Source organism: Dryobates pubescens, chromosome 8 (assembly GCF_014839835.1).
Source record: "Dryobates pubescens isolate bDryPub1 chromosome 8, bDryPub1.pri, whole genome shotgun sequence".
Classification (NCBI taxonomy): domain Eukaryota; kingdom Metazoa; phylum Chordata; class Aves; order Piciformes; family Picidae; genus Dryobates; species Dryobates pubescens.
Window position 1 is genome coordinate 41438686 of NC_071619.1, and position 143560 is coordinate 41582245.

Below are 143560 nucleotides of genomic sequence, written 5' to 3' on the forward strand. Positions count from 1 at the left end.
TTCCCCAGCCTTCTTCACCAGAGCACACTACAGTATTACCCACAGCAAATGCAATGGGATTACATTTTGAGATAGCAGAATAGTAGGAATTGTAACCTCTTTTGAAGATTACTGGGAATAAGCAGCAAAAAAGCTACACTGTTGTTGATGTTTTAAAAGGAAAGTGTCTAAGTACCCAGTACTCTTAACCTGTGATAAGTCTAGTTAGAATAAGAAGTCAGAAAAGGCAAATACTTCCATGTTCTGGTCTGCAGAGCTCCTCTGGGCAGTACTGGGCACTGGAATGTTGGGAAGCTACCAGCTGCCTGCTTTTCTCTGCACACACAGGTGTCCATTTCTGCTCTTCCCAGTGGTACCACACACTTCCCAGGTTGGCAGATATTGACTCACTCTAACTTTGCTGTCAGGAATTTTATGTAGCTCCCCACCCAACTGCTGCAAAGTAGCTGTTGTTCAAGAGAATATCTGAGGGCTAAGGGCTAGCATTCCATTAACAGGCACTGGCAAGCTCAGTCTCTCCAGGAAACTCTAGTGATTTGGGGAATGTCAGGTTTGGAAAACTGAGGCTTCTTTCATTGGACTTGATTTTACATCAGTGGTGTAAACTACGGGTCTCTATGTGGGCACTTGGAGTGATTTAAATTACACTTGAATAGCTCTGACTTGCAACAGGAACCGATGTAAATGTCTTGCGAGCTACTCTCAGTATCTCCAGGAATATTCCAAGCACTCTCAGACTGATTTTAGTTGTTAGCCATTGGAATGTGCTGCCCAGGGAGGTGGTGGAGTCACCATCCCTGGAGGTGTTTAGGAAGAGCCTGGATGTGGCACCTGGTGCCATGGTTTAGTAGTCATGAGGTGTTGGGTGACAGGTTGGACTTGATGATCTTTGAGGTCTTTTCCAACCTTATTGATTCTATGATTCTATTCTAGTGCATTTTTTAAACTGATTTAAGCTTCTTCATCTAGATCAGAAGGCAGGGGGGAAAAAAAATGGAAACCACACTCCTTGACCTTTGAGGACATAAAACTGCAAGCAAAGATTCCTAATTTGACTGATTAGAATAGGAGCAGTAACCTGTGAGAATAAAGGTGCCTTAAGTGGCACTGACTGCGTTGTAAAACCACACAAATGCTCTTTCCTGAATGTAGCACTCTTAGAAGTCACCTTTCAACTCTTCCATCTGAAAAAAGCATCAGTTTTCCTTAAAGAGAGACACAGATAAAGCAGGACACTTCTGCCTGAGGAGAGGCTGGCCAGCCTGATATTTGATATAAGAACTCAGTCCCAAGTGGGAGGAGGGAGAAGTGATTGATGGTTTGTAGGGAATTACTTGACTTTTTCTTGTAACAGAAGCTTTTTGGATTCTCCCAAAGTTCTTGTCAAAGACAAGAGACAGCTTTTGAAATAGCAGCTTTCCCCCTTCCCAGCAGATGTGTGAAAAAACCACACTGTGGAGTTCAAATACTTAGTAAAGAAGGATGGAGAAGAGGAAAGAAAGAAGATGTTGTCTGACATGCTGCCTTTTTTTTTTCCTAGCCCTCTGCTGTTCTGTAAAGTTTGTCCCTGTTATTCTAATGCCTGCCCTCTTAATACACCATGAGCACTTCACCTCCCTGCAGGAAGAATTTCACACAGCCAGCAGCAGGAGTTCACCCATTCAGTACATGTATTACAACAGAGACAAAACCTTCTCACTCCCTGTCTCCTCCAGATCCAAGGTCAAAGTCGTATGAACTTGACCAAGGCAACCCTTTCCTGAGTGCCCCCATGCCCAGGGCTCTCCTGGCTCTCATCTGGACAGCTCCATCTGCCTCCTGCAACTGTCTCCTCTGAGACAGGAGGCGAGCATCAGCTCTGTAGCCAGCATATGAGGGTGAGATTTGGGCATTTCCTTCCACTGCACACACAAGACAGCAATGGACCTGAGCTCAGTATCCCCTCTTTAGGAGACAAACTGATGATCTAACAGGTGGAATAAATTCATATGATCCTAGTGACACACATATTTGCTAGACAGGCATTGCATCATTCCTAGTCCCAAGCACTTCTGCCCAAGGCTATCTTACACTTCATTGCTACAGAGCGTTGTGCATCCACAAGCCTCAAGGATCATTCAAAGGACTGTGTAGGCATCAAGAAAGAATCAAGAAGAAGTTCTCTGGCCACTCTTGAAATCCTAGCCCCATCTACCGAGCACTCAAACAATAGCCAAAGCAAGCAACCACACGTGGAATCAAACTATGTCGCCCCCCACTCCCAAGTTTCAGAGACATTGCCCAAAAAGAACATAATCAAAAAATAAGGATTTTGTCACTATGAGCACTCAGAAGCAGTGGCATAAGGAAAGAGATTGCATTTCTCCTTCTCTTCAATTGTGTTTGCCTCTCCAGAGCATCAGCAGGCTACACAGCTAGGGGAACAAGAACAAAAAGCAAAGTCTTTGCAGCAGAGAGGGATGGGAATGGATATTCCTGCCAGAATAGGTAGGAGAACAACACACCATGGTAAAAAAAAAAAAACCAGAGGTTTTACTCTTGCCAGCCATGGGAGAAGGCTTTGCTGAGCTTTTGGGTCTTGATCTTATGGATAAGCAACGGTATTACAGATGTTGCAGGTCTCAAAATGTTCATCGTATGGTTTTTTTTTCCCTCTCCTTGCAAAACTTTGGAGCAGTTGGTTGATGTTGATTTAGAATAACATTTACAACACAAAGCCTTTTGCAGACTGGCAAAAGGAAGAGCCTCTAATACGGTGTTTGGGTTGGGTTGGTTTGGTTTGCTAGGGGGGTTTCAGCTGATGCATGCAATTTTAATACATGCAACAAAGATACAGATGGGATGTATGGTGTGAAGAGTGCACTGGAGAAATGTGTCTAAGAAAGCTTTTGAATATGCTCCTTTGTGAGGGACAGGATGGTCCCAAAGCTGAGAAACTCCATGGTTTTAGCCCCAAAGCTGAGAATTTCCATATTTTCGGATGCACATTTTTGCTTTGCCTCTTCAGTGCCTCGTATAGCATCTTGCCATGCTGCAACCTCAGTCGCCTAAGGGAGAAGCCAGAGGGAGAGGTCCACCTCCCAAAAAAGTAATAGATCTTAAATTTAAACTGAGAAAAGGAGCAAGAGGGCTCTCCCTGGCTCTGTCTCTGTGATTCTGGAGTGGCAGAGAGAAAGACCAAGGAAAGCCATCACTGTAAACCACGGTAAATAATCTGCACATCCAGGCAGGCAACGCCTGGGCCCGCAGTGACCTTTTCTGCTGCTCAGGTTTGATCTATAAATACCCAGAAGATATCCGAACCCATTGTTTTGCTGCCCTCTGAAACCAAACCTGCCAAGGGGACGGAGTTCGAGCCGGGATGGGAGGGGAGAGGATCTCCCGCCGACCCAGCCTCGAAGCTCACCTCCTCTCCCGGGAAGATGCGGCGGTGGGGGGGGTGACTCTCGGGCACTCGGTATCGACTCAGGATCCCAAATATCGTCATTGAAAGGTTCGGGCACGGCTGGCAAATCGCACATAGGGGATGAGGGGCTGCGGCAAAACGAAAAAAAGAGAGGAGCACTGCCTCCCAAGACATCCCCCGCCAGGGAAGGTTGGATTTTGCGGATGCCCAGCGCAAAGTTGTACCGAGAGCGGTTTAGCCCCTACGGCGGGGTCTGAGCGGGGCTGGCCCCTCGATACCCCCTCTCCGGGGCACCGAGAGCCACTCACGAGTACGGGGACCAGGGGAACATCCCCCCAAGACGTGAGGAGAGAAAAGAACTGCCAAAAGGAGAGCGAAGCCTTACTCTTTTCTTTCGCTTGGAGGAGTTTGTTTCCCGGCGGCGCCTGGTTTTCCAGACTGTCCTGAGCTTAAATGGAGGTGGGGGGTAGGGGTTTGTACGGGAAGATTCAGTTATCACACACAAAACCAACACACAATTTCCCCGTTCGGACTGTGATATTTGCACAGTCTTACCACGAGCAGTCATTTTTCCTTTCCCTTGGCGTGTTTGAGGGCAGCAACTTTAAGGCTGAACCTTTGGGACGCTATTAAAAAAAAATGTGGGTTTTTTTTTTCCTTTTTCTTTTTCTTTTTCCCTAATTTTTTGTTGTGGTTGGGTTTTTTTTTTTAATATCACCAGAGATTTGGCAAGTTTAAAATACTTCAGGTGTAAAGTTTTGCTCTTAATTGGCTCTTGTAAAGATGGAATTCGGTGGTCGCTCCAGAGCCGCTAATCAATTTTCACCCGGCAGCAAAGGTGCACCGCCGAGGATTTAAGTTTAATGAAGTGACTGCGCAAATTACCACCGCGGACTTTATTTAAAGTCTATCAACCCCCTGAAAATTATTCCTCAAACTGTTCCTGATTTCCTTTTCTTTATGGAAAACACCACCTTTGCCTTTCTAAGGTTTCAGGCATTAGAAAGCCCTTCTCTCTTGTTCACCAGTCCGGCGCAGGGAGAGGACTTTTCCTTTTTTGTTTGTTTTTTTGGTGGGTTTGGGGTTTTGTTTTTGCTTCTGTTGTTGTTGTCGTGGCTGGTTGGCTTCCTTTTCAAGTTATTATTACTATTGTTTCGAATTCATTAAGAAATGGGGAAATTAAACTTCTAAAGCGTCAAGAAAGTATCCGATTGTGGCTGAAAGATAACGGGAAGCGGTTCGAAAAGAAGGTGGTTGATGCCCAGATCTGCTCTGTTAAAAGTGGGGTTTCGTTCCCTTATTTAGGCTTTTGAATGGGGAAAACTCGGAAAATCTGAGCTCTATTTTTTAGGGGCTGATATGTTAATATTTAGATGATTTCTATCCGCTCTCCTTTGCACCCGTGAGCTCCAGGCAGCCAACTTTACCCTCTTTTCCTCCAGGATCCGCAGAGGAAAGAGCAAATTGAAATGCGGATCCTGGAGAGAAGAGGGAGGCGAAGTCAGCGGAATTCCGGAGTTTTTCTTCACTCCTTTCCAAAAGAAGAAAACAAAACTAAAATGGTTTGGGGATTTTTTTACAGTCCGTCATTTTTACACCTCGATCTCTGATTCTTTCTCCATTTGGTTTCGGTTGGTTGGATTTTGTTTTGGGGGTGGTGGTGGTGTTTGGTTTTGGTTTAGTTAGGTTTAGTTTTATGTCGGGTTTTGAGGAGCTAATATTTATTATGGCGCGGGAAATGTCGCCCCCCAAAAAATTAAAAATAAATAAGAAAAGTGTTTCTTTCTCCAAGTGGACTTGGAAATTTCTGTCCTTTATCTTAAGGGGTTGTGCACAGAAATTGTTTTGACCTTTTCTTTTCCTCCCGACTATTAAAAAAAAAAAAGAAAGAAAGAAAGAAAGAAACTAAGATAAATTATCTACAACTAGCTTTCTACTCACAGCATAATTGTAAGAGTGGGGCTTCTCCTCCGTCCCATTCTAAGGCGCTCGGGAGTGGGGTAGCAGGGGCTGAAAAAGGCTGCCGGTGCACCTCCCAGCTTCCCCGCTGATTTTGGGGGACCGTTGTTTTAGGTGGGAGCTAAAGGGCCGGCGGGGGTGAGTGCACCAAGGGCTTGGCTTGAGCCAAATGATCCCTCCGAGCTACCGCCTCTTTTTAAAGAATAAAGAAGCAAATAATAATTTGAAATTTAAAAATAGAGATACCACTGAGCTTCCTCTTCCCAGATAACCAAAGGGCGCCGGTGCTGCTCCAAACGCCCCCATTGCTGAGACGTGCCAGGCTCGGTAGCGGGGGTCGGACCGCTCCGAGTGCCCCCTCACCGGCTACGGGCTCAGATCCTTTTGCCTGCCGGGAACAGTGTCCATGGGATGAGGGGACGTGTCCCTCTGCCATCCCAGGCCAGGCCTGATCCGGAGGAAATGGATCAAGCCCCCAGCTCCTCGCTGTAGCTGTTTTCGGGTGGGAGCTCGCCGCGGGGCGTGGGTGCTCCTGGGAGCAAGGCTGATACTGCGTGTCCCCTTCCTCGTCCTTCTCTTCCTCCTCCTCCACCTAACCTTCCGGTTTAGGGTGGCACGGTCTTCGCAGAGCAGACCCGGGGTGGTGGCCGGTGTCTCAGAAAGACGCAGGGAAGAGGGAAAGGACGACTCCTCCCGTCAGGACACCAGTGGCGTTCCCCGCTCCTGTGCCCCCGAACCCACAAGACATCCCCGAGATCGTCGGGAAGCTGCGGGACGAGGCGAAACTCGTGTCCCGAAACACTCGAGAAGAGCTGTGGCAACCGGCCGGGAGGAGAGAAAAAGAAGGAGGAAGCAAGAAGGGACACGCTACTCCCATCCTGGGACATCATGGAGTTATAGGAGGGAAAAGAGCCGCAGTGACGAGGAGAAAGCTTCCCGTAAAACTCCGAAAAATAATTAAAACCAAAAAAAAAAAAAAAAAAAAAAAAAGGAAGGAAGAAAGAAAAGATAGAAACAAGGAATCTCCGCAAAATCCGCCCTTCACCCCCCACACACACACCCCCGGCCTTTTCCTCTACCCCCCAGCGCCGGATGTTTTCCGGGATTCGGCGGGCAGCTCCCGGCCAGGGCTCGGCGAGCGGTGGCGAAAGGAGCGAGGCTGATGGACTGGGGGAGTGTTCCAAAAAGAAAGGAATTGCACTAACCGGGGTTGAGGTCCAGGCACTGAGTCGGGTCTTCATTGTCCCCTAGCTGGCCATTGGGGCTGAGGCTTTCCATGGACAAATCCAGCCCCTTGTCCTCCCAGTCTCGCAGTTTCCTCTTTTTATTTGTCCCGATCAAGGCTTCCACCGAGAAAGCGTGGGCTCGGGAGCTGAGGGCCACCGCCGATCTTCTCCTCTCGCTCATCTTATTTCCCCCCCCCCAAAAAACACACACACAACCCAGACCCTGGGGCAGAAGAGCGAGCAGTGGGGCTGGGAGCGCAGCAGAGCTCGGGGAGCAGAGGCAGAGCCTCTCGCCTCTTTCTCTCTCCCCCCACCCCCCCCACCCCCCCCACCCCCAACCCCTCCCTAGCTGCACCCCCCAGAAGAACCAGCCCTCCAGTCTCCTTCAAGGCAACTACATGAGGCTGCGGATACTCCGGAGGCAGAGCCGGGAGGGTGTGTGCTCAAGACCAGGTCCCCGCCACTTGCTCAGAGGGGCTGCAGGCTGGATTTCATCTTTCTCTCTCTCTCTCTCTCTTTTTTTTTTTTTTTTCCCCTTTCCCTTCTCCTCTTTCCTTCTGTCTCTCTCTGATTGATCCAAACTTCTGGGATTTTTATTTATTTATTTATTTATTTATTTTACCCAAGACTGAGGCAGGCTGTGTGCGCCTGTCAAGGGGGGGGAAAAAAAAAACCCACACGCACCAAAAAAAACCACCACCACCAAAACCTGTCCCCGGCCAATGGAAGGAAGAGATCGGGAGAGACCCAAAAGCTGCGACCCAATGGGGAGGGAGACTCTCGGGCTTGAGGGTGAGGAATTTTTGGCCATCTGAGTCCTGGAGCACTGGCAGGGAGAGAATTAACTCTTTGGAGAACAGGGGAAGCAGTAAGAAACCCGTAGCCCTAAATGCAGAGAGGTAACAATTCCCTCACTTCTCTCCGCCGCACCCCGTGTTTCCCGGGGGCTTACTGCTAAACTAATCCCCACTCACAGTACCTGAGAGGGGCTATAACCGCCCCAGGGAGGGTGCTGGTTGACGAGGGGGTTGGGTGTTTAGAATGTCATTCATGCCATGTATAAACTTGCGCTTGCTTAGTGGAATCGGTGTTTGGCTGCGGCAACAGCAACGTCTCCTGGGGTGGGGAGGGGGTGTTGAAACTTAACTTCAAAGTGCTGCGTGTCCGTGGAGTGGAGGGGGTTGAGGGGGCAGCGTGGGGACCCAGCCACCTTCGGCTTTCTTTTTGGGAAGGAAAATAATCAAAATAATCATTGTGGGGTTTTGTTTGGTTTGGTGGGTTTTTTTGTTGTGGTGGTGGCGGTGGGTTGGTTGGGTTTTTTTTTTACTTATTCGCCTGTTCCCTCTGTCCCGAAAGCCTCCGAGTCGAGGAGGTGGCTTCCACGCTCCTCGGTCGTGCGTGGAGCGGGGGGTGGGGCGGAGCTGACAGTGCAAAGACACAAGGACTGCGTTTGGGAAAGCGAAGGAACCGCTGGGTGTTTTCGTTAGCTGGTGGGAGAGAGAAAAGAACCAGGGAAATGCTAGGGAAAACAGAGCGGCGAAAGCTCCATCCCGAGGTAATACATGTTCAAAATAAACTGTCAATGATTATAAATTAAATGAGGGAATTAATCTGGCTGGAGTCAGGGTGGGAAAGCGGACGAACATACACACCACATCCCAAGAAGGGACTATTTTCGGACGGCGTTTCTCTGGCGTTCCCCGAAGGTGCTTCCAGCAGCTACGGGAGGAGAGGGAGATTTTCCTTAGGCAGTGTTTTTACCATGGGGCTGGACATGTGTGAAAGGGGCACGGAAAAGGATTTCAGGTGAAAATAATAAATAAATGCATAAATAAATAATTAAATAAAGAGCGAGAGAGAAAGAAAGAAAGAAAGAAAGAAAGAAAGAAAGAAAGAAAGAAAGAAAGAAAGAAAGAAAGAAAGAAAGAAAGAAAGAAAGAAAGAAAGAAAGAAAGAAAGAAAGAAAGAAAGAAAGAAAGAAAGAAAGAAAGAAAGAAAGAAAGAAAGAAAGAAAGAAAGAAAGAAAGAAAGAAAGAAAGAAAAGAGAAAGAAAGAAAACGTTTCCTTAGGAAATCCCGGCAAAGCCAAACCTTGTTATTTAGGCCAAGAAGCAGGTTTTTATGCATCCCCATCACCCACCCGCCACACTCTCTCACCCTCCCCCTCCTCACCACCCCTTTCCCTCCCCTCCTCTTGTACATTGGTTTTGACAGGTCACTCGTCCCGAGACTCAGTGCTGGGTAGAGTGGCATTGTCACACGGCTTTTCACGTGTACGTGTCCTGGATCTTCCCCGCTTCCCGGCTTCGGGAGCAACGTGGAAAAAGGTTGCGGGTTTGGAGGAGCCGGCGAACGGGACTGACTGAGGACCCGGGATCTGGAATGGGTTCATGTTTTTTTCCAGCGGGTCGTCTTGCCCCTGGCTTGCCCGACAAAGGAATGTCTCCCAAATAAATGTTTTCTTCCCCCCCCCCCAAAAAAATATCCCTATTTTCGAAAGCCTTACAAACGCTGGCCTGGGAGACAGACAGCAAGGAGGGGGGGTTTAAGTCGTTGGGAGGAGGAGGGTTAGAAAAAGAGCCCAAGACAACAAGATTATTTAGAGTTTTAGTGAGAGGCAGGGCAGTTTAAACGAAAATCGGCGGGGCGGGGGGGTGAGGGGTGGGGGGTAAGGCTGATGTAAGACAGCAAGGAAACTTCTTCTGCAGCACTAAGTGTGGGTTTGGGGGTGGACAGCTTAAAACAAGCCCCGACTCCTTTTCGGAGCTCTTACCGCGGTGATCTCCGCGCTGCTCCCCGAGGTCTGGAAGCAGAGTTCGGACCCCGAGTAGCGAGATACAGCTTCGACAGCAGCAAAGGGAAACACGGATGAACTTCCATGCCTATATGGCCGCTAAATGGAAGACCTCAGCGAACGGATGCTTTTGTTAGGGATAGGAGCGCAGTTTCCCCACATTCCCGATGTCAGGGGGCTGCGGGGACACACAGCCGCTCCCTTCCCTCATCCTTGCCGCTTCGCTGATGCCCGGGAGATTTAGGGAAAGCTCACCTTCCTTCTGCCCGTCTGTGCCAGGCGTTGGAAAAACCATCAACACAAAATCTTTACTGCTTCTCTATTCAAGTGGAGAGAAGGGACAACCCTCGCAGCGACCCTGCGGCCCCTGAACACACAGGGATGTGCTGGGGAGGAAAGGGGAGGGATGGGGCTGGGAGAGAGGTGGATGGGGCTGGGAGAGAGGTGGATGGCGGGGGGGAAACCAACGCTGGCCCTTCGCAGGGATCTCTGCCCTTCTCTTTGAGAGGGAAGCCCACGCTCCTCAAGCAGGGGGATGGGGATTTCGGCTCAGCTTTTGCCCGAAAACCTTGCTGATCAAAGCAAAACGCAGCCGGCACCTGATCCTCGGGGCTCTCCTCGGCCAAAGCGATGCTCGGGACCGAATCCCCGCTCCCCATGGAAAGTGGCGTAAAGCTGGAGTCGGTCTGGGATTAATCTGGATCCGACTCTGACCCCCGGCAGCCGGAGGTGAATGCGTTCCCTTTGCCTGCTCTTTTCTTCCAGACCCTTACTCGCAGGGGTAGCTCCCATTAAATCCAGGAAACTGCTCCCTGGAATAAAGTGGCGGGAGCAAAGGGTCGCAGGGCCAGGCCCTGGGATTTATAAAGAAATCATTCACTCCTGCTTTTCCAGTTGTGGCAGAGAGAGTCTGAAAATATTTGTTTATATATGGAAATATTTGGGAAAGGAAAAAAAAAATAAAAGAAAGAAAGGAAGAAGGAAAGAAAGAGAGAAATAAGGGGAGCCGGCTGCGGGGAGGGAGTGCTGTCCAGATGTGCAAGGGCTGAGCCCAGCCGTTTTCAAATCCTGCTTCCACACCATGGAAAACTTCAACGAAGGTCTTTTAGCCAGACTTATCCCGGGGATTTATTGTTTTGTTGGGTGTTTTTTTAAAGTTAGTAATTGGGGAGGGGGAAATGTTAAAACAGGTCAGTGGGTGCAGGCTGGAGGCTGTAATATTGGGAGCGAGGGAAATTTACTGGACTTTAAGGCAGCATCGATTCACTTTTAAAACGGATCTGGACGATTTCGAGGCTGGAGCTTTCCTCAGAGGCGAGTTTAAAAGCGAACTGGAGCGAGGTGATGTTCCGGGGCTGTGGGGGCTTAGTTGTTGTGACTGCAGCAAACAAAGAAATAAAGACGCCTGCAATTTATTTTTACGGTCTGCACAAACGGTATTGTCGAGCATTATTAACTCATTCATAATTATACCCTTATTACACCGCCGATTCTTTCCCGCCCGGGTTTTTTCTCAGGCTTTGAGAACTGAACCACCGCAAGATATTTACGGTCTCAAGTGTTTTTAAATGGGCTTTGTTTGCGTTTTAGGGAATAAAAAATTCTCTATTAGCGTTTAAACAAACACCATGCCAGTCTCTTAAGCCTTCCAGATGTTTGCAATAAAATGTCAGGTTTTTGCCTTTGGGACCCGAAATAAAATTTAACTACCTTCACTCTGTAATTATTCTCTTAGCTCTCCCTTCATAAATTTATCTGCTTTCTATCGGGGGGGGGGGGGGGGGGGGGGGGCAGAAAAAAATCCGATTATACACTTGAGCTATAAAAACCAGCCACTGCTTTCCCTCCATTTTTTTCCAGGATTTCTTCCCTGCCTGTTTAAGGCGCCAAGGCGTGGACATGATTTTTGTCTCTCCTATTTTCGGTGCATCAGAAGGAGACCAGGCAGAACAGAAACGCATCGGGAAGTTTCCTGAGCTTAAGGCAACCAAAAATCCCCCGCGTCCCCAAGCCCGCACACTCAGCCCTATCTCTACCCCAGTGTTCCCGAAGGGAAGGCGAATCGGGAAGTTAAAACTGACGTTAACTTTCCTCCAGCCCCGGGAGTCGCTTCTCCGCAGGCACTAATCAGACCTGGAGCTGTTTCAAAAATAGGGAATTAGAGAATCATAGAATCGTTTCGGTTGGGGAAAAAAAAAACCCCAACAACCTTTAAGATCACCTAACTCTACCAAAGTTTGGTGTCGTGAATAATTAAAAGAAAAAAAAATTAAAGTACTCCCCCGGCAAACAAAGAGGAAAGCCCCAACTGGAGACCCCTTTTTGTCTGCTCTGCTCCTAACTTGGGACGACATAGGCAGAGTTGAGCACCCAGGTTGTGTTTACCAAGCGAAACTTCGCAACAACCTGAAAGGATAAAGCGTGTGTGTTTGTCTGTGAGGTTCTAGGTGAGGTCTTCCTTCGTTTGTCGCCTACAAGCGTCCTTCGCCTAGTTGGCACCAGGGTCGCGGAGTTGCCGTGGCTTTCAGCCTCCCGGTCCCCTCCTCGCTCCCTGTGTCCTTGCAGTCTCCCAGGACACCTCACTTCACACCCACGGGAGCCTCCGAACCCATTCCTGCCTGGCTGCCACTGTCTCCCGCTTTTTAATCATTAACCTAATTTTCCTTTTCCTTCGGGAGAAAACAAAAAATGTCCTTTGCAGATTTTCTCCCTGCCTTGTGCTGAGGGCTCTGCTGACAGGTGAATTGGCTTGAAGCAGGAGCAAAGGTCTCCCCCCAAAAAAGGCTTCGCTCTCTTCGGCTCCTCTGAGCAGAACGACGAGGAGGTAAATAAGTGTCTAAGCAACCATGGCAGTATGTCCACAGCTCCCCATCGCCACGTCGCCTTCCTGACATCCATATCTACTCCCGCCCTGCTCCTGAGGTGGGGAAGCGGGATGAGGTCGCTCACACGGGAAGGCTGGTGCCGAGAGGAAAGGGAGGGTCCCATGCTCAGCGGGTCACAGAATCCTATAATCGTTTCAGTTGGAAAAGAGCTTTTCGAGGTCGTCGGGGTTCCCTGGAAGCCTCCTTTTTCTCCACACACCCCCCGATCTCCCCCCCTACTCTGTCGTTCCCCCCTCCCCCCACCCCCGCCTCGTTTGCAGGTGGACTCGGGGGTAGTGTTGGCCAGCGGGAAGGGGATGAGAGAAATCTTAAAGCGATTCTTGGCGGGGGGGAGGAGGGTTGCATGTTTTTGTTTGTTTGTGTAGGATTTTGCGGTTACTTTGCTTTGTTGCCTGGGTGGTGGGTTTTTTGTTTGTTTGTTTGTTTCTGTTGCGGGGGATTTTGTGTGGTTTTTCCCCAAGAAGTAAATCGCCCTTATGGGATTTCGGAGGAGATGTGGAGGTCTGGGATAGCTCAGAAAGAGCCGAAGAGATGAGGGGAGCACCGGGAAAGCCGATGACTGCTCCCAGCCGAGAGCCCGGCTCCATTTTTCCTCCGGGAGAGAAAAAGAACTCGGTTTTACATTGGTAGCAAACAGCATTTATGTGAAGAATGGTTGGACTTGATGATCTTCAAGGTCTTTTCCAACCAAAACGATTCTATGATTCTATAATTCTTCACAGATTATTGATGCTGTTTATGATTTTGGGTAGATTGAGAGGGGTTGAAATTTGGGGACGTTTTTTAGGGGGCTTGTTTTCATTTATTTCCCCCATCCCAGACGAAACCTTCTGTGCCCCAAAACCCTGCAGGATTGCAGAGATCTGGGGCTTCACTGACGCACCGAGACGAGATCCAAAGTCCGTATTCCAGGGACACTGGATACCGAAGTAGGCATAGCATTTAAATGCATGTTCAGTAAAAAACCAAACACAGCCAACCAAAACCCCAAACCCAACCAACCAAAAATCCCAAACAAAAACCCAACACCCCCAAACCCTAAAGACCCAAACAAGAAAAAAAACACCAAAACAACCCCAAACCCACACACACAAAAACAAAACAAGCAAATAAAAAAAAAACCCCAGCAATCTATATCTGTAGAATTTAATTAGATCCTTTTTGTCTTCAAGGCACAGCTCTTTGAACCAAGACACTCCTGAGCACTCCCTTTCCTCGTACACGGTATGTTAGATTGTAAAACAAGCTCGTTTAGGGCTGATCCTAAAAAGCAGCGGACTTTAGCGGGTTAGTTCCACAGGATGAACCCAAAAGGATGAGGGATGTGATGGGTTTGCTATCGAAAACAGAGAGCAGATCCCTCGGACCCCGGCCCGGGCTCCCTTTCTGCATCTCAAACCTCGCCAGCTCTTACTCCGAGCCCGGAATTTATCCAGATTAATTATTAAGAGATTTTTTTTTATTAGTTTCTAATATTGTTCTCATTAGTTTCTAGTAACAAAAAAAGCTGCAGGTTACTGTGCTATCTCAGAATGAAGTTGTGGGGTGCTCTGCCCTGATGTGCTCTCTGCGAGCCTCGCAGTGTTTTTTGTTTTGTTTTGTTTTGTTTTCCGGCTGCAAGATGGAAACCTTGGAAACGATTTAGCCGTGAGGTACCTCCTGATCCATCTGCACCTTCATCCTCCGCCTCGGTGAAGCCTTCTCGGCTCCCCACAGCGCATTACCATCCTGGTAATTCCCAGCAAAGGCGAGGAAACCTGCAAAGATGCCCTTCCCTCCAGCTCCCGCCTCGATGGGGGCTGCTTTTCTATCGGGGTCGCTTTCTGTCACAATATTAATACTACGGGTGAATCTATCTCCTCTCTCCATGCCCAGGAACCGACGGGCACCCACGAAGGATGGGCGATGTTCCTGTCGAAAATCCTCTCCTCGTCCCCTTGCCCACCCACATGTCCATCGCCCTCGTCGGAAGGGAGGGGAGGGAAGTGTCGCCCAAGGTCAAGAGAGAGACGTGTTGCGCCCCCGGAGGAGGACCCTGAGGGGCGAGCCTGCACCCCTACTATCACCACCAAGCCGGGGGGAGTTGAGAGATCCCTTCCCAGGATTTTTGGGGCTGGGGCAATGAGGTCGAGCATTGGGCTCGGTAGCCTCGGCGTAGCCGGATCGGGGCAAGGGTGGAAGGGTCAGGGGCCATTGGAGGACAATGTTTTGCGGGGTACGGGGGGTGCTGAGAGTGTGGGCAGCTGCCATCTCCTGGGGACTGAACGACAGAGACATCCCCTCAGCAGGGGACGCGCGGGTTTAGTGCAGGCAGCCCCAGCCCGGCAGCGTTTCTTGAAGCTGTCCTTGGCGCTGGAGAGAATCCACTGGGAAGGTTTCGTGTGGACCCAGCATGGTACAGCAACTGGCCTACAGAGGGGGAAGCGCAACAAAAGCAGATTTAGAGCTGACTTTGGACTTGGGTCAGGCGGGACCAGTGTGACGAGAGCGGCTGCACAGCAACCAGACAAAGCCAGCCTGTGCCACACTGCAGCCGCTCTCCGGGAATGGGGGATTTGCCTTTGGAAAACAACAGAAAAAAAACTAGAACACAATAGCAATTAAGCGCTCATCTGAGTGTGACTGCTCGTTTGGCAGGGACTGTCTGGAATCCAGAGGTTTTCCTCTCGCCAGCACACACACTTGCCCCAGTTTTCCCTCCTCCGTCAATGCGAGAGGCGTCCCGCACCGGGACGTCCTGCAGATGGAAAACTACCGGGATGAGACCCTCAGGCTTTGGGTGTCCCCAAAATCCCATGCTTAAGGAGGACAAGTGTGGCCTCTTTTGAAATAGCAGGGCCGAGCAAACAGCCTCAGAGTCGAAAAATTCCCGTAGCAACCCCGAGTGGAAGTTTTCTCCTTCACAGATGTCAGTCCATTCATAGAACAGAATCACAGCATGGTTTGTGTTGGAAAAGGTTTTTAAGATCATAGTGTTTAACCATTATCTAACTCTACCAAGTTTGGTGCTAAACCATGTCCCTCAGCACCACATCTTTGCGTTTTTCAAACACTTCTAGGGATGAGGATTCAGATTCCCACCCCCTTTGCCTGGATAATCCTTCCCTGCCGCATTTGCTCTCTCTGCCTTGATGTGGTTTCCCCTCTTTTGCCTTTCAGGATTAGAGAAATCGCTAACCCTTCCTCTTTTCCCTCTACAACCAGGTTTTGGAAGAACGTTGGCTAAAATTTCCTCAACTGCTGCCCTCATTCCCCCGCGATGGCAAAGTCGGCGTCATTCGTAGGCTTGCAAACGCTGCATCAAGAAAGATTTCGAGGCATTTTATTGTTTGTCGGCATCCCTTTGATGCGGTCTGTAGTCACCAGTATGTTGACGTTCCCCTGGGACTCAGCATCTCCTTTCTATCGCTTCTTTCCCTTGTCCCCATTCCACTATTCCTGCCCTTCTTAAAACGTGAGTTTGGAATGGTCGGGACGGATCCCATCAACTCAGCCGGGGATCACTGCGATCCCCTTTTCCCGGGGAAGGGCAGCAATGAGCGGGGGGGTCGGTCTGCGGCGGGGCTGGACCCTTTTGCTCCGGGGGTTGCCCGCGGGTCACAAGCAAACTCACGCAGGGAAACAGACACTCACACATGACACTCCAGCCTTCCTCCTATTTGATTTTTCCTTGGCAAAATAAACCCGCGACCTCCACACGCGTGGGTGCTTCCCTGGAGTCCAGACGGATGGCTTGACTTACACAGGTGTAAAGACCAGGATGCCGGTCCAGGAAGGACCGTGCAGGGGAGAGGCAGATGCTGGCTGTGCACCAGCGAAACCATAGGGCTCGCCCTCTCCTCCCGTCTGCTCTGTCCAAGAGGGACGGGACCTTTCTCGCCTTTGCAATGTCCCCAGATACACTTTTTAACAGCTTCTGGGCTCCGCGCCACCCGACACAACAACGCCATGAACACTCCAGGCTTGGGGAAGAGTGGCTGGAAAGCTGCCCGGCAGAGCAAGCTCGACAGCTGGCTGAATATAAGCCAGTGTGTGCCCAGGTGGCCAAGAAAGCCAGCAGCATCCGGGCCTGTATCAGGAACAGTATGACCAGCAGGACCAAGGGGAGGTATCGTCCCCCTGTACTCAGCGCTGGTGAGGCCAACACCCTGAGTCCTGGATTCAGTTTTGGGGCCCTCACTACAAGAGTGTAGTCCAGAGAAAGACAACGAAGCTGGTGAAGGGTCTCGAGAATAGGTGTTGTGAGGAGCGGCTAGGGGAACTGGGGGAACTGGGAATTGTTTAGCCTGGGGAAAAGAAGGCTGAGAGACCTCTCTACTACACCCCGAAAGGACGCTGGAGGGAAGTGCGTGTTGGTCTCTTCTCTCTCCTAACAAGTGATAGGAGGAGAGGAAACGGTCTCAAACTTCACCAAGGGAGGCTGAGATTAGATATTAGAAGGAACTTCTTCACTGGGGGGGTTATCGGGCTCCCCAGGGAAGTGGTGCTCACCATCCTTGGAGGTATTCAACACCCGTGGAAACATGACACTTCGGGACCTGGTTTAGTGGGCATGGCCATATTTGGTTGACAGCTGGATTTGATATTCCTAAAGGTTTTTTCCCCCCAGTCTTAATGATTCTACGATTGTATGACCTATGCTCATCTCTCTGCACAGCATCGTGTCCCCACCAGCACTGAGACAGGCGCAGGGAACGGGAAGGTCCTGCTTCACACACTGGCAGAAGCTTCTCCCTTGTGAACGAGCTGGGATGGAAAGCCAGCCCTTCAGCAGATTGCCAAAGGCTCGTTTGGAAGGAAAGCCCCTTCCTTCCCCACTACCCCTCTCGCTGTTGCCTCCTTGGGCCCTCCCTGCCCCATGAGCTCATTCCCAGCATGTTTGCCATTACACTCGGAGTTATTCAACCATTTTTATATCTATAAAAAAAAATAATAACAACCAAAAAAAATTTGCTGCTTTGTGAGATCAAAGTAAGTCTTTTCTGGTGCATCTGGAAACTGCAGAAGAGAGAGAGAAAAAAATTGGAGCAGCAACAGTTGTGCAACTTCAAAGTGTTTGAGTTTCTCTCTTTTTTTTTAACACTGATTTTCCCCCCCTTCCTTCTTCTCCTCCTCCCCGATCTTTCAAGCAGCAGATAAAGATCATCGTCTTTATTTCATCGTCGTTATTTCCAAAGAAATAACCTGCTTAAAGAGCTGTGCAAACCCCGGAGGAGGCAGAAAACACCTTACACGGCTTTTTTTTTTTGGTCTTTCCATCAAATGGAAGTAACAGGAGGCTCATCTTTTCTGCCAGCCCCGTTCCCGGCGCTGCTAAACAGAGGGATGTCTTCTAACGTGTAGGGAAACGAGTTTCGGGCTCGGGCGGTCACTAAAGGCTTGGTTTTCTTTGCAGAGGTTTCTAACAACCCAGTACATTCCCCGTATAACACAACAGCCGAATGTAAACTAGCAACTCGCAGAGGGAGGCGGTGAGGTGAAAGTTCCAGCGCCAGATTCCCTCTAGCTGACAGGGGTCTGCCCCGGGTGGAGGGAAGCAGGGTCCCGGGAACGGCAGAGCAAGGTTTGCTCTGCTTTTTTGGAGGGATATGCCCGTTCTGGGATCCTCGGGATTACGGATCCCAAGAAGGGACCAGGAAGAGAAACAGAGTTTTCCTCCAGCCCCGCTTCCCCAGCGGGATCTCTCCTTCGAGAGCTCGGTGGCCCTCATGCGTGTGCCATCTCTGTAGTGGTTTCAAAGAGAATTACCATGACATTTCCTTTCCCCTCCCCGTTGTCCCTTAAGTCCCTGGGTCCTCGTGGCTCAGAAGGCTTTAAATGGTTTCGAACCTGCCCGCCTGACCCAGTGCCTCCCTAGCATTTATCCCTTCGTCGTCGTCCGGTCCCCGTCCCCCCCGCCCCGTCCCCCTCCTCCCCCCCAGCCGATTTCAGGACCGTGCCTTTGAACTTGGAGCAGCAGAGAAGGAACCCCCACGGGCTGGGCGGTTCCCTGCCAAAGAGAAAGAGCCGACCGCGACCCTTCAGTGTCCGGAGACATATCCTGGAGACTCCCGGGAACAGCAATCTTGGTTATGTTGTTCAGACAAGAAGAGGAGTGACCCGGAGAGAAGCGCTTTGCTCTCTGCTCAGGACAAGAGCGGCTCCCAGTCTCCTCTCCTCCAGCACCGCAAAAAAAAGGATAAGCTGGGAGTTACCCAGAGCAAAAAGACCCCAGAGTTGACACCAGGGGCAGGAACTCTAGGCCTTTAGTTTTGGATGTGTGATCCTTTCCCTCCTAACACACCGGCGGGTAGAGCTCCGTGACCCTCAGTTCCGTTTCGTGACCGTGGCCTCGCCGGTGGATCGGACCCGGCTGAGTCACACACACCTTCCTTCCAGTGAAGGTTTGATGTGACCCGCTTTTTATTGCAGCTGCACCTTCTCTGGTTTTCGTATAGGGGTTTTCCCACATCCCCAGTCCCGTCCCGACCCGTCCCCCCCGCCTCATTTTTAGTTTTTAAAGGCGCGGCTCGGGCGCTGTGATATTGATTAATCATCTTTGCTTGCTGTAAAGACTTCCAGGCTCCATATCCCCTCTCTTTAGGATTCACAGCGGATCCCGGTCTCAAAAACGACGCTTCCAAGGGTCTTTTAATTTTAACTGCGGCTGTGGGAAAACGATTTAGCAAAGACTTACCCCACCCCTAGAGACTGGGACTTCGCAGAAGCCTTGCTTGCTGGGGAGGACACATCGGCAGCACCTCATCAGTCGTGGTGTCCTACCAAAGTGTTTCTTGGCCAAAGTGGAGGCTCTCAAGATTTTGTCTTTACAGCACGGTCCCCTTAGGGCCGCAAAACCGGAGCAGAGCTGCAATAAGAACTGTGATATTCGACCTTCCCTCACTCGCTACGAATAATCGTCGCAAATGGCTCGGGATCGGGAACTCCGCAAGCTTCAAGAGCTTCCCTCCTCCAGAGCTTCAGAGCGGCTCGTCCTTTCGGAGAGCCCTTGTGCTTCAGCATTTTGCCCTTTCTTAAATAGCTGACTCTAGAAACAGAGCTTGGGGTAGGGGCATTAACTATGATCTTTCTCTAACCGCCATCCCGAGATTTCCAAATCCTTTATGTCCCGTTTGCAGCGGCAGCTACAGCCACAGAAAAAAGGGGGAAATACGAGGGAGCGGGGAGGAACGATTTCAGAGACGGGCTCACGTTGATTTCTGAAGATTAAGGAAACCAGTCAACAAACCGGTAACCTATTTTAAGTGTGCCTAGAAGAAGATGAATGTTATCTCTTTACACACAAAACACCTCCTTTTCACACCAAACACCTCCTTTTCACACGTCGTTTACATGCTAATGAGGCTCGGGGGCTTTTTACTGGTAAGGTATATATATCTAAATAGAAATACGCCTCCTTCAAAGAAACCGCCTGAATTTTAATCGGTCTGAATGGGTTTTGGCCTTGGCTGTTCAGGAGGATATGTCTCGTTCCGGGGGGCAGGCTGGGGGGAAAAACCCACACAAGCCAATCTGATTTGACTCTCCCAGAATGCCCTGCCCCAAAGCAGGCAGATGGAGGCTCAACGGGCAACGGGCAGGGACACAGATTTCGACAGTTAGAAAAGGAATTGACTTCAGCTTGGAAAGGGGGGTGCGGGGTTGGGGACAGGGTGGGAGAGCAGTTGAGAGAGTGGAGTTCACTAGGATTTGTTTCCTTGGAAGGACACATGGCTTTTGCAGACAGTGCTTTGCATGGAATCAAAGCCACACTGATGCTTCTCTGTCAAGTGCAGAGGAGGAAGGAATAAAAGCGAAGTAAACTTCCTGAGCAGCAGAGGATAGAAATCACACTCCAGACAAGATGGCCTGGCAGCTCTGATATGGCACAAATAGGGGCTTTACAACCAGGGGCTACAACACTCATACTTGCCCCCTCTGTCTTGGCCAGTGGGTTGTGTGGAGACCAGAGACAACACTTCCAGACGTCTCCAAACAGAAACCAGGCAGAAACATGGCAGCCTAATGCATCCACACACAGAGAGGATCCTCTCTTCCTCCCATTTGCCCTCTCTTGTATCAACCACTTTACACATACCTTCCTTCTGTTTCTCATTTTTAAATGATCTACTTTTTTCTTTTTCACATGAATCATAGAATCATAGAATCATCAGGCCTGAAAAAGACCTCAAAGATCATCAAGTCCAACCTGTCACCCAACACCTCACAACTAACTAAACCATGGTACCAAGTGCCACATCCAATCCCCCCTTGAACACCTCCAGGGATGGTGACTCCACCACCTCCCTGGGCAGCCCATTCCAATGGCAAATTACACTTTCTGGGAAGAACTTTCTCCTCACCTCCAGCCTAAACCTCCCCTGGCACAGCTTGAGACTGTGTCCTCTTGTTCTGGTGCTGCTTACCTGGGAGAAGAGACCAACCCCCACCTGGCTACAATCTCCTTTCAGGAGTTGTAGAGAGTCTTCCCTGAGCCTCCTCTTCTCCAGGCTAAGCAACCCCAGCTCCCTCAGCCTCTCCTCACAGGGCTGTGCTCCAGACCTCTCCCCAGCTTTGTTGCCCTTCTCTGGACATGTTTGAGTGTCTCAATGTCCTTCTTAAAGTGAGTGGCCCACGGGATCCTAACTCTTATTCTTGACCTGCTTGTCATGGCCACCAGTCACTCCATGCTCATCTTGTCCTCAGCAATAGCAATAACCATTTTTTCCAGAGCATTTTGTATTAAGGACAGACTCCCTCTGCTTTAAAGTACATTTGCTCAAGGTCTGGTCTAATCCCTGTGCCTAAACACACCTCCCAGACTACCCTTAGCATTTTAGGATGTGAAAGGAGTCAAGCATGTTATAAAGATGCCTTTCCCAGCTCAAAGCTGCCCAGCTCACAAGAATTGGGAGGGGAGGGGAGGGGGGTGGTGGAGGGCATGGAGAAAGAACCTAAACCATATGTGTAACAATGCCACATTGTGCACTGCACTGTAAGATAAAGAGTTTTGCATCACTGATTCCATGGAAGTCATTATAAAAGAAAATGAAACCCTGGGAAGATTCTATCTGTGTTTGCCTCTGCAAGACTGGGAGTTTTGGGGAAGCTGAGATAGGAGATATGCCACTCAGGTGAGCACCAGCATTGTAAGGGGAGGGAAAGTGCCTGCTCCAAGCCATGGGAGTGATGCGCTATCCAAGCCCTGCTGGCTACAGTGCTCCAAGCCTTAGCTGGAACTGCTGGAAGGTTATTGGGATTATCATCCAGGAGGAATTAAAATGATCGGTGGGATTTAGCTAAGGCAGACACTCCTGTACCTTTCACATTGGAAGAGTTGCTGGGTGCTATGGCTTCATTTCTGTAAACATGTGAACTCTCAGATTGGTCTCTCTTTAATTTTCCTCTTTTTTTTTTTTTGTGGGGAAGTTGCTGCAATTTTTCCTGCTGAGATGCTCCAAAATGAAAGAGCCTCCCCCTCACTTGATGCACATTGCCTCTGGGGTATGTTCAGGTGAACCTGGAGTTTAGAATAGAATAGAATAGAATAGAATAGAATAGAATAGAATAGAATAGAATAGAATAGAATAAACCAGGTTGGAAGAGACCTTCAGGATCATCGTGTCCAACATATCATCCAACATCACCTGATCAACTAAACATCTGGCTCATCCCAAAGAGCTCAAGCCATGGGGAATGTTACATGTTGGGCTGCTCAGCAGCTCACAGATTTATTCCCTGGCCTCAACACAACAACTTTGGGGCCATTCTTATTTTGTGTCTTTATCAATGATCTGGATGAGGTGATTTAGGCACCCTTAGTAACTTTGCCCGTGACACTAAGTTGGGAAGGAGTGTTGATCCACCTGAGGGTAGGAAGGCCCTGAAGAGAAACCTGGACAGGATGGATTGATGGGCTGAGGCCAGCTGTGTGAGATTCAACAAGGCCAAGTACCAGATTGTTGTGACTTGGGTCACAACAATCCCACAAGTGCTGCAGGCTTGGGGTAGAGTGTCTGGAAAGCTGCCCAGGAGAGAAAGACCTGGAGCTAATCAACAGCTGGCTGAACATGAGCCAGTATGAGCTGAGGTGGCCAAGGTCAACAGCATCCTGGCCTGTATCAGGAACAGCGTGACTAGAAGGACTAGAGAAGTGATTATCTCCTTGTATTCAGCACTGGCGAGGTCACACCTTGAGTCCTGAGTTCAGTTTTGGGGCCCTCATTACTAGGACATTGAAATGCTGGAGTTGATCCAGAGAAGGGCAGTGAAGTTGATGAAGGGTATGGAGAGCAGGTCTTACGAGGAGTGGCTGAGGGAAGTGGGTCTGGAGAAGAGGAGGCTGAGGGAAGACCTCACTGCTTTCTATAACTCCCTGAAAGGAGGCTGGAGCCAGGTGGTTGTTGGTCTCTTCTCCTTAGGAACAAATGATAGGAGAGGAAATGGCCTCAGGTTGCAGCAGGGGAGAGGTTTAGGTTGGGTATTAGAAGCAAATTCTTCACTGAAAGGGTTCTCACCCACTGGAATAGGGTCCCCAGGGAGGTGGTTGGATCCCCATCCCTAGAGGTGTTTCAAAGAGGCAGAGGTGTGGTGTTGAGGGACATGGTTTAGCACCAGGCTTAGTAGAGTTAGATAATGGTTGGACTCAATGATCTTAAAGGTCTTTTCTAACCCAAATGATTCTGTGGTTCTACAACGACCCTGAACTTGGACAGGGTATGCCCCTTTTCTGCTCAGAAATCTATGGGAAGGCAAGGAAAGATCCCTTCAGGATGCTAGGATGTCAGGGTGACTTTCAGTGCTGGGATTCTATTGCATGCAGTAAGCAAAAGCATCGGTCCAGAGGGAAGGGAGGAAGAGGCCAAGGGGCTTGGAAAAGCAACACACAATTTAAGCATTAAGATAGCCTCCTGCGTGTTTTTTGTGAGGTTTGGGGGAGGCTTGGTGGGTGTCCAGAGCTTCATCCCCTTGTATCACCCCTCTCACCACAGACAGAACAGCAGGACAGGTGCAAAAGCAGCCTCTGCAAACCATGTTGCTAGGCTAGGGGGTCCTTGCTGAGCCGGGGAGATGGAGAGGATGGAGATGGGGCTGGAGATGAGGCTGCGCTCCCTGCCGCAGCCAGCTCCCCGACCCCGTGGCTGCCGCCTGGTGGCTACCGCCCAGAACTGCACCGGGCCGCTGCCTGTCTTGGGGGTCCAACCCGGTATGCGGTTTTCCCCTAGCGAAGGGAAAGCTCCTTCCCTGCTGTCTGACCCCTTTGACACCATTCCCCATCAAACCTGCTTTTCCCACTGGTTGTTTTCCGGGTGGGAGGTGGCTTTGCAACGCAGGCAGACAGGGGCATCCCACCCCAGTGACATCCACCAGGAGAGCAGAGGAACCAGCTCCTTGAAAAACACAAAACAACCCCCAAACAACCCAAACAGTTTACTGTTCAGGAAATTCAGTAATGATTCCCCCCCCACCCTGCAGGGGCATTACCCTTCTTTTGATATTAGATCCTTGCTGGAGGCCCTTGCTTTCAGGCAGCAGGGAGGAAGAGATGAAGATTAAGGAGCTGCTGTAGAGACTGCAGCATGAGCTTTTTAAAGGACATTTCCAGGCATTTCACAGTGGAACAGGAAGTATTAAGTTAGAAAGTGAGAGCCTGCAGGTTTCTGTGAAGCTGATGAGTTTGACCCATCACTCATGACTCTGGACTGAAATGTCTGCCCCCCTCAGCATATGTCACTGCATTTATTCACTGCTAATAGAATTGAATGGAATAGAATGGAATGGAATGGAATGGAATGGAATGGAATAGAATAGAATAGAATAGAATAGAATAGAATAAACCAGGTTGGAAGAGACTTTCAAGATCATCGTGTCCAACCTATCATCCAACACCATTTAATCAACTAACCCATGGCACCAAGCATCCTGTCAAGCCTCACCCTGAACACCCCCAGCGACGGCGACCCCACCACCTCCTCTGGCAGCCCATTCCAGTGGGCAATCACTCTCTCTGTGTAAAACTTCCTCCTAACCTCCAGCCTAAACCTCCCCTGGTGCAGCCTGAGACTGTGTCCTCTTGTTCTGGTACTGGTTGCCTGGGAGAAGAGACCAACCCCCACCTGGCTACAACCTCCCTTCAGGTAGTTGTAGAGAGCATTAAGGTCATCCCTGAGTCTCCTCCTCTCCAGGCTAAGCAACCCCAGCTCCCTCAGTCTCTCCTCACAGGTCTGTGCTCCAAGCTCCTCACCAACCTTGTCGCCCTTCTCTGGACACGCTCCAGCAAGTCAACCTCCTTCCTAAACTGAGGGGCCCAGAACTGGACACAGGACTCAAGGTGTGGCCTAACCAGTGCAGTGTACAGGGGCAGAATGACCTCCCTGCTCCTGCTGGCCACACTATTCCTGATGCAGGCCAGGATGCCATTGGCCCTCCTGGCTGCCTGGGCACACTGCAGGCTCATGTTCAGCTTACTATCAACCAGCACCCCCAGGTCCCTCTCCGCCTGGCTGCTCTCCAGCCACTCTGCCCCCAGCCTGTAGCTCTGCCTGGGGTTGTTGTGGCCAATGTGCAGAACCCGGCACTTACTGCAATGGTTTAGCACCAGCCTTGGTAGAGCTAGATCATGGCTGGACTCAGTAATCTTAAAGGACTTTTTCAACCAAAATGATTCTATGACTTAATGCCAAGTGAAGGTATCTTCAATTGAAATGCTTAAAATACTTAGCAAATATTAGAATAGAATAGAATAGACCAGACCAGGTTGGAAAAGACCTTTGAGACCATCAAGTCCAACCTATCACCAAACACCATCTAATCAACTAAACCATGGCACCAAGTGCCTCATCCAGTCTCTTCCTCAACACCTCCAGTGATGGTGACTCCACCACCTCCCTGGGCAGCACATTCCAATGGCCAGTCTTTCTCTCTACGAAGAATTTCTTCCTCCCATCCAGCCTGGCACAGCTTGAGACTGTGTCCTTTTCTTCTGGTGCTGGTTGCCTGGGAGAAGAGACCAATCCCCACCTGGCGACAGCCTCCCTTCAGGGAGCTGGAGGGAGCAATAAGGTCTCCCCTGAGCCTCCTCTTCTCCAGGCTAAGCAACCCCAGCTCCCTCAGCCTCTCCTCACAGGGCTGTGCTCAAGGCCTCTCCCCAGCCTTGTTGCCCTTCTCTGGACACCTTCCAGCAAGTCAACATCCTTCCTAAACTGAGGGGCCCAGAACTGGACACAGGACTCAAGGTACAGCTTAACCAGTGCTGAGCACAGGGCAGAATGACCTCCCTGCTCCTGCTGGCCACACTATTCCTGATCCAGGCCAGGATGCCATTGGCTTTCTTGGCCACCTGGGCACACTGCTGGCTCTTGTTCAGCCTACTGTCACACAGTATCTCCAAGTCCCTTTCTGCCTGGCTGCTCTCAGCCACTCTGACCCCAGCCTGTAGCACTACATGGGGTTGCTGTGGCCAATGTGCAGAACCTGGCACTTGGATGTGTTCAGTCTCATGCTCTTGGACTCTGCCCATCTGTCCAGCCTGGCAAGGTCCCTCTGCAGAGCCTCTCTACCCTCCAGCAGATCAACTCCTGTCCCCAGCTTGGTGTCATCTGCAAATTTACTGATGATGGACTCAATGCCCTCATCCAGATTAGCCTAGCCTCCCTGTACCTGTGTAATAAGGTCTCCTACATTTTCTAACAAAAGGAGCTCAATCCAAGCACAGTGAAGCAGATTGCTCAAAGGTGTCAAAGAGATAGAAGGTGCTGTGCACTTCTGAGGTTTCTTTGCTCAGCCAAATAGAAAACTCCTCCTGCAGAAACATTGCTAAAGGAACAGAGGACTGTAAGGCAGACAGCAAGGACCCACATCAGATAAACAACCCCACAGACCACAATGGCCTTGCTGAGGTCTATTTCATTGTTCTCCACAAAAGTGAAACAAAACATTTGGACAGTTTGACTCAATGAGCTTAAAGGTCTTTTACAACCAAAATTGTTCTATGAGTCTATGAAGTGTTAGGAAATCTCCTCTGTTTATTTGAACTCTCAGCTCCTGATCTTTAGCTGCAGATATAGTTTTTTGTTTGTTTTTAAGTAAAGAGAACTAAACCACTGCAGATCTTCCAGCACCCACTAAATCTCCTCAGGCCACCCAGACATCTCCCTCAACAACCTACTCACAATTTACTGAAACATCCTCATAAACCACAATAGGTGACACTCACACTTCAGCTAATCCATCTCCTCAAAGGCAAGCAGAGAGCAGAGTGAAGCCCTTGGGGTCAGGACTTTGCTGTCTTATTGAAGGAACAAAGCTGAGTTTGTGTTCCTGCCAGCACGTGATGCTGGTGAGTAAAAGGGATTCAATTTGCTATGAGTAGATTGAGGTATGCTGTAACTCTGAAACCTGTTTCAACAACACTTTGTAGGAGTTAAGCCAATTAGAAAGAGGCCTTCTGCAAAAGCACATTTCACTGATTCAGCAAGGCTAAGTGCCAGGTCCTGAATGCTCCAGGCTTGGGGATGTGTAGCTGGAAAGCTGTGCAGAAGAGCAAGCCCTGGGGGTGCTGATTGACAGCCAGCTGAATATGAGCTAGCTTGTGCTCAGGTGGCCAAGAAGGCTAACAGCATCCTGGCCTGAATCAGGAATAGTGTGACCAGCAGGACCAGGGTGGTGATGGACTCAGCACTGGTGAGAACACACCTTAAATACTGGTTTCAGTTCTGGAGCCCTCACTACAAGAAAGATATTGAGGTGCTAAAGCAGGCCCAGAGAAGGGCAATGAAGATGGTAAAGGGTCTGGAGAACAGGTCTTGTGAGGACTGTGTGAGGGAACTGGGGTTGTTTAGTCTGTGGAAAAGGAGGCTGAGGGGAGCCCTTCTCCCTCTCTACAACTCCCTGAAAGAATCATAGAATCAATAAGGTTGGAAAAGACCTCAGAGATCATCAAGTCCAACCTGTCACCCAACACCTCATGACTAACTAAACCAACCATGGCACCAAGTGCCACATCCAATCCCCTCTTGAACACCTCCATCACCTCCCTGGGTAGCACATTCCAATGGCCAATTACTCCTTCTGGGAAGAACTTTCTCCTCACCTCCAGCCTAAACCTCCCCTGGCACAGCTTGAGACTGTGTCCTCTTGTTCTGGAGCAGGTTGCCTGGGAGAAGAGACCAAATCCCACCTACAACCACCCTCCAGATAGTTCGTAGACAGCAATAAGGTCTCCCCTGAGCCTCCTCTTCTCCAGGCTAAGCAACCCCAGCTCCCTCAGCCTCTCCTCACAGGGCTGTGCTCCAGACCCCTCCCCAGCTTTGTTGCCCTTCTCTGGACACGTTCAAGAGTCTCAATGTCTTTCTTAAATTGAGGGGCCCAGAACTGGCCACAGGACTCAAGGTGTGGCCTAACCAGTGCTGAGCACAGGGCACAATGACTTCCCTGCTCCTGTAGGAACTCAGCTATGGAAACATCAGTGATTGATCTAATCTGCTGCTCTGAACATACATCTAACCAAGATGGACTACTAAAAGATCACCTTCATTAGGTGCAAGAACCAAACCCTGCTGGGGCCATATTGTTGCTATTGCCAGTTTCGTCATGCTGCTCAAGCCATATGGGTGAGTAGAACATGCATCAGAGCAGTAATGAAGTATATGAATGAATCATTCAGAATGGACCTCTGGCTTTTACCTACCCTACAGGAACCACTGAAACTGGTACTGCAGCTTATCAATCCCAAGCTGTTTGGGGAAATCCTCCTTTTGGAGTAACACTCAAAGGCTTTTGATCTGAGGATTAGGTTCGGCTTTGGCTAATGGTTTCCAAACAGGTTTCTGCTGACATAATAGTCCAGCAAACTGCACAGACCAGAAGAGTTAAAATTTCATATTATAGTCCAATCATCAACAAATCATAAGCAGAGTTCCTACATCACCTGACATAAAGGCTTGCAGCAGCAGCATTTACAGCTGTACTGTTGTCAGGATTGTGATGGCCCTAACCAAGGATAAGAAAACACTCTGATAGTGTATAGTCCTAGAACCTTTAGATACAGGCCAGTCCTTAAGGCACCCATTGCACTGTCCTTTCTCAGGGATCACTCATATAGAATGGAATAGAATGGAATGGAATGGAATGGAATGGAATGGAATAGAATAGAATAGAATAGAATAGAATAGAATAAACCAGGTTGGAAGAGACCTTTGAGATCATCAACTCCAACCTATCACCCAACACCATCTAATCAACTAAACCATGGCATCAAGCATCCCATCCAGTCTCTTCCTAAACACCTCCAGTGATGGTGACTCCACCACCTCCCTGGGCAGCACATTCCAATGGCCAATTACTCTTTCTATGAAGAACTTCTTCCTAACATCCAGTCTGAACTTCCCCTGGTGCAGCTTGAGACTGTGTCCTCTTGTTCTGGTGCTGGTTGCCTGGGAGAAGAGACCAACCCCCCTCCTGGCTACAACCTCCCTTCAGGTAGTTGGAGACAGCAAGAAGGTCTCCACTGAGCCTCCTCTTCTCCAGGCTAAGCAACCCCAGCTCCCTCAGCCTCTGCTGTGCTCCAAACCCCTCCCCAGCTTTGTTGCCTTTCTCTGGACATGTTCCAGCAACTCAACATCTTTCCTAAACGGAGGGGCCCAGAACTGGACTCAAGGTGTGGCCTAACCAGTGCTCAGTACAGGGCAGAATGACTTCCCTGCTCCTGCCGACCACACTGTTCCTGATACAGGCCAGGAAGCCCTTGACCTTTTTGGCCACCTGGGCACACTGCTGGCTCATGTTCAGCCTACTATCAACCAGTACCCCTAGGTCCCTTTCTGCCTGGCTGCTCTCCAGCCACTCTGACCCCAGAACTACCTAACCTTGAATGGAGGCAACCATAACCCTGTGAAAGAATACATAGAATACATAGAATAAACCAGGTTGGAAGAGACCTTCAAGATCATCGCGTCCAACCCATCAACCAATCCAACACCGCCCAAGCAACTAACCCACGGCACCAAGCACCCCGTCAAGTCTTCTCCTAAAAACCTCCAGTGATGGCGACTCCACCACCTCCCCAGGCAGCCCATTCCAATGGGCAATCACTCTCTCTGTATAGAAGTTTTTCCTAACATCCAGCCTGAACCTCCCCTGGCACAGCCTGAGACTGTGTCCTCTTGAGTTTTGCTTGAAATCATAGAATCATTTTGGTAAGAAGAGACCTTTAAAGTCATTGAGTCCAACCATTATCTAACTCTATCAAGGTTGGTGCAAACCTTCTCCCTCAGCACCACATCTGTGTGTCTTTTAAACACCTCCAGGGATGGGAATTCAACCACCTCCCTGGGGACCCTGTTACAGGGTTTGAGAAAGCTTTTAGTAAAGAAGTTTCTTGTCATATCCTATCTAAACCCTTCCTGCTGCAACTTGAAGCCATTTCCTCTCCTACCATTTGTTCCTAAGGAGAAAAAACCAACACCCACCTCGCTCCAACCTTCTGTGGACTTGCAGAGAGCAGTCTGGTCTTCCCTCAGCCTCTTCTTCTCCAGACTAAACAACCCCACTTCCCTCAGCCACTCCTCAGAAGACCTGTTCTCCATACCCTTCACCAGCTGTCTTTCTCTGTACTCACTTCAGCACCAAAATGTCTTTCTTGTAGGGAGGGCCCCAAGACTGAACACAGGATTCAAGGTCCACTGGCCTCCCCAGTGCTGAGTACAGGAGGATGATCATTTCCCTGGTCCTGCAGGCCACAAAATCCCTGATACTGTTGTCCTTCTTGGCCACCTGGGCACACCGCTGGTTCTACAACTACCTGAAAGGAGGTTGTAGCCAGGTGGGGGTTGGTCTCTTCTCCCAGGCAACCAGCACCAGAACAAGAGGACACAGTCTCAAGCTGTGCCAGGGGAGGTTTAGGCTAGATGTTAGGAAGAAATTCTTCCCAGAGATTGGCCATTGGAATGTGCTGCCCAGGGAGGTGGTGGAGTCACCATCACTGGAGGTGTTTAGGAAGAGCCTGGATGAGGCACTTGGTGCCATGGTTTAGTTGATTAGATGGTGTTGGGTGATATGTTGGACTTGATGCTCTCAAAGTTCTTTTTGAACCTGGTCCATTCCATTCCATTCCATTCCATTCCATTCCATTCCATTCCATCCCATTCTATTTTCAGCCAGCTGTTGAGGTTCAACATCTAACGTTTGAAGACCAACACATACTCACCCAGAACTATGCATAAGGCCTTCTGGAGAACATAAGAACCCACATCATCATGTTGGAAAACTAAGTATACCTCAACCACACCTTTAAAAGTCACAAACAAAATGCAGTATGATGTCCAGTGCACACAGACTGCAGTTGTTTGAGGCAGGGATGTGTGCAAATGCTGGAGCAGTGCCAGAGTTAATTTATGAGGCCAGTCACCATGTGGAGTCTCTGTTGCAGAAAATACTGTTCCTGAAGCTGAAATCCCCAGTAAATTCTGTGCTCTAAATTTGGAGCACAGAACTGAGAGTCACTCTCAGCATCTCCTGGTAAGTGATGACATCCTAGGAACCATTGCCTGCAAAACCAAAGGTCTCAGCTGCAAAAATGTTTTAGTTAGATCTTAGTAAGTTCTTCACTGTGGAGTTATGCTCAGCTCTAAATGTAAGTGAATCTCTTCAGTTACCTGGAGATGCTATGTCTGATACTACAGATCCCAAGCATGACCTGTGTACTTTCTGAGCACTCAACATGCAGGAATGGGAAAGGAGAAGATTGGAAAACTAAGACTCAAATTACAGTGTGCATTAGAGGAGAAGGATTGCTGAAGAGAAGGAAGCTGAAACAATGAAGAACACAGCACCTTTCAAGTCTTCCTTAACTGGGAAAGATGTGATTGGATCTCTTTCCCACCCAGACCTGGAGGAACACCTTATGACTTTCACAGCACCACAGGGTGTGTCTACATTAGCACTGTAGTCGGGATGAGAAGTGTGCTTTTGCAGCAGCTCCTCACTGACTGCAGTTCAGCAAGCACCACAGCGAGGTCTGAGGGAACTGGATGAAACCAAAGATGAAAATGCACCTACTGCATGCCAGATGCAAACAGGGCATCCCTGGCACACCAGAATAGAGTTACTGTGAGACAAATCCTTCTGAAATCTAAAGCATTGGGCCTTCTCCAACAACCAGGAGGCCAAGAAGGCCAATGGCATCCTGGCCTGTATCAGGAAGAGTGTGGCCAGCAGGAGCAGGGAAGTCATTGTGCCCCTGGACTCAGCACTGGTTAGGCCACACCTTGAGTCCTGTGTCCAGTTCTGGGCCCCTCAGGTTAGGAAAGATGTTGAGTTGCTGGAAGGTGTCCAGAGAAGGGCAACAAAGCTGGGGAGGGGTCTGGAGCACAGCCCTGTGAGGAGAGGCTGAGGGAGCTGGGGTTGCTTAGCCTGGAGGAGGCTCAGGGCAGACCTTATTGCTCTCTACAATTACCTGAAGGGAAGTTGTAGCTAGATGGGGGTTGGTCTCTTTTCCCAGACACCGTGTGACAGAGGACACAGTCTCAAGCTGTGCCAGGGGAGGTTCGGCCTGGTGGTGAGGAAGAAATTCTTAACAGAAACAGAGATTGGCCATTGGAATGTGCTGCCCAGGGAGGTGGTGGAGTCACCATCACTGGAGGTGTGCAAAAAGAACCTGGATGGGGCACTTGGTGCCATGGTTTAGTTGATTAGATGGTGCTGGGTGATAGTTTGGACTTGGTAATCTCAAAGGTGTTTCCCAACCTGGTTAATTTTCTTCTCTCGTCCTCTCCCTCTCCTCTCCCTCTCCTCTCCCTCCTCTCCTCTCCTCTCCTCTCCCCTCCCCTCCCCTCCCCTCCCCTCCCCTCCCCTCCCCACCCCTCCCCTTCCCTCCCCTCCTCTCCCCTCCCCTCCCCTCCCCTCTCCCCTCTCCCCTCCCCTCCCCTCCCCTCCCCTCCCCTCCCCTCCCCTCCCCTCCCCTCCCCTCCCCTCTCCTCTCCTCTCCTCTCCTCTCCTCTCCTCTCCTCTCCTCTCCTCTCCTCTCCTCTCCTCTCCTCTCCTCTCCTCTCCTCTCCTCTCCTCTCCTCTCCTCTCCTCTCCTCTCCTCTCCTCTCCTCTCCTCCCCTCCCCTCCCCTCCCCTCCCCTCCCCCTCCCCTCCCCTCTCCTCTCCTCTCCTCTCCTCTCCTCTCCTCTCCTCTCCTCTCCTCTCCTCTCCTCTCCTCTCCTCTCCTCTCCTCTCCTCTCCTCTCCTCTCCTCTCCTCTCCTCTCCTCTCCTCTCCTCTCCTCTCCTCTCCTCTCCTCCCCTCCCCTCCCCTCCCCTCCCCTCCCCTCCCCATTCTGTAAAAAGCTGTTGTAACTCTTCTGTGTTACTTTGCTAAAGCAAGTGCTACTACAGTAAACCATCTACAATGCCAGTGTACAGACATGTTCTGAAGAGGAAACAGGCAGGTAGAAAAGCAAAGAGATTGGAGCAGCTTGCTTTCAAAGAACTTTTACTAAGAGCAGCGAGTGCATGCTGCTTCAAGCTCAGATCCTGCTTGCCAAACTCTTCCCAGATGCCAAGTAAATGGCTCAAGGAATGTGAAGTGGCAGCCAGGGTAGGTCCAGCTAGACTCTTAACCTGAATGCCAAGATGGTTGGCTTCCCAGAAAAGCCATGCTCTAAGAAAACAGAATTAAGCAGCAGAAACCTGCAAATATCTACATTACAGTTGTCTTCTCTCAGGGGACTCTGATGACCATGGTCGTTAGTGGGACTGGGATTACTTCACTGGGCCAAGGCAGCAAAGGGCAACAAAGCTGGGGAGGGGTTTGGAGCACAGCCCTGTGAGGAGAGGCTGAGGGAGCTGGGGTTGCTTAGCCTGGAGAAGAGGAGGCTCAGGGGAGACCTTCTTGCTCTCTACAACTCCCTGAAGGGAGGTTGTAGCCAGGTGGGGGTTGGTCTCTTCTCCCAGACAACCAGCACCAGAACAAGAGGACACAGTCACAGTCACAGTCACATTCTCCTTAGAATTATTATTATTATTTAGAGGACACAGTCTCAAGCTGTGCCAGGGGAGGTTTAGGCTGGATGTTAGGAAGAAGTTCTTCATAGAAAGAGAGATTTGCCATTGGAATGTGCTGCCCAGGGAGGTGGTGGAGTCACCATCACTGGAGGTGTTTAGGAAGAGACTTGATGGGGCGCTTGGTGCAATGGTTTAGTTGATTAGATGGTGTTGGGTTGGACTTGATGATCTCAAAGCTCTTTTCCAACCTGGTTAACTTCTATTCTATTCTATTCTATTCTATTCTATTCTATTCTATTCTATTCTATTCTATTCTATTCTATTCTATTCTATTCTATTCTATTCTATTCTATTCTATTCTATTCTATCTCTACTCTATTCTATTCTATCTCTACTCTACTCTATTTTATACTACTCTACTCTATCCTATTCTGACTCTGACCTCAGCATAATTTTCTAAACAAGTGATTATGTCAATTTTACAGAAACTTCTCAGATTTCTCAGTCTAAGTTGTGTTTCACACAGAATTACATCTTTTCCCACTGCATCTTTCCTAAAGAAGTCCTGCTCCTGATGCTGAACTAAAAATCCTAAAGCTCCTTCCAAAATCAATCATCAGGCTGAATAAGAACATCTGAAGCACACCTCATTTCCCACCTCAAATGTGACCAGCAGGATGGCACAGGTAGCAGAAATGAAATTCAAGTCCAGTCTATGAATTCTTTGGAGTGATTAGCAAAGAGGACATCTAGCACAGCAGTCACAGTGAATTTTGGACTATGGATATCTCCATCCATAAGACATGCCAACTCTCTTCACACCAGCTGGACGCAGACACTAAATGATGCTTTCACAGATATGACAGGGAGAAGCAGTAAATTCTCTCTTTATTACCCTGAACATTTTGATTTGTAAGCCTGTTAGAATAGAATAGAATAGAATAGAATTAACCATGTTGGAAAATACCTTTGAGATCATCCAGTCCAACCTATTACCCAACACCATCTAATCAACTAAACCATGGCACCAAGTGCCTCATCCAGTCTCTTCCTAAACACCTCCAGTGATGGTGATTCCACCACCTCCCTGGGCAGCACATTCCAATGGCCAATCTCTCTTTCTATGAAGAACTTCTTCCTAACACCCAGCCTAAACCTCCCCTGGTGCAGCTTGAGACTGTTTCCTCTTGTTCTTATTCATGAATACACTCAACCACCAATGAGGTTTTTCTGAAACTATTAAAATTCCTCTCTGTCTGCAGTGCACCATGAATATTAAACAAGAGTTTTTAGTATGAGCTTAAATGGAGTCTTCTTTGTCATAGATGTGGTGCTGAGGGACATGGTTTACCACCAGGCTTGATAGAGTTGGATAATGTTTGGACTTGATGATCTCTGAGGTCTTTTCCAACCAAAATGATTCTGTGATTCTGAGATGCGTTGTCTATCTGTAATAAGATCACATGCACAGCTAAGATTATTCTTGAAATGATTACAAGTCTTTCTGCTAGATTCTTGTTTAGCCTGGAGAAGCAGCTCAGGGGAGACCTTACTGCTGTCTACAACTACCTGAAGGGAGGCTGTAGCCAGGTGGGGGTTGGTCTCTTCTCCCAGGCAACGAGCACCAAAACAAGAGGACACAGTCTCAAGCCGTGCCAGGGGAGGTTTAGGCTGGAAGTGAGGAGAAAGTTCTTCCCAGAGAGATTGGCCATTAGAATGTGCTGCCCAGGGAGGTGGTGGAGTCACCATCCCTGGAGGTGTTCAAAAAGGGATTGGATGTGGCACTTGAAGCCATGGTTTAGTTAATTATGAGGTGTTGGGTGATAGGTTGGACTTGATGATCTCTGAGGTCTTTTCCAACCTCATTGATTCTATGATTCTATGAGGACAGGTTAACATGGCATATATTAGAATGAGTTAATTGGGAAATGGTCCATTGTTGGCCTACAAACATTCTCCCCTCAGTAGGCAGAATATGCTGCTCTGAGATAAGGAACCAGCAGGAGGGAGTCTTGAAGGCAAGGCTGATTAGGAGAGCATGCAAGGACAATTGGGAAAACAATAGCTGGAATTTTAGTACCCCACCAGTGCCTGTGGCTCCCCAAATCTAGCAGATGCATGTGCAGGAACTTTCAGTGTTACGTGTGAATGCATCATTGGAATGGGCTGCCCAGGGAGGTGGTGGAGTCACCATCCCTGGAGGTGTTCAAGAGGAGACTGGACGTGGCACTTGGTGCCATGGTCTAGCCATGTGGTCTGTGGTGACAAGTTGGACTTGATGATCCTTGGGGTCTCTTCCAACCTTAGTTACACTGTGATACTGTGAAGTACGTGGAGGTGGAGTTTGGCACCTCTCTCCACAACGTGCAGGGACAGGGGCTGGACTGCCATACAAAAAAAGGGGCAAGTTCCCCCCAGGAGCTTGGGCAACTGTAAGACTGAGGGCCTGCATCGCCCCCCCAGGGATGCCTAAGAAGAATCACACTTACCAGCCTCTGACCAGCACAGATGCAAGGTGGAAAAGCAGTAGCACCTAGACCCTGGCTTCTGTAACTACACTGAGTCTGGTTGTGTTTGGGAATCAATAAAGGTACACGCTGAAGGCTTTGCTTCTGTAAGTGTGTGAGTGCCTCTGTCCATGGAATCTGACCGGTCCCACTAGAAATATGAACACTTTTTCACACTGGCTTCTGTGGCAGTGCCAGCAACGAGCAGTGTGAGCAATCTGGCAGTGCAGGCCTAGAGCCTGACATGGTGGTAGGCCATGCTCAGCATAAGTGCAGAGCCAGCTAGCAGTGCACCAAACAGTGCTGTGCCTGCAGCATGTAACTAGAACAGGTCACTTGTTGGGAAATGGTTTGAACATCTGTGCAAATCAGGCCTTGAAGGACTTTCTGTTATTAATATAGCAATGGAGTAGGAGTTGTGGAAAAGTTCTGATGCTTGGTATGCTGAAGTCAAGCTGCCCTTGAGAAGGAAGGCAAACAAGATAAGAAGTAGGTGAAGATCTGGGAAAAAGAGCAATTAGGAAATTCCACAGAGTAGTGAAAGCAATGATGTAACCTTTTAGAAAGTAACCAATAGTGTGTGTTAAATTAAAATAGAATTAACTATGTATAAGATAAGACTATAAATAAGGAAGTGTGGAACAATGAAGTTGAAGCTTGCTTATCAATCATATTGATTGCTGCGAGTCTTTCCCTCACCCCCGTCACCGATGGATTTCTCTTCCTGACAGTCACTGGTAGCTATAAACACAGCAAGTTATCTTGGGACAACAGGACATGCACCTGCATCAACAAACCTGGCGTGTCATCAGGAGTTGGACCAATAATCTATAATAGTGTGATGTGTGGTCACTCATAGGGGACCAATGAGTCCATGCCAACAAGGCACTCCGAATTTATATCAGTTGTAGCAGTTCCCTTGCTATGCACTTCTGCCTTTCCTATCCCTTCTTCTTCCATGCTTTACTTTACTGTGCTATACTGGGCAGAGTCCAACAGGATGGCATTTAATAAGTCCAAGTGCCGGGTGCTGCACTTTGGCCACAGCAACCCCATGCAGAGCTACAGGCTGGGGTCAGAGTGGCTGAGAGCTGCCAAACAGAGAGGGACCTGGGGGTGCTGACTGACACCCGCCTAAACATGAGCCAGCAGTGTGCCCAGGTGGCCAAGAGGGCCAATGGCATCCTGGCCTGTATTAGGAATAGTGTGGCCAGCAGGAGCAGGTAGGTCATTGTGCCCCTGTACTCTGCATTGGTTAGGCCACACCTTGAGTCCTGTGCCCAGTTCTGGGCCCCTCAGTTTAAGAAGGACATTGAAACACTTGAACGTGTCCAGAGAAGGGCAACAAGGCTGGGGAGAGGCCTTGAGCACAGCCCTGTGAGGAGAGGCTGAGTGAGCTGGGATTGTTTAGCCTGGAGGAGACTCAGAGGAGACCTTATTGCTCTCTACAACTACCTGAAGGGAGGTTGTAGCCAGGAAGGGGTTGGTCTCTTCTCCCAGGCAACCAGCACCAGAACAAGGGGACACAGTCTCAAGCTGTGCCAGGGGAGGTTTAGACTCGAGGTGAGGAGAAAGTTCTTCACTGAGCGAGTCGTTCGTCATTGGGATGTGCTGCCCAGGGAGGTGGTGGAGTCACCATCCCTGGAGGTGTTCAAGGGGAGATTGGACGTGGCACTTGGTGCCATGGTCTAGTTGTGAGGTCTGTTGGGACAGGTTGGACTCGATGATCCTTGGGGTCTCTTCCAACCTTAGTTATACTGTGATACTTGCACCATAGGCCTGCGCCATAGGCCTGCAATGCTGGACCAATAAAGGAACAACAGGCTTCCTGATTTTTTAATGTAAACACCTTCAATATCCTATTGGATTTTTTTCCCCCAAAAAGACCCCTAATGTTTTGATTCAAGAGAAGATGCAAATAACAAAACATCTGTCCCAGGAAACACAAGTTCTGTAGCTGCTCAGCAGTTTCTACTGAAATCCCACCAGTCTCCTGATTTCTTGATAGATGGGGGCAGCCAGCTCTTTGGCTTTTTCTGCTCCATCCTCCAAAACTTTCATCAGATGGGATTTGTCTTCCTGCAGTTTCTTGATTTCGCTCCTGATCGGCGCAAACTTCTGGATAACCGACTCCGCCACCACCATTTTGTACTGCGCCGTGTCAAGGCCAAGAGCTTGGTGCAGCACTTCTTTGATGCTAAGTCCCGTCACTGCAGCATGAATGGACACCAAATTGGAGACACCAGGGCGAGCGGCTGGGTCGTAGCTCACCTCAGAGGTGAAGTCAGTGACGGCCTTGCGGAATTTCAGCGCTATCTCGTCGGGGCTGTCTGCGATGCTTACCGTAGCTAACTTCTGCGGGTCTGACTTGGACATCTTCACTGTTGGGTCTCTGAGGGACTTTATTTTGTTTGCACCTTAAAAAGAGAAAGGGAGAGTTATGACCACGCATAGGCAATCATTTCTTACAACTGCTAAGAACGCTTTGAGGCAGCAAGATGATGAAGCTCTCTGCATTATCTTTTCTCATAAGCTAAATGAAAGCCTGCTCCTTTTCTCCCCTCGTGAAATGGAACTTCTGCTGGGACACTTCACAGAGGGAGTTGTTAGCCATTGGAATGTGCTGCCCAGGGAGGTGGTGGAGTCACCATCCCTGGAGGTGTTCAAGAGGGGACTGGATGTGGCACGTGGTGCCATGGTCTAGCAGTTATAGGTCTTGGGTGACAGGTTGGACTTGATGATCTTTGAGGCCTTTTCCAACCCTGTTGATTCTATGATTCTATGATTTCCTAACACTTTTGGTGGCTGTTTTTTCCTGAAAAGAATCTCTCCCTTTGTATTCCTGGCACTGGGGACAAGTTACCTGGAAAGCCTGGACTGCACATGACTGAAGGGTTCTGAAACAAGTCCATTGCTATAAAAGAATTCCAAAACAGCTAATCTTCTTACATTAGGAAACTCTTCCACCCCAAACCTCTTGGTAATTTTCATAAACAAAGACAGTTATTAAAACAGTTATATTCAGTCCCTAACTGAAGACTACTTAGCTCAGTTATGAGGGAAAGCACTGTTCAAATAAGAAAGGTGTGGGTGTTGTACAAGCTATTGAGATACATGTGTGTACATGAAACAGAATAGTAGCATCAGGGGAAGAGTGCAAAGCACAGCTTCAACCAAAGCTTTCACCAAGAAAGGACTCATGTTGTACACAAAGTGTCACTGATAAAGTACTTATACTACATATTGTCAGATACAGTATAGAATAGAATTAACCAGGTTGGAAAAGACCTTTGAGATTATCGAGACCAACCTATCACCCAACACCATCTCATCAACTCAACCATGGCACCAAGTGCCTCATCCAGGCTCTTCCTAAACACCTCCAGTGATGGTGACTCCACCACCTCCCTGGGCAGCACATCCCAATGGCCAATCTCTCTTTCCATAAAGAACTTCTTCCTAACATCCAGCCTGAATCTCCCCTGGCACAGCTTGAGACTGTGTCCTCTTGTTCTGGTGCTGGCTGCCTGGGAAAAGAGACCAACCCCCACCTGCCTACAACCTCCCTTCAGGTAGTTTTAGACAGAAATAAGGTCTGCCCTGAGCCTCCTCTTCTCCAGGCTAAGCAACCCCAGCTCCCTCAGCCTCTCCTCACAGAGCTGTGCTCCAGACCCCTCCCCAGCTTTGTTGCCCTTCTCTGGACACCTTCCAGCATCTCAACATCTTTCCTAAACTGAGGGGCCCAGAACTGGACACAGGACTCAAGGTGTGGCCTAACCAGGGGCCTGCTCCTGCTGGCCACACTGTTCCTGATGCAGACCAGGATGCCATTGGCCTTCTTGGCCACCTGGGCACACTGCTGGCTCATCTTCAGCCTACTATCAACCAGTATCCCCAGGTCCCTTTCTGCCTGGCTGCTCTCCAGTCACTCTGACCCCAGCCTGTAGCACTGCATGGGGTTGTTGTGGCCAATGTGCAGAACCTGGCACTTGGATGTGTTCAGACTCATGCCCTTGGACTCTGCCCATCTGTCCAGCCTGGTGAGGTCCCTCTGCAGAGCTCTTCCACCCTCTAACAGATCAACTCCTGCTCCCAGCTTGGTGTCATCTGCAAATTTACTGATGATGGACTCAATCCCCTCATCCAGATCATCAATAAAGATATTGAACAGGATGGGGCCCAGCACTGATCCCTGGGGCACACCACTAGTGCCTGGCTGCCAGCTGGATGCAGCACCATTCACCACCACACTCTGGGTTGGCCCTCCAGCTCACACTATGTATTTTCAGATACCTAATACTCATTTCCCACATATTCCTCACAGACTGCACACATACTCAGCAAAAGGATGAAAGTTCTTCCAGACTACCATTCAGACTGCCCCAAAAAGCCATCTCTTTTGAATCACCTTTTAGAAGAGTTTCTCTCTTTTCTGTACATTTGAAGGAGGAGTTCAGGTAATCTCACTGTCTACAGCTTGTGAGCCTGTACTCCTCTGTTCATCTAGGATATTTTATTGCTTTGCACATACCTGTGAACTTATGAAGATATCTTTTCATGAGGAAAGTGGAAAATTGATCATTTTTTGTTTTGCTTTGAAACAATAATGAAAGCCAGCAACAAACTGAGCTTTTTACTTCTCAGGAAACATCTCATCTGCATCACAAGCTACACTCAGCTCCTCATTATTTAATTGCTCATTAGAAACTGAAGAGCTTGCAGCACCTAGCACTCTTGAACCTCCACTCTGGGTCTAACACTTTTGCCACCGAGGCTTGAAAATTGAGAAAGGTTTATTACTGCCTGCCTTCTCGAAGGTGAGAGCTCCCTGCCCTTTTGGGGGCGAAGGTCTCTGCTGTGCATTCCTCTGCATTACTCACAACAAAGATGCAATGCTTCTTCCTTGCCCAATTCTTCACGTTCCTTAGCAAACATGCCATTTGCGCCATCTGACTCCTCTTCACCCCCCGGCCTATGACCTTATCGCTCAAAAATGGCTGAGATCTGCCTTATAAGTCTGCCTGAGTCTCAGATCAAAAACTGAAAGTCTCAAGCTCTGTAAGAGGCCCTGACTGAAACATGCAAGCAGAGGTATTAAACGCGCTTCAACGTTTTTGACCGCTGTCCCAACACAGCCACAAGCTGTTTGGTGTGCTTACTGTAAACATTTGCCACTCAGGCAGTGAAAAACTCTGCTTGCCAAAGGTGTCATCTTGTGGCTTACATCTCTCCTGAGCTAGCAACACGAAGCAGAGACCCTCCTCTTAAAAGGTCCAACACTTGAAAAGCAAGGCTGACTGGCAGCAGCAGAATGCATCTGGCCCCCTGGACTAGAATACCAGACGTCGCATACATTCCTCTACTGGGGATTTGTACAGCCTGATGTCTAGCTTGAGAGTTCAATTTCACAGCTTCTAGCCTCTTCTTGTCAGTTTTTAATTTTCCACTCCCTCTGCATCGTTTTGCTGCTTTTTCTTGGTACCTGCAGCTCATTCCATAACATTTAAGTCCACCGTCACCCTTGAAGGGCAGTTGAGGGGGAAGAAAGAAAAAAAGGAAAGCCAAACCCAACAAACCAAAAACCAAGACAAGCTCACTTAAAATGGTTTTGGGCACAGGAAAGAATTCTCCATATTTCTTGTTGAAATGTTGTGCTATATCTTGGGCTAGTTCCAGGTGCACGACTTGATCTTCTCCAACGGGAACATGTGTCGACCTTTTAATAAAAGACAGATACAGGAAACTCAGCAAAGCTCTCTGGTTCTGCAGAAATGTTACTCAAGACTGTCACAGCTTCTGCCATGACTGAGGGCCAGACTGAGCCAAACAATCAGTCTCAGCTAGAGGTGCTGTGGGAACAACAGAGATAGGTGCTGTGGGAACAACAGAGATAGGTGCTGTGGGAACAACATTCCAAAGTGACTGTATCCCAGGATAAGGCTGGGTTTTGTGCTGAAATACACCTTTTGTGCTGAAGTACATCTTCAAGGGCAAAAATAGCTCTTTGTGAAAACATATATGGTAAAGAGACTTGGTAAGAGCAAAGCCTTCAACTCAGCTCAAAGGAAGGTTTTCCTACTATCTCCTGCTGTCTCTTTAGAGATCAAAAAGCACGTGTTACAGTGCACAAAGAAAGAAAGATCTGCAAGGCATAAAGGGCAGGCATCTTGCCTTGTCAAATCTCAGGAAAACATTACTGTTGTTGAGAAGTGAATTTATCAAGGGAAGGAAAGAAGAGAGCAGCTCTTCCTCATGGGTCACCACTGCATAACTATCACGTGGGCCAGTGCCTCTATTGCCACAAGTGTTATCATTCATCGATTAGAACTGTGAGGATCAAAGGCTCATTTGATCTTCTGTACTGAACTCAAAAGCTTGAAGGCAGTTCTGGAAGAAAACACAATCTGCATCAGAGGACTTGAGGAGGTGAAGAATCCAGTACTTCCCCTGGTGATTCTTTCCCACAGTTAATCATACTCGCTAAAAATGCATGATCCTTTTAGATGAGGCAGACCTGAAGTCTTGCCAGCTTTTGATTACTCTCCCTTCCCCCCAGGCAGATTGTTTTTTTCCTAAGTCTTGTGGGGTATTCAGCTCTGAATCCTGGACCCATTCCAGCATAAGAAAGTTCACTATGCATCTTTTTAAGTTCCCAGAAAATTTTGGTTCAACACGGTACTCCTTCCTCCCAAGCTGGAATTGCTGGGCTGACATCCAGGAGTCTCCTTCGTCCACCTCTATCCCCCCACCAAACAGCCATCAAGGCAAACCAAGAAACAGTACAGTAGCCAACAGGAAATAATAGTGGCCTACAACTTACAGAAAGAAAAACCAATATATTTTAAGCAGGTCAAAAGAAATGGTTCCATATGCCAGAATGGTTCCATATTCACAGAGGTTGCCACTAAACTGAAAACATATTGCCTTTAGCAAGGCCTCTGCTTCAGTCTTTGCATTTCCTTCTTATTTATTTATTTTAGGGTTTGTTTTTTTTTTTGTTGCTATTTTTTAAATATTTCTGTCCTGGTTCTATTGGTATTCCTTTCTATCATATATTTACCTTCTGTCCATTTCCCTGTCTCTTTGATCCTTGGTTCATCTGAGTGAGCAGTTTCTCCCCCCTCCTCCAGCTCTTTTAATTTTCCTTCATGACCGCCATTCCCTTTTTGTGTTTCCACCGCTCCCTGATTATTGTTCCCTATATTATGTTTTCACATTGAAACATTTCTTCTTGAAGATATTATGTCAAATTTCTTCAAAGGGATGTTGTTTCTCTTTTGCTTCCTTGTTTTGGGCTCTGTCTGGACAGCCTGCTGTTAATACACATGGTAGCAAACAAGCCACAGGCTTCAAGGAAGGATGAATCACATGAGCCTGGTGGATATGGAAGAGACATACATGGGTGAGCTCTATCAAAGCAAGGGGATTTCTGAAAAATCTGTCTGAATTTCACCCTTAAATACTGCTTGACCACAAAATGGGGCTCACTGCTTAGAAGATCACTTTCATGTTCAAATTGTTGCTTACTTCCCATTATTTTTAGTTAAAATTCAAGTGAATTGGAAAGGCCACCTACTGGTTTCCTAACATTACTGTTTCCCCCTAATAATGATCACTTAGGATTTAATTTCTCTGGGTGTATTTTTCTGGGTTAACAACAGGCTAATCTTGCTTACTCTGTCCTCCTAAAGTCCTTGTCCTCAGTGTTGTGTGTTACTCCTCTGTCCCAACAAATATTCACAACATCAGAACAATTCCATGCAGTACATGCACTCAGAACATGAAAATAATTATCACATAGAGCACCGTGTCTAACATTTACTTACCGAGACAGTTTAAAACATATTATGAATGTTGTAGTTTGAGCTGGGTGCCCCCCTGGTGCATTCACTTCCTGTGTCCAGAAGTCCAGCCCAGAGGGATGGACACAGGAAATTGTGTATTTCCTACCATAATTCTTTGCACCACTATAAGATCCAGTGCGGAGTCTGGCACTGCCTCTTTCCTTCCCTCTCCGAGACTTGGTAACTGGGGGAGAGATCTCCCGGCCATGGGCCGGATTGGGCCCAAGGCCACAGGGGGATGGGCAGTCTCAGGCCTGGCCAGCTGAGACTAGCCCAGCAGAGGGAGGGGGAAGAAGGAGCCCTGGGGGTTTTGCATGCACCCTCAGGTGGGGATGGGATCTTTCTTTGTCACTGCGCTTTGGGTTTTCTGTAACATTCACTGCTTTCCATTTAAACTTTCATCACTTTTGCAATCCGTTTGCCTGAGTCGTTATTTCTGCCTGTGGTGGGGAGGGGACCTGCCCCAACCCATTACATATGAACTACAACCAGTCACAACAATGCACTGTAAGGTCCACCAGCCAAGCTACAAACTGGGGAATGCCTTCACAGAATCTGATATGGGCCAGGATGCTTTTGGCCAGCTTGGCACATGCTGGGTCACGTTCAGCAGGCTGTTGATCAGCATCCCCAGGTCTTTCTCTGCTGGACAGCTTTTCACTCTGCCCCAGGCCTGCAGTGCCACATGGGGTTGCTGTGACACCAAAATATTAGAGTGCATTTCCATTGCAGAACATAGCATACCCCAGAGAAAATCCAATTAGCTCAGGTATCACAATTAAGTGAATGATTTACGTTTTCATCAGTATCAACATGCCTACAGAGGATCCAACACAAGCTGGATATAGCACATGCAGCCAGTTTAAGTAGTTCCACACTGAACCCCATGAAGCACAGCTGTTAAAAAATTAGTTTATGGATCTGCATGAACATGTAATATGTATAATTAAACACCAATGTGCTATAATTTCCCAAGACTTATTCTGAAGTGACTAGCTTTTTTCTCTGCACAGGCTTGCCAGTTGTTTTCAAACCGAGTTAGACTTTCAACCAGCCACTTTGAGAGGTGAAAAAAAGAAGCTGTCATCCATTTCCAACCTTCTGATCTAATCACACCCAGCTCCCCCAACTTAATAAGTTAACATGTTGACCTGATGAACATTCATTCTCATGCAGCTGAACAGACATTGCCCACAGGCTCACATTCTGCCTCTTACTTGTAGAGCAAAATATCTGCTGCTTGAAGCACAGGGTAAGTCAACAAACCCGCAGTCCCTTCGTTATTCTGGCTGGCACGCTTTGTCTGTGTGCAAAAGGAAAACAGAGAGGGTTCAGCTTTTGGCTAACAGTATCACAGTCTGAGAGTTTAATCAATTAACTAGAATTCTGGCTAATCTGGGTAACTTACTGTGCTCTAGAGAAAGGTGTGCCCTGTAAAATCCACTCCTTGTGAACACACACAGCCCATTTTATGACCTGTATTGATGAATTTCCCTGCATAACCCAGACATCACAGTGTTTTCTTTCTGTTTGCAGCCTTACTAACAAACCCCATTGCAAACAGAAAACAACCAGGCTGGGGTACTGTACTTGGTGTTGACAACCATTCATTTGTAAATAGCATTTTCAGAAGGAATGCAAATTCAACACTTTATAGCAAGTATATGAAAAGGCATTAATATCTGTATTTCACAGGAAAGAGATCAAAATGTAGTGACCACACAGGGTCACTGGGAGAATCAGTGACAGCTAGGAGAACCCAGAACTCCTTAGAATCACAGCCCAGCATTCTTGACATTTAGTTCATGCTGTTCCCCACAATCCACCCACTGTCCTTGAGTCCTTTAATGCACCAGGATATGGAACATTCACATCAAGATCATCAGGCTACAGATACTCATTCTGTTCTGGTAATGGCTTACCCTTTCCCCCCACCTGCTTTTAACAATACACTAAACCTTACAATATACCTTTAAACAATCCTCCTCTTAAAAATCTTCTGTCCATATATCTTTAGATTTTCCTCAGTCTCTCATACAGATCCTGCCTTCTGTCTGCATTTCCAAGGTTCAGGGGACCTAGTGTGGCAAGCCTAGCACCTGTAACACCTCTCTGGAGATGTCGAAAGTCTATCCAGTCAAAGTTGGATTTAAGAGCTTAACTTTAGAACCTAAAGCTTGAAAAGGTTGGCTTTAATCTATGCCATGCATTAACACTGGTTGCTGTATTTGACTTTTTACTGTTTTTATTTAATTAAGAAGAAAAACAGGAAAAAAGAAAACATCTGGAGGTATTTAAGACTGCTCTGAACTCTGCAAGCCAAAATGCTCTTAAGGTTTTTTTTTTCCCCCTTTCTTTTTTGATACTTCTCCCTCCTGCCTCTTAGTTTCTCTGTTTAATAAAGGCCAAAATAAAGTGCAAGGAAATTGAAGGCAAGAACTCCACTGATGCAGTCACACCGATGCAGTACCAAGATTAAGAAGATGAACATTTGAAAACTGTAAAGGCAAACATTTAACTTTATCACTCAGGATGTATTTAACATTTATAACTTCTATATCCCTCTCCCAGCTTGGGCTTCTATTGCACCCTCATCTGGAAAATCTACAGAGCAGCCACTTTTCACAGTGGCAAAACAAACAAAAAAGCTCTTCCTGAAACTCCTTAACCACCAAGGCTTGAGGTTCCCACTGCAGAATCTTGCAGTTGTTCTGCACTGTTAAATAAGCATTGAGATAACTTCAAGCAAAACCAGTTCAACATCACTAAACAAACCTCCTGTTTAGTGCAGTTTCTCCAAGTGTCTGCCAAAACCATGAACTTGTAGCTTCCAGCAGGAAAAATGTTCACTGATGGCAATAGACCTGGAAAGACACATTTTCCTTCTTCCACTGCAGGACTAGAGAATCACTTAATACCTACAGCAAGGATCACCAAGATACAGGTGGTGCTTCACAGACAACAAGCATTTAAAGGACAGCAGTTCAACACTGTATGTTTCCTTTCAGCTTCTGAAACTGTCCATACCTTCCACTGGGGCAAGCGCAGCAGACGTGGCACGTTAGTTAAGCACCCAAGAATCCAGGCAAGTTGTGCATGCTCAGAAACCTGGAGGCAGGAATTCAGAATCTATTTTAATGCTCTGCATTTATATGCAAAATGTCACAAAACAAACTACAGAAAAGTCAAAATCCATAATATTGGAGATGAGAAAACTGTTTATCCATGTCTATTAAATTCTTCAGTGAGGTCAAGAACAAGCTACGGGCGTGCTTTGGACACTGAATGCATTGAATGGACCTGATGATCCCCTCAGGTCACTTCCACCATTAGTTAATTTGCAGATGACACCAAGTTGGGAGCAGGTGTTGGTCTGTTAGAGGGTAGAAGGGCTCTCCAGAGGGACCTTGACAGGATGGACAGATGGGCAGAGTCCAAAGGCATGAGATTTAAAACATCTAAGTGGTGGGTGCTGCACTTTGACAACAACCCCACGCAGTGCTACAGGCTGGGGTCAGGGTGGTTGGAGAGCATCAGAACAAGAGGACACAGTCTCAAACTGCACCAGGGGAGGTTTAGGATTGAGGTGAGGAGAAAGTTCTTCACAGAAAGTTGTTAGCCATTGGAATGTGCTGCCCAGGGAGGTGATGGAGTCACTGTCCCTTGGAGGTGTTCAAGGGGGGATTGGACGTGGCACTTGGTGCCATGGTTTAGTAGTCATGAGGTCTGTGGTGACAGGTTGGGCTTGATGATCTTTGAGGTCTTTTCCAACCTTATTGATTCTATGATTCTATTCTATACTGTGTCCAGTTCTGGGCCCCTCAATTTAAGAAGGATACCAAGCCACTTGAATGTGTCCAGAGAAGGGCAACAAGGCTGAGGAGAGGTCTGGAGCACAGCCCTGTGAGGAGAGGCTGAGGGAGCTGGGGCTGCTTAGCCTGGAGAAGAGGAGGCTCAGGGGAGACCTTCTTGCTGTCTCCAACTACCTGAAGGGAGGCTGTAGCCACGTGGGGGTTGGTCTCTTCTCCCAGGCAACCAGAACCAGAAGAGGACACAGTCTCAAGCTGTGCCAGGGGAGGTTTAGGCTGGATGTGAGGAAGAAATTCTTCATAGAGAGAGTGATTGTCCATTGGAATGTGCTGCCCAGGGAGGTGGTGGAGTCACTGTCCCTGGAGGCGTTCAAGAGGGGATTGGATGTGGCACTTGAAGCCATGGTTTACTTAGTCATGAGGTGTTGGGTGACAGGTTGGACTTGCTGATGTTTGAGGTATTTTCCAACTTTACTGATTCTATGATTCCAACCTCTACTGTACTGTGACACTGTGATACACTCCAGCAGCACTAATTATCAATGATAGGGACAAAGGGATTGAGTGCACCCTCAGTAGGTTTGCAGATGACACTAAGCTGGGAGGGAGCACTGATCTGCTTGAGAGTAGGATGGCTCTTAGAGGAACCTGGAAAGACTGGATCAAAACGCTGAGGCCACCTGTATGAGATTCAACAAGTGCTGGGTCCTGCACCTGCATCAAAACACTCCCATGCAATGCTCCAGGCTTGGGGCTGTGGATGGAAAGCTGCCCAGCAGAGAAAGACTTTGGGGTGCTAATCAACAGCTGGCTGAAGATGAACCAGGGTGGTGGAATACCCTTCTCTGGAGGTGTTTCAAAGACTCAGAGATATGGTGTGGAGGTGCAGTGCTCTTGCCTGAGGAGATTAGTCCAATGGATGATTGTTCTCATTGTGACAAATTTTCTTGTTTAGGTTGGATGATAAGGAGAAGTTCTTCACAGAAAGAGAGATTGGCCATTGGAATGTGCTGCCCAGGGAGGTGGTGGAGTCACCATCACTGGAGGTGTTTAGGAAGAGACTGGATGAGGCACTTGGTGCCATGGTTTAGTTGATCAGATGGTGTTGAGTGACAGGTTGGACTTGATGATCTCAAAGGTCTTTTCCAACCTGGTCTGGTCTGGCCTGGCCTATTCTATTCTATTCTATTCTATTCTATTCTATTCTATTCTATTCAGACTGTCCCCAGGAGTACTTGCAGATGTTACTCCTTGTCTTCTCCACCCAGTAACTTGTTAAATGTGTGCTTTTTATATATTCTCCTCTATGTAGTCTATGCATCAAAGAGGGCAGGTCCTTGCATCCTTTTTTCCAAAGCAATGCACTTCATAATTTGAAATGTTGACATCATCACTACCACTTCCCATATGAGAACCCAGCAGCCAGATTACTCCCCAAAAGAGAGGGAAGACCCAGGTTCAGTTCCATCTACAGATCGACACTGCTCCCACACTTGCTGTCCTGGTTTGAGGCCAGGCAGATCCTCTCTCGCCCTTGAGAGGCGCAAAAGAATGACACTCATCACACCAATGGATTGCAGAGGTGATGGAAAGTTTAAATGGGAAAGCAATTAGTGGTGTACAGAAGTTGCAAGCATATTGACAAAACATACCCCAAAGCATAGAGAGTCCACTGCAGCACACCCAAAAGCCTCCCAACACCTGAGGGTATAGCCCCAGGGCTCTTTCTTCCCCGCCTTGGGACACTGGAATTGTAGCTTGTGTGGCAGGAACAGCCTAAACTGCCACACTTGCACAGGTTATGAAGCTCAGGTGTGCTTTGGGTGGGGGATGCTCTCCAGATTGTCCTTCCATGGATGTTGCTGTGTGTTGACATACTTTTTAATATGCTTTAGTACTTTGGGGGGGATATTACACTGTCCAGGCAGAAAACAATAGTCTGCAGAGTGAAAGATGTTAATTAGATGGATATTTGTCATTTCTTGCCTTGGCATTTTATAGGTGGAACATGGAACAGACCAGAGTTCAGTTCAAGTCAATGACCTTATGATTTAGGGCCTCCTCCTAAAAAGCATGGAATCACAGAATCATTTCGGTTGGAAAAGACCTCAGGGATCATCAAGTCCAACCATTATCTAACTCTGTCAAGTCTGGTGGTAAACCATGTCCCTCAGCACCACATCTATGACAAAGAAGACTCCATTTAAGCTCATACTACAAACTCTTATTTAATATTCATGGTGCACTGCAGACAGAGAGGAATTTTAATAGTTTCAGAAAAACCTCATTGGTGGTTGAGTGTATTCATGAATAAGAACAAGAGGACACAGTCTCAAGCTGCACCAGGGGAGGTTTAGGCTGGGTGTTAGGAAGAAGTACTTCATAGAAAGAGAGATTGGCCATTGGGATGTGCTGCCCAGGGAGATGGTGGAGTCACCATCACTGGAGGTGTTTAGGAAGAGCCTGGATGAGGCACTTGGTGCCACCAAGTGCCACGTCCCTGTGCAGCACATTCCAATGGCCAATCTCTCTTTCTGGGAAGAATTTCTTCCTAACCTCCAGCCTAAACCTCCCCTGGCACAGCTTGAGACTGTGTCCCGTTGTTCTGGTGCTGGTTGCCTGGGAGAAGAGACCAACCCCCACGTGGCTACAGCCTCCCTTCAGGGAGTTGGGAGACAGCAAGAAGGTCTGCCCTGAGCCTCCTCTTCTCCAGGCTAAACAACCCCAGCTCCCTCAGCCTCTCCTCACAGGGCTGTGCTCAAGGCCTCTCCCCAGCCTCGTTGCCCTTCTCTGGACACATTCAAGTGTCTCCATGTCCTTCTTAAATTGCAGGTCCCAGAACTGGACACAGGACTCAAGCTGTGGCCTAACCAGTGCTGACTACAGGGCACAATGACTTCCCTGCTCCTGCTAGCCACACTCTTCCTGATGCAGGCCAGGATGCCATTGGACTTCTTGGCCAGCTGGGCACACTGCTGGCTCATCTTCAGCCTATTATCAACCAGCACCCCCAGGTCCCTTTCTGCCTGGCTGCTCTCAGCCACTCTGACCCCAGCCTGTAGCACTGCCTGGGGTTGTTGTGGCCAATGTGTAGAACCTGGCACTTAGATGTGTTCAGTCTCATGCTGCATAGAGGCATCTGACCTCAAGTCAACAGCTAAGTGATTAGAGGAAACATCCCAGGCTGATTCTCTTCTGCTTCTTTCTACCTTTTCCACAGTTCTTAATTTCTTATTTGTCTTTTAGTTCCCCTATGCATAGCTGACCTGCAAGCCTCTGTGCACAAGACAGAGTACAGCAAGATGCACCAAACACACCTCCTGCAAAACACAAAGGTAAACTGAGCTTTACAGACATTGCTCAGCTCAAGACTCTTATTTAGTTTAGAAGGAATCACCATCTGGTTCAAAGTAGCCTCTCTTTCCTTTCCTCTAGCAATGGAGAGAGGGGAGATAGTGTTGCAATGGACTTGTTTTGACTATGGCTCCCTTTAAACCTCTGTATTCCTTCGGCCAACTTTGTCAGGTGTTGCTTGTATGTGCCTTCCACTGCCTCAAGGGCTCTGACATTACATCAGTTACCAAACACCAAGTGATGTAAACAGAATTTGTTGGGTTGAATCCAGTTCTGGGTCCCAGCAAGTTACACTCACTGATAATCATACACATTCAGTTCCTGTCCAAAGTAGATTTCTTAGTATCAGTCAGGGTTGGAAGGGATCACAAGGATCATCTAGTTCCAACCCCCCTGCCATGGGCAGGGACACCCCACACTAGATCAGCCTGGCCACAGCCTCAGCCAGCCTGGGCTTAAACACCTCCAGGGATGGGGCCTCAACCACCTCCCTGGACAACCCATTCCAGGGCTTCACCACTCTCATGGGGAAGAACTTCCTCCTCACCTCCAGCCTGAATCTCCCCACCTCCAGCTTCATTCCATTCCCCCTAGTCCTATCACTACCTGACATCCTGAGAAGTCCCTCCCCAGCCTTCTTGTAGCCCCCTTCAGATACTGGAAGGCCACAATTAGGTCACCTGGGAGCCTTCTCTTCTCCAGACTGAACAGCCCCAACTCCTTCAGTCTGTCCTCACAGGAGAGGTGCTCCAGCCCTCTGCTCATCCTTGTGGCCCTTCTCTGGACAGGTAAGTAAGGCAGAGGGCTGAATCTTGTGAAGAAAAAGCCTGATAGAAGAGGGAGAAAAATGCACAGAAGGGCAGAGATTTCGGCTGGAAAAAAAACTTCAGTACTGGAGCCTAATGAGTTAACATTCATCACCCAAATTGCAGTGACTGACTGTATGTTGGTCTGCAATTCAGGAGGTCCTAGGCATAAACCACAAATCATTTGTCAGCCTAAATCAGTTTAAGCTACTGTGTTTTGCTTGGCAAGAGGGGCAGGCAATTGCTGCAGTTGGTCGGCCACCGAGCATCAGCTCCTATGTGGTTACTCATTAAGCTACAGTACTCCATCACTTTGATTGGATGACTTTGGACACAAAGGACCCAGAAGAAGTGAAGATGTATGTGATACTAGTAAAAGAAAGGCTCAGTCTATTCTTCCCTTCTGGAGCAGCACAATACCAACGGATTACTATTAGAAAAAGCCACAAACTCAAGCCTGTTTCCTGTCCTGAGCCTGTTCAATTCTGAGCCTTAAATAACCAATCAAAACCTAAGGATGTAAGAAATAATATCCTACTGGATCACAACAGAGGTAGCTGCAGTCTACCACTCTGCTTCCAGGAAAAACAACAGGGGACAGCATTTAGAGCATGCACATTAGCCTATCACTTCCTACAGTATCTGCCAAGGGTCACGGTTTAGTGTAAGACTTAGTGGAGTTTAATGTTTGTACTCAATGAGCTTAGAGATCTCTGCCAATCAAAATGATTCTATGATTCCCCCTCCAGCATCCAGAATAGCTGTACAAAGGAATATGAAAAGACATTATCCTTGGCTCAGTCCTGTTTGCAGATGACAACAAGCTGGGGGCAGGAGTTATCTGTTAGAGGGTAGGAGAGCTCTGCAGAGGGACCTTGCCAGGCTGGACAGATGGGCAGAGTCCAAGGGCAGGAGATTGAAGACATCCAAGTGCCAGGTTCTACACATTGGCCACAACAACCCCATGCAGTGCTACAGGCTGGGGTCAGAGTGGCTGAGAGCAGCCAGGCAGAGAGGGACCTGGGGGGACTGGTCGATGGTAGGCTGAACATGAGCCTGCAGTGTGTCCAGGCAGCCAGGAAGGCCAATGGCATCCTGGCCTGCATCAGGAACAGTGTGGCCAGCAGAAGCAGGGAGGTCATTCTGCCCCTGTACACAGCACTGGTTAGGCCACACCTTGAGTCCTGTGTCCAGTTCTGGGCCCTTCAGTTTAGGAAGGAGGTTGACTTGCTGGAACGAGTCCAGAGAAGGGCAACAAAGTTGGTGAGGGGCTTGGAACATAAGCCCTACGAGGAGAGGCTGAGGGAGCTGGGGTTGCTTAGCCTGGAGAGGAGGAGATTCAGGGGTGACCTTATTGCTCTCTACAACTACCTTAAGGGAGGTTGTAGACAGGCAGAGGTTGGTCTCTTCTCCCAGGCAGCCACTACCAGAACAAGAGGACACAGTCTCAAGCTGCGCCAGGGGAGGTTTAGGCTGGATGTTAGGAAGAAGTTCTACACAAAGAGAGTGATTGCCCATTGGAATGGGCTGCCTGGGGAGGTGGTGGAGTCACCATCATTGGAGGTGTTCAGGAGAAGACTTGATGGGGTGCTTGGTGCCATGGGTTAGTTGTTTAGGTGGTGTTGGATTGGTTGATGGGTTGGACACGATGATCTTGAAGGTCTCTTCCAAGCTGGTTGTATTATTATTATTATTATTATTATTATTATTATTATTATTATTATTATTATTACTATTATTATTATTGTCACCCATCAAACCCATGTGTCACCAGCTTGGAGACCAGGATCTGGTGTAGGACAGTGTCCAAGGCTTTGCTCAGGCCCAGGGAAACACCACCAGTTGCTTGCCCCTCAGCTATTAATGTTAATTAATATTAATATTAATAATTAACCTGCTCGTAGAAGGCCACCAGGTTGGTCAGGCAGGATTTGCCCTTATGTTGTTTTAAAAAGAAAAAAAAAGAGATTTGCCAATTTGATATGAGGTCTTCTTTCTACTTTGGGCAAGTTTTCCCTTCTGAGAAAGCAGTAGTTTCCTATGATTGCCCCCAGCCTTACAGAACCATGGAAAGGGATTTGCTGAGCCCATGTTTATCTCATGAGCAGTGCCACACATTTAACTGTTGGCTTTGTTTGCTTTTATTTCTAACACCTTTGGGTTTTTTTAACATATGGCCTCCAGGAGAACTGCAGTTTTCCTGCCTTTTGTTTTTCTGACAGCTGCTCTTCATTCTTACCTAGCTTCAAAGGTAGCTTCTGCTCTCTCCAGCAACAGTGCTGAACACTGCTGGAATCAGATTTCTACTACCGGGAGCCCTCCACTCAAACATCCCGAGCTAAGTCCTGTGCACCACCCAAAAGCAAATGCAGAGTGGCATAATTTTCAACAGATTGTAAAACTAGGAAGCAAAATTTATGGCACCCCAAAAATTTATCTCTGTCTCATCCTCATAAAGGCTTTACGTGGCTAGCTGAAATGGAACACCATTGCTCCCTGTCCTAAAATTCCCTCATCTCACATATCACCTCCTGATCTCTATCACCATCTTCACTGGTGGTCAGTAGTTCGACCCCAATAGTGTGTTTTCTGTCAGAGTCTGGTATCTTCACCCACAAGGAATTTTATTTCCCTGTGACTGAAAGGAGGTGGTAGCGAGGAGGGCATCAGGCTCTTCTCCCTACTAACAATAGAATAGAATAGAATAGAATAGAATAGAATAGAATAGAATAGAATAGAATAGAATTAACCAGGCTGGAAAAGACCTCAAAGATCATTGAGTCCAAGCTATCACCCAACACCATCTAATCAACTAAACCATGGTACTAAGTCTTTTCTTAAACACCTCCAGTGATGGTGACTCCACCACCTCCCTGGGCAGCACATTCCAATGCCCAATCTCTCTTGCTGGGAAGAATTTCTTCCTAACATCCAGCCTAAACCTCCCTTGGCACAGCTTGAGACTGTGTCCTCTTGTTCTGGTACTGGGAGAAAAGACCAACCTCCACCTGGATACAACCTCCCTTCAGGTAGTTGTAGACAGCAAGAAGGTCTCCCCTGAGCCTCCTCTTCTCCAGGCTAAGCAACCCCAGCTAAAACCATGGCAGCAACCACGTCCAATCCCCTCTTGAACACCTCCAGGGATGGGGACTCCACTACCTCCCTGGGCAGCACATTCCAATGGCTAACAACTCTCTTGGTGAAGAACTTTCTCCTCACCTCCAGCCTAAACTTCCCCTGGCACAGCTTGAGAACATGTTCAAAACTTCATGTTTGCAACATAACGTAACAGTTCAGATGGAAGGCAGTAAAAACTGTTTGTTAACAAGAATTACTAGCACTGTTAGTGGCCATTCTTTTGTTGCCTCATTTTAAATGTAGTCACTTCCTAGCTTACCCTCATTAGACTATTCCAGTTATCAATAGAAAATAGAATAGAAAACAGAATTAACCAGGTTGGAAAAGACCTTTGAGATCATCAAGTCCAACCTATCACCCAACACCATCTAATCAACTAAACCATGGCATCAAGCACCCCATCCAGTCTCTTCCTAAACACGTCCAATGATGGTGGCTCCACCACTTCCCTGGGCAGCACATTCCAATGGCCAGTCTCTCTTGCTGGGAAGAATTTCTTCCTAGCATCCAGCCTAAACCTCCCCTGGCACAGCTTGAGACTGTGTCCTCTTGTTCTGGTGCTGCTTGCCTGGGAGAAGAGACCAACCCCCACCTGGCTACAACCTCCCTTCAGGTAGTTGTAGACAGCAAGGAGGTCTGCCCTGAGCCTCCTCTTCTCCAGGCTAAGCAACCCCAGCTCCCTCAGCCTCTCCTCACAGGGCTGTGCTCCAGACGCCTCCCCAGCTTTGTTGCCCTTCTCTGGACACCTTCCAGCAACTCAACATCTTTCCTGAACTGAGGAGCCCAGAACTGGACACAGGACTCAAGGTGTGGCCCAACCAGTGCTGAGTACAGGGCACAATGACTTCCCTGCTCCTGGTGGCCACACTGTTCCTGATGCAGGCCACAGAGGGAAAGTCATGGATACGGTGAGTAGACCTGAAAGCAAGCAAAATCAGTAATGCTGCTTCCTGAGGTTTACTATATAACACTGTGTGGGGGCAGCTGATGGGGCTTTCCTGCAAAAGGAGATGCAGTGTTTAATTTTTAAGGTGGATTTTCTCAAGATGGAACTCATGGCCCCTCTTTGTGTGGGACTGAAAAATTGCTGCTTAGCTGCTGCGTGGAAAGAGTTGCCCCTCAGCAGTGCAATCTCAGTAAGGACTACCTGAGCAAAGCCTTCGACACTGTCCCGCACCACATCCTGGCCTCCAAACTGGTGACACATGGGTTTGATGGGTGACCACTAGGACCACTAGATGGATAAAGAACTGGCTTGATGGTCACACCCAAAGAGTGGCTGTCAATGGGTTCATGTCCCAGTGGAGGCCAGGGACAAGCAGAGTCCCTCAGGGATCACTCCTGGGACCAGGCTTGTTCAACATCTTTGTGGGTGCCATGGACAGTGGCGCTGAGTGCACCCTCAGCAGGTTTGCTGATGACACCAAGCTGTGTGGTGCAGCTGACAGCTGGAGGGAAGGGATCCATCCAGAGGGACCTTGACAGGCTGGAGAGGTGGGCACAAGCCAACCTCAGGAGGTTCAACAAGACCAAGGGCAGGGTCCTGCAGCTGGGTGGAGGCAATCCCAGGCACAAATCCAGGCTGGGCAGGGACTGGCTGGAAAGCAGCCCTGAGGAGAGAGACTTGGGGGTGCTGGGGGAGGAGAAGCTCAGCAGGAGCTCTCAGTGTGCACTTGCAGCTCGGAAAGCCAATCAGATCCTGGGCTGCAGCAAGAGAAGTGTGGCCAGCAGGGCAAGGGAGGGGATTCTCCCCCTCTACTCAGCTTTGCTGAGACCCCACCTGGAGTACTGCCTCCAGTTCTGGAGCCCCTATGACAAGAGGGATCTGGAGGGGCTGGAAGGTGTCCAGAGCAGGGCCACGAGGATAAGCAGAGGGCTGAAGCACCTCTCCTGAGAGGACAGACTGAAGGAGTTGGGGCTGTTCAGTCTGGAGAAGAGAAGGCTCCAGGGTGACCTAATTGTGGCCTTCCAGTATCTGAAGGGGGCTACAAGAAGGCTGGGGAGGGATTTCTCAGGATCTCAGGTAGTGATAGGACTAGGGGGAATGGAATGAAGCTGGAGGTGGGGAGATTGAGGCTGCAGGTGATGAGGAAGTTCTTCCCCATGAGAGTGGTGAAGCCCTGGAATGGGTTGTCCAGGGAGGTGGTTGAGGCCCTGTCCCTGGAGGTGTTTAAGCCCAGGCTGGATGAGGCTGTGGCCAGCCTGATCTAGTGTGGGGTGTCCCTGCCCATGGCAGGGGGGTTGGAACTAGATGATCCTTGTCGTCCCTTCCAACCCTGACTGATCCTATGATACATCTGAAATAGGCAATGCACTGCAAAAATTTTGGCAGTGTTTTGACAAACAGGTCTGAGAAGGTAAATGTGCAAAGCTGTGTTCTAAAGGACATCCAATCAGAGAAGCAAAAGGGTCTTAAATTTCAAAAGAAATTAAACACTCTTGAGGATTTTTGTCTCTTCCAGAAGTGTCAGTGCTTCCAAAAAAAGTCAAGAGGCCTTTTGGGAGAAAGTACTGCTCACACTTATTTTTCATGACTAAGAAGGTTAAGATTTTATTAATGGCTAAGGTTGCGAGCAATATGTTCAGGAGTCTTGGTAATGAATCTCTGTATTTTACAACTGGAGAGAATAACAGGGCCACAAACAAGAGAAAATAGACTGCTCTTGAATCAAATGCACAGCCAATGAGACCCTTTCAGGACAGAAAATTTGACATGGGATCCCAAATTCCTGTTCAATGAAATAATTCAAGTGTGCCTTCAACAAGTCCAAGTGCTGGGCGCTGCAGTTTGGCCACAACCACCCCATGCAGTGCTGCAGGCTGGGGTCAGAGTGGCTGAGAGCAGCCAGGCAGAGAGGGACCTGGGGGGACTGGTCGATGGTAGGCTGAACATGAGCCTGCAGTGTGCCCAGGCAGGCAGGAGGGCCAATGGCATCCTGGCCTGAACAGTGTGGCCAGCAGGAGCAGGGAGGTCATTCTCCCCTGTACACTGCACTGGTTAGGCCACACCTTGAGTCCTGTGTCCAGTTCTGTGCCCCTCAGTTTAGGAAGGAGGTTGAGTTGCTGAAAGGTGTCCAGAGAAGGGCAACAAAGCTGGGGAGGGGTTTGGAACACAAGCCCTATGAGGAGAGGCTGAGGGAGCTGGGGTTGCTTAGCCTGGAGAAGAGGAGACTCAGGAGTGACCTTATTGCTCTCTACAACTACCTGAAGGGAGACTGTATACAGGCAGAGGTTGGTCTCTTCTCCCAGGCAACCAGCACCAGAACAAGAGGACACAGTCTCAGGCTGTGCCAGGGGAGGTTTAGTCTGGAGGTTAGGAAGAAGTTTTACACAGAGAGAGTGATTGCCCATTGGAATGTGCTGCCTGAGGAGGTGGTGGAGTCACCATCACTGGAGGTGTTCAGGAGGAGACTTGATGGGGTGCTTGGTGCCATGGGTTAGTTGATTAGGTGGTGTTGGATTGGTTGATAGGTTGGACACAATGATCTTGAAGGTCTCTTCCAACCTGATCTATTCTATTCTATTCTATTCTACTCTACTCTACTCTACTCTACTCTATTTTATTCTATTCTAACATATAACAACTACCTAATACTATGAGATGAACCAGGTACATTATGAAAGAAATAAAACAAAACAACCCCCCCAAATTTCCTACTGAACCATGACTTTTATTCCCACTGGGCTGTAGTTATGTCTCCCCTGGCCCTATGTAAGAGAAAACAGAGGGGATGAGGGAAGCAGAATCATTTGCTAAATTAAAGAGTCCCAGAACTTCCTCTAATGACAGGAAGTTTTCAATGGACCATGCTAAATGAATGTCCTTTAATGAATTTATAAGCTATGATGCAATGGAAGCTTTTAAGGCCCTCTGAAAATTGGAGGAGAAGTAGCGTGAATCCCTTCAAACCCTGCCCACAAAACAAACCAGCTGGAGATTTCTGGAGAAGAATAGCAGTGAAACACTGAGTGCACACATTTATATTGTTGTGTTTTGGCTTTTGGAATTAAGGCTAAGACCAGTTGGCACATTCCCACCTCCCACGTTCCTGCTTCAATTGCCTCGCGCGCTGCGAGAGGACTGCAGCTGATTATGCTCAGAAAATAAATCACCCCAGCCAGAAGGCTGAAAAGTGCAATTTTCACCCAGAAACTCCACGTTACATTGTCCAGAAACGCACAAGACTCCACAGAGAAGAGTCAGCACAGCCTATCAGCCGCTGCCTGCTGAGGCAGTTGTGATGGCATTTCAGTTTCCCTTGGGACAACCAGCATGTGTCTACTACAATAGGTAAGTGGGCAGGAAAGAACAGCCTAAGGCCACAGAAATGCAACAGCACTTTCTGAAGTTGTTTTGACTGTGAAGCAGATGGGATACAAGATGGTTATGGGTAAGAACACAACAACCCCATGCTGTGCTACAGGCTGGGGTCAGAGTGGCTGGAAAGAAGCCAGGCAGAGAGGGACCTGGGGGGACTGGTTGACAGCTGGATGAACATAAGCCAGAAGTGTGCCCAGGTGGCCAAGAAGGCCAATGGCATCCTGGCCTGCATTAGGAATAGAGTGACCAGCAGGAGCAGGGAAGTCATTGTGCCCTGTGCTCAGCAGTGGTTAGGTCACACCTTGAGTCCTGTGTCCAGTTCTGTGCCCCTCAGTTTAGGAAAGATGTTGAGTTGCTGGAAGGTGTCCAGAGAAGGGCAACAAAGCTGGGGAGGGGTCTGGAGCACAGCCCTGTGAGGAGAGGCTGAGGGTGCTGGGGTTGCTTAGCCTGGAGAAGAGGAGGCTCAGGGGAGACCTTCTTGCTGTCTCCAACTACCCGAAGGGAGGTTGTAGCCAGGAGGGGTTTGGTCTCTTCTCCCAGGCAACCAGCACCAGAACAAGAGGACACAGTCTCAAGCTGCACTAGGGGAGGTTTAAGCTGAAGGTGAGGAGAAAGTTCCTCCCAGAAAGAGAGATTGGCCATTGGAATGTGCTGCCCAGGGAGGTGGTGGAGTCACCAACCCTGGAGGTTCAAGAGGGGATTGGATGTGGCACTTGAAGCCATGGTTTAGTTAGTCCTGAGGTGTTGGGTGATAGGTTGGACTTGATGATAGACGTCTGAGGTCTTTTCCAACCTTATTGATTCTATGATTCTAAGAACTGAAGGGTGTATTGTACCCACCCAGAGTCATAAAATGGATTATTCCATACAAGCTCTAACCAGGTGTGCAGATTTCTTCCTTATTTTTCCCACCTTATTTCTTATTTCCTTATTTCTTCCTTATTTCTACCACCCCCCACCTCAGCCCTTTTTGTGTTTAATACAACATTCTAAATTTGATTGAGGGTGACTGTTACACCTTTTATCAGTTATGGTACAATTTGAGGAATATATTTACACAATATATCCTGAGAATAATTAGAAGAAAGTGCAAGTAATTATTTGCTTACTTCTCTTCTATGCCTGGTAGGCAAAGGCAGCCATTGCAAGCACGTTTTCACATTGATTCCTCTAAGAGCAAAGAGAGTTTCATACACCTTGCAGCTGTGCTCCAAATAAAAACACATCATTTTGAAGTGTGCATTTATTTGTAATCATAAGAAACTATCACTCTTCCATGACTTGCCTGTAATGAAAGAGCTTAGAATAGAATAGAATAGGAATAGAATTAACCAGGTTGCAAAAGACCTCTGAGATCAAGTCCAGCCTGTCATCCAACACTGTCTAATCAACTGAACCATGGCACCAAGAAACCCATCAAGTCTCTTCCTAAACTCCTCCAGCGATGGTGACTCCACAACCTCCCTGGGCAGCACATTCCAATGGGCAATGGTCTCCCCTGAGCCTCCTCTTCTCCAGACTAAGCAACCCCAGCTCCCTCAGCCTCTCCTCACAGGGCTGTGCTCCAGACTCCTCCCCAGCTTTGTTGCCCTTCTCTGGACACCTTCCAGCAACTCAACATCTATCCTAAACTGAGGGGCCCAGAACTGGACACAGGACTCAAGGTGTGACCTAGCCAGTGCTGAGCACAGGGCACAATGACTTCCCTGCTCCTGCTGGCCACACTGTTCCTGATGCAGGCCAGGATGCCATTGGCCTTCTTGACCACCTGGGCACACTGCTGGATCACGTTCAGCCAGCTGTCAACCAGTCCCCCCAGGTCCCTCTCTGCCTGGCTGCTCTCCAGCCACTCTGACCCCAGCCTGTAGCACTGCCTGGGGTTCTTGTGGCCAATGTGCAGAACCCAGCACTCAGATGTGTTCAGTCTCATCCTGTTGGACTCTGCCCATCTGTCCAGCCTGTCAAGGTCCCTCTGCAGAGCTCTCCTGTCCTCTAGCAGATCAACTCCTGCCCCCAGCTTGGTGTCATCTGCAAGTTTACTGCTGATGGACTCAATGCCCTCATCCACATCATCAATACAGATATTAAAGAGGATGGGGCCCAGCACTGATCCCTGGAGGACACCACTAGTGCCTGGCTGCCAGCTGGATGTGGCACTATTCACCACCACTCTCTAGGCCTGGCCCTCCAGCCAGGTCCTAACCCAGTGCAGAGTGCTGCTGTCCAAGCCAGGGGCTGCCAGCTTGGCCAGGAACTTCTCTGAGAGGTTATTCTAGTGTCCAACATACTCCACAATTGTGTTTTCCTAGATACTCTAACTAAATGAGCTTCACAAACAACCCTGTTTCAAGCACTAACCTAAACATTTATCATCATCTTGCTTCTTCATATTTTCAAGGTATCACCACTTGTTCTCTTTAGTGACTATTCTCCTCACCTGGAGTTCAAGCTTGTATATGGCAATGTAAGTGTGGGAACTACTATGTATGGAGACCAAATACACAGCCAGCCACTAAGGTCCTGTTTGGATGTGTTACAAAACCCTGTGATATACAAATGGTACATTCTGAAGTATACAAAAGTAATTTTCATCAAAGTAGCACTTTCCATTTATAGGTAACTTGGCTGTATACCAGACCCATAAGAACAGAGGCTACATATAGAACAGACCAGGTTGGAAGAGGCTTTCAAGATCATTAAGTCCAACCTATCACCCAACACCATACAATCAACTAAACCATGCAACCAAGCACGCCATCAAGTCTCCTTCTAAATACCTCCAATGATGGTGACTCCACCACCTCCCTGGGCAGCACATTCCAATGGCCAAACTCTCCTTCTGGGAAGAACTTCTTCCTAACATCCAGTCTAAACCTCCCCTGGCACAGCTTGAGACTGTGTACTCTTGTTCGGGTGCTGGTTGCCTGGGAGGAGAGACCAACCCCCACCTGGCTACAATCTCCCTTCAGGTAGTTGGAGACAGCAAGAAGGTTCCCCCTGAATCTCCTCTTCTCCAGGCTAAGCAACCCCAGCTCCCTCAGCCTCTCCTCACAGGGCTGTGCTCCAGACCCCTCCCCAGCTTTGTTGCCCTTCTCTGGACACCTTCCAGCAACTTAACATCTTTCCTAAACTGAGGGGCCCAGAACTGGAGACAGGACTCAAGACGTGGCCTAACCAGTGCAGTGTACAGGGGCAGAATGACCTCCCTGCTCCTGCTGGCCACACTGTTCCTGATGCAGGCCAGGATGCCATTGGCCCTCTTGGCCTCCTGGGCACACTGTTGGCTCCTGTTCAGCTTTTAAGCAGTGCAAAAAAAAAATGAAGTCCTTCAGAGAGTTCCATGTTAGAGATCTGATCTACACAAACACTGCTGTAAATAAAAAAAGCCTAACAGCCAGCAGTGTGCTCTTGTGGCCAAGGTGGTCAATGATATCCTAGGGTGCATTCAGAAGAGTGTGGTCAGCAGTTTGATTGCAGCTCTCCTACCCCTCTCCTCCGCCCTCTCATCTGGAGTAGTGCATCCAATTCTGGGCATCCCAGTTCAAGGATAAGAAACTCCTGGAAACAGTCCAACAGAGAGCTACAAAGACAATGAAGGGACTGGAGGATCTGCCTTAAAAGGATCTGCCTTAAAAGGAAAGGCTGAGAGAGCTGGGGCTTTTTAGCCTGGAGAGGACTGCAGGGGGATCTCATTAGTGCTTATCAGTATCTAAAGGGCACGGAGACAGACTCATCTCAGTGGTGACCAGTCACAGCACATGCAGCAATGGACACAAAAAGGAACACAAGAAGTTCCAAGTAAACATCAGGAAAAACCTTCCCTTTGAGAATGGCAGAGCACTGGAACAGGCTGCCCAGAGAAGCTGTGGAGTCTTAGTCTCTGGAGGCATTCCAAACCTGCTTGGATGTGTTCCTATGGGATTTACTCTAGACAACCCTGCTCTAGCGGGAGAGCTGAACCAGAAGATCTTCAGAGGTCACTTCAAATCCCCACTATTTTGTGAGGCCACATTATTGTGGCCTTCCAGTATCTGAAGGGGGCTACAAGAAGGCTGGGGAGGGACTTCTCAGGATCTCAGGTAGTGCTAGGACTAGGGGGAATGGAATGAAGCTGGAGGTGGGGAGATTGAGGCTGGAGGTGAGGAGGAAGTTCTTCCCCATGAGAGTGGTGAAGCCCTGGAATGGGTTGTCCAGGGAGGTGGTTGAGGCCCTGTCCCTGGAGGTTTTTAAGCCCAGGCTGGATGAGGCTGTGGCCAGGCTGATCTAGTGTGGGGTGTCCCTGCCCATGGCAGGGGGGTTGGAACTAGATGACCCTTGTGGTCCCTTCCAACCCTGACTGATTCTATGATTCTGTCACACTGAAACCCTTACCAAATGCACATGCCTTTGGAGAACCCAATCACATGTGGCAAACATATTCCAGAGAAGGGTCAGCAACAGAAAGTAAAGAAAGAATGAGAACAATTAATAAACAACACCACCCCCCTCCTCTTTCAGCAATTCCAGATCATTCTTGCCCAGGTCAATCCAGAGAAAGGAAGAAGGCACAGCAGTATCTACAGCAGTGACTGCATGAGTAATTCCCTTGTTACTAGCATACTTGTGCAGTGCAAGAATTTAGTTCTGGTCTTACTGCTGCAGAATTGGCTGCTACAAGTCATTAGTTGTAGCTGTGTTTAGTGATTAAATCCAAAAGCTGTTGTTTTGTAATAATTTCAATGCATGATGTTTGCCTCCAACAAAATGAGAAGTGTTAATCAGAAGTAAGTGCAGTAGCACTGCAGTGATCTGCAAATTTGGCTGTTTTTAAGGCAGAACTTGAGAAGCCAGCTCTTGTTTTGAAAACAGAGCAACCACTGAGGCAAAAATCAAGCAATAAACTTCCTTGACTAGCCATAGCTGCAACCCATCTTACACTCTGTTTATGGGAACAAGCATTTAGATATTATGACATTCCACCATGTACTTTTTCACTATCACACTAAACCAATAATCACATTAGCAAGGTTCCTGTCTCCTTTCCTCACATCAAGAGCTACAGGAGGATATTCCTTTTAATTGCTTCCAGAGAAACATCTGGTCCTGCCAGTGCAGTTGTACCACACCACAGTGCATCTCGGGCTATACCTGATCACTACATACAAGCTTCAACAGACTTCTTTTGGGGAAGTCAACAAAGTATTTCAACCCAAACCATTATAGTTGAGGAAAGATGTTGAGTTGCTGGAAGGTGTCCAGAGAAGGGCAACAAAGCTAGGGAGGGGTCTGGAGCTCAGCCCTGTGAGGAGAGGCTGAGGGAGCTGGGGTTGCTCAGCCTGGAGAAGAGAAGGCTCAGGGGAGACCTTCTTGCTCTCTACAACTCCCTGAAAGGAGGTTGTAGCCGGGTGGGGGTTGTTCTCTTCTCCCAGGCAACCAGCACCAGAACAAGAGGACACAGTCTCAAGCTGCACCAGGGAAGGTTTAGGCTGGATGTTAGGAAGAAATTCTTGACAGAAAGAGAGATTGGCCATTGGAATGTGATGCCCAGGGAGGTGGTGGAGTCACCATCACTGGAGGTGTTTAGCAAGAGACTGGATGAGGCAGTTGGTGCCATGGTTTAGTTGATTAGATGGTGTTGGGGGATAGGTTGGACTTGATCTTGGAGGTCTTTTCCAACCTGGTTAATTCTCTTCTCTTCAGCTGGGAGGGAGTTTTGATCTGCTGCAGAGTAGGAAGGCTCTACAGAGGGATCTGGACAGGCTGGATCGATGGGCCAAGTATGAGATTCAACAAGACCAAGTGCTGGGTCCTGCACTTAGGTCACAACAACCTCATGAACGCTCTAGGTTTGGGGCAGAGTGGCTGGAAGGCTGCCCAGCAGAGAAAGACCTGGAGGTGTTGATCCACAGCTGGCTGAACCTGAGCCAGCATGTGACCAGGTGGCCAAGAAGGCTATCAGCATCCTGGCCTGTATCAGTAGTGTGACCAGCAGGACCAGGGCAGTGATTGTCTCCCTGGACTCAGCACTGGTGAAGCCACACCTTGCAACCTGGGCTTAATTTTGGAGGCCTCACTACAAGAAGTACATTGAGGTGCTGGAGTGTGTCCAGAGAAGGGCAATGAAGTTGGTGAAGCATCTGGAGAACAGGTCTTGTGAGGAGTGGCTGAAGGAATTGGGGTTGTTTAGCCTGGAGAAAAGGAGGATGAAGAGAGCCCTTCTTGCTCTCTACAACTGGGTGTTGGTCTCTTCTCCCTCATAAGAAGTGATAGGACGAGAGGAGATAGCCTCAAGTTGTACCAGGGGAGGTTTAGATTGGATATTAGTAGAAAATTCTTGACTGAGAGGGCTCTCAAATACTGAAACAGGCTCCCTAGGGAGGTGGTTGAATCCCCATCCCTGGAGGTGTTTAAAGACACAGATGTGGTGCCAAGGGACATGGTTTACACCAGACTTGGCAGAGTTAGATAATGGTTGGACTTTATGATTTTAAAGGTCCTTTCCAACTCAAATAATTCTATGATTCTATATAAAGCAGGTTATAGTAAAGAAGGGAAAAACAAATCCCAGAGAAGGCAACTCCCTGGTAATGAAGGAACTGACACAAAAACTTACCACACTGATCACTTGTTGGAGATACTGTGCAGCTGAAAGATTAAGTGTTAAGTGCTGATACAAACCCATAGAAACATATTTTACTTGCCTTTAGGGTTTCACAGACTACATTTATGCATTTATGAGCTCAGCTTTAGTGACTAATGCAAGGCTTACAGAGGTAAATTAACACTCTCCTAAGAGGTCTTTTCAGTATTTTACTCCTAACCCACACAAACTCCTAGGTCTGTTTGGGAAATTTCAAATGTACTTATCCCTAAATGGACTTCTCAGTCATGGTTTCAGTCAGCTCAAAACAGCAGCAAGGGACAAGGTTGAAACCCAACACTGCTAACATTTTCCAGGATGCCCAATACAAAACCGATAAAGGAGTTCAGTAGTGCTGTGCTGATTCATTAACCTGTGTGCAAGGCCACTTAATGTGAAACACATCTCATGTTACAGGAGCACTAACCAGGGACTGCTGGAACAGAAGGCACTTCTTCGGGTCAACACCACAGGCAAGGATGGCAGCCGTGGTGTCCAGGATGTTCTGGCGCAGGACAGCTGGCTCCTTGGGCACGGTGAGAGAGTGCATGTCCATAATGCTATACAGCACTGAGCTGCATTCCTCCTGCAGATTCACCCAGTTCTGAATGGCTCCAAGGTAGTTGCCCAGGTGAGGTGTCCCAGTTGGCTGGATACCGGAGAAAATCCGATCCATGGCCGCGCTCTGTTACAAAGCATTGGTAAAGTTAACACATGCAGGGTTTGGACAGATTCTATTGGTGACTCTCCTCTTTAATATCTTCATTGATGATCTGGATGAGGGGATTGAGACAGTCATCAGCAAATTTGCAGATGACACCAAGATGGGAGCAGATGTTGGTCAGTTAGAGGGCAGAAGGGCTCTGCAGAGGGACCTCGACCGACTGGACAGATGGGCAGAGTCCAACAGGATGGCATTTAACAAGTCCAAGTGCCAGGTGCTGCACTTTGGCCACAGCAACCCCATGCAGAGCTACAGGCTGGGGTCAGAGTGGCTGAGAGCTCCCAAACAGAGAGGAACCTGGGGGTGCTGATTGACAGCCACCTAAACATGAGCCAGCAGTGTGCCCAGGTGGCAAAGAAGGCAAATGGCATCCTGGCCTGCAGTAGGAATAGTGTGGCCAGCAGGAGCAGGGAAGTCATTGTGCCCTGTACTCAGCAGTGGTTAGGCTGCACCTTGAGTCCTGCGTCCAGTTCTGGGCCCCTCAGGTTAGGAAGGACATCGAGACACTTGAACATGTCCAGAGAAGGGCAACAAAGGCTGGGGAGAAGCCTTGAGCACAGCCCTGTGAGGAGAGGCTGAGGGAGCTGGGGTTGCTTAGCCTGGAGAAGAGGAGGCTCAGGGGAGACTTTATTGCTGTCCACAACTGCCTGAAGGGAGGTTGTAGCCAGGTGGGGGTTGGCCTCTTCTCCCACGCAACCAGCACCAGAACAAGAGGACACAGTCTCAAGCTGTGCCAGGGGAGGTTTAGGCTGGAGGTAAGGAGAAAGTTCTTCCCAGCAAGAGAGATTGGCCATTGGAATGTGCTGCCCAGGGAGGTGGTGGAGTCACCACACTGGAGGTGTTTAAGAAGAGCCTGGATGAGGCACTTGCTGCCATGGTTTAGTTGATTAGATGGTGCTGGGTGATAGGTTGGACTTGATGATCTTCAAGGTCTTTTCCAACCTGGTTAATTCTATCCTATTCTAAGAACCTGAGGTAAACATATCCTATATTCCAGCAGATTGCTGTCTTAATACCCAGGAACATCGAAATGTCATTTTTCTAGGTGTAAAGAATATTTTGAGAGGTCCCTGCAAGCAACATAGACCTTGACCCAAAAGTCAAACAATAATTAAAGAGAGTATCGAAGTTCTGCAACTACCTCTCTAGGCAGCACAGGAGTTTCTAAAAGGGCTCTACAGAGAAATACTTCCAGAGCTTGGGATTACACTGGGAATACTGTGGATGCATCAGGAGCATCAAAACATCAAGTGCTGAAGAGAGTTCACTAACAAGCAGCAAAACTAAAATAATAAAAAAGGAACATCAAGAAGCTGAGGTTGTGGGCAAAGATTGAAAAAATAGTAAACCATGTATAGCTTGGCTAAGTGAGAGTTATCATCTTGGAAAGTTTATTTTCCTGCATCCCAGCCCTCCATCCATTTTCTCAGAGCCCCAAGCTGTCAGCATATGATCAATTACTTCTCTGACCTTTCCAAAGAATTCTACCATATTCAGAAGTAACTGGGTGATGTTTGATGTGAAACTGCTTGCTACATGCCAAGCTGTAAGAGCATGCAAGACTGCCTGGCTTATAAATGAGGGTCCCACCAACACCAGCAGGGAGTCCCAGTCACAAAGCTGCACAGTGCAAACCCTCAGCCTGCGCTGTGCAGCAGGAACTCCAACCTCACCGTGCCTCCCTCTGGCTGTGTGATTTCTTTTCCTGATGGATTTTTATAAGCAACATCTATAGCAAGCCAGAGAGAATTTATTCACCAGTGTAGAGGATTTTCATCCCTGTGATCCTCTTACAAATGTACGGTGGAATCAAGTCACACAACTATGAAAACACACCCATTGGCAGCAAAAGTCAATACCAGGTATCATTACCTGGGGGTGCTGATTGACAGCCACCTAAACATGAGCCAGCAGTGTGTCCAGGTGGCCAAGAAGGCCAATGGCATCCTGGCCTGCATCAGGAACAGTGTGGCCAGCAGGAGCAGAGAAGTAATTGTGCCCCTGTACTCTGCATTGGTTAGGCCACACCTTGAGTCCTGTGTCCAGTTCTGGGCCCCTCAGTTTAGGAAGGACATTGAGACACTTGAACGTGTCCAGAGAAGGGCAACAAGGCTGGGGAGAGGCCTTGAGCACAGCCCTGTGAGGAGAGGCTGAGGGAGCTGGGGTTGCTTAGCCTGGAGAAGGGGAGGCTCAGGGGAGACCTAATTTCTCTCTATAACTACCTGAAAGGTGGTTGTAGCCAGGAAGGGGTTGGTCTCTTCTCTCTAGCAACCGGCACCAGAACAAGAGGACACAGTCTCAAGCTGCACCAGGGGAGGTTTAGGCTGGAGGTGAGGAGAAAGCTCTTCACTGATGTGCTGGGTTGAGGCAGCCCCCTCCCCCCACCATGGGCAGGAATAAAACACTCAGACAAAGGGATTGCAAAAGTGATGAAAGTTTAAATAGAAAGCAGTGAATGTTACAGAAAACCCAAAGCGCAGTGACAGAGAGATCCCAAAACAAACCCAGAGCCATCCCATTCCCACCTGAGGGTACACCCGAGACCCTCAGGGCTCCTTCTTCCCCCTCCGTCTGCTGGGCTAGTCTCAGCTGGCCAGGCCTGAGACTGCCCATCCCCCCGTGGCCTTGGGCCTAGCAGGCCCAAAGCCAGCAGACATCTCCCCCAGTTACCGGCTGACGGAGGAAGAAGAAAAGAGAGAGAAGTGCTAGACCCCGCACTGGATCTTATAGTGGTGCAAAGAATTATGGTAGGAAATACACACAACTTCCTCTGTCCATCCCTCTGGGCTGGACTTCTGGACACAGGAAGTGAACACATCAGGGGGCGCCCAGCTCAAACTGCAACAACTGAGAGAGTCATTCGTCACTGGGATGTGCTGCCCAGGAAGGTGGTGGAGTCACCATCCCTGGAGGTGTTCAAGAGGGAATTGGATGTGGCACTTGGTGCCATGGTTTAGTCATGGAGTCGGTGGTGACAGATTGGACTCGATGACCTTCGAGGTCTCTTCCAACCTTGCTGATACTGTGATTACTATTAACTGTGAAAAAACTGACTTCAGGAAAGCTTAACCCATTTCCTTCAAAATGTGCAGGAAAATTACCCTTGTTTTCAAACTAAGCCTGGTGGTTTTCAGATCAAGACAATTTTCTTATCAGTGTTTGTGCTGACAGGTAAGAGCAGGTCTGGGCTAGCAGCCATGCCAATTTCTCCTGCTCACAAATGACTACACCTTTAAGCCCTGGTGGTAACCACTTGACCCCATCCCAAATATCTTCTTGACTTCTCATATATTCTTGACTCAGTTCCTGAAAGTTCTTAAAGAATCACCAGCAAAGGAGGTGTAAGGTAATCACCTCAGTGAAAAGCACATAATTTCTTTCAGCAGCAATTCTGACTTCCAGTTCTTGTGCTCCAACCCTTGACCAACCATGACTGCTTTCCTTCACACAAAAATAGTTATGCTACTCAATTTTGTTGTGTGCCATTTGATCCCTCTGCTTCCTATAAAAACATATGAGAGTATTTATCACCACTGACAGATCCCATTCACTTCTCACTAAGTGATTACCTGGACAAGGACTGCAGCCAGATTCTTGTTAACATTTCAGTGAAGAAGTTGCTTCTAATATTCAATCTAAGCCTCCCCTGGTGCAACTTGAGGTAATTTCCTCTCATCTGATTACTTTTTACTAGACAGATTAGACCAGCCTTGCTCCAGCATCCTTCCAGGTATTGTAGAGAGTGAGAAGGTCTTCCCTCAGCCCGCTTTGTCCAGACAGAACAACCCCAATTCCCTCAGTCACTCCTTATGAGAAAACCTGTTCTCCAGACCCTTCAACAGCCTCACTGCTCCCCTCTGGACTGCTGCAGCACATCAATGTCTTTCTTGTAGCAAGAGGCCTAAAACTGAACACAGTACTCAAGGTGTGTCCTCTTCAGTATCTTCTGATGTTATCACTTCTCTTCCCTGGGACCTTGAAGCTAGTGCCACACCAATGCAGAATCGGCTCTACCCCTGGGGTGAGTTATACCAGAACATGGGGTTGCTTAGCCTGGAGAAGAGGAGGCTCAGGGGAGACCTTATTGCTGTCTACAACTGAAGGCAAGTTGTAGCCAGGTGGGAGTTAGTCTCTTCTCCCAGGCAACCAGAACAAGAGGACACAGTCTCAAGCTGCACCAGGGGAGGTTCAGGCTGGATGTTAGGAAGAAATTCTTCCCAGAGAGATTGGCCATTGCAATGTGCTGCCCAGAGATATGGTGGAGTCACCATCACTGGAGGTGTTTAGGAAGAGACTGGATGAGGCACTTGGTGCCATGGTTTAGTTCATTAGATGGTGTTGGGTGATAGGTTGGACTCGATGATCTCAAAGGTCTTTTCCAACCTGGTTAATTCTATTCTATTCTATTCCTATTCTATTCTAAAATGGGAACCTATGTGCAGTCAGCACAGATATGCTCTGGTGCCAATACTTTGACCAAAAAAAAAAGCTTGTACCCTGACCCTCAGCAGAACAGCTCTGTCTACAAACTTTGTGGGTCCCCAAGTCACACAGACTCCATTCCCTTGCATGCAACCAGAGTTCCTACTTCACATGCTTCTCATGACATGTTCCTAATCTGCCTCTTCCCCTCCCTAGATAACCCTCGAGTCTGTAGATTACATCACTAGGAACATATTGTATGTATTGGCAAAACTATGTGTCCTCATTTGATTGCAATATACTCAAGTAGGTGGTGCAAATGCAACAGTGGCATTTAAACAGGCAGTTTGAGAGTGATTTTCACCAAGAAAATACAAGGCATCAGTGTCTCAAGATAAACTCTGCATTCTAATCCTGCACTGACCCCAAATATTTGAAGGGCAATAATGAAATAAGTATAGATCACAGTATCACAGCATATTAGAGGTTAGAAGGGACCTGAAGAGATCATCCAGTCCAACCCCCCTACCAAAGCAGAATCACTTAGGGTAGTCTGCACAGGCATGCATCCAGGTGGGTTTTGAAAGTCTCCAGAGAAGGCGACTCCTCTCTGGGCAGCCTGTTCCAGTACTCTGACACCCTCACTGTAAAGAAGCTTCTCCTCATGTTAAGGTGAAACCTTCTGCATTCAAGTTTGAACCCTTTGTTTCTTATTACTGTGTACCACTGAAAAGAGCCTGGCCCCGTCCACTTGACACCCACCCCTCAGATATTTATACATATTGATGAGATCCCCTCTCATTCTTCTCATCTCAAGGCTAAATAGCCCCAGGGATCTCAGTCTCTCTTCATAGGGGAGATGCTCAAGTCCCCTAATCAACCTCATGGCTCTCCCTTGGATTCTCTCCACCAGTTCTCTGTCTTTCTTGAACTGGGGAGCCCAAACAGAGTATTACAACAAACCTAAGCAGCATCTCAGTTTTAACATAAATTAACACTCCATGCTGCAAAGCAGACTCCCAAGTACAATGCAAAATGGACAAAGTTCCATATAAAGACAGAAAAAAGTTCTCTGTCCAGTAAAGAGAGTATCTGTGTAAGCAAGCATGGCATCTTTAATGGTGCTTACATGTAAACAACCATTTATGAAAGGTTTGTTCAGTATATGGGCAATAAATATCAAGTTAAATATGAGGAACAAACAGTAGCAGCATTATACTGAGCCTAGGCTCAGCGATTGCTTAACCTAAAGTGTGGAACTTGCAGAAACAAGTTAAATCCAATAATGAAAACTGAGCTAGGCTGGACCTGGGTAAAGCACTAGCAAATACATGACAAAGAACAAACCCACCCTGGCTCCAAGCTGAGGGACCAATTTGACTAGGAGTCTTTAAACCCTTTGATTCCATTTAACAACATAAAGCATGACATGTTACAGCAAATTGGGCAGTATGAAATATTCCATTGTGTGAGCAGAAGTTTGGGTTTGAAAAAAAAAAAAGTCCCCACAAAACACCCTTAAATGAGTCCTGGATTTCTAGCACTAAAAATATACAGAGAACATTGCCCCTTTGGAGACAGTTTATGTTCCATGTTTGTTCACTCTGTGAGAAGCAGCGGGCAGCATAGCAACGTGGCAGGGGAGTTCTGCCTGGTACCATGAAATCATGAGGCTGGAATGCACTTCAATGAAGCTGTTAGGTCAGGGGATGCGAGCTGTGTGCTCCAAAGGATTGGAGTTGGAAAAGGATAAAAACAAAAGGAGTGAAGGCTTCCCAACGGAGCAGAGTGAAAGCCACAAGACATGCAGCTCCAGCCCACGGGCACTCACTCATTCAGACATCTGTAGTAAGCACAGTGTGAGCCTGCTGTTCATGTGTTTAACTCTGTGTGGTGTGTGCACCTACACCATAGTGCTGCATGCTAATCTCCACTCCTGTTAAAAGCACAGTACATGACAGATGGTTTAACACCTACTATTGGTTTTGTCTCAATAAGACTTCTGTGCAGCAATTCCAAACACCACAGTGCAGTTCTCAGCAGCATTTCTAAATGAAGAAAGGCACTGAGGTACTGGAACAGGTCCAGAGAAAGTCAACAAAGCTGGTGAAGGGTCTGGGGAACAGGTCTTGTGAGGAGCAGCTGAGGGAAGTGGGGTTGTTTAGTCTGGAGAAGAGCAGGCTTCAAAAAGACCTTGCTCTCTACACCTCCCTGAAAGGAGGCTGGAGCCAGGTAGGTGTTGATCTCTTCTCACTAGTAGTAAGAGACAGGATGAGAGGAAATGGCCTCAAGTTGCAACAGAGGAGGTTGACTTGGCTATTAGAAGAAACATCCTCACTGTAACAGGCTCCCCAGGGAGTTGGTTGAATCTCCATCCCTGGAGGTGCTTCAGTGACACAGTAATGTGGTGCTGAGAGACATGGTTTAGCAGCAGCCTTGGTAGAGTTAGACAGCAATTGAACTCAGTCTTAAGGTTCTTCCCCAACCAAATGATTCTATGTTTCTATGAAGCTTGGCACCAAACTCCATTAGATTCAGGTGTTCTCTTACTAACCTCTTTTTTCACAATGAGGTAAACAACTGCTACTCCTTACACAGAAAAGCTGTCAGTGTCAAAATGCTCTCAGATTAGGAATAAGCATCACATCCTTGTCCCAGAGCAGGATGGCTGAAGTCTGGCCCCAACACTCTGCAGTATGGCCTCATCCCTTTTCAATGCAAAAGAATAGACTGGAAAAGATGATAGCTTCCAAAATCTAATACTGCTCTCCTCAACCAAAGCAAGAGCTTTTCTCAGTATGTCATACATCCTGTTCAATACCTTTATTGATAATGTGGACAAGGGGACTGAGTCCATCATCAGTAAGTTTGCAGGTGACACCAAGCTGGGGGCAGGAGTTGATCTGTTAGAGGGTGGAAGAGCTCTGCAGAGGGACCTTGACAGGCTGGACAGATGGGCAGAGTTCAAGGGCATGAGATTGAACACATCCAAGTGCCAGGTTCTACACACTGGCCACAGCAACCCCATGCAGTGCTACAGGCTGGGGTCAGAGTGGGTGGAGAGCAGCCAGGCAGAAAGGGACCCAGGGGTACTGGTTGATAGTAGGCTGAATGTGAGCCAGCAGTGTGCCCAGGTGGCCAAGAAGGCCAATGGCATCCTGGCCTGCATCAGGAACAGTGTGGCCAGCAGGAGCAGGGAGGTGATTCTGCCCCTGTACACTGCACTGGTTAGGCCACATCTTGAGTGCTGTGTCCAGTTCTGTGCCCCTCAGTTTAGGAAAGATGTTGAGTTGCTGGAAGGTGTCCAGAGAAGGGCAACAAAGCTGGGGAGGGGTCTGGAGCACAGCCCTGTGAGGAGAGGCTGAGGGAGCTGGGGTTGCTTAGCCTGGAGAAGAGAAGGCTCAGGGGAGACCTTCTTGCTCTCTACAACTCCCTGAAAGGAGGTTGTAGCCAGGAGGGGGTTGGTCTCTTCTCCCAGGCAACCAGCACCAGAACAAGAGGACACAGTCTCAAGCTGCACCAGGGAAGGTTTAGGCTGGGTGTTAGGAAGAAGTTCTTCCCAGAAAGAGAGATTGGCCATTGGAATGTGCTGCCCAGGGAGCACATTCTAGAAGTGTTTAAGAAGAGAGGCACTTGGTGCCACTTGGTGCTATGGTTTAGTTGATCAGATGGTGTTGGGTGAGAGGTTGGGCTTGATGATCTCGAACATCTTTTCCAACCTGGTTAATTCTATTCTACTTGTAGTAAGGACACCTACAACTGCCCAGGCAGTAAAAAATACACTCATTCCTTGCTCGTGAGACAAAAGTACCAGAACTAGAGTACACACTGAAGTTTATTTAATGAGAGTTCCTTAACTAGAGTAAAGGAAAAGAGCCATGCAAATCAAAACCTCCCATGTGGCTAGCCAATTCTTATCATTCTATCTACACCTTTCATGTTTTTATGAATTCTGTGAGGCTGACCACAAGTTGAATACACGTATTTGCCTGTCATGGTCAACAGGAAACTGCTTCTCACGTGAAAGCATCCACAGGACTTGAAGCTTTCTTCTTAAAACTCCATAGAAATGTTGCCATCACACACCTGAAACTACAGCAGACAAGCTACAATTTTAAGGCATACATGCACTTTCATTTCTGTGTGGGTTTTAAAATCAGGAGAAGCTTAGCACCAACTTGAGGAAGCAGGAGAAAGTTGCCAATATGCAATTCTCAGGATAGAATAGAATAGAATAGAATAGACCAGGTTGGAAGAGACCTCAAAGATCATCACATCCAACCCCTCAACCAATCCAACCCACCTAAACAACTAACCCATGGCACCAAGCACCCCATCAAGTCTCCTCCTGAACACCTCCAATGATGGTGACTCCACCACCTCCTCGGGCAGCCCATTCCAATGGGCAATCACTCTCTCTGTATAGAACTTCTTCCTAAGCTCCAGCCTAAACTTCCCCTGGCACAGCTTGAGATGGTGTCCTCTTGTTCTGGTGCAGGCTGCCTGGGAGAAGAGACCAACCTCTGCCTGTCAACAACCTCCCTTCAGGTAGTTGTAGAGAGCAATGAGGTCGCCCCTGAGTCTCATCTTCTCCAGGCTAAGCAACCCCAGCTCCCTCAGCCTCTCCTCACAGGGCTGTGTTCCAAACCCCTCCCCAACTTTGTTGCCCTTCTCTGGACATGTTCCATCAAGTCAACATCTTTCCTAAACTGAGGGGCCCAGAACTGGACACAGGACTCAAGGTGTGGCCTAACCAGTGCAGTGTACAGGGGCAGAATGACCTCCTTGCTCCTGCTGGCCACACTTTTCCTGATGCAGGCCAGGATGCCATTGGTATAGAAAAGCATTTGTACAATTACATAAAAGAAGACATTAAAAAATTAGTTGGTTAGAGTCTGATTTAGACCTGTTGTTTGACACACCAGACCATAAAATGATGGCATTAACCCTGCCCTTGAAGCGGAGAGGCAGTATATCTCAACTTCTCAATCAGTGATGGGAGAGATGGACACTTAAGATTTTTCAAGATTCTGACTAGCCAGATAGAGAGACAGAAAAATCAAAACCCAAAAAGTCTTTTTTCAGTTGTATCCTCTGAATAACTGAAGGTAAGGACAAAGCTTCACACTGACTAATTTCTTTGGATTTTGTTCATAAATCAATCTGAGCAAGGTCAGTAATGAGAAACAGACTTATGACTACCCACAGTATATACAATAAATAGCTTAATCTTTACATTAACAGAAAGACTTGCTTGCAAGCTCACCTTTGGGCTGAAACACAAGCAAGAGACTTCTGACCCCATATCCACACTGCTACAGAAAATGATGACAGTATTACAATAGCAGCTGCAACAAAACTGACCCCACAACCCACACTGGTGGTTACTATTCACATGCTAGAGCATTTAGCTGCTCTGCTTCATTTTAACAGCTATTTAGTTGGGGCAGAACAGGTGAAGAGCCAAGTGAGATCTGCAGCATCAGAGCTAATTCTAAATGCAGGTGGTGGGCATGACAGAGAGAGCAGGAAGTCAATGGGAGAATCACTGCTGACATCAACAACTGGAAAGATTGATGGCTTCCCTCTCTAGTTTTCCCCACTGTGTAGGCACGCAGGGGGTGGGGGAAAGGGACGGAGAAGCTGCTGTGCTGGCAACATAACACACCACACAGCCTCCACAGCACCAGCACTGATTAATGAGGCTGGAACAACTCAGGAAGCAGTAAAGGATCATTCACAGACTTTGCTCTTCTTGTTAGAGTTTCGTGCATGGATGCTCATTTTGCCCCAGCAGTCCCTAACTCATGCAAGTTTCAACTGTCCAGAACAAAACGTGAAAGTCAAAGGGAAGAAAGAGCAACATTAAGCAAACACACAACAAAACCACACAAATTGGAAAGTTTGAAACTTTGGGCATTCCATTTTTCATCCCTCTCAAAAGGGATCAGAAAGGGAAGAAAAACACCATCCAAATCCTAAAAACTTGCCTCAGTCTCAGAGACAAAAGAAATTCTTTGGCTGACAGAAGATCCCAGATACTGCATCTTTTGCATCTATCTACAAATGGTTTCCCCCCTTCCCCCTCCCACACTGATACTCTGCAGCTTCAAAGTTCTTGACACTAAAATGATATACTTGTCTGTTAGCACTGGCCTAGCTAAACTTATCTTCAGACAGCTAATAAGCAACAAAATGAAGGGAAACCAGACAAATTCTTCCCAGAAAGAGAGATTGGCTATTGGAATGTGCTGCCCAGGGAGGTGGTGGAGTCACCATCACTGGAAGTGTTTAAGAGGAGACTGGATGAGGCACTTGGTGCCATGGTTTAGTTGATAAGGTGGTGTTGGGTGATAGGTTGGACTTGATGATCTCGAAGGTCTTTTCCAACCTGGTTAATTCTATTCTATTCTATTCTAAGCCAGGTTGTACTAGCTAAAGCATAAATTTTAAAGCCTAACTGGGACAACTGAAGTGTTAATGTTACTAGAGAGAGGAAAAAAAGAACAAAGGAAAAGGGAAACATGGAGGCAGTCTACATACTAGTCTGTGTATGTGTGGGGTGTCTCAGGAATGATATGAGAGGCAGGAACAGGGAAGCCATTGTCCTCCTGGACTCAGCACTGGTGAGAGCACACCTTGAGTACTGTGTTTAATTTTGGGGGACATAATTACAAGAAAGACATTCAGATGCTAGAGGGGGTGCAGAGAAGAGTGACAAAGCTGGTGAAGAGTCTGGAAAACAGGTCTTCCAAGGAGCAGGTGAGGGAACTGGGGTTGTTTAGCCTGGAGAAGAGCAGGCTTCAGAAAGACCTTGCTCTCTACAACTACCTGAAAGGAGCCTGGAGACAGGTAGGCTTTCAGTGACCGACTGGACAGATGGGCAGAGTCCAATGGGATGGCATTTAATAAGTCTAAGTGCTGGGTGCTGCACTTTGGCCACGGCAACCCCATGCAGAGCTACAGGCTGGGGTCAGAGTGGCTGAGAGCTGCCAAACGGAGAGGGACCTGGGGGTGCTGATTGACACCTGCCTAAACATGAGCCAGCAGTGTGCCCAGGTGGCCAAGAAGGCCAATGGCATCCTGGCCTGTATTAGGAATAGTGTGGCCAGCAGGAGCAGGGAGGTCATTGTGCCCCTGGACTCTGCATTGGTTAGGCCACACCTTGAGTCCTGTGTCCAGTTCTGGGCCCCTCAGTTTAGGAAGGACATCGAGACACTTGAACGTGTCCAGAGAAGGGCAACAAGGCTGGTGAGAGGCCTTGAGCACAAGCCCTATGAGGAGAGGCTGAGGGAGCTGGGGTTGTTTAGCCTGGAGAAGAGAAGGATCAGAGGCGACCTCATTGCCCTCTACAACTACCTGAAGGGTGGTTGTAGACAGGAGGGGGTTGGTCTCTTCTCCCAGGCAACCAGCACCAGAACAAGGGGACACAGTCTCAAGTTGTGTCAGGGGAGGTTTAGACTCGAGGTGAGGAAAAAGTTCTTCACTGAGCGAGTCGTTCGTCATTGGGATGTGCTGCCCAGGGAGGTGGTGGAGTTGCCGTCCCTGGAGGTGTTCAAGGGGAGATTGGACGTGGCACTTGGTGCTATGATCTAGTTGTGAGGTCTGTTGGAACAGGTTGGACTTGATGATCCTTGGGGTCTCTTCCAACCTTAGTTACTGTGATACTGTGATACTATTAACAAGAGAGAGGATAAGAGGAAATGGCCTCAAGTTGCAGCAGAGGAGGTTTAGGTTGAATATTAGAAGAAACTTCTTGACTTACAAGGATTTTCAAAATAGGCTCCCCAGGGAGCTGGTTGAAGCCCCAATGCTGGAGGCATCTAGAAGACAGCAATGTGGTGCTGAGGGACGTGGCTTAGCACCAGCCTTGGTAGAGTTAGATCATGGCTGGACTCAATCTTAAAGGCCTTTTCCAGCTAAAACAATACCATGATTCTACTACAGAGTTTACTTCATTTCTTTCTTTCTAAGCAATTACTTCTCTGCAAATTTGCTACAGAAACCTTTAAAGCATTTTTATCTTGATCTGGTAGTTCAATACAACAAATGCATCTGGTACTGATGCTGTTTCATCACAGTTCATTCTTAAACTTGCAGATTAAAGATCAAACAGCAAATTAGGAAGAAACATACTAAGACTGGAGCAAGTTTTCAAGTAAGTAGCTTCAGAGAGAAGATTAACTGAACTAAATGAATACTCAAACAGTGCTGCCTGGTACCCCTCTCTCATACGTTAAATGCATCTACATTTAAACTTGAGATTTTGCTATTTATACTCAAAATGAGACACACACTTAAGCTAGGGCTATTGACAACACATACTCACCCCACCCTCTGATTTTAACTCTGCCCTCTAGGGCTAGCAAGAGAATACAGTATGACTGCATTTGGGGTTAGGCTGCCCTCTCACGCTGCCTTGTTAAAGACGACTAAGCAAATGCATTCTTTAATGCGGTGCTCTGCCTCCCACAAACGTGTTCTCTCATTCGCCTTTATGAACTCCATGTGCCACTCAATGTGCTCATGACAGCTGTACTGACAGCTGCAAGGATTATCTACAGCAGGTTGCCACAGCTCACCCCCCCATGTGACAGAAGGTACCCCTGGACCTGAGGCTACCACGGATCTTTTCCTCCTGTGAGGACTGAAAGAAGGTTACACGAACTCTGTCTATGGGACTCTCGGCAGCCAGCAGAATGCACAAGGGAAGAGCTGGCTCAAGTGCTCTGCATGCAGCCCTGATATTTTCACAGTATCACAGTAACTAACTAAGGTTGGAAGAGACCCCAAGGATCATCAAGTCCAACCTGTTCCAACAGACCTCACAACTAGACCATGGCACCATTTTAAATCATTATGTCACAGAATCACAGAATGGTAGGGGTTGGAAGGGACCTCTGGAGGTCATCTATTCCAACACCCCAAGCTAAAGCAGCATCACTTGCATCAGGCTGCACAGAAATAGAATAGAATTAACCAGGTTGGAAAAGACCTTTGAGATCATCGAGTCCAACCTATCATCCAACACCATCTAATCAACTAAACCATGGCACCAAGCACCCCATCAAGTCTCTTCCTGAACACCTCCAGTGATGGTGACTCCACCACCTCCCTGGGCAGCACATTCCAATGGCCAATCTCTCTTTCTGGGAAGAACTTCTTCCTAACATCCAGCCTAAACCTCCCCTGGCACAGCTTGAGACTGTGTCCTCTAAATGTATCTAGCTGGGTTTTGAAAGTCTCCAGGGAAGACTCCCACAGCTCCCACAGCCACTCTGGGCAGCCTGGTCCAGTGCTTCAGTACTTTCATAGGCAAAAAGTTTTTCCTTATGTTTAAATGTGTGTTCTAGTTTGTGCCTACTACACCTTGTCCTATTACTGGGCACCACTGAAAAGAGCCCAGCCCCATCCTCTTGACCTTCACCCTTTATGTAGTTACAAGCATTGATAAGATTCCCCTCTCAGTCTCCTTTTCTCCAGGCTAGAGACCCTTATTCCTTCTTCAGGAAGGATACAGGCTGAGAGTTTCAGTTTTTGTGCTGTGCTCCCTGCAGTTGTTAACATCAACTGGAAGGACAGCATGTTACAGCTTTTGTTCAAAGCTGAGGCATGCCCTAAAGAGGCACAGTCATACAACAGGTCCAATGGGGGCACATGCATTTCTACTGCACCTTCTGGTTTTCAAAGACATACACAGGACTGCAGTTAATGGTCTCTGATGGGCCATGGCAGGCAGCAGTCAAAACCCTGTGTTAATTATTCTCAAACCACTTACTTGCCTTTTTAAAGCTAAAGGAACAAAGTTTCTCCAATAAACTGCCTAACCACAGACTGCAGGTGTTATCAAGCCCACTTCAGCCAGACTCTGTTTACAGGTAAAGGACATAAGACACGAGTAGGGTGCTGAGATAAACCAAGTTAGTGCATCACCGACAGGAGGCTGCTGCAGGACCTAAGCATGCTGATCTATCAGCAGGAATATTCTGGCCAGCTGTGCAAGGGATGAACACCAGGCCAGCTCAGTGTGTGCTGCTTCCAAATCCATCAGATAGAATAGAATAAACTAGGTTGGAAGAGACCTTCAAGATCATCACGTCCAACCCATCAACCAATCCAACACCACCCAAACAACTAACCCATGGCACCAAGCACCCCATCAAGTCTCCTGCTGAAAACCTCCAGTTCATTCTCCTCTGGTCCTCTGAGTCTATGATCTATGATCAAAGGTCAGTGTGATGACCAAAGAGGATGGAAGAGAAACCAGAGTTCTATTTAGAATTATAGAATCATTTTGGTTGCAGAAGACCTTCATGATCACTAAGTACATCCATTATGTAACTCTATCAAATCTGGTGCTAACCCATGGCCCTCAGCACCACATCTCTAGGTCTTTTAAACACCTCCAGGGATGGGGATCCAACCACCAAATAACTACCTGCTACAGACATTACTGTCAACATGTAAAGAAAAGTATATTGTATTTCTAAATTATAAGTAGAGGTTATTTGATATATGAAACATTGATCTGCTTCTAAGTTAAGAGATGAAACCATTTCAAGTACCCCAAACATAACACTCTTAAAGCAAAACAAAAGCTAAAGAATGCCCCCAAATCTAAACACTTCCCTCCCAGAGAAATTAAAGCTTCTCTTTTACATTTTTGATCACAGTAGTATCCCAATCTCTCAGAAACATCTCATCATTCTTGCTCCTTCTTTGACCTCTGGCTGAAAGGGAGTTTATTATATTTTTTCCCCTATGTTCTGGTCAAATGAGGAATCTGCTTGCTACCAGAATTGCCCTATGGGATATAAACAAAGACTATCAACTTACATCTAGAGGGATGCTTTTTGAGAAACATTTTTTGTTTGGAATGACTCTGTTGCTTCAGAACATTGTCCTAGAAACTCTAAGAGTAATTAATTTCCTCCCTGTTATTTTATTTGGCAATTTCCTGTAGCAAGGAAAAGTTAGCTTCATGCCACATGGGGCCAAAATTAACACAGCTGTTCAAAAGCTTTCACCTTGTGGTCACTGCCTGAAATTCATCCCTCAGGTGAAAAGAGCAGTTTTAAAACCTGTTGAGAGGCCTTAGGAGGTGCAAGTCCCAGTAAATTCCCTAATGGTACACACTTGCCCAAATCAAAATGCCACAGTTGGACCTCCTTGTCTGCACTGAAGAGAATGTTATCAATGTATCAGTACAGGTTGGGAGATGACCTGCTGGAGAGCAGCCTGGAGAAAGGACCTGGTGGTGCTGTCAGACAACAGGCTGACCACGAGCCAGTGTGCTCTCACAGACAAGAAAGTCAATGGCATCTTGGAGTGCATTCAGAACAGTGTGTCAAGAAAGGTTCTTGTACCCCTCTACTTGGCCCTGGTGAGGCCTTATCTGGAATGCTGCATCCAGTTCTGCACTCCTCAGTTCAAGGACAAGGAACTACTGGAGAGAGTCCAACAGAGAGCTGCAAAGATGGTAAGATTGGAGCATCTGCCTTATGAGGAAAGGCTGAGAGAGCTGGAGCTGTTTAGCCTGCAGGAGCCTGGGGGGAGACAAAATAATGTTCATCAACAGCTAAAGGTGAGTGTTAGGAGGATGGAACCAGACTGTTCTCAGTGGTGTCCAGCGACAGAAAAATGGGAAGTGGACACAAACTGCAACACAGAAGCTTCCATGTAAACATCAGGAAAAAAGTCTTCACTTTGAGGGTGGCAGAGAACTGGAATAGGCTGCTGAGAGAGGTTGTGGAGCCTCCATCCCTGAAAGCATTCTAAACTCACCTGGACATGTTCCTGTATGATTTATTCTGGGTGATTCTCTTTTAGGAGGGGAAATTGGACAAGATGATCCCTGTACGCTGCACTGGTTAGGCCACACCTTGAGTACTGTGTCCAGTTCTGGGCCCCTCAGTTTAGGAAGGGACTTGCTGGAACGTGTCCAGAGAGAGGCAACGAAGTTGGTGAGGGGTTTGGAGCATACACCCTGTGCGGAGAGGCTGAGGGAGTTGGGGTTGCTTGGCCTGGAGAGGAGGAGTCTCAGGGGTGACCTTATTGCTCTTTACAACTAACTTAAGGGAGGTTGTAGACAGGTGGAGGTTGGTCTCTTCTTCCAGGCAGCCAGCACCAAAACAGGAGGATGCAGCCTCAGGCTGCGCCAGGGGAGGTTTGGGCTGGATGTTAGGGGGAAGTTCTACACAAAGAGAGTGATTGCCCATTGGAATGGGCTGCCTTGGGGGGTGGTGGAGTCACCATCATTGGAGGTGTTCAGGAGGAGACATGATAGGGTGCTTGGCTGCATGGTTTAGTTGATTAGGTGGTGTTGGACGATAGGTTGGATGTGATGATCTTGAAGGTCTCTTCCAACCTGGTCTGGTCTGGTCTATTCTATTGTATTCTATTCTACTCTACCTTCAGAGGTCCCCTTGCAATCTCTACCATACTGTGATTCTATGAACATGACCTGTGAGCTTAGAACAGCCACAGCACGTGCCACTCAAGTCAGAGCAAACTGGAGTCATAGTCTCACTTATTATCACAGTATCACAGTAACTAAGGTTGGAAGAGACCCCAAGGAGCATCAAGTCCAACCTGTTCCAACAGACCTCACAACTAGACCATGGCACCAAGTGCCACATCCAATCTCCCCTTGAACACCTCCAGGGACGGCGACTCCACCACCTCCCTGGGCAGCACATTCCAATGACGAATGACTCACTCAGTGAAGAACTTTTTCCTCACCTCGAGTCTAAACCTCCCCTGGCACAGCTTGAGACTGTGTCCCCTTGTTCTGGTGCTGGTTGCCTGGGAGAAGAGACCAACCCCCTCCTGTCTACAACCACCTTTCAGGTAGTTGTAGAGGGCAATGAGGTCACCTCTGATCCTTCTCTTCTCCAGGCTAAACAATCCCAGCTCCCTCAGCCTCTCCTCACAGGGCTGTGCTCAAGGCCTCTCCCCAGCCTTGTTGCCCTTCTCTGGACACGTTCAAGTGTCTCGATGTCCTTCCTAAACTGAGGGGCCCAGAACTGGCCACAGTACTCAAGGTGTGGCCTAACCAATGCAGAGTCCAGGGGCACAATGACCTCCCTGCTCCTGCTGGCCACACTATTCCTAATACAGGCCAGGATGCCATTGGCCCTCTTGGCCACCTGGGCACACTGCTGGCTCATGTTTAGGCGGGTGTCAATCAGCACCCCCAGGTCCCTCTCTGTTTGGCAGCTCTTGAGCTCAGAAATGTCACATGAAAAGTTCCTCAGTTTGTGTGTGACACTCACTGCTCTGTTTACAAGGACAACAGCTTCCTCACTAATTGTCGTAGTTTGGGCTGGGTGCCCTCTGCTACAGGGATGTTTCCTGTGTCCAGAAGTCCAGCCCAGTGGGTGGGCACAGGAAATTAGGTATTTCTACCATAATCCCTTGCACCATTATAAATTTTGCGGCGGGGTCTGGCGCTTCCTCTTTCCTTTCTTCTCTGAGACTCGGTAACTGGGGGAGACATCTCCCGGCCATGGACCCGATTAGGCCCAAGTCCATGGGGGGATGGGCAGTCTCACATCTGGCCAGCTGAGACCAGCCTAGCAGTAGGGGGGGGAAGAAGGAGCCCTGGGGGTTTTGGGTGCACCCTCCGGTGGGGTTGGGGTCTTTCTGGGTCTATTTTGGTCTCTTTCTTGTCACTATGTTTCATTTTTGTACACACTCACTGTTCTCTATTTAAACTTTCCACCACTTTTGCAATCTGTTTGAGTTGTTATTTCTGCGCGTGGTGGGGAGGGGGTCTGCCCCAACCCATTACATTTTGGCGCCCAACGTGGGGCTAGCTGTTGTGACCCCTCTGCAGATCGACTGCAAAAGATGGAGAGTTTAAATTTAGTTCTGGGCATCGGTTTGGGTTTGGCAGTTGGGGGCTCAAGTTTTGCTGCTGGGGCAATTGTGTGAGTTCTTGTGGATTGCGGGGGGACACCTGGTGCGCTCGGGGTACCGCTTGTGAACGCGGAACCTGCCCTTCCACGGCGGAGAGTGAAGTGGGGGAGGGGCAGCGGCGAACAGATCAGAGTCAGGTCCGTTCCCACTGGGGGGATAGAGCCAGCCGCTGCGAGCGGGTGAGCCAGCTCCTGAAATCCCGGGGGGCAGACGGGGACCCCAGCTGGAAGGCCGTTCTCAAGGGCTCTGAGAACGCACTTATGGCTTCCGCTGGGAGAGCCGTTTGAGTGTCCGAGGGGTGGAGGTTACTCTGACTCTGTGCCGCAGCGTTAGAGGTGGGCAGAGCCCTGCTGTGTGCTGAGTGGCGGCAGCGGCAGGCCCGGCCGTGCGCTCGGAGGAGCGGCGGCGGTGGCCCCGGCTGTGCACTCGGGCTGCAGTAGGGGCCGGCTCTGACTCCCTTTCCCCGATTTTCGGATGAGTTCTGAAAATGGCGCCGAGTGCCTGGTTCCACCCCTCTTCTTCTTCAGTGGGCTGTGGCGCAGCCTCTCCCTCTTCCTGGGTGGGGGTTGTGCAGCCGGATGCTGTCATGCCTCGGTACGCGAACGCCCAGTGGGGGGGTGGAGTGCCTCTGACATGCATCCGTGTAGTTTCGGACCGCGGATGGAAGCGGTTGGCTGCGGCACCATGGATGGATTGAAAAAGGCAGTCGTGGAGCCAGATTGTTCCGACTGGCCTGCCCCAGGGGTGGAGAATATGCTGCTGAGTATGAGAATAAAGGCTCGGCTGAGAAGTTGTGAGGCTTTTCCAGGTGACCAGGATGCCCAACGAATCCATGGAGAACTTGCACTGCAGAAGAGTGAACTCTGCATCACTGGGAGGTTCCATTGGATGGAGGAAGAAGAACTGAAACGCACAGACACTTGAGCCTGAATGAGAGACTATTGGGGTGGACGCCCAGATGAAGATATGGACTCCGCCGGACATGTCATCAGAAGCTTTCTGATTTGATGATATGTTTGGGTGCAGGGATTACGGTATGAAATAAGGGGTGGCTCCTGTCGTAGTTTGGGCTGGGTGCCCTCTGCTACAGGGGTGTTTCCTGTGTCCAGAAGTCCATCCCAGTGGGTGGGCACAGGAAATTAGGTATTTCTACCATAATCCCTTGCACCACTACAAATTTTGCGGCAGGGTCTGGCACTTCCTCTTTCCTTTCCTCTCTGAGACTCGGTAACTGGGGGAGAGATCTCCTGGCCATGGACCTGATTAGGCCCAAGGCCACAGGGGGATGGGCAGTCTCAGATCTGGCCAGCTGAGACCAGCCTAGCAGTAGGGAGGGGAAGGAGGAGCCCTGGGGATTTTGGGTGGGGTTGGTCTCTTTCTTGTCACTATGTTTCATTTTTGTACACACTCACTGTTCTCTATTTAAACTTTCCACCACTTTTGCAATCTGTTTGTCTGAGTTGTTATTTCTGTGCATGGTGGGGAGGGGGTCTGCCCCAACCCATTACACTAATTTACCTGTTTTATTCACATTGGCCCATGGGAAGGCAGGCAAATTACCAGCTCTCAATTTGGATGTACATAACACCCCTAAGTGTAAAAGACGCTGTTTGTACTGCAGATATCCCAGAGAGGTACCACACTCCATTTTGCTTTGAGTACTGCCAAGTACCCTACCACAGGCTTAAAATCAGTGTTGCATGGCAAACTATGAAAAAAGTCCCTCTGAAAAGCATGACAGCACCTTTGGCTGTTCTGCCTGGCTTAATGCTCAATGAGCATGAAAAGTGCTGACATCACTTTAACTCTGCAAAGATCTCAAATGTAGATATCGTCCAGGGGAAAAAAAACCTCAACAAACAAGCAAAATGAAGCCACAGTGGAAGTGCATGAAGAGCAGAAGTCATTCTTGGTGGCAGTAATTACATGGGCTAATCTGTTGCCAGCAGAGATGCAAAATGAGATTGCGTCAGGAATTCAGAGGGATGAACCCTCATTCCCTTTACATGCTCAACAAAGCAGCTTTGAAACGTCTGAAACTGTTTTGTTCTTCCAGGCGAACGGAAAGCACCCTATGGATGCCTATTAAGTCAAGTCCTTCCACATCTTGGCAAGTATGTGATTTCAAGAAAAATATTTGCAAATGGATAACCCAATTCAAGCAGAAGTCAAAGACCACCTTTGAAAGGAACTTTGATGTGTCTATAAAAAGATTATATTTAGGAAGAAGAGCATAACTTGGTTCTGTCATCAAAAGCTTGTACCGCCTGACACTTCTTTATGTTGTTAATATAAAAGGCAATGCTGGCAAGCAGAAGAGTGAGAGCCTAGGAGACCTAGGATTAAGGCAGAATCCCTGAAAAGAACTCTTCCTGCTGTTGGATAAACTCAAAACAGGCTATTTAACAATACTGTTGCCTAAACACAGGGATCACAGTATCACAGTATCGCTAAGGTTGGAAGAGACCTCAAAGATCATCGAGTCCAACCTGTCACCACAGACCTCATGACTAGACCATGGCACCAAGTGCCACATCCAATCCCCTCTTGAACACCTCCAGGGATGGTGACTCCACCACCTCCCTGGGCAGCACATTCCAATGACGAATGACTCTCTCAGTGAAGAACTTTCTCCTCACCTCCAGCCTAAACTTGCCCTGGTGCAGCTTGAGACTGTGTCCTCTTGTTCTGGTGCTTGTTGCCTGGGAGAAGAGACCAACCCCTTCCTGGCTACAACCACCTTTCAGGTAGTTGTAGAGAGCAATGAGGTCACCCCGAGCCTCCTCTTCTCCAGGCTAAACAATCCCAGCTCTCTCTACCTCTCCTCATAGGGCTTGTGCTCAAGGCCTCTTACCAGCCTTGTTGCCCTTCTCTGGACATGTTCAAGTGTCTCGATGATTACCTCGGTATATTACAATATCTACAAGTGTGACAACAAGAAATAGTTGCTATGGCTGGATGTTAGGAAGAAGTTCTTCACAGAGAGATTGGCCATTGGAATGTGCTGCCCAGGGAGGTGGTGGAGTCACCATCACTGGAAGTGTTTAAGAAGAGACTGGATGAGGCAATTGGTGCCATGGTTTATTTGATTAGATGGTGTTGGGTGATAGGTTGGACTCGATGATCTCAAAGATCTTTTCCAACCTGGTTAATTCTATTCCATTCCATGTCAATCTTGGGTGAGATAACCAGGAAGCCTGGAGTCATTATTTTAATGTAGACATGTTGCCTCTCTTTTCCAAGGCACAACTACTGTGGCAGACTCCAAAGCCAGAGCTTTGCAGCTGGCAAAAGGTAAAACTGATGACAGTAACCCTGGGAAGTTATGAACATGTTATCATGGCCATGCTTTTGAAAGCTGGCCAGCACCTTTCCAAATGAGATTAACTCAGCACTGGTTAGGCCACACCTTGTGTCCTGTGTCCAGTTCTGGGCCCCTCAGTTTAGCAAAGATGTTGAGTTGCTGGAACATGTCCCGAGAAGGGCAACAAAGCTGGGGAGGGGTCTGGAGAACAGCCCTGTGAGGAGAGGCTGAGGGAGCTGGGGTTGCTTAGCCTGGAGAAGAGGAGGCTCAGGGGAGACCTTCTTGCTCTCTACAACTCCCTGAAGGGAGATTGTAGCCAGGTGGGGGTTGGTCTCTTCTCCCAGGCAAGCAGCACCAGAACAAGAGGACACAGTCTCAAGCTGTGCCAGGGGAGGTTCAGGCTGGATGTTAGAAACAAATTCTTCCCAGCAAGAGAGATTGGCCATTGGAATGTGCTGCCCAGGGAGGTGGTGGAGTCACCATTACTGGAAGTGTTTAAGAAGAGACTGGATGAGGCACTTGGTGCCATGGTGTAGTTGATTAGATGGTGTTGGATGATAGGTTGGACTTGATGATCTCAAAGGTCTTTTCCAACCTGGTTTATTCTATTCTATTAATTTAGCAACCAGATTGTGAGGATACTACAAAGACCATGCAGTAGTGTTTGGTTGTCACTGAGTTTATGCTGCTGTGGTGGGTTGAGGTTTCCCCCAGCATTAACTCAGCCAGACTAACTCAGTTATAAGCAAATGAAAGCTGTATTTACAAATAAAAGCTACACTCTACAGTGGAATGCAATGAATATATACAAAATACACAGGATATTATGCAGCTAGTTACAATTAGCAAACAACACGTAAACCCCTTGGTCCAGAAGACCAGGCAAGCTGCTCCACTGCCCCACCAAACCTCTCTCCCTCCTTGTACCAGAGGAAAATAGGAGCTGAGAGAAAGGAGTGTTAGCTGTTATGTGAAGGTCAGCCAGAAGCATTTTATCTCGCAGGTGAAGCAGAACAGTCAAGAAGAGAAAAGAAAAGGGATGGGAATGGAAGTGAAATGTGAAGAGTTGTTACGATACAGCTGCTGTTATCCCAGACATTTTGTCCAATGAATTTGTTTAGAATAATCTTTTGTTTTCCTTTCTACACCCAAGGGTGATTTATTTATATTTTCCCACTTTTCTGCTGGAAATCTGCAGCCAAATTTTAAAGGCAGAGCCTAAAACTGCCACAGCTACCAGAAATGAGTTACAGGATTCAGAAACACATAAAATCTGTCTCTTGAAGTGGGAATAAGTATAAAGAATCACAGAAGTGTTTGGAATTGGCTGGAAAGATCATTAAGTCTAAACATCAATCTAATACCACAACAGCCTTTAAACCATGTCCCAGAGTGCCATGTCCACGTGTTTCTTGAACACTTCCAGGAATGGTGACTCCACCACCTCCCTGGGCAATCTATACCAATGCCTGACCACTCTTTCTGTAAAGAAATGTTTTCCTAATAATCTAAACCTCCCCCAGCAGAATTTCAGGCCTTTCTTCTCATCCTATCACCTGATATTAGGGAGAAGAGACAGAACCCCACCTCACTACAACCTTCTTTCAGGTAGTCATAGAGAATGATGAGATCTCCCCTCATCCTCCTCTTCTCCAGACTAAACAATCCCAGTTCCTCACAAGACCTGTTCTCCAGACCCTTCACCAGCTATGTAGCCCTTCTCTGGATCTGCTCCAGCACCTCAGTGCTCCCTCCCCAGGACACTAATTCTTCATTGAAGTATCATACAGGCATCATTGAAGCAATTAGGCAAACTTCAGCTTTCCCTTCTGCCGGTTTCAAGAAACAGAAGCAACCTCTAGTGTAAGTCAAAGAACTCAGTCAAAAGGAAAAGAGGACATTTCACTTCTAGCAGCCATTGTCACATTTCCACACCAGAATGAGGGAAATGAAGTGGTCTATATACTTGATAGTATAATCATTGTGTATTTGTGTCTCTATGCATGTATGTCCTTCCATCAGAGTGAGAACTTCAGCACACCCTCAAGCTGGACCATCTCTGGTGGCAAAAATGTATTTAATCTTATCCAGTGGTTACATGGAGTTGCCTGATGAAACAGAAAATGGTAACATCTGTTACCCTTGTTTGAGCTGGGGACTCATCAATGGCCCAAATAATCAAAAGGAAAAGAATCTTAATCCACTGCTTACAAACCCAGAAGATGTTGGGAATATATATGACCTAAGGTGACTTAACTGACTTAATTTTTAGGGGTTTTAGAATAGAATAGAATTAACAAAGTTGGAAAAGACTTTTGAGATCCTGTCCAACCCATCACCCAACACCATCTAATCAACTAAACCATGGCACCAAGTGCCTCAGCCAGGCTCTTCCTAAACACCTCCAGGGATGGTGACTCCACCACCTCCCTGGGCAGCACATTCCAATGGCCAACCTCTCTTGCTGGGAAGAACTTCTTCCTAACATCCAGCCTAAACTTCTCCTGGCACAGCTTGAGACTGCGTCCTCTTGTTCTGGTGCTAGTTGCATGGGAGAAGAGACCAACCCCAACTGGCTACAACCTCCCTTCAGGTAGTTGTAGACAGCAAGAAGGTCTCCCCTGAGCCTCCTCCTCTCCAGGCTAAGCAACCCCAGCTCCCTCAGCCTCTCCTCACAGGGCTGTGCTCCCAACTCCTCCCCAGCTTTGCTGCCCTTCTCTGGACACCTTCCAGCAACTCAACATCTTTCCTAAACTGAGGGGCCCAGAACTGGACACAGTAAGATAACTGGACCTTGTCTAATTTGTGTTAGCTCCACAAAATGTTTGTTCATCTAACCCTGGAGCCCCAGCACAAACCACAACTTAAGTCATGGAAAAAGTAATTGTTGAGCTTCTCGGATGGCACTTGCTGTATTAGCGAACGGAAATTCTATCTGCCAACAGCATTCAAACAAGACCTCCCATCAGCTGTCAGAGGCAGAGGTAATCGACCACAGACTGTACAATGCACAATATGTTTGTCCCAAAATACCCACCAGAGAAACTTACACAAAACATCAACATCCAGGACTTCCAGAGTAGCATCTTTCATTAAACTCGCTGTACAAAACCAAGTTAACAAACCCAGAAGCCTCTCAAGAGAAAAAAACAGCCCCAGCGAAGAGACTGAAAGCAAGGGTCAGAGTGGGAAAGAATGGTGGGACTCTACCCAAGGCCTGCCAAGATGCCAGAATAAAGGGCTGTTTCCTGCTAAAACAATCTACTTTTGCCAGACCTTATTGTTAGAACTCCATTATGGAAATGAATAGGACCCCTTCATGCCTCAGAGAGCCTTCATTTCTGCCTACAGTGGGGGCTCACTCCTGTAGAGCTCCAACAGGAGCCGAAATCCACTAGAGACAAGGCATTAAGCATGGCAGATTACAAGATGTGTCTCTACATCTGGAATATCTGATAACTCTGTGTGGAAACCTCAAACTCAGTGAAGACGCAAGAAACATATAGTCTGGCTGCACACTTACTTCCCTTCAGCTCTGGAAAGTGATACACAAGCTAATGGGTTTGTTCTGGCATAAAGAACAAATACAATGCTTTATCTGAAAGATAAGCCAGTTTCCCCCCGAGGATGAAACATTTTTTAATCACTAAACAACTTCATATGAACATAGAATCATTTCAGTTTAAAATTACCTTTAATATCACCCAGTCCAAAACTTAGTCTAACTCTATAAAGGCTGGTGACAAACCATGTTCCCCAGCACCACATCTCCTGTGTCTCTGAAACACCTTCAAGCAGGGATAGAGATTAAACCACCTCCCTGGGGAGCCTCTCCCAGCCTCTGAGAACCTTTTCAGTGAAGAAATTTCTTCTAATAGCCAACCTAAACCTACCCTGATGCAATTTGAGGCCTTTTCCTTTTTCTGTCACTTGTTACCAGGGAAAGGAGACCAGCACCCAACAAATTCCTCTCAGGATGTTGAATAGAATAGGAATAGAATAGAATTAACCAGGTTGGAGAAGACCTTCGAGATCATCAAGTCCAACCTATCACCCAACACCACCTTATCAACTAAACCATGGCACCAAGTGCCTCATCCAGTCTCCTCTTAAACACTTCCAGTGATGGCGACTCCACCACCTCCCTGGGCAGCACATTCCAATGGCCAATCTCTCTTGCTGGGAAGAATTTGTTTCTAACATCCAGCCTAAACCTCCCCTGGCACAGCTTGAGACTGTGTCCTCTTGTTCTGGTGCTGGGTGCCTGGGAGAAGAGACCAACCCCAACTGGCTACAACCTCCCTTCAGGGAGTTGGAGAGAGCAAGAAGGCCTCCCCTGAGCCTCCTCTTCTCCAGGCTAAGCAACCCCAGGTCCCTCAGCCTCTCCTCACAGGGCTGTGCTCCAAACCCCTCCCCAGCTTTGTTGCCCTTCTCTGGACACCTTCCAGCATCTCAATATCTTTCCTAAACCGAGGGGCCCAGAACTGGACACAGGACTCAAGGTGTGGCCTAACCAGTGCTGAGTACAGGGCAGAATGACCTCCCTGCTCCTGTTGGCCACACTATTCATATAAGAGTGAAAAGGTCTCCCCTCAGTCTCCTCCAGTCTAAACAACCCCAGTGCCCTCAGCCACACCTCAAAAGAGAAAGAATAAAAATATATGACTGATTAGGAAAGACTTCCATTCCAACCTGGATAAGTGACACCAGAGGTTTAATCAAAAGGCTGAAGCATCTTGCTAAATCCCTCTGATTTCTGAAGAATTTGGTTAACTAAATAATTTTTTGTATCTATCTCCAAAACCTATGGTAAATAAAACAAACCCAACCAACCAAACCAAAATAAACATTTCCCCCCCACCCCCCCAAAAAAAAACCTACCCACTAAAACTAACAAGCAAACAAAAGTACCAATTCAGGAAATGAGGGGGGGAAAATGAGGGGGATTCCTACACATGAATCCACACAGAAACTACTTGTATTTGGAAAGCAGTTCTGAAGTCAGACCTTTCTGAAGGGCTGTAGATGACAACATAGTGAACAAGCCCATAGTCAACATCATGACACAGCATGAGCCTTTGCTGTCTAACAGGCATTTGCATGTCTAGCTTCTTTTTTCCCTAGTCAAAAGCACTTTGCTACCTCCACACTTCATGGTCTCAAGAAGATAGAGTCATTTCAGCTTGAAAAGCCTTTTAGGAGTACTAAGTCAAAGCATTATCTAATTCTACCATGTTTGGTGCTAAACTATGTCTCTCAGCACCACATATCTGCATCTTGGACACACCTCCAGGGATACTACACCACCTGGATGCTACACTGGGGACTGCTGAAATCACAAATCAAGGCAGGCACTTAAAGAACTCTCTGCTCATCCATCAATATTAGTACATAACTGCCTGGACATATGTTCTGAAGCTGACCTGCTGCAGTAACCTGTGTATGTGTGCTGTCTGTTACATTCATCTGGGGACTCATTCCATTAATGGTTAGCAAAGTGACCCCTATGTGACAGCAACAAATTAAGTATGGGAACATGGATGCTTTTAAATTGTTTGCATTTCATTCCTAACACATCTGAATGAAACTAATATTTGAACTCTTTCTCCCACTGTAGCTTTAACTACAATCTTTGAAATCCTTAAGGATTAGGACTGGTAATTTCAGTTACTTCCTTTCTCTGGAACCCATATGGTAACTATAGGTAAAAAATGTCAAGATTTAATTTGCAATCTGGGAAAAGGACTTCTCTTAAAATAACCCTTCAATTTTTACCTAATTGCCTTTTTCACAGCCATCTTCATTGAAAATTACGAAATGCCATGGTTTAGTTGATTAGATGGTGTTGGATGATAGGTTGGACTCGATGATCTCAAAGGTCTTTTCCAACCTGGTTAATTCTACTCTGCTTTATTCTAAACATGACCAGTCATTAAGCTGACTAGGGCAGAAACAATCAGGTGGCCTGAGATAAGAGAAAGAACAAAAGAATAGAAAGAACAATACTTCCTCAAAACAATGTATCAAATTTCATCAGAACAAACCAACCTGAAGATCTCTTTTTAAAGTAGCAAGAATACTGCCCAGAATCACTGAGGTTCACAGAGGCAAAGTATCAAAAGACCAAAAAAGGACCAATGTCATCCCTGTCTTCAAATATACAAATAAAGAATCACAGAATCAGTCAGGTTGGAAAAGATGATCTTGAAGGTCTCTTCCAACCTGGTTTATTCTATTCTATTCACAGAGATGCTCTAATCCCCTTAATGTCTCTGTGGCCCACCACTAGACTCTTTCCATCAGTTCCTTGTCTTTCCTGAACTGGGGAACCCAGAACTGTACACAATACTTCAGGTGTGGCCTCAGTGGGGCAGAGGAAAGAGGGCAGAGAATCTCCCTTGATCTGGTGGCCACACTCTTCTAAATAGAATAGAATAGAATAGAATAGGATAGAATAGGATAGAATAGGATAGAATAGGATAGAATAGGATAGAATAGGATAGGATAGAATAGGATAGAATTAACCAGGTTGGAAAAGACCTTCCAGATCATCAAGTGCATTGCAGGACTCTATTGACGTTCTTGGCTCTAAGGGCACATTGCCAGCTCATAGCGTGTTTGTCCACCAGCAGTCCCAGTTTTCTCTACTGCTTATCCAACAGCTCAACCCTTAACCTATAGTGGTGCAGGGAGTTATTTCTTCCAAGGTGGAGGATTCCACACCTTTGTAGCACTTGATCAGATTAATGAACTGCTAAGATTAACAACATGTTAGCTAAGATTTATTTGATTTCAAGTTCTTATCCTTGCAGTGGTCCTCACTAAACATTCACTAGTGCTGGTTTTTGTGCAGCACTCACCAAGAGGCAGAGGCAGGACCCTTGGGACTGTGGGATGAAAAACAATCTTAGAATCATAGAATCAATAAGGTTGGAAAAGACCTCGGAGATCATCACATCCAACCTGTCACCCAACACCTCATGACTAACTAAACCACGGCTTCAAGTATCACACTATCACAGTATCACTAAGGTTGGAAGAAACCTCAAAGATCATCGAGTGCCACATCCAACCCCTACTGAACACCTCCAAGGATGGTGACTCCACCACCTCCCTGGGCAGCACATTCCAATGGCCAATCACTCTTTCTGGGAAGAATTTGTTTCTAACATCCAGCCTGAACCTTCCCTGGCACAGCTTGAGACTGCGTCCTCTTGTTGTGGTGCTGGTTGCCTGGGAGAAGAGACCAACCCCCACCTGGCTACAACCTCCTTTCAGGGAGTTGGAGAGAGCAAGAAGGTCTCCCCTGAGCCTCCTCTTCTCCAGGCTAAGCAACCCAGCTCCCTCAGCCTCTCCTCACAGGGCTGTGCTCCAGACCCCTCCCCAGCTTTGTTGCCCTTCTCTGGACACCTTCCAGCATCTCAACATCTTTCCTAAACTGAGGGGCCCAGAACTGGACACAGGACTCAAGGTGTGGCCTAACCAGTGCTGAGTACAGAGCGCAATGACTTCCCTGCTCCTGCTGGCCACACTATGTCTGATGCAGGCGAGGATGCATTTGGCCTTCTTGGCCACCTGGGCACACTGTTGGCTCATGGTCAGCCTACTATCAACCAGTACCCCCAGGTCCCTTTCTGCCTGGCTGCTCTCCAGCCACTCTGATCCCATCCTGTAGCACTGCATGGGGTAGTTGTGGCCAAAGTGCAGCACCTGGCACTTGGACTTGTTGGATGCCATCATATCTTTGTATGACCCAAACGGTCCCTGCTTTAGTCACTCTCCTGAATTCATTACAGCAAATCCAACTCCCAGTGCTAGAAAACGAATGACCAAATTCTAGCACCAAAAAAGAAAGTACTTTGGGTTAAAAATTAGCAACCTTTGTGGCTGGAACATGTGGTTTTTGTATCACATCAATCTAAAAGAGAATCCACTTCCTGATGCATCACTCTTGTGAAAGCTGACAAAAGATGAAGGTTGTAGAACATTAAAATGTCAACAAAAAAAAAAGCAACAACAATACAGCTATTGTACCAGATCACACATGAAGGCCAGTGATGGCTTACCTATCAAAGAGGGAAGACCAGGGCAGAAGAAAAGGCAGCAAAATGAGAGGGTCCCATGTTTTTTTAAAGATGCTTTCAGGAAGAACAGAAATATATATAGCTATTGGAGCACTCTTACAGTAACTGTAATAGTGATAACTACTTTGCTACTAGAATAGAAAAATGCTGCCATGGTATCCTGACTACTTCCTGAAGGCAGTAACAGCTAAAAGTAGGCTTCCAGACAGGAGCCTGGAAAGCCATCTGGTGATGGATTAGACTCTGTAATCAAAAGCAGCACCTTGTCATTCTATTTCACTTGGACAATAATGAGGGTAGTAAACTACCTTTGGTGTGTCTCAGACAGTGTAGCAGGAGCTGGGCAGAACAGTGAGTCTGAAAGGGCTGTATCCAACGCTGACTAGGCTCCTTTCTGAACAAAGTAGAAGTCCAGTAAGGAGTATAGAGGAGAAAAAGAAATACCCTGTCCAAGAGCTTGAGTTCACACTAGTGCAGCAATGCTCCATAGTTAGTTGCTAGCATCTGTAGTACTGCTGACAGGTAAGATTTGCTTCCCTAAGCACAAGCAGTCCCTTATAATGACTTCATTTAGATTCTTTTCATCATCACCTGTTATGGTTAGAAATGAAGGTCAGAATTGGAGAAACGAAAGCCTACACATGCTGGGATCTGACTGCTGTCCACTTCTGATCTTAAATGATTTGGTGTTGCAGCAGTGAGGCTATAAAGATTAGCTGAAGATACTGATGTAACAGCTAACCCATAACATTGACTGACAGAACATGAGCCTTGATTTAGTAAGATTTAACTGAACACTTACACTGATAACTACTTCTAGAGCTTTGCTGACAGGACTAAACCTAATTCATATTTTATGAGGTCAAACACCAGCAGAGGACTGATTCATCTTAGATGAAGTTTTCCTAATAACAGGTTATGCTCATAGTCAGTTTTCTCAGAATTCTATCAGTAATTCCCAGGGGCCCTTGTTAGTTGCCATTTTAAAGAGCATCTCATCAAAGAAACAGACTTGCTAAAATTGCTTTCTATAACTCTGACATAGAGACCACTGAAGAACAGTAAATGGAGTAATCAGAAAACAAGCACTTAAAAGCCAAGATACACAACATACAATTAATGTGTCCAAGGAAATGCTGCTTTCTCCTTAACCACCTACTTTATGCATACCTATTCTAGTTAGGTACTAGAAACATGTACAACAAAAAGCACAGAGGAACTCTTGATGGGGTGCTTCGTGCCATGGTTTAGTTGATTAGATAGTGCTGGATGATAGGTTGGACTTGATGATCTCAAAGGTCTTTTCCAACCTGGTCTATTCCCTCTCCTCCCCTCCCCTTCCATTTCCCTTCCCTTCCCTTCCCCAGCATGAAAAATCCAACACCATGATGAACTGTGAAACAGTAAAACAAAGCTGAAACCACAGAACTCACATCTTTGTGCTTACACCTCAAAACTGTGAAGATGCCAGTAGTTATCTGGCAACACAACACACTGCTCAAGCTTGAAAACAAACACATGTCCAGCTTGAAATCTGAATATTCCTCATTAGCATACAGCAAATACATGATCTATTACAAGCTGTCTGCCACAATAGCTGAATTACTCTGAGGATGGGGAGAGGTCTCAAGCATAAGCCCTAGGAGGACAGGCTGAGGGAGCTGGGATTCCTCAGCCTGAAGGAGGCTCAGAAGAAACCTTATTGCTGTCTAAAACTACCTGAAGGGAGGCTGTAGCCAGGTGGGGCTTGGTCTCTTCTCCCGGGCAGCCAGCACCAGAATAAGAGGACACAGTCTCAAGCTGTGCCAGGGGAAGTTTAGGCTGGGTGTTAGGAAGAAGTTCTTCATAGAAAGAGAGATTGGCCATTGGAATGTGCTGCCCAGGGAGGTAGTGGAGTCACCATCCCTGGAGGTATTCAAGAGAGGACTGGACGTGGCACTTGAAGCCATGGTTTAGTTAGTCCTGAGGTGCGGGGTGATAGGTTGGACTCGATGATCTCTGAGGTCTTTCCCAACCTTATTGATTCTATGCTTCTAAGTCCAGTTCTGGCAACAGAAACAACATAAAATTAGGAAGACAGGTTTTAGGTTTTCTTCTTCATTTCTTTTGAAGAAGCACTGAAGTACCACTTCAATCCAGTGCAATTCTTTGCAGGTAAGACATTTGAAGGCCCTTAAAGTGAGAGAGAAAAGACACAAAAGGCCACTGCATGCTAAACTTGCAAATTTGAAATCACAGAAGCAACATAAACTACTACTGTGCTTGGGGAGTGAGTGATATGAATTTACATAAGCCAGCACCAACTTTGTGGTTGTGTTTTGGGGTTTTTTTGGTTGATGTTGTTGGGGTTTTTTATGTGTGTGTCTTTTTGGCTTTGTTTTTTAATTAAAGCATTTACAGCAAGATGAAAGAAGTACATTCTCAGACATATCATGCCTTAAAGATATCAGGTAACAGTACACACATGACAATACTCCTGATAAGCAATGGAAAAGTGGTGAAAAAGTGCAAGTCAGGGCAAATATGAATAGAATAGAATAGACCAGGTTGGAAGAGACCTTCAAGATCATCACATCCAACCTATCATCCAACACCACCTAAACAACTAAACCATGGCACCAAGCACCCTATCAAGTCTCCTCCTAAACACCCCCAATGATGGTGACTCCACCACCTCCTCGGGCAGCCCATTCCAATGGGCAATCACTCTGTGTAGAACTTCCTCCTAACCTCCAGCCTAAACCTTCCCTGGCACAGCCTGAGACTGTGTCCTCTTGTTCTGGTGCTGGTTGTCTGGGAGAAGAGACCAACTTCTGCCTGTCTATAACCTCCCTTCAGGTAGTTGTAGAGAGCAATAAGGTCACCCCTGAGTCTTCTCTTCTCCAGGCTAAGCAACCCCAGCTCCCTCAGCCTCTCCTCATAGGGCTGTGTTCCAAACCCCTCCCCAACTTTGTTGCCCTTAAGGTACAACAGAGCCAGGTACACTTAACAGGAGATTTCTCTATTACTCAAGACAAACTGGAATCATTTGCCAGAGGACTGAAGGCAGGGAGGATACCTGCTAGGATACTGAATGGATTCCAAAGAGCCCCCATGAGCTGCTGGAAAGATAAGCATATACAAAACCTTCCAATAGTTTTCAAGGAAATTTGCAATCCTTGCTCTAAAAATGAGAAGTGCTTTGAGGCATTTTTGCAACATCTGCATGTTGACTGCTTTGACAAACATAGAGGGATGTAAATCAAATCAGAGCACCCAAAGGAACAGAAACATCTGACAAGGTTATTGCATATGCCCTGTGAAGACTCTTTAGGTTCTCTTTAGGATTAAAATTCAAAGCAGTCTTATACAGAAATTCTGAAATGAAAAAAATTAAGTGGAAACCTCATGTCTGCTCATAGTAACACTAAGGAGGAAGCATGGAGTTACTAAATAAAAGAGTGGTTTTGAAAGTTTCATATGGGATAACAGGTTCTCCCTCTTTCCCTCTAATTCTGCTTTGTCACCAGTAAGGGCAGAATCAGGGTCATATGCAGGCTATTAGCTGTCTTGATAATTGAAATAGGACTCAATTTCTTAAGTTTAACCTAAAAAAATCCGAGTTCTGAAATAACCAAAACATTCCTGAAAGGTGCAGTTTAGTTTACCTGGACCTACTGCTATATACACACCAACCTTTTGTGTATTAGTGTGTTAGCAGGAAATTCACAGAATAACAAATGTGTGGTTGAGGATAACAGAGGGACTTCAGTTGCTGCAATGTCACAGACAGCATGGGTAACACCAAGAAACTGCAAGCCATCTTTCATAGAAACATTTGGGGGGGGGAAAGACCTTTAAGATCACAAAGTCATAGAATCAATAAGGTTGGAAAAGACCTCAAAGATCATCAAGTCCAACCTGTCACCCAAGACCTCATGACTACTAAACCATGGCACCAAGTACCTCATCCACTCTCTTCTTAAACACCTCCAGGGATGGTGACTCCACCACCTCCCTGGGCAGCACATTCCAATGGCCAAAAATGCTCTCTGTGAAGAAGTCTGACCAGCATCTAACTACCAAGTAACCATGTCCCTCAGCACCGTATCTCTGCCTCTTTGAAATGCCTCCAGGGATGGGGATTCAACCAGCACCCTGGGGAATCTGTTCCAGGGTTTGAGAACTCTTTCAGTCAAGAACTCTCTAATAGTCAGTCTCAACCTCCCCTGATGCAACCTGAGGCCATTTTGCCTCATCCTACCACTTGACACTACAGGGAAGAAACTAACACCCATCTCACTACAACCTCCTTTCAGGGAGAGGTAGAGGGCAAGGTCTCTCCTCAGGGTCCTTTTCAACAGACGAAATAACCCCAGCTCCCTCAGCTGCTCCTCATACGACCTGTTCTCCACACCCCTCACCAGCTTTGCTGCCCTTGTCTGGACCAGCTCCAGCATCTCAATGTCTTTCTTGCAGTGAGGACCCCCAAGACTGAAGACAGTGCTCGCGGTGTGGCCTTAGCAGTGCTCAGTCCGGGAGTGCAAACACTTCTCTTGTCCTGCTAGCCACAGGCCAGGATGCTGAGAGGGGTCAGGATGCCGTGAGGAGGCGCGGAGGGAGCAGCCGCTGCCACCGCTGACACAGGCTTCCCTCTCTCCTTCGCAGAATGAAAGCCCCTACGGCTCCTGCTCGTCTGAGATAACCAGCCGGCAAGCGCGAAGGTCGGGACCGAGAGGCCCGCACCGGCAGGAGCAGCAGGAGCTCCCCCGGCCGGCATGACCCGGCCCTCCCCCCCGCCCCGCTGGTGCCCTGGCGCATGCGCAGCGCAGCCCTCTGCAGGGGAGGCGGGAGAACGCTTGGGCCGCCCCAGGGGGGAGACAGCGGGAAGGAGACCCGGCGCCCACGCATGACAGAAGAAGAGTTCCAAGCCGGTTACCTGGCCCAGGTTCCCGCGGTGCAGGGCCCGGCTGAGGCCACTCAGCGTCGCCATGGGAAAGGAACTGGGGGGGAGGGGGGAAAGGAGAAGACGGAACAGGACGGGGAAGATTTGCGCATGCGCGCAGTAGCCAGTTCCTGCCTGTCGCGAGGCGCATGCGCAGTCCCGCGCTGGGGTGGGCGGGGCGGCCCAAGGAGGGGCGGAGTTATCACGCAGCTGGGGGCGGTGGGAGCCCGGCGGTGTGGCGCTGGGGCAGCGTGGGCTGGTGAGCTCTGCCTTGCCCGGGGTGCAAACTTCAGGGCATCGCCTCTTCTTCTTTCGCGGGGTCGGCCTCATGCGCAGATTGCTCCTGAAACTGCCGTTCGCAGCCTCCGAGCTATCCCGTAGCCGTTCGTTCCTTTGGGCTGCCTGGACCTGCCGGCTGCGGCATTTGCACAGAAAGATCCTCGATCAACAGCTGGCAGAACATGAGCCAGCGTGTACCCAGCTGGCCAAGAAGGCCAACAGCACCTGGGCTTGTAGCAGGAATAGTGTAACCAGCAGGACCAGGGACTGTGCTCTGGTGAGCACTGGACTCAGCACTGTTGAGGACAGGGCTGCTGGGTTCAGTTCTGGGGCCCTCACTATTAAAAGCACATTAGAATAGAACTAGAATAAAATTAGAATAGATTTAGACTAGACTAGAATAGAATAGAATTAACCAGGTTGGAAAAGACCTTTGAGATCATCAAGTCCAACCTATCACCCAACACCATCTAATCAACTAAACCATGGCACCAAGTACATCATCCAGTCTCTTCCTAAACACCTCCAGTGATGGTGACTCCACCACCTCCCTGGGCAGCACATTCCAATGGCCAATCTCTCTTTCTATGAAGAACTTCTTCCTAACATCCAGCCTAAACCTCCCCTGGCACAGCTTGAGACTGCATCTTCTTGCTCTGGTGCCGGTTGCCTGGGAGAAGAGACCAACCCCAACTGGCTACAACCTCCCTTCAGGTAGCTGTAGAGAGCAAAAAGGTCTCCCCTGAGCCTCCTCTTCTCCAGGCTAAACAACCCCAGCTCCCTCAGCCTCTCCTCACAGGGCTGTGCTCCAAACCCCTCCCCAGCTTTGTTGCCCTTCTCTGGACACCTTCCAGCAACTCAACATCTTTGCTAAACTGAGAGGCCCAGAACTGGACACGGGACTCAAGGTGTGGCCTAACCAGTGCTGAGCACAGGGCACAATGACTTCCCTGCTCCTGCTGGCCACACTGTTCCTGATGCAGGCCAGGATGCCATTGGCCTTCTTGGCCACCTGGGCACACTGTTGGCTCATCTTCAGCCTGCTATCAACCAGTCCCCCCAGGTCCCTTTCTGCCTGGCTGCTCTCCAGCCACTCTGACCCCAGCCTGTAGCTCTGCATGGGGTTGTTGTGGCCAATGTGTAGAACCTGGCACTTAGATGTGTTCAATCTCATGCCCTTGGACTCTGCCCATCTGTCCAGCCTGGTGAGGTCCCTCTGCAGAGCTCTTCCACCCTCTAACAGATCAACTCCTGCCCCCAGCTTGGTGTGTTCTGCAAATTTACTGATGATGGATGATGGACTCAATCCCCTTGTCCAGATCATCGATAAAGATATTGAACAGGATGGGGCCCAGCACTGATCCCTGGGGGACACCACTAGTGCCTGGCTGCCAGCTGGATGTGGCACCATTCACCACCACTCTCTGGGCTCAGCCCTCCAGCCAATTCCTAACCCACCTCAGAGTGCTGCTGTCCATGTCAGGGGCTAACACATAGTATGTATATAGCATAGTATGTGTATGTGCATTCAAGAAATGTGGTGCTAAGGGACATGGTTTAGCACCAGGCTTGGCAGAATTAGGTAATGGTTGGACTCTGTGATATATAAGTCTTCCCACCAAAAAGATTTTATGATCCATAGCCTGCCCATGGTGATATTTGCCTATGCCCATCTCACTCTTCACTTGTCACTGTCTAACGTCAATCCTCACAGAAAACCCTGAAAAGCCTTGATCTTCCTTGAACATGCCCTACTTTGTCCTTAATGCCAACACCAAAGCAGCTGTCTTCATTTTTCACCCCTGGCATGGGAAGTCCCCAAATCCAGTCTGTGTGCCTATGTGGCTTCTCATCTACCAGCTAACAGAAACAAAACAAGTCACACTGAAGTTTTACAGGAAGCCTAGAATGCTTCTGAGCACATTGTACATTAACCATTCATGCTGACTCTTTTAGGAGAGGTGCCAGGTTTCTCCCCAGTTAATTTCTTCCCAGTTCAGTCCCCAGGCTGGGAAGCCACAGAATGCTTCTTACCAATGTTGAGCTGATGTGCATCTCACCTGCTGGGTAGGAAACATGGGGGGTAGTGACTTTAGGAATCTGCTGCCACAAGATTTGGAGAACTAAACCAGCACTGAAGAAAGAAAGTGCACTTGTGTGCACCCAGTGTGCCAACCCAGCCTGGGGCAGCAGGAGGGGTCATGCTGAGACTGAAACATTTCTTTTGACCTGACACCAACAAGGGTTAGCACCAGGCTTCATGGGGTTAGATAATGGCTGGATTCAATGGCAGAATAGAATAGAATAGAATGAACCAGGTTAGAAAAGACCTTGGAGATCATCAAGTCCAACCTATCACCCAAAACCATCTAATCCACTAAACCATGGCACCAAGCACCCCATCCAGGCTCCTCCTAAACACCTCCAGGGATGGTGACTCCACCACCTCCCGGGGCGGCACATTCCAATGGCCAATCTCTCTTGCTGGGATCAATTTCATTCTCACATCCAGCCTAAACCTCTGCTGGCACAGCTTGAGACTGTGTCCTCTTCTTCTGGTGCTGGTTGCCTAGGAGAAGAGACTAACCCCCCACCTGGCTACAATCTCCCTTCAGGTAGTTGTAGAGAGCAAGTAGGTCTCCCCTGAGCCTCCTCTTCTGCAGGCTAAACAACCCCAGCTCCCTCAGCCTCTCCTCATAGGACTGTGCTCCAACCCCTTCCCCAGCTTTGTTGCCCTTCTCTGGACACATTCGAGAGTCTCAATGTCCTTCTTAAATTGAGGGGCCCAGAACTGGACACAGGACTCAAGGTGTGGCCTAACCAGTGCAGTGTACAGGGCAGAATGACCTCCCTGCTCCTGCTGGCCACACTGTTCCTCATCCAGGCCAGGATGCCATTGGCCTTCTTGGCCACCTGGGCACACTGCTGGCTCACATTCAGCCTACTCTCAACCAGTCCCCCCAGGTCCCTTTCTGCCTGGCTGCTTTCCAGCCACTCTGACCCCAGCCTGTAGCACTGCATGGGGATGTTGTGGCCAACATGATCTTAAAGGTCTTTCCCAACCAAAGTGATTCTATGATTTTATGGTTCTGTGAAAGGGGATTTGGGCCAACTAGAGAATGCAGAGAATTGAGACCAGGTAGGGTTTGATTTGAAGAGGAGAATAAGAGGATAAGAGTCTTTAGCCATTTGAATGGGCTGCCCAAGGAGGTGGTGGAGTCACCATCCCTGGAGGTGTTCAAGAGGGGATTGGACGTGGCACTTGCTGCCATGGTTTAGTCATAAGGTCTGTGGTGACAGATTTGACATCACGATCTTTGAGGTCTCTTCCAACCTTGGTGCTTCTGTGGTTCTGATTCTGTGATAGGTTGAACAGGCAACCAAAAACCCACAAAAGACTCCAGGCAAACCCTTTCCATTGTCATACATAAAGAGCTTCACTTGGGATGTGTGGGTCGACATCATTTAAAAGCACATCTTTGAAATTCTTGGGAGCCTGGAGGTTAGCAGTGAGACTGGCTGGAGAGGTTGAATCATTGTCATTTCATTTTACATGGTACCCCATTTCATTTTACATGGTACACCATTTCATTTCACATTGTACCCATGCTGGAGAGTAATCTTTGACCATTTTTGTATGTCTGTTCAGTGCAGCTTTGGCAGGGTGGTTGTTTGAAAGCACTGATGATCAGGCAAAGGACATGAGCTGTTATATAATGGTTGGACTGAATGATCTTGAAGGTCTTTTCCAATGTATTCTGTGATTATCTTTTGTGTGTTGAAACTGTTGATTGCAGAGAGCTGTATCCTATGAAGTTCATTGAAAACCACTGCACTGGTGGCCACGGAGAAATAAAAGCATCTAGAATCTTCTGCAATCTGTAAACCTTTTCTCCTTCTAATGTATTGGGGGTAAAAAAAAGAACTCTTTCCTACATGTTCTTTTGTATTACCATCAGTTCTGGTGACTGTGTTCTTTGCATTCATTTTGAATCTGTGTTTCCTGTCATGAGCAGATTAAAACCAGAAGAGAGCGGAGTGAAAGTTTTCTATTGCAAACATCTGTGCCTGAGAGCGGATTGTATTTCCATGTCCTGGAACATCAAGGGGAAAAGCTTGCCCTCCCCAGACACACACCTTTGGTTTGCAGCAATAAGGAGTTTATAGACAAGGTTGCTTTACTACAGTAAATAGAAACCCCAATTCTGCTATTATTTCCGGTGATTAATCCCGGCTGGGTGTTTGAGGAGCCCTTCGACCATCGCTCCCAGCAGAGAGCTTGCTTAGTCTCTCTCTCTCTCGCTCTCAAGAGCCTGACATGATTTTGGGTGTAACATGAGCAATGCTTTTCATAATTCCTGTCTTTTGTATTTTCAATTCTGATTTGTATGCAAATATTGCTGCTCAGAGAAGTGTTCTTACGGGCTGTTGGTAGACAGGGTGACTGGATACACTTACCTCCTATAAATAATGATTTACTTTGAGGTTTGGACATGTAAATTTGTGAATCCTGGCTGAGGCTTTAAAAGAGACAGAAGACTTGCCTCAATTGCAGAGAAACATACATAGAATAAACCAGGTTGGAAGAGACCTTCCAAGATCATCGCGTCCAACCTATCAACTAATACAACCCACATAATCAATTAAACCATGGCACCAAGCACCCCATTAAGTCTCCTCCTGAACACCTCCAATGATGGTGACTCCACCATCTCCCTGGGCAGCACATTCCAATGGGCAATCACTCTCTCTGTGTAGAACTTCCTCTTAACATCCAGCCTAAACCTCCCCTGGTGCAGCTTGAGACTGTGTCCTCTTGTTCTGGTGCTGGCTGCCTGGCAGAAGGGACCAACCTCTGCCTGTCTACAACCTCCTTTGAGGTAGTTGTAGAGAGCAATGAGGTCACCCCTGAGTCTCCTCCTCTCCAGGCTAAGCAACCCCAGCTCCCTCAGCCTCTGCTCATAGGGCTTGTGTTCCAAACCCCTCACCAACTTTGTTGCCCTTCTCTGGACATGCTCCAGCAAGTCAACATCCTTCCTAAATTGAGGGGCCCAGAACTGGACACAGGACTCAAGGTGTGGCCTAACCAGTGCAGTGTACAGGGGCAGAATCACCTCCCTGCTCCTGCTGGCCACACTGTTCCTGATTCAGGCCAGGATGCCATTGGCCCTCTTGGTCACCTGGGCACACTGCAGGTTCATCTTCAGCCTACCATCGACCAGTGCCCCCAGGTCCCTCTCTGCCTGGCTGCTCTCCAGCCACTCTGACCCCAGCCTGTAGCACTGCATGGGGTTGCTGTGGCCAATGTGCAGAACCTGGCATATTGATGTGTTCAATCTCATGCCCTTGGACTCTGCCCATCTGTCCATCCTGTCAAGGTCCCTCTGCAGAGCCTCTCTACCCTCCAGCAGATAAACTCCTGCCCCCAGCTTGGTGTCATCTGCAAATTTACTGCTGATGGACTCAATGCCCTCATCTAGATCATCAATAAAGATGTTAAAGAGCATGGGGCCCAGCACTGATCCTTGGGCCACACCACTAGTGCCTGGCTGCCAGCTGGCTGTGGCACCATTCACCACCACTTTTCTGGGCTTGGCCCTCCAGCCAGTTCCTAACCCAGCTCAGAGTGCTGCTGTCCAAGCCACGAGCTGACAGCTTGGCCAGGAGTTTGCTGTGGGGGACCATGTCAAAGGCCTTGCTGAGGTCCAGGTAGACTACATCCACAGGCCTCCCCACATGCACAGGCACAGCTTGAGACTGTGTCCTCTTGTTCTGGTGCCGGTTGCCTAGGAGAAGAGACCAACCCCCACCTGGCTACACCCTCCCTTCAGGGAGTTGTAGACAGCAACAAGGTCTCCCCTGAGCCTCTTCCAACACCAGCAAAAAGCAGGCAGATCATCTCTCCCGAGCAAAGCAAAACCAGCCAGAGATCAGAAGAGAAAAGGGAAGAATTGTTATGATACAGCTCCTCTTATTCCAGATATTTACCCAGTGAATTTGTTTAGAATCATCTTTTGTTTTCCTTCTCACTCCCAAGAGTGATTTATTCATATTTTTCTACTTTTCTGCTCAAAATCTGTAACTAAATTTTAAAGGCATAGCCCTAACCCCGCCACAAATAGGCTTTACACATCTCAGTTACAGCTGTGCTTCCTTAATCTTTTCAGGTTTTCAAGTTCTTCTGTTCAAAACATGCCACAAGGCTATTGCTATTCTCTGTATCGTTTGTCTGCTTCTACTCAGCTGTCTGCTAAAACCGAAACAAGCCTTGCTAAGAGAGTTTGCAGATGATGCACACATTGGCAGAACAATAAATAACATCTATGTGTCTGAGAATAGTGTTAGCTGCTGTAGCACACTGAGAGCTCACATTCTTTCTATCTGATCTCTGTCTGACGATTTCAGTGTCAGTGGTTTCCAGAGTTCCCAACTTGTAAGGGTGACCTAGGTGGTTTTTTGAGTGCAATCACACAGCACTTACAGGATGGAAGCAGGAGGCTCAGGGGAGACCTTATTGCTGTCTGCAACTACCTGAAGGGAGGTTGTAGCCAGGAGGAGGTTGGTCTCTTCTCCCAGGCAACCAGCACCAGAACAAGAGGACACAGTCTTAAGCTGTGCCAGGAGAGGTTTAGGTTGGATGTTAGGAACAAATTCTTCATATAGAGAGTGATTGCCCATTGGAATGTTAGGAAGAAATTCTTCCCAGAAAGAGAGATTGGCCATTGGAATGTGCTGCCCAGGGAGGTGGTGGAGTCACCATCCCTGGAGGTGTTTAAGAAGAGACTGGATGAGGCACTTGGTGCAATGGTTTAGTTGATTAGATGGTGTTGAGTGATAGGTTGGACTCAATGATCTTGAAGGTCTTTTCCAACCTGGTTAATTCTATTCTATTCTATTCTATTCTATTCTATTCTATTCTATTCTATTCTATTCTATTCTATTCTATTCTATTCCATTCCATTCCATTCCATTCCATTCCATTCCATTCCATTCCATTCCATTCCATTCCATTCCAAGATATGCTCCAGTCCTTTAATGAGCTTTGTGGCCCTAATTAATGGTGGGAAGTGACTAATCAGCTGGTTATTTTGAGTGCAGAAAGCAGAGAGTGATAGAGTCTATTTCAATAACTCTTCATTATTCTGATGGAAGAAAGCAACAGCAAACCCAGTCCAAGTATCTCACAAACCATAGGTGTTCTGCTTTCCCCAGATGAGTATACAACAGGCAGAGTACAGGAATGAATGGGCATGGCAATGATAAAGTGGGGGGGAAAAAGGACATTGAAAATCATAGAATCATAGAATCAGCAAGGTTGGAAAAGACCTCAAAGATCATCAAGTCCAACCTGTCACCCAACACCTCAGGACTAACTAAACCATGGCACCAAGTGCTATGTCCAATCCCCTCTTGAACAAGTCCAGGGACAGTGACTCCACCACCTCCCTGGGCAGCACATTCCAATGGCCAATTACTCTTTCAGTGAAGAACTTTCTCCTCACCTCTAGCCTAAACTTCCCCTGGCTCTGCTTGAGACTGTGTCCTCTTGTTCTGGTGCTGGTTGCCTGGGAGAAAAGACCAACCCCCTCCTGGCTACAACCTCCCTTCATCTAGGAGTGTGATTTTATATTACATTAAGACATGAGTTGTTTTGTTTTGTTTTGTTTTTTAGAAATAATTATAACAACTCTGCATTTTATGTACCTAACAATATCTCTGGTATCTGGAAAAACACATGGCTGTGCCATAGCTACATTTTCATGAAGTGTTTATTTTGGTACTTTATAGGAGTGTTTTATTTGGAAAAGACCTTTAAGATCATTGAGTCCAACCATTCCCTAACTCTGCCAATGCTGGTGCCAAACCATGTCCCTCAGCACAACATCTCTGAGCCTTTGAAACACCTCCAGCAATGGGGATTCAGCCACCTCCCTGGGGAGCCTGCTCCAGTGGTTGAGAACCCTTTCAGTGAAGATTACAGTATCACAGTATCACCAAGGTTGGAAGAGACTTCGAAGATGATCGAGTCCAACCTGTCACCACAGACCTCATGACTAGACCATGGCACCAAGTGCCACATCCAATCCCCTCTTGAACACCTCCAGGGACGGCGACTCCACCACCTCCCTGGGCAGCACATTCCAATGATGAACGACTCTCTCAGAGAAGAACTTTCTCCTCACCTCCAGCCTAAACTTCCCCTGATGCAGCTTGAGACTGTGTCCTCTTGTTCTGGTGCTGGTTGGTAGAGGGAAGAGACCAACCCCTTCCTGGCTACAACCAGGAGAGAGCAATGAGGTCACCCCTGAGCCTCCTCTTCTCCAGGCTAAACAACCCCAGCTCCCTCAGCCTCTCCTCACAGGGCTGTGCTCAAGGCCTCTCACCAGCCTTGTTGCCCTAGATTCTTCTAATACCCAACCTCAGCTTCTCCTGGTGCAACCTGAGGCCAATTCCCCTCATCCTATCATTAACACAAAAGAACCAGGGAAGCGTATATTGAGCTGTACATTAAAGAGCTGCTAAATCATTATGAGTTCAACAGTGTTAAGCTCCTGATCTCATTTTAGCAATTGGTATTTTTATTAACCACACAGAAGAAAACATTGCTCTCTACAACTACCTGAAGGAAGGTTGTAGACAGGTGGAGGTTGGTCTCTTCTCCCAGGCAGCCAGTACCAGAACAAGAGGACACAGTCTCAGGCTGCGCCAGGGGAGGTTTAGGTTGGATGTTAGGAAGAAGTTCTATACAGAGAGAGTGATTGCCCATTGGAATGGGCTGCCCAGGGAGGTGGTGGAGTCACCATCATTGGGGGTGTTCAGGAGGAGACTTGATGGGGTGCTTGGTGCCATGGTTTAGTTGTTTAGGTGGATTGGATTGGTTGATGGGTTGGACACAATGATCTTGAAGGTCTCTTCCAACCTGGTTTAATCTAGTCTAGTCTAGTCTATTCTATTCTAGTCTATTCTATTGCAAGCACCCCTAGTAAAGTTTGCACATGACACACAGGTTGGTGGAATGATAGTCAGCCTTGAGAAAAGTCAGTTGCACACAGCTGCGTTGTTTAGCAGGAAGGAGAACTCATTCAAGCAGTAACTGAGAACACACAAATGCAGTGGGTCACACACCTGGAAATAAAAAATAGAATAGAATAGAATAGAATAGAATAGAATAGAATAGAATAGAATAGAATAGAATTAACCAGGTTGGAAGAGACCTTGGAGATCATCGAGTCCAACCTATCACCCAACACCATCTTATCAGCTAAACCATGGCACCAAGCACCCCATCCAGTCTCTTCCTAAACACCTCCAGTGATGGTGACTCTACCACCTCCCTGGGGAGCACTCTCCCCTCCATTGCTCCTCCAGGGAGGTTAATCCTGGCTTCTTCTTCAGTGCAGAAAGCAAGCACGCTGCCTCCTACCTCCCTCTCAGTTTGTCTGTCAAGAGGATCTGGCACAATAGGTGCCTTCATCCCAGATGCTCTGTATGAATGACCATCCTTGCTGTAACTTTTTGTAGCTGAAAGTTGTTTCATTGTTGTTGTTGTTTCCTCCCCATGCAGCGCTGGTCCCTTTCGGACTGGCCACCATCATCCATTGTTCTCCATGAAACAGAAACCGCTGTTGAGCTCTGGGGAGCTGGGGGCTGCCTATACTGTGAGGCATCATAAAACACAGACCCCATTGGGAACAATGGGGAAAATCTGTCTCAGCCCTGGGCACCGGTGGAGGCCTGCCACTGCTCTGCCCCATCCAGAGGACTGGGCAGTGGGAGGCGTGTTGAAGTGAGGCAGTTGTCGACTGAGCAACCTCTGGGCCCTGCCTGAGGGGAAAATAAGAGAACATGCAACAGAGGGAAACACAAAACCCAACCAAGCCAAACAAAACCCAAAAGCAGCTTAATTACATTAAGCAAGTGATGCAAAGACTTGGTGCAAAGTCACAAGAAGTTCCACTTTCATGGGAGCTAGCGGAGCTTTAGGCCAGTTTTGTATGGGAGACTGAAGTTCTTTTTGCAGCTCTATCATTGATGCCTTGACTTTCCCTCAAATACTAAGAAAATTCCTTTCTTCTGGAGAGTTTTAATGGGAAAAAATATTTGTCACAGGATAATAACATTTCATCTGAGTGGTGTGATATTTTCCTACCCTCCCTTTTCATGGGGCAGTTTCCTGCCTCACATGCTGCTGGAATCAGTGTTCTTTTTTGCTAAGACAGGAGGCAAAGACAGGTCTAATTTTTGGGGGGCATTTTTAAGTGCCTGATTTATAAGCAAATTAATGTATTCAAATAATGGTTTTGGAATCACCAGGAAAATTGTTCAGGGATCAAATTCTACATATTGTACTCTCTTAAGGAGAAGACACTGTATTTTTGATAAAGACTAAGCAATAAAGAATTCATGAGCTTGAAAATTCTGTCCTGACTCTAGAGTCTTTAACTGCCTCTAAGGCATGAATAGAATAGGATTAGCCAGGTTCAAAAAGACCTCAAAGGTCATCAAGTCCAACCTATCACCCAACACCATCTAATCAATTAAACCATGGCACCAAGCACCTCATCCAGTCTCCTCTTAAACACCTCCAGGGATGGTGACTCCACCACCTCCCTGGGCAGCACATTCCAATGGCCAGTCTCTCTTGCTGGGAAGAATTTCTTCCTAACATCCAGCCTGAATCTCCTCTGGCACAGCTTGAGACTGTGTCCTCTTGTTCTGGGGCTGGTTGCCTGGGAGAAGAGACCAACCCCCACCTGGCTACAACCTCCCTTCAGGTAGTTGTAGAGAGCAATAAGGTCTCCCCTGAGCCTCCTCTTCTCCAGGCTAAGCAATCCCAGCTCCGTCACCCTCTCCTCACAGGGCTGTGCTCCAGACCCCTCCCCAGCTTTGTTGTCCTTCTCTGGACACCTTCCAGCAACTCAACATATTTGCTAAACTGAGGGGCCCAGAACTGGACACAGGACTCAAGGTGTGGCAGGATGACTTCCCTGCTCCTGCTGGCCACACTATTCCTGATGCAAGCCAGGATGCCATTGGCCTTCTTGGCCACCTGGGCACAGTGTTGACTCATGTTCAGCCTACTATCAACCACTCCCCCCAGGTGCCTTTCTGTCCGTCTGCTCTCCAGCCACTCTGACCCCAGCCTGTAGCTCTGCATGGGGCTGTTGTGGCCAATGTGCAGAACCTGGCACTTGGATGTGTTCAATCTCATGCCCTTGGACTCTGCCCATCTGTCCAGCCTGGCAAGGGCTTTCAGTGATGGAAGATATTTTAAAATATGATGAAGTGTGGTAGCACAAATCAGCAAAGGTTTTACACAGGCTGTACTGTAGCAACACTGTGATTGATTTTGAAACCAAGCATTCAAGGAAATAAATGGGCAATATCTTGCTTAACATGAATTTGCACCATTCAGGTAATTATTGCTGTCTACAACTACCTCAGTGGAGGTTGTAGCCAGGTGGGGGTTGGTCACTTCTCCCAGGCAACCAGCACCAGAACAAGAGGACACAGTCTCAAGCTGTGCCAGGGGAGGTTTATGTTGGATGTTAGGAACAAATTCTTCATATAGAGAGTGGTTGCCCATTGGAATGTGCTGCCCAGGGAAGTGGTGTAGTCACCACCACTGGGGGTGTTTAGAATGAGACTTGATGGGATGCTTGGTTCCATGGTTTAGTTGATTAGATGATGTTGGGTGATAGGTTGGATGTGATGGTCTGGAAGGTCTCTTCCAACGCTTCGCTTCGCTTCGCTTCTCTTCTCTTCTCTTCTCTTCTCTTCTCTTCTCTTCTCTTCTCTTCTCTTCTCTTGTCAACTTGCAATCTGTTAAAATATGACATACATAAGCTTCCAGATCTTGTTATTGCCACATTTACAACTCTGTAAGGTCAACAGCCACTTGCTGCCATTATTTTTCATAGTAGAAAATTCCCTCTGGAGCAGAAGTCCTAGCCCTGTCACAAAGCATCACAAAAAACTTCTGTAATTGTGCCTATGGCCATTTCAGTGGCTTTGTACTTAAGCTGATAAAGCTGATCTTTAAAGATTCAGTATATGCTCTCTCCTCTTCAGGGGAGGGGCTATAATTACCTTGGAAGTAGTGTTCCATCTGTGTTGACTGACAGCTGGCTGAATATGAACCAGTGTGTGTCTGGTGGGCTAAGACGGCCAAGAGCATCCTGGCTTGCATCAGGAATAGTGTGGCCAGCAGGAGCAGGGAAGTGATTGTATTCCTGGTCTCAGCAGTGTGAGGCCACACCTTAAGTTCTGGGGCCCTCACTACAAAAAAAAGACACTGAGACATCCAGAGAAGGGCAGTGAAGATGGTGAGGGGTCTGGAGAGCAGGCCTTGTGAGGAGCAGTTGGGGGAACTGGAGTTGTTTAGGCTGGAGAAAAGGAGGCTAAGAGTAGGACCTTCTCACCCTCTACAGCTCCCTGAAAGGAGGTTGGAGTGAGGTGGGTTTTAGTCTCTTCTCCCTAATAACAGGTGATAGGACAAGAGGAAATGGCCTCCAGCTGCAGCAGAGGAGGTTTAGATTAGCTATTAGAAGCAACTTCTTCAGCAAGCGGTTCTCAGAGACTGGAATAGGCTGCCTAGGGAGGTGGTTGAATCCCCATCCCTGGAGGTGTTTAAAAGAGGCAGAGATATGGTGCTGAGGGACATGGTTTAGCACCAGATTTCAGGAAGAGTTAGATAATGGTTTGACTCAATTCTGTGAGTCTGTGATCTTTAATGATGAAGCTTTGTTCTCAGCTGAGGCACTAAATTTCTGACATTAGACACCTAATCTGAATTTGGGAGCTGAGAGGCAGCTTTTTGGTTTTGAATCATCCATACAACCTACTTGGGGTGCTAGGTGTGCTCCCAGCCTTCCACACTGGCTAAGGATCACCCTGTGTTTAGTAATCACTTAAAAGATGGAGGCTACTGCCCAAATTAAATGTTGAATGCAGGGTCAGAGGATTGATTAGAGTGAATGAAGCAGTGGCAAGCAGGAGGGAACAGGCAGGGAGCAAACCTCAAAACGACAGTACAAGAAATGAAATGAGTACACAATGGCCTTGAACAAAAGCCAAGGGTATGAGCTTTGGTCTGACTGCAAGCAGATCTGGGCTTCATGAGCAAAGCAATGGATTCTTGTTCAATCTTACTGCATTTCAAGAAGCAGGACTTTTGTTTGTAGCAAACCAGGATTACTTCAAAGAAATACCTGGCTCTTGTAATCAATTTCTCATTCTAATGGAATCAGCCTGCGGTGTCATTTGTATGGGGTAACTGCTCAGGCCATGATGGAGTCAGACAATGCAACCAGAGGGAGAAAACAAAGAGAATAAACTGGGAAAGAGAGCAGAGGGAGACCTTAGGGAAAAAAAAAACCACAGCCAAATGGAAGGACAGTGAAACCTTGCAGGAAATTCATCTAAGGCATGTAGAGATAAAAGAATGGATACGTTCCTCAGCGTGATAGCCAGTCAGCTGGGAGATGTTAGTGACTCTGGGGAAGAATAATCCCTAAAGGGTCCCCATGTTCAGATTTCTGATGAAAGAGAAGACCCTGTCCCTCCTTATCGTTGCCATGTCAGAAAAGCAGCCCTCTGAACGCAGGCAGCAGGCACCATGCCGGGGCGTCAGAAGGCGCGGAGCTGCTGCCCCTTCGGAGCACGCCGTCTCCTCTCACATCTGCAGAGCATTTAGGCTGCTTGCATCTGGTTGTGTTTGCGCAAATATAATTCCATATTCACTAATAATTCCCGAGGCTAAAGGCCCCTCTCCTGTAACCTTGTTAATATTCTCACAAGGCCTGGTGTGAACGCCTCACAGCATTTGGATTAGAATTCAGTCTGGTGGGGTTTCCCCTCCCGCCCCCACCCTGTCTCTTACTTTTTCTCTCTCCCGTACTTCTCTGGCCTCCAGTTTCCTGGCCACCCACATGACGAGACATTCTCTCTCCTGCTCTCTCCCCATTCTCAGTTTCAAGGAATTTCCTTTTGTCAAAGGCAAAGTGTGATTGACATATTTTCCCCCTCTTAAGTGCAGTCTTCTTAATACTTGATTTAACTATGTCCTTATGGGGCTTGTATAATCATTACCTAGGTGAGAAAGAGACCCCCTGCTCCCTCTCTACCATCCAGTCTCAGGCTTCAAGTGCCAGACTGCTGGCTACTTAGTGCTTTTTACATGTTTTTGGTTTTGTGTTTTTCTCCCCACTTTTATAGACCTTTTTATTAATTTGGTGGTGATGAGGGGTTCCAGATTGACAGCAATGGAAACTGAAGTCATTTGTTTGTCCACAAAACAGGTACTGCCAAAACAGCAGAACTGCCTCCTTCCCCACCACTGTGCCTCAGGATCCCCTTTCAAAGCATCTCCTCTAGAGGGGAGGACCCAATTCAGTCTTCTAATCAGTCCTCAGCCCTGATGCTAAGACTAAAATGGCAGCCAGGGACATAAGTATTTTGCCCATTCACTTGTGGTTGTTCCTTTCTTTAGCATGACTGATGATGGATTCCTGTTGCTCTCCAGGTTATTTTCCACATGAACTGCAAAGCATGGGTAGAGATCAAGGTGTGCCATGGTGGTGGGGGCAAGTGGCTGAAGGAGAGCAGCTGTGGGGCTTGGGAATCACAGAATCATTTCAGTTGGGAAAAAAACCTTTAAGATGATCAAGTCCAACAATTGACTAACTCTGCCAAGTCTAATGATAAACTCTGTCCATCAACACCACATCTCCGACTCTCTGAAACTCCAGGGATGGGGATTCATCCACCTCCTTGGAGAGCCTGTTCCAGGGTTTGAGAACCCTTTCAGTGAGGAAGTTTCTTCTAATATCCAACCTAAACCTCCCCTACTGCAACTTCAGGCCATTTCCTCTCATATCACTTGTTACTAAGGAGAAGAGACCAACACCCACCTGGCTTCAACTTCCTTTCAGGTGGTAGTAGAAGGAAGGTGGATGATCTGCTGGCAGGAAAGAAGTTGAGTTCCCATGCTGATAACCATTAATGATCCCCTGGTTAATTTTGTGTTGAGCACCCTGCCATTCTGCCCCAGTTTTACCTGTATCATATACACTGGGACAGGAAAGCAAAACTCTGCATTGTGGTGGGTGGTGGTAGGCTGCAGGAATTCAGTTGAAGGAGTTGTTCAGACTGGGCCAAACATTTTAAGTACAATATAAGAAGAGTTATTAGCAGGATTTTTTAACTAAACATTTGCAAAACCTTAGCACACCTTTTTGAGTGGGCAGCATGTGTGCCCAGCTGGCCAAGAAGGCCAACGGCACCCTGGCATGCATCAGGAACAGTGTGGCCAGCAGGAGCAGGGAAGTCATTGTGCTCTGTACTCAGCACTGGTTAGGCCACACCTGGAGTCCTGTGTCCAGTTCTGGGCCCCCCAGTTTAAGAAGGACATTGAGAGACTTGAAGGTGTCCAGAGAAGGGCAATGAGGCTGGGGAGAGGCCTTGAGCACAGCCCTGTGAGGAGAGGCTGAGGGAGCTGGGGTTGCTTAGCCTGGAGAAGAGGAGGCTCAAGGGAGACCTCATTGCTCTCTACAACTCCCTGAAGGGAGGTTGTAGCCATGTTGGGGGTGGTCTCTTCTCCCAGGCAAGCAGCACCAGAACAAGAGGACACAGTCACAAGCTGTGCCAGGGGAAGTTTAGGCTGGATGTTCAGAAGAAATTCTTCATAGAGAGAGTGATTGGCCATTGGAATGTGCTGCCCAGGGAGGTGATGGAGTCACCATCCCTGGAGGTGTTCAAGAGGGGATTGGATGTGGCACTTGGTGCCATGATTTAGTCATGAGGTCTGTGGTGACAGGTTGGACTTGATGATCTTTGAGGTCTCTTCCAACCTTGGTGATTCTGTGATTCTGTGTAAGAGCAAGCCAGTTTTGTTATCCATTGAACAGAAATAGCATAGAATAGAATAGAATGGAATGGAATGGAACGGAACGGAATAGAATAGAATAGAATAGAATAGAATAGAATAGAATAGAATAGAATAGAATAAACCTGGTTGGAAGAGACCTTCAATAGTCCTGGAAAAGTTGTCATAGCCAGCATATAAGGGAATGTTTATGATCAGGTGTGTTGTACAGGTATGTAACATAATTTGAATGTCTTGTTTTCAGTTTGCTACATTTGAACTAACTGTGGTTAAATTTCCTGTGCTAGGGATGAATCTGTTTATCGTGCATCCTGCTTTCCCCTTTCTTTGAAAAAAGGAGGAAAAATAAGTAACTGAGGGCTCAAAACAACAACAAAAAATTTAAGTAGAATTTATTCTCATCTATATGCTAAAAAAATAAGAATATAAAGCCCTGAGAAAGATACCAGTGAAAGTTACTTATCCCTACCTGATTTGGAAGAGAAACTTGTCTTTTGATCAGCGGTTCAGGCAGGGGATCCACCTGATGTCACGAATGTATGCTTAGAATCATAGAATCATGGAATCATGGAATCATAGAATCATAGAATCAATCAAATTGGAAAAGACCTCAGAGATCATCAGGTCCAATCTGTCACCCAACACCTCAGGACTAACTAAACCATGGCTTCAAGTGCCACATCCAATCCCCTCTTGAACCCCTCCAGGGATGGTGACTCCACCACCTCCCTGGGCAGCACATTCCAATGGTTAACAACTCTTTCTGGGAAGAACTTTCTCCTCACCTCAAGCCTAAACCTCTCCTGGCACAGCTTGAGACTGTGTCCTCTTGTTCTGGTGCTGCTTGCCTGGGAGAAGAGACCAGCCCCTTCCTGGCTACAACCTCCCTTCAGGGAGTTGGAGACACCAATAAAGTCTCGCCTGAACCTCCTCTTCTCCAGGCTAAGCAACCCCAGCTCCCTCAGCTTCTCCTCACAGGGCTGTGCTCCAGACCCCTCCCCAGCCTTGTTGCCCTTCTCTGGTCTCAGTGTCCCAGAACTGGACACAGGACTCAAGGTGTGGCCTAACCAGTGCTGAGCACAGGGCACAATGACTTCCCTGCTCCTGCTGGCCATACTATTCCTGATGCATGCCAGGATGCCGTTGGCCTTCTTGGCCACCTGGGCACACTGCTGGCTTATGTTCAGCCTACTATCAAGCAGTACCCCCAGGTCCCTTTCTGCCTGGCTGCTGTCCAACCACTCTGTCTCTTTCCATGTAAATTCTGCCACATTTACTCAAGTTGTGAGCCTCAGAAAGTACCAAGTGCCATTTCCCACAAAGACATTAGTAATGTATGCTCTCTGAAGGACTGCTGCCCATTCTCAAACTCAAGGTGGGGATGGCAACCTTACCTTCCACTGGAGTATTGGGGTACATGTTGTGGCCATGATGTCTCAGAAGAGGACAGGAAGAGTGTGGTTCCACTACTTGTCTGACAGAGCATGGAGGGAAGAAGGAACCTTTCTGACAAGACTGCAGAAAGCAGGAACCTGGGATTGAAGCACTGGGAATGAAGACACTGGGAAAGAGAACTGCTGGGCTCAGTATCCTGATGTTATAAGAAAGGGGAGGGGCTTGCAGGTGGGACTGGAATAATGTTGGAGGAGTGGCATGGACTTCAGATGGTTGTCTCTGGAAATAGAAGAGGAATTTCCACATACTGGAAATTAAAAAAACTAAATATAATGGGAAAAAAAATCAACCCCTAGAACAATAAATTGTTCAGGCACCAGAGCAGAGTGTAAATGATATGCAGTAAACAAGACCTGAAACACCTATTGAAAAGATGACCTCAAATACAGAGGATCTTTGACACAGAATCACAGAATGTTAGGGATTGGAAAGGACCTCAGAAGTTATCATCCAGTCCAGCCCCCCAGGATCACACAGGAATCATCCAGGTGGGTTTTGAATGTTTCCAGAGAGGGGGACTCCACAACCTCTCTGGGAAGCCTGTTCCAAGGTTCTGTCATGCACACAGTGAAAAAATTTTCCCCTATGGAATCATAGAATCATAGAATGGTCTGGGTTGGAATGGACCTCCAAAGGTCATCCAGTCCAACCCCCTCTGCAGTAAGCAAGGGGCATCCTCAACTAGATCAAGCTGCCAAGAGTCCTGTTGACCCTCACCTTGAATATCTCCAGGGATGGGACCCCAACAACCTCCCTAGGCAACCTCTTCCACTGTTCCACTACTCTCATGGTAAAGAACTTGTTCCTAACATCCAGTCTAAAGCTGCTCTGCTCTCGTTTGAAGCCATTGCTTCTCATCCTATCACCACAGGCCTTTGTAAACAGTCTCTGTCCATCCTTCTTGTAGGCCCCTTTCAGGTACTGGAAGGTTGCTGTTAGGTCTCCCTGGAGCTGTCTCTAGATTGAACAAATCCATCTCCCTCAACCTATCTTTGTAGCAGATCATTCTCCTGGCACTCCTCTGGACCCACTCCATCAAGTCTATGTCCTTGCTGTATTGAGGGCTCCAGACCTGGACACAGTGGAAAATTATTGTATGTCTATATAACTGAAGTTGTTAAGGTAGCTCATAGATAGGGCGGAACTATGGTCAGACTTCTTCCTGCTGATCAAAGAATCACAGAATGGTAGGAATTGGAAGGGACCTTTGGGGATTATATGGTCCAACTGCACTGCCAAAGCAGGTTCACCACAAGCAGTTTGCACAGGAACATGTTCAGGAGGGTTTTTAAAGTTTCCAGAGAAGGAGACTACACAACCTTTCTGGGCAGCCTGGTCCAGTGCTCCAGCACCCTCACAGGCAAGAATTTTTCCCCTATGTTTAAGTGAAAACTCCTGTATTCCAGTTTGTGTCCATTACCCCTGGTCCTGTCACTGGGCACCACTGAAAAGAGCCCCTCCCCATCCTCTTGATCTCTACCCTTTAGATATTTATAAGCACTGATAAGCTTCCCTCTTAGTCCTCTCAGCCTTTCCTCATGAGTCCCCTAACAGATTCTTAGCATCCAAATATTTGACTCTGGGTGCTGGTTGATAGTAAGCTGAACATGAGCCAGCAGGGTGCCCAGGTGGCCAAGAAGGCAAATGGCATCCTGGCCTGCATCAGGAACAGTGTGGCCAGCAGGAGCAGGGAAGTCATTGTGCCCTGGACTCAGCACTGGTCAGGCCACACCTTGAGTCCTGTGTCCAGTTCTGGGCCCCTCAGTTTAGAAAAGATGTTGAGATGCTGGAAGGTGTCCAGAGAAGGGCAACAAAGCTGGGGAGGGGTCTGGAGCACAGCCCTGTGAGGAGAGGCTGAGGGAGCTGGGGTTGCTTAGCCTGGAGAAGAGGAGGCTCAGGGGTGACCTTACTGCTGTCTCCAATTGCCTGAAGGGAGGTTGTAGCCAGGTTGGGGTTTGTCTCTCCTCCCAGGCAACCAGCACCAGAACAAGAGGACACAGTCTCAAGCTGTGCCAGGGGAGGTTTAGGCTGCATGTTAGGAAGAAGTTCTTCATAGAGAGATTGGCCATTGGAATGTGCTGCCCAGGGAGGTGGTGGAGTCACCATCCCTGGAGGTGTTTAGGAAGAGACCGAATGGGGTGCTTGGTGCCATGGTTTAGTCCTGAGGTGTTGGGTGATAGGTTGGACTCAATGATCTCAAAGGTCTTTTCCAAGCTGGTTAATTCTATTCTATTCTATTCTATTCTATTCTATTCTATTCTATTCTATTCTATTCCATTCCATTCCATTCCATTCATAGTTTCTTAACAAAACATTATACAGTACGCAGAGTATACCATAGAGGCTGGGACCTATGCTGCTGTAAAGCAGGTTGGATTCTATATCCCATTGATGACTTATGTTAATGAACAACTATTTACCTTAGCTCTGACTCCCAACCACAAGGGCACAAAGGAATGCCTCTTTTACACAGCCATCCTCTGTGTATTCTGTAGTGAGATGGGACCAAAGGCTCATGATGTAAAGGAAAAAAATCCTTTCATTCTTGTCTCCCTTTCTTCACACAGACATGTGCAGCTGTGGCCCATATCTGCTGAAAATAGTCCATCACCACAATATGGCAATGCATAGTTTCAATCATTCTTTTAAGAAATCTTTTATCTTGGCTTCACAATGTCTGCCAGTAATCTATCTCCATTGTCAGGGCCTTGTTGAGTGAAGGATTGTTTCAAGAAGCATAGCCCAGGGTGCTTTTTTTTTCCTAGCATGTGCCTGGTAAGGAGTTAACTAGTGGATGGCTTCAAGCAGCTTGTCAGATCAGAGCCCTCAGCCTTGCTGCTGCCTGCCTTGCCACAGCAGCCTGTTCCCAAGCTTGCAATTTGTGCAGGAACTGGTGTTGGGCACTTGAGTACAGATATTGGTAAAATATTGTGTGCAGGTGTTGTGGGAAAGTGCCAGGTTCCATCACTGCAGAATCAATGAGTTAATGAGGCTGTGGCTGAATTGCTTTGAGAAGGTGATGCGAGAGCTGTTGTTTCCAGCTCTGAGACAGCTCTGCAGTGCTGCAGTGGTTCACCTCTCACTCAGGTTGTCACTCAGGTTGTCACAGTTATTTCCACACCTGCAATTATCAGAAGCTTTTGAAAATACAGGCTACAGTTCCTGGAGTGTGATGTGCAGTGAGTTCTGCATGGGCTGCTGAGCTGTGGGAAGCAGGGGAAGAAAATCCCCTCTGGCCTCTGCTGTGGAAAAATCATGTTATTCTTTTTTAATTCAAAGAAGCAAACAAGTGATCCTGCACCTTCCCTGCCAGACTGAAATCTTTGAGTCTTTTTCCTAACTGAGTGTTGGGTAGCTGATGGAGGGAAAAAGCAGCTTGGATAAGTTGTTGATAGAGCGTCTCAGTGTGTCAGATGTCATCCAGGCGTTGTCTGAAACAGTTCCTGCCTTTGTGTGCTCGCGGCCTTGAAGAACGGTACCAAAAATCTGGGATGGCAAATTAGGAATGGGATGAGAATAGGATAGGATAGGATAGGATAGGATAGGATAGGATAGCATAGCATAGAATAGAATAGAATAGAATAGAATAGAATAGAATAGAATAGAATAGAATAGAATCAACCAGGTTGGAAAATACCTTTGACCAAGACCAAGTCCAACCTATCACTCAACACCATCTAATCAACTAAACCATGGCACCAAGTGCCTCATCCAGTCTCCTCTTAAACACCTCCAGTGATGGTGACTCCACCACCTCCCTGGGCAGCACATTCCAATGGTCAATCTCTCTTTCTGGGAAGAACTTCTTCCTAACATCCAGCCTAACCCTCTCCTGGCACAGCTTGAGACTGTGTCCTCTTGTTCTGGTGCTGGTTGCCTGGGAGAAGAGACCAACCTCTTCCTGGCTACAACCTCCCTTTAGGTAGTTGGAGACAGCAAGAAGGTTTCCCCTGAGCCTCCTCTTCTCCAGGCTGAACAACCCCAGCTCCCTCAGCCTCTCCTCACAGGGCTGTGCTCCAGACCCCTCCCCAGCTTTGTTGCCCTTCTCTGGACACCTTCCAGCAACTCAACCTCTTTCCTAAACTGAGGGGCCCAGAACTGGATACAGGACTCAAGGTGTGGCCTGACCAGTGCTGAGTAAAGTAGAATAGAATAGAATAGAATAGAATAGAATAGAATAGAATAGAATAGAATAGAATAGAATAGAATTAACCAGGTTGGAAAAGACCTTTGAGATCATTGAGTCCAACCTATCACCCAACACCACCTAATCAACTAAACCATGGCACCAAGTGCCTCATCCAGGCTCTTCTTAAACACCTCCAGTGATGGTGACTCCACCACCTCCCTGGGCAGCACATTCCAATGGCCAATCTCTCTTTCTGGGAAGAATTTAGTACCAAGCAGCATCACGGTCCTGGAAAATAGAGCTGGAGGGACCTATCAGTGCCAGGGTCCAGTTTGGAGATAGTGGAACACAATCCAGAAAGCATTTGAATCCCTCTGTTGTCATCAAGTACCTGTGAGGCCTCCGGGTGAAGTCTGCCTCACCCCCTGTAGTGGCCAGAGCAAATATGAAACAGGAGCCTGCTACTGTTACTGGTAAGTTGAGAAGCAAAGATATTCCTGACCCTTTGTTCTCTGCCCCAAGCAAATAGGAAGTAAGAGGGCCTGTTGTTATTAAATCAGTAGTTCACAGAATCACAGAATGGTAGAGGTTGGAACGAACTTCTGAAGACTGTCCCAGGTGGCCAGCACCAGAACAAGAGGACACAGTCTCAGGGTAGGTTTAAGCTGGATGTTAAGAAGAAGTTCTTTCCAGAAAGAGAGATTGGCCTTTGGGATGTGCTGCCCAGGGAGGTGGTGGGGTCACCATCACTGGAGGTGTTTAGGAAGAGACTGGATGAGGCACTTGGTGCCATGGTTTAGTTGATTAGATGGTGTTGGGTAATAGGTTGGACTTGATGATCTCAAAGGTCTTTTCCAACCTGGTTAACTCCTATTCTATTCTATTCTATTCTATTCTAGTCTAGTCTAGTCTAGTCTAGTCTAGTCTAGTCCATTCCATTCCATTCCATTCTACTTCACTCCCACTACTAGAGCAGGATCACCTAGAGTAAATCACACAGGTACAAGTCCACATTGGTTTGGAATGCCTCCAGAGAAAGGAACCTCCACAATCACTCTGGGCAGCCTGGTCCAGTCCTCTGTCCTACTCAAAGTAAAGAATATTTTCCTTCTGTTTTCATGGAACCTCCTGGCTTCCAGTTTGTGTTCAGTGCCTTTTGTCCTGACCCCAGACACCACTGAGAAGCAGTTTGACAGCTATAGTGTGAACACTGATGGATAGCAAGGACAAATAGCTCTGTTAAGGTATGGAATAAGAAGACCTGGACAACAGGTCTTCTGAGAAGCAGTTGAGGGAACTGGGATGATTTGGTGTGGACAAAACGAGGCTGAGGGGAGACATTCTTGCTGTCCTCAAACTCCCTGAAAGGAAGCTGGAAGGACATGGGGATTGGTCTCTTCTGTCTAGTAAATAGTGATAGGATAAGAGGAACTGGCCTCAAGTTGCAACTGGGGGTGGTTTATGTTGGCTATTAGAAGAAACTTCTTTGCAGAAAATGTTCTCAAACCATGGGAGAGGCTCCCCAGGGAGGTGGCTGGATCCCCATTCCTAGAGGTGTTTCAAAGATGCAAAGACGTGGTGCTGAGTGACATGGTTTAGCACCAGCCTTGGTAGAGTTGAAGCCATGGTTTAGTTTGTCCTGATGTGTTGGGTGATTGGTTGGACTTGATGATCTCTGAGGTCTTTTCCAACCTTATTGGTTGCACTTGATGATCTCTGAGGTCTCTTCCAACCTCAGTGATTCTATGATTCTATAAAAACCACTACAGCTTATGTCATTCAAACCTTGGAGTAGGCTCCCTAGGGAGGTGATTGAATCTCCATCCATGGAGGCGTTTCAAAGATGTGGTGCTGAGGGACGTGGTTTAGCACCAGCATTGGTAGAGTTAGAGAATGGTTGGACTTGATCTTCAAGGTCTTTTCCAGCCAAAATGGTTCTATGATTGTATGACAGTGAAAGAATTCCTAAACCAAAACACTTTTCCCTAGGAAAAAGGAAAACTGGGATCTAGCAGATGGTGTTTCTGTTCAGACAGAAATGATCAGGATCTCCCTTCTACATCAATTTTGAGCTGCCCAGAGACATGAAGATGCTGTTGGGAGCTGAAGTGTGAGACAAAGACCCTTCTTTAGCTGTTCCAGAGGCAGCTTGTGTTACTGTGGATGCTTTGGACAGTGAATGGTATTGTTCTGGGAGCTGCAGACTGCATTGAGAGGATCTATACACAGTGTCAAATCCCTCCTGTCCTGACCCCTTCTGACTCCTGGACATCTGTGAGGGAACAACCCCTGTGAGGGTGTGTGTAAAGAGCAGTAAAAGGGTAATCTCATCATAACCAGGGAGTTCCTCCAAGTTCCTGGGTGTATCGAATGAAGGTTGCCCGGTGTTGCTGGCTGAAACGCTGCAAATACAAATACAATGAGGGCTCTGAAGAAGGCAGAGCAGGCTCAGCACCCACAGCCCATGTTTATTTTCTCCAGAGATGAAGGGGGACTGCAGGTCAGCAGGAATTGTGCATTCTGACTTGTATTTATTGACTCAGAAGTCCTTGCTGACAGACAGACAGACAGGCAGGCAGGGAAGGGTTCCATTACAGTGACGTAGTTTCTTTCCCTCTTCACCCCCAAGGTTTTCTCTGCTGACACTCTACACATTGCTGTGGCTTCTCCAGCTGGTGCTGGGGCGAATGGCAGCTGCCTTTCACCTCTCCGAAGACTGTGTGGGGAACACAACTGTCAGGCTTTCAGTGATGTGCTGCGGCTCATCTATCAGAGATGTAGCAACAACACAGAGCTTCATGGTCAGCCTCCCCTCTGAGACCTAGGTTAAGGCTGGAGGTCTAGGTCAGATGCTGAAAGTGCACTCTGGGTGGCTACTGGAGATCGGTGTACAGGGTCTGTGTGAAAGAGAAACGTATCCCTGTGCTGTGCTCAGTCATGTTTCCACCTTCTGTTCCCTGATACAGTCACTACTAATTAGGTCTTTGATTGCCCTGCTCTAATACCATGCTTTAGGAGAGACTTAAATCCTTTCAGTAGGTGATGGTGAGGCAGATCTACCATCAGCTATTTGCAGCACCCTGAGGAGCCTCTGTTTGAGATGGAGGTCATGCCTTCAATACTTGTGATTCCTAGCATGATTCATCCATAGGGTCCCTTTGGATTCAGGACCATGCTGTAGACTGTTGTAAGCAGTACAATCACCTCTGCTTCTAGCCACATGGGCATCCTTTTTCAATGAGCCCTTGCTGGGAATGCAAAACACGGGATCTTTCATCCTTTGTCAGAATGGAGTTGAATTACCTCCTGTTTGAGTTCAATAAAGGGAAGGTGTCAGCTTCTGAAGGATGCAGCAGGCTGGGGTACGGGATACATAAAATGCAGCAAAGCATTTCCCATCACTTTAGGGAAGATGTTGAGATGCTGGAAGGTGTCCAGAGACGGGCAACAAAGCTGGGGAGGGGTCTGGAGCACAGCCCTGTGAGGAGAGGCTGAGGGAGCTGGGGTTGCTTAGCCTAGAGAAGAGAAGGCTCAGGGGAGACCTTCTTGCTGTCTACAGCTACCTGAAGTGAGGTTGTAGCCAGGTGGGGGTTGGTCTCTTCTCCCAGGCAAGCAGCACCAGAACAAGAGGACACAGTCTCAAGCTGTGCCAGGGGCGGTTCAGGCTGGATGTCAAGAAGAAGTTGTTCCCAGAAAGAGAGATTGGCCATTGGAATGTGCTGCCCAGGGAGGTGGTGGAGTCACCATCACTGGAGGTGTTTAAGAGGAGACTAGATGAGGCACTTGGTGCCATGGTTTAGATGATTAGATGGTGTTGGGTGATAGGTTGGACTTGATGATCTCGAAGGTCTCTTTCAACCTGCTTAATTCTGTTCTATTGTTAAATAGATCAGACTGCAGGTTCTTTACTCACTTTGAAAGCATCACACTCCAGCATGGCTAAGGCAGTCACACTTATCTCCTGCTTAGTGAATTCAGAGGGTTCCTTGGGAGAAAGCCCTTAAAAATAAAGGGGTCCAGGAGGGCTGGACCTGCTTCAAGAAAGAGCTGATGAAGGCTCAGGAGCAGGCTGTGCCAATGTGCCGGAAGAGGAGCCGCCGGGGCAGACGGCCAGCCTGGCTGTGTAATGAACTTTTAATTGAACTAAGGGAAAAAAAGAGGGTGTATCATCTTTGGAAGAAAGGTGAGGCAACCCATGGAATGTTTAAAGAGGTTGCTAGGGCATGTAGGAGGAAAATTAGGGAGGCAAAAGCATATTTGGAACTTAAACTGGCCTCTGATGTGAAGGACAACAAAAAGTCCTTCTATAAATATATTAATAGCAAGAGGAAGGGCAGGGACAACCTCCACTCCTTGGTTGACATAGAAGGAAATGTTGTAACACAGGATGAGGAAAAGGCAGAGGTACTTAACACCTTCTTTACCTCAGTTTTTACTACCTGGAAAGAACGTCTACCAGACAGCTGGCCTGCAGAACTGGCAGAGGGAGCCAGGGAGCTGCATGGTTTCCCTTTGTTCCATGAGCAAGTGATAGGAGCTCTCCTCAGCAGCTTGGACCCCCACAAGTCCATGGGACCAGATGGGATCCATCCTAGGGTGCTGAGAGAGCTGGCAGATGAGCTGGCCAAACCACTCTCCATTATTTTTCATCAGTCCTGGCTCACTGGAGAGATCCCAGCTGACTGGAAGCTGGCCAACGTGGTACCCATTCACAAGAAGGGCCGGTTGGATGAGCCAGGGAATTACAGGCCTGTCAGCCTGACCTCAGTGCCAGGAAAGATTATGGAGCAGGTCATCCTGAGTGCACTCACACAACACTTAGAGGATGGCCAAGGGATCAGGCCCAGCCAGCATGGGTTTAGGAAGGGCAGGTCCTGCCTGACCAACCTGATCTCCTTCTATGATCAGGTGACCCGCCTGGTGGATGTGGGGAGGCCTGTGGATGTAGTCTACCTGGACCTCAGCAAGGCCTTTGACACCGTTCCCCATAGCAAGCTCCTGGCCAAGCTGTCAGCCCATGGCTTGGATGGGACCACACTGCGATGGGTTAGGAACTGGCTGGAGGGCCGAGCCCAGAGAGTGGTAGTGAATGGTGCCACATCCAGCTGGCAGCCAGTCACCAGTGGTGTGCCCCAGGGATCAGTGCTGGGCCCCATGCTCTTTAACATCTTTATTGATGATCTGGACGAGGGCATCGAGTCCATCATCAGTAAATTTGCTGACGACACCAAGCTGGGCGCAGGAGTTGATCTGCTGGAGGGTAGAGAGGCTCTGCAGAGGGACCTGGACAGGCTGGGCAGTTGGGCAGAGTCCAACGGCATGAGATTTAACACATCCAAGTGCCGGGTTCTGCACATTGGCCACAGCAACCCCATGCAGAGCTACAGGCTGGGGTCAGAGTGGCTGGAGAGCAGTCAGGCTGAGAGGGACCTGGGGGTGCTGGTCGACGGTAGACTGAACATGAGCCTGCAGTGTGCCCAGGCAGCTAAGAGGGCCAATGGCATCCTGGCCTGCATCAGGAACAGTGTGGCCAGCAGGAGCAGGGAGGTCATTCTGCCCCTGTACACTGCACTGGTTAGGCCGCACCTCGAGTACTGTGTCCAGTTCTGGGCCCCTCAGTTTAGGAAGGATGTTGACTTGCTGGAACGAGTCCAGAGAAGAGCAACAAAGTTGGTGAGGGGTTTGGAACATAAGCCCTACGAGGAGAGGCTGAGGGAGCTGGGGTTGCTTAGCCTGGAGAAGAGGAGACTCAGGGGTGACCTTATTACTCTCTACAACTACCTGAAGGGAGGTTGTAGACAGACAGATGTTGGTCTCTTCTCCCAGGCAAGCAGTACCAGAACAAGAGGACACAGTCTCAGGCTGCGCCAGGGGAGGTTCAGGCTGGATGTTAGAAAAAAGTTCTATACAGAAAGAGTGATTGCACATTGGAATGGGCTGCCTGGGGAGGTGGTGGAGTCGCCATCACTGGAGGTTTTTAGGAGAAGACTTGACAGGGTGCTTGGTGCTGTGGGTTAGTTGCTTGGGCGGTGTTGGATTGGTGATGGGTTGGACGCGATGATCTTGAAGGTCTCTTCCAACCTGGTTTATTCTATGTATTCTATGTATTTACATTAGGGATGCTAAGAAGTTGTCCTGTGAATGTGCCCTTTAAGAGTCAGTCTTTCTGAATATGCTGTCTCTGTAAATACAGATGCATATGAGTGAGATCCCTGGCATCAGATGATTTAGTCTACTTCTTGATTACAAGTGCAAGATTATGTGCAGCAGTGCATGTTTTGTTTTAACAGTCTTGAATGGGGAGCTCTCTTCCACATTTGGGTTTGGGCTATTTTTCTAGTAATTCGATTCATGCAGTGAGACATGGCTGCCACACTTTCTGTTCTGGGACAGAATGCTTCTTACATCACCTAACATATATGGAATTCTTTTCAGGCTCTACCTCATTAAAACCTGATGCTTAGATCTCCTGCCTCTCTAATGCACAGGGCCAGATCTAGGCATATTTTCACTTTGAGAAGATTTCCTCTCCTTTTCATTAATGACAGCTGTACATCTGTCTAAAGACTGGAGATTTCTCTTTATACTGTGGGATGTTTACTGGGTTGGTAATCTGTTTGTGGAGAGCCACATGCTTTTGTTCCCATAGTAGAACAGAACAGAACAGAACAGAACAGAATAGAATAGAAAAGAAAAAAACAGGTTGGAAGAGACCTTTGAGGTCATCAAGTCCAACCCATCACCCAACACCATCTAATCAACTAAACCATGGCACCAAGTGCCTCATCCAGTCTCTTCCTAAACACCTCCAGTGATGGTGACTCCACCACCTCCCTGGGCAGCACATTCCAGTGGCCAATCTCTCTTTCTAGGAAGAACTTCTTCCTAACATCCGGCCTAAACCTCTCCTGGCACAGCTTGAGACTGTAGCTTGAGACTGTAGTAAAGCTCCTTTAAGCATAATCTATTTTCCCTATTGTGGTCTTCCCACAGTAAAGGTGTAAAGAGGAGTGAGGGGTAAAGAGGAGTGAAGAAGATGAAGAGTTCAACATATGTAGAGTGGATTACAATGGTGGGATGGTACTGCGAGGAATGTGCTTACCTGGCTATATCTGTTTGCTGCTGAGAATGTCTCATGTCAAAGGGCTACAGGAATGGAGCTCTCTTCGTGATGCAGCACATAGAGCATCTCAGGGTGCACATCAACTTACAGTTCTAAGTGATCCAAACCAGCCCCTAAGCATTTTGTCATCTAACCTTACTGAACTTTAGGTGTAATGGCAAAATATAGAGTCATAGAATCACAGAATCATTTGGATTGGAAAAGACCTTTAAGACCATCAAGTTCAACCATTACCTAACTCTGCCAATGCTGGTGCTAAACCATGTCCCTCAGAATCACATCTCTGTGTCTTTGAAACACCTCCAGGAGTGGTGATTCAAGCACCTTCCTAGGATGCCTATTTCAGTGTTTATGAACCCTTTCAGTGCAGAAGTTTCTTCTATTATTGAATCTAAAGCTCCCTTGGTGCAACTTGAGGCCACTTCCTCTCATCCTATTACTTGTTTTTCTCTACTGTGCAGGTTTCCAGCCACTCTTCCCCAAGTCTGTAGCATTGCATGGGGTTATTGTGACCCATTTCTTGCCATCTGCTTCTAAAGCAGTATGCCCCCTCGGGAACACACCGTGGCCAGGACCCCCGGAAAAGCCACTAGCTGCTCCCTCTTCAGCCTGCGGGACCCGTGTGATTCTCAGCACTCGACTAAGACCGGCTCCTGCCGATTCTCCATGTGCTCGGGATCGCTTGGGCTCCCTGCGTTTGCCGCGGTGCTTTAAAAGCCGTTGGGACCACGCGGCAGGTCCATTTCTGCAGTAAGCCCCTTCGGGAACACACCGCGGGCAGGACCCCCAGAAAAGCCACTAACTGCTCCCTCTTCAGCCTGCAAGACCCGCACGGCTTCCCGGCACTCGACTAAGACCGGCTCCTGCCGATCCTCCACGTGCTCGGGATCGCTTGGGCTCCCTGCGTTTGCCGCGGTGCTTTAAAAGCCGTCGGTACCCCGTGGCGGGTCCATTCCAGCGGTAAGCCCCTTCAGGAATACACCGTGGGCAGGACCCCCAGAAAAGCCACTAACTGCTCCCTTTTCAGCCTGCGAGACCCGCGCGACTCTCAGTATCACAGTATCACAGTATCACAGTAACTAAGGTTGGAAGAGACCCCAAGGATCATCAAGTCCAACCTGTTCCAACAGACCTCACAACTAGACCATGGCACCAAGTGCCACGTCCAATCTCCCCTTGAACACCTCCAGGGACGGTGACTCCACCACCTCCCTGGGCAGCTCATTCCAATGACGAATGACTCGCTCAGTGAAGAACTTTTTCCTCACCTTGAGTCTAAACCTCCCCTGGCACAGCTTGAGACTGTGTCCCCTTGTTCTGGTGCTGGTTGCCTGGGAGAAGAGACCAACCCCCTCCTGTCTACAACCACCTTTCAGGTAGTTGTAGAGGGCAATGAGGTCCCCCCTGATCCTTCTCTTCTCCAGGCTAAACAATCCCAGCTCCCTCAGCCTCTCCTCATAGGGCTTGTGCTCAAGGCCTCTCACCAGCCTTGTTGCCCTTCTCTGGACACGTTCAGAGAAGCAACACACCCTCAGGAACACACCGCCGCCAGGACCCCCGGAAAAGCCACTAACTGCTCCCTTTTCAGCCTGCGAGACCCGCGCGACTCTCAGCACTCGACTGGGACCGCCTGCTGCCGATTCTCCACGTGCTCGGGATCATCTCGGTCCCCTGCGTTGCCGCAGCACTTTAAAAGCCGCCGGCACCGCACGGCCAGTCCATTCCAGCCCACCCTCTTGCTCAGACGCGTGCGCCGCTGCGCTTCTTCTAAACCTTTGCCCAGCAGGTGCCGCGGGCAGGGCTGGCCATGGTGGTGACTCGCCGCAATCACGCCTTTAAGAAATCAGTCTCGACTCAGACTGAGGGGGAATATAAGCAGGTAGGTAAGTGTCATAAGCAAGAAGGAGGTGTCCAGGCATCTGGCTGCAGACAGTGCTGGAGCCTGGCGCTTGAGATGCAGGGTAGTGGGGACAAGTCCTGCATAACTTGTGAGCAGATCGACTATCTGCTTAACCTGGTGGCCAGACTGAAGGACGAGGCTGTTAGACTTAGAGATGTAAGAGATTGTAGAAGGGTAACAGACCTGAGTAAGCAGGCTCTGCAGGCCCCCCAGGCAGAGGCTGGTTATCCAAAAAGCAGAGGGGAATGGACGCGGGTTCCTCTCAAAAGACGCAAGGTTAAACCTCCTTGCCTCCCATCACCTTCCCCACTGCCCTTGGAAAACAAGTACAGGGCATTGGAGGTCGAGGGTGAGGTGATTCTGATGGAGGACACACCATCTGGGGTTTTGCCTGAGGCAAAACAGCCTAAGGCAAAACAACCTAAGGCAAATCAGCCTAAGGTTAAATAGCCTAAGGCAAAGCAGCCTAAGGTTAAACAGCCTTCCCCTGGCATCAGGGCCTGCTCCCTTAAAAAAAAGAGGAGGGTAATTGTCATTGGTGATTCCCTCCTGAGGGGAACAGAAGGCCTCATATGTCGGCCAGACCCTACTCACAGGGAAGTCTGTTGCCTCCCGGGAGCTATGGTCAAGGATGTTACCAGAAGGATGCCCAGTTTGGTGCAGCCCTCTGACTACTACCCATTACTAGTTATGCAGTTAGGGAATGATGTTGTTGCAACCAGAACTCCCAGGGCTATCAAGAATGACTTCAGGGCCCTGGGGGATCTCATTGAGGGGTCAGGTGCTCAAATAATTTTCTCATCTATACCCTTAGTTGCAGGAGGGAATACCACAAGGAACAGGTCAGCAGCCATAGTCAACAAGTGGCTTAGAGGCTGGTGTAGTCAAAAGAATTTTGGGTTTTTCGATCTTGAAAAACTTTCTAATGCAGCAGGTCAGCTGGCAACAGCTGGAGCACATCTGTCCCAGAGGAGGGGAAAGGTCAGAGTGTATGAAACTGGCCTATCCCCCAAAGGGAAAAAGATTCTAGGAAGGGAATTGGCAGGTCTCATAGATAGGGCTTTAAACTAGATTCGAAGGGTGAAGGGGCTGAAACCAGTCCCCCCTGGCAGGAGTCTGGGGGTGATAAGCTGGAGCCAGAGGTGAAACCAGCAGCCCAGCTGAGGTGCATGTACACTAATGCACGAAGCTTGGGTAACAAACAAGAGGAGCTGGAAGCCTTGCTGCAGCAGGAAAGTTATGATGTAGTTGCCATCACAGAGACGTGGTGGGACGACTCACATGACTGGAGTGCTGCAATTGATGGCTACAGGCTCTTCAGGAGAGACAGGCAAGGAAGAAGGGGTGGAGAGGTGGCTTTGTACATCAGGGAGGCACTAGATGCCATTGAGATGGAGATCAGGGATCATCAGGTTGAGTGCCTGTGGGTGAGAATTAGAGGGAAGGACAACAGGGCTGACATCCTGGTTGGAGTCTGTTATAGACCACCCAACCAGGAGGAAGAAGTTGATGAGTCATTCTATAGGCAGTTTAAGGCTGTCTCAAGATCTCCTGACCTTGTTCTCATGGGCGACTTCAACCTGCCTGACATCTGCTGGGAACTCAACACAGCAGAGAGGAGACAGTCCAGGAGGTTCTTAGAGTGCATGGAGGACAGCTTCTTATCCCAGGTGCTGCGTGAGCCTACCAGGGGTAAGGCTCTGCTTGACCTCCTCTTCACCAACAGGGAAGGGCTGGTGGGGATGTGGTGGTCGGAGGCTGTTTAGGGGCCGGCGACCACAAGAGAATTGAATTCTCAGTACTCAGTCAAGCTCAGAGGGGCAGCAAGAAGACCTCCACTCTGGACTGCCGGAGGGCAGACTTCAGGTTACTCAAGGAACTAACTCAGAAGGTTCCTTGGGAAACAGCCCTTAGAAACAAAGGGATCCAGGAGAGCTGGGACTACTTTAAGGAGGAACTCTTGAAGGCGCAGGATCAGGCTGTGCCAATGCGCTGGAAGATGAGCCGCCGGGGCAGACGGCCAGCCTGGATGGGTGATGAGCTTCTAAAAGAACTAAGGGAAAAAAAGAGGGTGTATCACCTTTGGAAGAAAGGGGAGGCAACCCATGGAATGTTTAAGGATGACCTCAGTGCCAGGCAAGGGTATGGAACAGGTCTTATTGAGTGCAATCACACAGCACTTAGAGGATGGCCAAGGGCTCAGGCCCAGCCAGCATGGATTTAGGAAGGGTAGGTCCTGCCTGACCAACCTGATCTCCTTCTATGATCAGGTGACCCAAATGGTGGATGTGGGAAGGCCTGTGGATGTAGTCTACCTGGACCTCAGCAAGGCCTTTGACACTGTCCCCCACAGCAAACTCCTGGCCAAGCTGTCAGCCCATGGCTTGGATGGGAGCACACTGCGATGGGTTAGGAACTGGCTGGAGGGCCGAGCCCAGAGAGTGGTGGTGAATGGTGCCACATCCAGCTGGCAGCCAGGCACTAGTGGTGTGCCCCAGGGATCAGTACTGGGCCCCATGCTCTTTAACATCTTTACTGATGATCTGGATGAGGGCATTGAGTCTATCATCAGTAAATTTGCAGATGACACGAAGCTGGGGGCAGGAGTTGATCTGCTGGAGGGTAGAGAGGCTCTGCAGAGGGACCTCAACAGTCTGCAGAGGGCAGAGTCCAAGGGCATGAGTTTGAACACATCCAAGTGCCAGGTTCTACACATTGGCCACAACAACCCCAGGCAGTGCTACAGGCTGGGGTCAGAGTGGCTGGAGAGCAGCCAGGCAGAGAGGGACCTGGGGGTGCTGGTCGATGGTAGGCTGAAGATGAGCCTGCAGTGTGCCCAGGCAGCCAAGAAGGCCAATGGCATCCTGGCCTGCATCAGGAACAGTGTGGCCAGCAGGAGCCACCTGAAGGGAGGTTGCAGCCAGGTGGGGGTTGGTCTTCTCCCAGGCAACGAGCACCAGAACAAGAGGACACAGTCTCAAGCTGTGCCAGGGGAGGTTTAGGCTGGAGGTTAGGAAGAAATTCTTCCCAGCAAGAGTGATTTGCCATTGGAATGTGCTGCCTGGGGAGGTGGTGGAGTCACCATCACTGGAGGTGTTTAGGAGGAGGCTTGATAGGGTACTTGGCTGCATGGTTTAGTTGATTAGGTGGGTTGGATAATATGTTGGACTTGATGATCTTGAAGGTCTCTTCCAACCTGGTTAATTCTATTCTATTCTATTCTATTGAGCCTCTAAGCATGTATTCAAAGTTACAGATTCTGTGATTCTATGAATTGGGAATCATAACATCTGAAGTGGCAAATGGCAGTCCTTGATACTTTTCTGTAAAGGTTTGAGGGTTTCTCCCTTTGCCTAGTTTTCCTTCTGTGTGTATCCTGCATGACCCTGCTTTGTTTCCCTGTCTCTCACCTCCACCTAACATGCTTGTTATTAACATCTACTGTTAATCCTGTAAACTTAATTTTCAGAGGGGCAGTGCAAAAACCCAAACCAGCTGTTTCTGCTTTCAACTGGAGTTCAGCACCTCTGAAAATCAGACACTAATCTTTTCTAGTTGGAAGAGCAGATTTTCTTCTAATGAAAGAATGCTTTGCATTGGCAATTTAAAGACCATCCAATCTACGTAGGTTTTAAAGCACTGTACATGCTAGGTTTGCACAGGAGTCTGGCAGCCATTTCTAGGGAGCACTAAGCAACAAGATCTTGTAGTGAACAGCAGAATTATTTTTTATTTAGAGATTACATAACTCTGACAAAATGGAAACCAGCCCCTGTGCTTCACTGTAGACCAGAACTTTCTCTTCCCAGATGGAGGATGACCTTTAATTGTGTCAGTTCCACCCCACATCCTCAGAAAACAAGGGCAGCTGCTACACACATGAAGGGAAGCAGGGACTGAAGCAGCCATGTTGGCTGAAGTAACCTTACAATAGCTACATGAATTAGATACCATCCATCAGTCAGGTCTTGCAAGTCTCCAGGCAAAAAGAATTGATCTTAAATGTCACAAATGGAATTAGCCCCTGTCTACCTCTGTCCCTTTAGTGGCCAGTGTGGTAGCAATCCTGACACACCCAGCAAAACTGTCTGTCACAGTTAACCCACGAGAAATCCAGCAAGGTTTGATGCTAGCAGTTCAAAGAGTGACACTGCAGTGGAGCTGCTCAGACAGCAGCAGCCTACTGGAGGAACAGGCAGATGGGGAGCTGATGTGCCCTCAGGCTCAGTCTGTTAGAGGAGGAGCTGCCATGCAGACTTCATGTAACTAGGACTCGTGGCAAAGGCAGAGGAACTTAGAAACACACCAAGTATTCTGCCTTGAATTAATTAATCGAGTCCCCTACGTGCCTTATCAATAATTGTCCTTAAATCTCTGATGCCACTTATGCTCCCCTCTCTTTCAATCTTTGTTCTATCCTCTCTCCTAAATGCTCAGGGATTTTTATTATCTTTCCCTGTTTCTTTAATGCCTTCCTGGTGCTGGGGTTGGGTAGGCTGGAGGAGCTGGCACCCCTTCTGCGGAGCAGCTGTGTTTGCTTCCCAAGGATGTACAAGAGCTGGGAAAGGCATGATTTTTGCTGTATGCTGAAAGGCTTTCTCCATCAACCTGAAGAAGGACCTGATAAGTGGTGAAAAGGTATAGAGTTGTCAGCCCCCAAACAAAAGCGTTTACACAGTTGGGAAGTAACTGGACAGTGTCTGCATCCTCTGATGAGCTGAGACAATTTCATTGCGCTCAGCTATCTGTAAATCAGCAAGTCCTCTGCTCTGAAGTAGACATTTGATGTTTGCTCTGCTGTGCCTTCAGGTCTGGGGCTCTTGGTCAAAGAAATGATTCTGGTGCAGTGGTTGGCATGGAGTCACAGCAATAAAGACTTTATCTCTTCCTTTGACCAAGTTGTCGCTGAAGGCAGCCACACGCTGCAAAGCCATCTTAAAATACGAACCAACTTTGGCCCTGTTTATGTTAACTTTCTGTGAACAGTCAACCAATTTACTTTTATTGACAAGAAAATCTGTAAAAAAGCAAATGTCAGAGATACATATGTGTGCATTTAAGTAAACTAGTTTTAAGTTCTCATGCATAAGCATTTGGGTTTGAAGTGCTTGCACATTCCCTCAGCCAAAGGAATGGAAACAATACAGTGTGATTTATCTGACCAGTCAAACCAAACCCAGACAGCTGCAGCACAGGCACTCCTGCTGGCTGTTATTTCCATGCCAGCAGAAGAAGAGAGTAGATGCCTCAGATGTCTGTATTTTTGTTGTGAGCTGGTCTCTTGGCTCTTCTTGCTGATGACTCAGAAGCCAGAAACAGCCTAACCTGCATCAAAGGTTCAAATGTGAAAAGTGTAGGAGGCCACTAAACCTGGCACTCACTGAACAGCCACCTACCAGTGCTATTCGTGGTAGGGATTGTGGGCATGGTGCTGTTGGCTTGGAGGTTGGACTTGATGATCTTAGAGGCCTTTCCAACCTTAATGACTCTATTCACTAAATTTGGCCTTCCATTGCTGTATTTATACATCTTGGTAAAGGAACAAGTTGCGTGCTATGCTGTATATGAAGTCTCACCCCACCCCACAACTGGATTAAAACTTGTTAGAAGAACAGTTGACAAGTTCCATGCAGCAAGTAGCATATTAAAACAAAACAGTGAGAAATATGCTGCCATTTAGTGTCACAGTGGTGTCCTCATCTGTCACAGGGGGTGCATGATGTGATCACTGGAATAACTACACCTCTGTAATGCTCCCGTGTGAATATTACACAGAATCACCAAGGTTGGAAGAGACCTCAAAGATCATCAAGTCCAATCTGTCACCACAGACCTCATGACTAAAGCATGGCACCAAGTGGCACATCCAATCCCCTCTTGAACACCTCCAGGGATGGGGACTCCACCACCTCCTCAGGCAGCCCATTCCAATGGCTAACAACTCTCTCAGTGAAGAACTTTCTCCTCACCTCCAGCCTGAACCTCCCCTGGCACAGCTTGAGACTGTGTCCTCTTGTTCTTGTGCTGCTTGCCTGGGAGAAGAGACCAACCCCCACCTGGCTACAACCTCCTTTCAGGGAGTTGTACAGGGCAAGAAGGTCTCCCCTGAGCCTCCTCTTCTCCAGGCTAAACAATCCCAGCTCCCTCAGCCTCTCCTCACAGGGCTGTGCTCCAGACCTCTCCCCAGCCTCATTGCCCTTCTCTGGACATGTTCAAGTGTCTCAATGTCCTTCTTAAACTGAGGTGCCCAGAACTGGACACAGGACTCCAGGTGTGGCCTAACCAGTGCTGAGTCCAGGGGCACAGTGACTTCCCTGCTCCTGCTGGCCACACTGTTCCTGATGCATGCTATGAACAATCCAGAAACAAAATGTAAAAGCCTCATTAGAAAGAAAATTCCACCACCCAGAACCAACATCTGGATTGCTCAAGGATGTGCCAAAATACCAGCTGTGGCCAGACCTGAAGATGTCTCAATTCTTCACATGTCTAAATTCTTCACCTCTGCCAGCAAATCTCCTTGTGATCTTGAAGGTCTGATGCTGAGCAGCTAAGTCTTGACTGCATGAGGTAGCACATCATGGGACCTGCAAGATCTCAAGAAGAAAATAAGCATGGTGTGAGTGGGATAGCCCAGTACACCCCTCAGATTTCTGGGAAACAACAGAAGTCCATGTCTGGGATTCAGACAGGTGGGGAGAGGAGAGGAGAGGAGAGGAGAGGAGAGGAGAGGAGAGGAGAGGAGAGGAGAGGAGAGGAGAGGAGAGGAGAGGAGAGGAGAGGAGAGGAGAGGAGAGGTGAGGAGAGGAGAGGAGAGGAGAGGAGAGGAGAGGAGAGGAGAGGAGAGGAGAGGAGAGGAGAGGAGAGGAGAGGAGAGGAGAGGAGAGGAGAGGAGAGGAGAGGAGAGGAGAGGAGAGGAGAGGAGAGGAGAGGAGAGGAGAGGAGAGGAGAGGAGAGGAGAGGAGAGGAGAGGAGAGGAGAATAAACCAGGTTGGAAGAGACCTTTGAGATCATCAAGTCCAACCTATCACCCAACACCATCTAATCAAATCGAATCGAATCGAATTGAATCAAATCGAATAGAATAGAGTAGGTTATGTCTGTGCTTGTCCTGTTGCTTCCTTTGCCAGTGATCCCACCTGGCAACATGGATTAGTTTGTAGATCCCTGTCCAGACTAGTTCTGTCCATTACTCTGGGTGCTTTTCCTCCACCTTTATCCATCACAGAGAGTCTCTTCAAAGAACCATAGAATGCTTTCACTTTGAAGGAAGTTTTAAAGATCATCTAGTCCAACCCCCTTGGAGTCAGCAGGGACATCTTCAGCTAGAGCAGGTTGCTCAGGTCCCTGTCTGACCTGCCCTTGAATGTTTCCAGGGATGTGGTATCTACCGCTCCTCTGGGCAAGCTGGACTAGGGTCTCAACACCATCATCATAAAAAAAGTCTTCCTTCTATGCAGTCTAAATTTCCCTCCTTTAGTTTAAAGCCATCATGCCCTGCACTGTCCCACCAGGCCCTGCTGGAATGGTTGTCCCCATCTTTCTTATAGGCCCCCTTTAAATACTGAAAGGCTGCAATAAGGGCTTCAGGGAGCCTTCTCTTCTTCAAGCTGAACAACCCCAATAGTCTCAGTCTTTCTCCATAGGAGATGTGCTTCATCCTTCTGATCATTTTTGTGGCACTCCTCTGGACCTGCCTCAACACTGTATTCCAAAGGAGGCCTCACCAGAGCTGAGGGACAGAATCACCAACCACCTCCCTTGACCTGCTGCCCATGCTGCAGGCCCAGGATGGGGTTGGATCCTGGGTTGTGAGTGCACATTGCTGGCTCATGTCCAACTTTTCATCCACCAGTTCTCCCAAATCCTTCTCCACAAGGCTGCTTTCAATCCCTTCATCCCCCAGCCAGTACTGATACTGGGGATTGCCCTGACCCTTGTGCAGGACTTTGTACTTGGCCTCATTGAACTGCATAAGGACTTGGGAGAAAAGGTAATCTGAGGTTGTAGTGAGGTGTGAGTCAGTCTCTTCTCCCAAGTAACTAGCAATAAGACAAGAGGAAGTGGATTCAAGTTGCACCAGGGGAGGTTTAGATTGGATAGTAGGAAAAATTTACCTCCTGAAAGAGTGGTCAAGCATCAAGACAGGCTGCCCAGGGACATGGTGGGTTCAGCATCCCTGGAGGTATTAATAGATATTGCACTTCAGGACATGGCTTGTTGGGTTGATGGTATTTCCAACCTTAATGATTTTATGATTCTATGATGTTCTGTGTTTTCAAGGGGTTCATTCTGATTGAGATGTGGATTTGAAACACAGTGGTGCTCAGAACACAGTTCTTTCAGACCTTGTACTTCAGCTCTGGTATGATGCCCTGCTTGCCCCTGGCCACCCTCTGATGGCAGTGTCCCGGTTTGAGGCCAGGCAGATCCTCTCTTGCCCTTGAGAGGGGCAAAAGAATGACACTCATCACACCAATGGATTGCAGAAGTGATGGAAAGTTTAAATGGAAAAGCAATTAGTGTTGTACAGAAGCTACAAGCACAGTGACAAAAAAACCCCAAAGCACACAGAGCCCCTTACAGCACACTCAAAAGCCTCCCAGCACTTCCCATGTCCCCACCTGAGGGTATACCCAAACTCCCCAGGGCTCTTTCTTCCTCCTGACTGCTAGGCTGGTCTCAGGCTGGCCAGGTCTGAGACTTCCCCTTTCCCTTCTCCTCCTGGCGTTCAGCTTAGCCAGGCCTAAGTGGTCTTGAGATACTCCTTCACCATTACCTGATAGGGAGCATCTCCCACGGGAGCAGAGAGGGAAGAAAGAGGAAGAGAAAGACTTTGCAGATGGATTTATAGGGCAGAGGACATCATGGGTATGAAATACACAGCTCCCTGTGTCCACCTACTGGGCTGGACCCTCGGGACACTGGAGGTGTGTCTTGTGTGGCAGCAGCAGGAGGAGCTCAGCCTGAACTGCTGCAGGCAGGAACCTACTGGGCCAGCCCAACCTGGCTACAGCTGCCCTGATCTAGCCTGGTGTGGCAGTTTGGGCTGGGTGCCTCCTGCTGCTGCCACACAGGGAGGACCTCTGGTGTCCTGGGCATACAGCCTGGTGGGTGGACACAGGGAGCTGTGTATTTCATACCCATCATGTCCTGCTCCCTATAAATCCATCAGCAAGGTCTCACACTTCCTCTTTCTTCCCTCTCTGCTCCCATGGGAGATGCTCCCTATCTGGTAATGGAAAGGGAGTTACCTCAAGGCCTGGCTAGGCCTAATGCCAGGAGGAGAAAGGGGAAGGGCACGCTCAGATCTGGCCAGCTGAGATGAGCCTAACAGTGGAGGGGGCCAGAGGGGAAGAAAGAGCCCTGGGGGTTTTGGGTGCACCCTCAGGTAGGGAGAAAGGGAAATGCTGGGAGGCTTCTCGGTGTGCTGTAGGGGACTCTGTATGCTTTGGGTTCCTTTTTGTCACTGTGCTTGGAGCTCTCTGTAAAGCACTCACTGCTTTCCTATTTAAACTTTCCATCACTTCTGCAAGCCATTTGTCTGAGTCTCATTTGTTTCTGCCCCGGCGAGAGGCAGGAGAGGATCTGCCTCAGCCTGGGACACCTGGGTGGCGGTGACGAGCGTGGTGGGGCTGGAGTTTCTGGTGGCCCCTGCGAGGGCGGCAGGGACGGACATCTGCTGCACACATTGTATTTATTTCTTGCTTGGCACGGCTGTGTGAGCGGTGTGGTAAATCTCACACGTTTTCTCAATCTGCAGCCCAAGCAGGTAGGATTGACAGCTGGAGAAAACCTTATATTTGGAGCGCTAAATAGGTTATCCCCCATCCCCAAGAAAGAAAAGCAGTGAGCTTTACAAGCGTGCCTTCCAGCCGTGCCCTTGGTTTTGACTTTGCCACTGGCGAGGCTGAGCGCCTGACCCCTGCTAACGTGCGGTACCTTTAATAAGGAGAGGGAGGGAAGTCATTTGATCCTCGGCGTGTGAGTGATTCATGTTCTCAAAGGGGATAAAAACGTTATTAGAAAATTCTCCTGCCCAACGTGTGGCAAATGAAACCAATTTATTAATGCTGTGAAGCCAATGTGTGAAATGTGGGATAAAAGGTGAGATGTGGTCTCCCCGCACCCCCTTCCCCCCCCCGCCCAGCGCTTGCTGCAACAGAGTACGTTGCAAGACAAAAGGCTCTTGTCATCAGCAAGGGGATGCTGCTCTCCTGACCACAAGCACTGTCAGCAAACAAACAAAACGTTTTCTTCGACTCAGACGCACTTCAAAAGCGCTGGGGTGGGACATGCCGAGTTGGAAAGAGCAGAGCTTGATCACAAGCCATCAGACTGCTGCTTGAAACCTGCGAAACGTTGTCAGGACACCTTTGAAAAGGCTTTTATTCTTTCCATAGTTCAAGGCTTCCTTTTCTTTTAGGGTTATTATTTATTTTATTATGTGTTAAGCAGTCTCACTGTGCTCTGTGTCGAACGAGACACAAAACAAAACCAGTCCCAGACCCCAACGTACTCCTGATTTGAAACAACGTCTGCACAAGTAAGGCACGGGTTTGGAGCCAAGCGAGGGGCCCAAATGTGACCCAGGCTTTCATGCTAATGTATGTTACATGGGGAAGGTGACCATGTGTTCATGAAGTACCTGTAATGCAGGTGCTGTACTATTGACAAAAGCAAGGTGAAAGAAGTTTATATTGAAATGACTCCTCAAAGGTCCTCTGCCTGGTGCCCTTAAACTGCAGTAGTCTGTGACTCCTCCTGCATCCCCTTAATTTTCATTCTCTGATGTAAAGGAAGAAGACTGAAACCAGCATGGATGGCACTATAGGCAGGATGAGAAAGCCTCAGCTGTGTATCTTTCTGTTTAATATGCAAATAGCATCATCTCCCTGTTTTCAGCACCTGGAAAACATCAGCATCCAGACAAAGAACAGTCAGGCAGTGCCTGTCAGGACAGAGGAAATTTGTGAGGGAATTTCTGCCTTAAATCTAATCTTCCCCAGAGCAGAATGTACTCCTTCATCTAATGCTATCTTACTTAAAATTCTCATGAAGGTGGGCATGCTCAGCTCTTCTGGATTCGTTTGTTTCCCTGAACAGCCTTCAAAACATTAGGGGACACAGTCTCAAGCTGTGCCAGGGGAAGTTTAGGCTCAAGGTGAGTAGAAAGTTCTTCACCGAGAGAGTCTTTCGCCATTGGGATGTGCTGCCCAGGGAGGTGGTGGAGTCACCATCCCTGGAGGTGTTCAGGAGGGGATTGGATGTGGCACTTGGTGCCATGGTTGGTTTAGTTAGTCCTGAGGTGTTGGGTGACAGGTTGGACTTGATGATCTCTGAGGTCTTTTCCAACCTTATTGATTCTATGATTCTTTCAGGGAGTTGTAGAGAGGGAGAAGGTCTAGTCATGAGGTCTGTGGTGACAGGTTGGACTCGATGATCTTTGAGGTGTCTTCCAACCTTAGTGATACTGTGAGACTGTGATACTAATAATTCCAATTCTTAGCTGCAGATATCAAGAAATCTGGGCCTTGCTCAATCATTACTTTATTTTTATGTCACTGTGGCAATCATCATCTTCAAGCTGGTTTGTCCCAGTATCTTATACTCTGCAACAAGGCTGAGGATAGTTCTGATCAGTTTCTGGAGAGCTATGACCCAGCCATTAGCTCTCTTAGCCCATCCAAGCTCAATCTTCCTGCTCACCCTTCAGTCAATAAAGCATTTACTGTATTATCCCCAGACTTTGGCAGGAGGACAGAAGACATGATGCAAA

At 48.0% G+C, this 143560-nt stretch overlaps 2 protein-coding genes across 3 annotated transcripts in view; both read right to left on the bottom strand.

The window, feature by feature from the left end:
* Positions 1 to 6877, bottom strand: part of TBX15 (T-box transcription factor 15) — a 161500-nt gene extending 154623 nt beyond the window's left edge. For both annotated transcript variants that reach the window (XM_054163699.1, XM_054163698.1), the window contains exon 1: positions 6571 to 6877. In XM_054163699.1, coding sequence (XP_054019674.1) covers positions 6571 to 6772 — 202 coding nt within the window. In that variant the 5' untranslated portion in view covers positions 6773 to 6877. The remainder of the gene's footprint in view (positions 1 to 6570) is intronic.
* Positions 6878 to 37637: 30760 nt separating this feature from the next.
* On the bottom strand, positions 37638 to 101111 carry WARS2 (tryptophanyl tRNA synthetase 2, mitochondrial). The gene is made up of 6 exons (XM_009903466.2): positions 101004 to 101111; positions 66059 to 66316; positions 46612 to 46692; positions 44802 to 44887; positions 41338 to 41456; positions 37638 to 38157 (listed from the first exon to the last, which is right to left on the bottom strand). The coding sequence occupies exons 1-6, from the start codon at positions 101055 to 101057 to the stop codon at positions 37712 to 37714; spliced, it is 1044 nt and encodes a 347-aa protein (XP_009901768.2). The 5' UTR covers positions 101058 to 101111; the 3' UTR covers positions 37638 to 37711.
* Between the last annotated feature and the right edge of the window lie 42449 nt (positions 101112 to 143560).

Bases quoted from the DNA above. Each gene is read 5' to 3' on its own strand.
- WARS2 (XM_009903466.2), bottom strand. From the start codon at position 101,057: ATGGCGACGCTGAGTGGCCTCAGCCGGGCCCTGCACCGCGGGAACCTG. The intron at 41,457-44,801 runs GTAAGAGGCAGA...TTTTATTAAAAG, and splicing joins GCAGATATTTTGCTCTACAA to GTCGACACATGTTCCCGTTG. The intron at 38,158-41,337 runs GTGAGCTTGTCT...TCTCTTTTTAAG, and splicing joins TGTGCCCAAAACCATTTTAA to GTGCAAACAAAATAAAGTCC.